General features: G+C 37.1%; 3 protein-coding genes and 2 long non-coding RNA genes across 7 annotated transcripts in view; 1 reads left to right on the top strand and 4 right to left on the bottom strand.

Annotated features, from left to right (window-relative positions):
- The window catches only part of COCH (cochlin), a 19,530-nt gene extending 12,451 nt beyond the window's left edge, over positions 1 to 7,079 (bottom strand). The window contains exons 1-3 of the mRNA XM_082762463.1: positions 7,023 to 7,079; positions 6,874 to 6,918; positions 1,232 to 1,388 (exon numbers count right to left, since the gene is read on the bottom strand). Of these exons, the coding sequence (XP_082618589.1) occupies positions 1,232 to 1,388; positions 6,874 to 6,918; positions 7,023 to 7,047 (227 nt within the window). The 5' untranslated portion in view covers positions 7,048 to 7,079. The remainder of the gene's footprint in view (positions 1 to 1,231; positions 1,389 to 6,873; positions 6,919 to 7,022) is intronic.
- Positions 7,080 to 39,799: 32,720 nt separating this feature from the next.
- On the bottom strand, positions 39,800 to 83,830 carry SCFD1 (sec1 family domain containing 1). 2 transcript variants are annotated; one of them, XM_082762595.1, is made up of 25 exons: positions 83,748 to 83,830; positions 81,154 to 81,224; positions 80,319 to 80,407; positions 79,294 to 79,384; positions 78,548 to 78,670; positions 77,266 to 77,353; positions 76,012 to 76,101; positions 74,794 to 74,849; positions 73,823 to 73,908; positions 71,894 to 71,993; positions 68,457 to 68,596; positions 67,481 to 67,571; positions 67,081 to 67,154; positions 66,409 to 66,490; positions 59,711 to 59,807; positions 56,001 to 56,071; positions 54,940 to 55,019; positions 54,310 to 54,372; positions 53,270 to 53,345; positions 52,322 to 52,375; positions 47,635 to 47,687; positions 46,452 to 46,485; positions 45,124 to 45,189; positions 41,850 to 41,918; positions 39,800 to 40,809 (listed from the first exon to the last, which is right to left on the bottom strand). In XM_082762595.1, exons 1-25 carry the CDS (start codon positions 83,776 to 83,778, stop codon positions 40,786 to 40,788), a joined length of 1,899 nt encoding a protein of 632 aa, XP_082618721.1. In that variant the 5' UTR covers positions 83,779 to 83,830; the 3' UTR covers positions 39,800 to 40,785. The 2 variants fall into 2 exon arrangements, 1 of the variants encoding a protein (XP_082618721.1); XR_014317685.1 differs by lacking the exons at positions 39,800 to 40,809; positions 41,850 to 41,918 and adding an exon at positions 47,150 to 47,229.
- On the top strand, positions 48,011 to 97,477 carry LOC309879175. Its single transcript, XR_014317686.1, has 3 exons — positions 48,011 to 48,405; positions 50,237 to 50,326; positions 97,406 to 97,477. It is a non-coding gene; the product is annotated as an uncharacterized lncRNA (long non-coding RNA).
- G2E3 (G2/M-phase specific E3 ubiquitin protein ligase) lies at positions 84,117 to 103,754 on the bottom strand. 2 transcript variants are annotated; one of them, XM_082762593.1, is made up of 17 exons: positions 103,718 to 103,754; positions 103,060 to 103,185; positions 101,592 to 101,647; positions 99,946 to 100,043; positions 98,168 to 98,269; positions 97,527 to 97,651; positions 96,311 to 96,476; positions 95,058 to 95,164; positions 94,689 to 94,805; positions 93,647 to 93,771; positions 93,408 to 93,537; positions 92,605 to 92,727; positions 91,082 to 91,392; positions 90,356 to 90,537; positions 90,005 to 90,177; positions 88,959 to 89,158; positions 84,117 to 88,190 (listed from the first exon to the last, which is right to left on the bottom strand). In XM_082762593.1, exons 3-17 carry the CDS (start codon positions 101,623 to 101,625, stop codon positions 87,958 to 87,960), a joined length of 2,226 nt encoding a protein of 741 aa, XP_082618719.1. In that variant the 5' UTR covers positions 101,626 to 101,647; positions 103,060 to 103,185; positions 103,718 to 103,754; the 3' UTR covers positions 84,117 to 87,957. The 2 variants fall into 2 exon arrangements, with proteins under 2 accessions (XP_082618719.1, XP_082618720.1); XM_082762594.1 differs by lacking the exon at positions 101,592 to 101,647 and having other exon boundaries at positions 103,718 to 103,734.
- A 4,265-nt stretch (positions 103,755 to 108,019) lies between these two features.
- LOC309879116 lies at positions 108,020 to 111,797 on the bottom strand. The gene is made up of 3 exons (XR_014317672.1): positions 111,760 to 111,797; positions 111,166 to 111,236; positions 108,020 to 108,222 (listed from the first exon to the last, which is right to left on the bottom strand). It is a non-coding gene; the product is annotated as an uncharacterized lncRNA (long non-coding RNA).
- Between the last annotated feature and the right edge of the window lie 32,382 nt (positions 111,798 to 144,179).

Genomic DNA, 144,179 nt, shown 5'->3' with positions numbered 1-144,179 from the left:
TTAATTACAGAAATCTAAGAAGTTTGGAAAAATGTACAGGATTATCTAGTTTGTACTTTCAGTTCAAATTAGGATGACAGTTTTCTAGCTCTTCTAGACAGATGGATATCTTCTTAGAAACCGTACTGTTCAGTCCAGTTCATTGAATACACCAGGCCATCTCCTCTGTCCTTATTGCTAGACTTTTTCCTCAAGTCTAACCTAAATTTCTGTTGCTAGTGTCAGTCCACTCCAGAGTTAGAACATGCAGTTCTGAATCATTCAATGAGGAGTTCTAAATGAGCAAGTACATCTTTTACAGCCAGTTAACAGATGAAGCTAAGAATCCTCCTTTAATAGCCAAAAAGTTTTTTCAAAGTATTAATGTCAGTCTGACAGGAATCATTCTACCTTCCACAGGCATCTGAGAAAGATCACATCATCTCCAGCTGCTTTTAGCTAGTGTTCCATTATTTAAAATTGATTCAAAAAAGGATTTACCTTTCAAATAAGTAATTCTTCATTTTAAAAAAAGTCAGATAACCTCAGTAAGATTTCTGCCAGCCTGTTTTCTTTCACCTCAGGAATTACTACTATTCTACTGACATCTATTTAGCATGGGTTATCTGGATATATTTCCTAGCCTTCAGTTTTCCGTTTGATATGGGAATGAGTTCAGCTAGCTGTTGGTCTAATTAAGATGATCTAATTACGAGTCATCAAGTTTGATGCCCATCAAGGAAGTGTCAGAAAAGAAATTCTGTGACAAAAAATAGTACTCTGATTACAATTAATAAACTTTACAGATTACATTGACCCAAATCATGGATAGGGGTGTTTGCATGGGAGCTTAAACTGACTTCAACACTTTCAGGAAAGATCTCATAAATTAAAGTAAAAAAAAATGCAAGTGTGCTTTTATTCTCCCATTAATTACTGTTTACACTGCATCCTTCTATGGCTACCAGCGACACTTGAGTTGTCTCACAGTGAAAGCCTATTTGCTACTTTGCCATGTCATTAGTCTCATTGTTTTCAGGAACATTTCAGCACAACTCAGGTAACTTGCAAGCCACCCAGCCATTCTGTTCTGCTGTGCTCTGTCCTAATGGCATTCCCATTATGTTAGCATGGTTTCAGAAGTCCAGAGAAGTCTTTATTATGATGTCATCAAAAGGTTCAAATTCAGAAGTGCAGCAAGACTGTATAAACTTGCTTAACACATGGATTAACAGTCGACCGTCTGCCTTACCTGTGTATGGCAGCTCCGCAGACACTGGAAAGGGAGGCATAAACTCCATCCCCAAAGACGTAGAATTGCCACAGAGGACAGTTTGCTGGGCAAAGGACTTCTTCTGTCTCCTTTCTAAGGTCAAGTCCTCTTGTAAAGCATGTGATAGCAGTGGAAACTACAGGGGGAAAAAAAAAAAAAAAAAAAAAAAGAGAAAAAAGAAGAAAAACTTGTGACCTGAAAATCTTTTATTTAAATAAAACAACCACCTTCTCTACTGTACCCAATCCCCAATCTAGATGTTTGGATTTGGAATTAGGTACAGCATCTCATCTTGTGCTCCAGTATGTCTGTAAGGATCTCTGGCACTTAGAAATGTGCAGCTATGGCAAGGAGGAACACGCTTTGTGAGAGAGGCAGGGTGGAAAAGCTTTTAAAAAGAGCAAACAGCATTGAACATTAAAATAATATCCAGGAAAATATTACAGTGGAAAAGAATGGCAGTGGTTCACAACACGTGCAGGTTTACCACAGACAAAGGCAAGGGGAAGACCATAGAGGTGGAACACAAGAGTGGGTGGCACTCGCTGAGACAGAAACTGAATGCCTCAGATGTCCCCACAGTGCTCTCCAGCTGTGGGGCATCCAGGAGTCATTTGGGAAGCTCAGTCCAGGGATGTTCATGAAGCAGGCTGACACAGCATCTATCTCCTTAGCTTCTGCAACAAATCCTGCTGAAGTCAGTGTTTAAAAATAAAAACAAACAAAAAAACAGAGTGCCCATTTCCTAACTTCAGTAATATGAGTAGCATTAAAGCATTCACATCAGTTCATTGCAACAGATATCATCATGATCCTTGTGCCAAGAACAGTCAGATTCACCCACAGAGATGGAATTTATTTGTGCTATGCACATGCATTTCTCATGAAGAACTCTGCCTTTTTTCTTTAGAGTTGCTCTCCAGAGAGTCATCTCTGAGCTGTTACTGTACTTGCATGTGCATGCACCTACATACACAGATTTACATCAGTGTACAATTCTGCCTGGCAAATTGAAACTTTTCCTTTTGCAAACTTAGAGGTCATTGTCTTGGATGCTTAACCACCATCCTACACAGCACAGCACAGCACAGCCAGTCTGGTAGCACAGCAGGTTAGAGCTTTAGCTTTGATCAACATTAATTCAACATCGTAAGTTCAACCCATAACTGACTGGGTATTTATTCTGAAATTCCTAAGAGTAAATGTTGTCATCGCTGAGCACTAGCAGGTGCAAGAAGTTTTTCTATATGCACTCAGAAAATTAATTTTTCCACAATATTAGGAGGAGAGCTGACAGTCTGGCTAATGAATCCATGCATACACCACAACAAGTGTATGATTATGGGGATTAGTGATTGGTTTCTTGCCTGCTTCCCTGCCCACTCTTTTGACTCTTACCCTAGGGTGTTTACTGACCCTAACATAAGCTGCTGTTATTTGAAAGAATGATTTTGGAGCATATGCTGTTCCTAATCAGCAGATGGAAGAGAGCATGCTGCCTTGGTGCCTCCTGCTAATCCCACTGACTTTAGAGCTGAAAAGCAGAACATTTACAGCTGGAGGTGCACAGTGAAGTGTCTGTTCACACTTGCTGCACAGATCCAAGGATATTTGGAGAACATGCATGTAGTTTTGCATTTAAATATAGCTAATCCTCATTAGTGCTATACTGCATTTATAGTAAGCTACCTAATCATATCTTCCTGAAAAATCTTTGCTGCTATCTGTCAGCACATACAAGTTAGTTAAGTGCACTAGATGTACGTACACAGTCCAGATGGAGAAAAGAGAAAGCTGGGAGTACTACTTTTTCCCTGCCTTCAAAATAAGGAAAGCTGTCTAGGTTTTAGGTTAGATGTTAGGAAGAACTTCTTTACTGAAAGGGTTGCTAGGCATTGGAACAGGCTGCCCAGGGAAGTGGTGGAGTCACCATCCCTGGAAGTCTTTAAAAGACGTTTAGATGTAGAGCTTAGGGATATGGTTTAGTGGGGACTGTTAGTGTTAGGTCAGAGGTTGGACTCGATGATCTTGAGGTCTCTTCCAACCTAGAAATTCTGTGATTCTGTAACAAGAATCACTGTAAAGTGATCTAGTTCTGATTCTCAGGTACCCTAAAAATAAGTTTTACTCACATCCTCTCCATACCTAGTCTTATCCATTTGCCGTAAAACAAAAGTCTGAAAAACAAGCAGAATCACCATGCTTATACCTAAAAGCTCATTATTTTCATTGTTAAAAGCGCTGTTATAGGTGTTATGCTGAAAGTCAATTTACTTTGCATTTGAGTGCCCTAATCACTTCAGGGAACTCCTACAAGTTTGTTAGCTGATTACTGGGCAGCAATCAAAACATCCACCAAGTGGCAGCTGGTGAGACCAAACAGCAGCTAGAAGGCTGGACATCCATGGAGAAATTCTTGCAAGGAGCAGTAACAGTAATCTGTTCTCATAGTACCACCTGTGCCATGTACCCTGGAACATTTTCCTAGCTTCCAGAAGTGCAAGACACCACAGGAAATCCGTAATACCTGCCATTTCTAGTTGGTTAGCCTGAGTGAATTCCTTGTCAGGCTGTACATACAAATACAATCAGATGTGTAATTAACATGCTCCTTATCGCTTGGGGATCCGCATTTCTCTCACTAGCAGGCACTTGCTAAATACAGTCATGTGTCAGACTAACATCGTACATTTTTGATAGCACTGAGGATGGGGAGGGGATGTGGGGGGTGGAATCTGGCTGTGTTTTCCCTAGCCATGAAAGCACAGATGCTCACTATAGCCCAGCCATGGGATTTTTTAATGTACTAAAAACTTACAAACCTCATCTACACCATGAAAGGGGGGGCTTCAGAGCAAAAAGCAAGTTGCTGCTGTGTGAACAGCTGACATACGGTAGCTAGGGGCCTAGGGGCTTTAACAGGTCATACCTCAGCTAGATCAGCAAACGGCGGGGGGGGCGCGTCAGCTTGTAACATGCACTGAAGGACTCATGCCGTTAGTTAAAAAGCTGCAGTTTCATTTTGTTTTACTATGCAGATACAGTTTCCTATAAGCTATTATTCCAAGATGAACATTAGGAATGTCAGAAGCAGAGTAAAAATTAGATGTACTGGGTAACAAAGTTAAAACGAATGGTACCAACTTTGTAGTGAATTTCGCTCTCTATAAATCCCATAAAACCACAAGCAATCCAGTGTGAACTTGAGAGTATATTAATCATACTGCATACTGAATCATATAGAATAATTCTTTGCCAGATTACATATTAATTCTCCCAAATTTCATGTGATAGTACTATTAAAATGTTAGAGAGTGGTTGTTTTTGTTAACATATCCAAATATCAAGGGTATTTCATCCTTGCAGGACCAGCCAAGTAGCTATCTATAAAATTTAAGTTGCAGTTACTTCATAGTCACTGTAATTTAAGAACACAAGAACTGTAGCACTTGAAATACTTCTCTAGATACTTACCTAACTCAATAATCAACACCATTAAAAAGTTAAAATCTAAATCCATGCATTTTTAGAAGAAGGAATGATAAGCTTGCAATTTAAAGGAAAGGAGTCGGTCCTAGACTCCTACCCAGTCTGGACTGTGATGGAAAGTAGAGACCTCTGAACACAAGCCTAAGATTAGTCCTTCAGAACTGTAATAAAGTGACCATAATCCCACTCTGTCCAGACACACACTTTTTAAGCCTCACAGAAACACACCACATTAGGGTACACTGTAAAAACAAAGTACAAAGAAAAGAGACTGCATTTCTTCCTGATTTAAGCCATATTTAAAGGTAAGGATGAATGTCTTCCTTCACTGTTGACCTAAAAAAGAAAAAAAAAAAAGTGAAGACTCACTTCTGTCCTGAAACTTCTATCCAACAACCATGCTTTCAGTCATCCCATCAGTTCCCATCTTTTTGTTGCTACATCCCATGTACTGATTTGCTCTGAATAACTGTTTCTCATGCCCACCTATGATGAGTTTTCACTTTGTTTTTGACAGTCACTAACTTAAGACACTATAAAAATAAAAACTAAAAACAAAATCTGAGCTTTTCTAACCGTGATATTCTCATGGATTGCTTTGGAAAAGCAGAATTTATGTAAGAAAGCACATATATCTGTGTACATTATTAAATAAAGGGCAGGGATTCCTAGAGCAAAATAGCTTTATGGGTCATAAAATGCAGTTTACTTTTTTCTTAAGTATGATTCTTGTAGTACTTAGTTTCATTTATTTCAAAGCAAGAAAATTTTGAGTCATTTGTTTTTACCTTGAGGCTTCAAAAAAACATATATAGTTTTATGCAAGGAATATTCTTACAAGTATCATCTATACCAGAATAAAACCATATTGGTAGATACAGATCTACTTATATTTTGGAAAGCACATTCATAGATTGCACACTAATTCATGTAACGTTAAGTACATATCCTGACATGAACAAGAGCAGAGGAATTTCTAAGGAAGTATCAGGGCTATGTTACTTATTTCAGCCTGAGATTTGCACTTTCTGATCAACTTCTGTTCGCTTACGATCTGTCATATGCCAGTGTTAACCCACCCATATGGACAGCCTTGGGTATGGTAACCGGAGTTGTTGAATTTAGGTATTTCAGGGGGAGCACAAGGAAAGATAAGACCTCCCTGATCAGTTAGGAGCCTGAATACAGTAGATATCCAAGGAAACTGATGCTCTTTTCATTACTTCAGAATTTAAGCTTTTTTTTTTTTTTTTTTTTTTTTTTTTAAAGTTTCTGCAAGCTTCTAGCTCAGTAACTGAGTTGTGCTGAACTTGGGCTCAGGGTAACGGTGAGAGGCAGTATCTTACATTACCTGCTCACCCTGTATGTGCAGACATGTGCTGCTACTTCTAGTAATAACGCAAAAGCAAAGCCACATTTGCCAACATTCCCTTAACATAATTTAGCCCCAGATACCTTCCGCTTACGGAGGCTCCTCCAGCCCTGGCAGCAGGTATTACTAAAAGCCCTTTCCAGGTGTTTCCTGACAGGCCGTTGACACTAGACGTGCAATGCGCCTGTAAAGTAAGACAAGGAGTTGAGGGAGCAGTAGGTTTTCCATTATTGTGCATTTCTGTCTATTTCTGGTGGGCTAAGTCCCGGCCGTGCTGCGGCACACGGGAGGGCGCGGGGCGCTGTTGCAGCCGTTTGGCTGAAGCCACCCCGAGCAGCCGGCGCTGCCCCCCGCCCCCGCGCGGTGCCGGCCGGCACAGGCACTCACCTCGCCTCACCTCACCTCACCGCCCGCCGCGGGCTCCGCCGGGCTCCGCTCCCTCGGTGGCGCTCCTCGAGCCGCCTCCTACGGCCCCCGGGGTGGCTCCGGCTCCGGCTCCGGCTCCGGGCCGCCCGCCCGCCTCACAGCCGCTCCCGCAGCGCGCCCGGCCGCCTGAAAGCCCCGCGCCGGCACCGCGGCCAGAGGCAGGTGCCGCCGGGCGGGCCCGGCTCCAGCACACACACCGACACAGCCGCACTCGCTCGCGCACCCCTCGCCATCGCCCCCCCGGCCCCTTCGCCTGGCTCCGTGCCCCGCCGGAGCAGCCCGGGAGGGGAGGAAGAGGAGGAAGAGGAGGAGGAGAGGCACGCGGCACACTCACCCGAGCCGTCGCTCCCGCGCACGGGGCCGCAGAGCAGGAAGGCGCCTGCGAACAGACAGACAGACGGACAGCGGGTCGGGTCGGGTCGGGTCGGGGCGAGGAGAGTCGGAGCACGGCTCTGCGCCTGCCCCGCCACCCGCGGTACGCACCGAGGAGAAGGGCGGCGAGCGGCATGGTGACGGGATGGGACGGGATGGGAGGTGAGGGGAGAAGAGAGGAGCCCGCACCGACACCGCCAGAGCTGCCCCGCGCCGGCTTTAAACCCCGACCCGGGCGCACGGGCACCGGGGCGGGACGGGGCGGCCGGGCTGGGCTGGGCTGGGCTGGGAGGGCTCGGCTGGGCAGGGCAGGGCAGGGCAGGGCAGGGCCGGGTGGGTGCCGCCGTGCCGCCCCCGCCGCCTCCTGCCTCAGGCCGGGCACCCCCAGGCATGTGGGAGACTGAGGCAGTGCCCCAGCTGCCAGTGTCGTGGCGGGTCTGTGGGTTTAGCTTGGATTTAAACATGTTTGTTTCCCTTAAAAACGGCCACACAATAAATAAAAAAGATGCTTCAGAGCCTGCTTCAGCTTAGTTCAGTACATGTGTGGGTGTAAGCAGGCTCAGGCACAGCCCACCTGGGGCTGCACATCATGCAGCGTCTGTGCGTGTACTGCAAAGCAGGTACATGAGAGTTGTCCTGCATGTGCGTGGGAAATGTGACCGGGGAAGTTACTTGTAAAACAAAAATAAAAATCGCAGTTTACTTCAAATGAAGTGCAGAAGCTGTAAGAACCCAATTTCCCTCCCCACCTCCCCCAGCTTTGATGTCCCAGGAACACATTTTTATGCTGCCCACGCAGAATAAAGGTGGCGATGCTTCACTTAGGACATGCTCTTCCCCTACGGGAGTATCAAGTTCAAAACCATTCAAGGCACTTGGTGCAGGTGTCAGGAACTTCTGCTGGCGTTTCTCTGCTTCTCTGGCTCCCAGGAGCTTGTCAAGGAACTGCTGGCTTGTAGTCGGCTCTCTCCTCAAGACGCTCACCCAAGGGGGTTGATCACCTCTAGACTTCGGTGGTGAATTAAAGAGTTGCCAGTGGCTGCTAAAACACTGTCCTCAGGCACGAGAGCCCACCTCTCCCTGAGGTGCTTGCTACAGGCCGAGCGGCACTTGGTGCAGCTCCGCAATGGTTCACCCTTTCTGCTGCTGGCCTTGGTTCACATTTTGCGGGTTTCTCAGAGGTGTGGTAGCTAAGAGAGGAAGGGAGTTTTGTTACTTTTTTTTTTTTTTTTTTTTTTAAGAAAATGTTCTGGGAAGCCACTGTCTTATAGACGATGCCTGCTGTATGGTTAGCACTGACAGCAAGTCTTCCCCGTTTCCTTGAAACCAGTGGTGACAAATCGATGACCGCCCTGCTCTCTTTCCAATGCCTTCTGTCCCTCGGCCCCCTTCCTCCTCTCAGCTCGGGGAGGGAAGGGGGCTTGAATCCTCCCTGCCTGGACTTCATGAAGCTGGCAGAAAACCGGAGCTCGAGCCGGGCCCTGGGGGGTCAGCGGGCATTAGCTTCTCTTGGACTGCCATGTCTTGTCTGGGGCAAGAGAGCGGGGGAACTGCACTCACATAGGTTAATCTTTCACCGCAGTTTCATGATCCGGTGAGATTTCCCTGGAGTCCTCTGGAGGCTGAGGGGAAAGCAGGAGAAATGGAGAGGCATCCCATTTATTCCGGGAAATACGGGAAATGCCTGCACTGAGAGACACTGGCTGTCCTTCCCGTACAGCACCACAGAAACCCCTCTGTCCTTTGTGTAAAGAAAGGCTTTGTGCAAAGATCAAACAGGACAGAAGAAGGTACTAATTAAACTTTCAGCCCTACACAATACTTGGCCTTGCAGTTCACTCACTGGGAAAATACATTCACCCACCCTCACTGCAATCCTCCTTCCCCTCCTCTTGACATTTTTCTTTTTGCTGGTTCCCTTCATCTCCTGAGGTTTTGCATTTCTCTTTTGTTCCTGTGTTCTTTTCAGACCTACGATGCTTTTCTATAAACTTTCTTCCCAAAATGTTCACCCTGCAAAATGTTTTACATACTGGCTGTTGGGTGTCACTTTCAATTTTGTGCTTAAGAGGTACTGAGTGGTGCTTGTGTTACGGGGTTTCAGTCTGCAGCCTCAGGAAGGTCCCTGGGCACAGATGTTGGTGTGACACAGGCAAACTGGTGCCATACTGGCAGAGCACTGCTGTGTGCCCAGCTCTGGGCTGTCTGGTGCCAGCAGAGACAGATGATTTGAAGGCCCTAGAGGGACACAGCAAAAGTCACAGCACATGGCCCTTTTTTCTGACATCCTTGGGCTTGATTTGTTAATTCATGCCATTACTCTAGTTACATTCCTTCATGTTACTTTCATTTTTTATTTTTTTTTTTTCCTGAATTAATAGTCTGTTATGAAATCTAAAGAGAAACATAGTGTAATAATAATAATAATAGCCTGTTAGAAACTCTAAAGAGAAACGTAGTGACTCTAAACAGAAGCAGTGACTCTGATCTAGGAACTGCACATCCTTCTCCTTTTGGAGGCAGAAGGTCTCAAGCCACACGGACATGTGGCAGAGCCTGGTGGCTGGCTGAGGCCCACAGGTGCACTGCAGCAGGGACAGCTCCTCCTCTCCAGGGAGGCTTTCCTGCGGGTACCTCTAACCACAGCCCGAAGCAGCGCAGAAGCACCCTCCAGTGCAACAGCCTAGCATTTTGAGCACTGAGGGAGACAGCCGATACACACACGGGTCTCTCCTTGAAAGAGTTCAAGTGTGACGGTTAGCCAGCAGTTCCTGGTAGGGAGCAGACCCTCCTCTACCAGCAGTTTACGTGTTGTAGATTAGCAATGAAGGTTATATTGTAATTGAAGCGTCCTGCGAGGAGGGACCGGGTGAATCTGTTTCCTCTCCTGTCAGTGCTCTCTTCACAAAGGGGCAGAGGAGCAGTCACCTTTTACCTTAATCGGTACTGAGCTGCTCTCTGCCCAGCTTCTGCAGCATGCTCTCTTCTGCAGGGACGATCTTTTTAAGACAAAATTCAAACTCAGTCTGTTGTGGTGGATTTTAGTACTGTATTCATTTCATTCATTCATAGCTCGGGACATCATGAAGACCTTTGTTAGCTGGGAGATGTATTTTTACTAGCATTTTGAAAACTTTTCTTGTGTGTAAACATTGAGGACTCTTTAATAAAGACATGCATAGGGCCCCACTTCCATCTGCTGTATGTTCACTCTTCTGTTTCACTTTAGACAGCAGTGATACTGTGAACAGGAGCAAACCGACAGTCAGATCTTTCTTTTGCAGTCGGAGCTGAGGATGCTGATCTTTGGGATGAGACCCAAGACATACTTCCAAGCATTTCAAATCCTGTTTCGGCACCTGGCACTTCCAGTCTGTGGACTCATCTGTCTGTTCAATCAAGAAGCCAGAGGTATTGATTCCCATCTTGGAGACACACATTTCTTAGAGAAATACATAGCTTTCAGTAAGTGAGGTGGATTTTTCTGCTTCATATAAACGTTATGTTAATCCTGAATGGGAAGTGCCCAGTCAGAGCCTGCCTGTAGTCATATGGCTGTTGTTGAACCTGTGGCTTCTGTTATTTCTGGCTCTGCAATTGGTGAACATGCTGTTCCTTCCACTTCCTTTGGTAATGGTCATCTGCACATTTTGAGAGTAATCCAGGGCATCATCCCCCCCCTCCCCATAGCCATTCTTAAAAAATGAATTCTTTGTCTTTCCTTCATGCACACTTATGTATGCACACATTTGTAATGATTCATAAATGGAAAAGAGATTTATTGATTGTGAAAAATGAAGATACAGTGAATTCAGTTTATCCACTTTAACCCTTTATTTTTGGAGCAGAATGGAACAAACAATAAGTCCCAGGTTAGAATTTCAGTTGCCACCTTTACTCTTGATTGCTGAGATGTACAAATTAAAAATAAAGAAATTAGAAATATTTGTAAAGATGCATAGCATGCAAAAAGCCTCTGTAACATACGTTGAGTGCCATTCCGGAAAAGTACATGTTGCCAAAGGTGAACATTGCCTGGCCATTCTGACAGGCAGGGATTGCTTGGTCAGAGTCATAAAAAATCGTTTGTAACTCTTCTACATTTCATTGGGATTTTGAATACAATAAAGTAATGAAAGTCTAATCTAGCTGTAGTTTATTCATTGAGAGAAAAAAAAATCAAACTTTACTATTTCATTATCTTTAAAACTGGTTGAAGACAGCCACTTAGCAATTTCTGAAAAGCAGTTGTTAAAACACATTAGAACCTATTGTTTAGAACATTTTAGCAAACTTTCAGTAAGAATTAAGTAATCAGCATTATGATGGTCTCTGCATTTTTTAGAGTTGAGTTACTCCTCATCTCCAGCAAAAGATGGAGCTGTATTTCTCCCTCATTACTTTCCTGGCCCTTGAGTTTTTTCTTTTTCCCCTTCAGTAGTTATTTTAATACATTTTTGTACCATGGGAAATACCAACCACAACACTTATTTACCATAACTCCAAGCTACGCACTGAGAAAAACGCAAGCACTTCAGTAACTATGTCTGTGATACGGAAAGGGTGGGAAGGTGCAGAGCTGCCAGTAAATCTCTTACATCTTTCCTCCTCCAAAGGCAATGGCAAGTGCCAGCCTCCACTCTTCCTGCAGAGGAGAGGACCTGTGGACAGTTTGTGGTGTCTGGGAACGATGCTTGAGGATTGTCTGGATTTATCTGGTGTCTGGTTCTGTGTACGTGTGAAAGTCAGACCGTTTCACTCTGCTTCAATCAGCCAAAAGCAAGACTTACGGCGTGCGTATCCTTTGCAACAGAGGGTAGTTAAAACTAGAATGGTTCAGACCCCTCCTTAGGGAGATTTATCACATGCTCTGTCTGGGCAGGTAACTGCAGGGCAGCCATATTTAAGAGGACAAATGCAAAGATGCCCCTAACAAGGTATGTGTGAAGTGATGGTTTTCTTGAAGTGTAACAGTCCCAGTCCGTGTACAGACACGGACTGATTCAGTTGGTGAAATACTGTGTCTGCCTTTGGCAGCAAAAGGCTGTTTTCCCGGGGAATGCTTGATACAAAGGCTATGTATTTTTAAGATCCTCTTCAAGCTTTCCACATCTTATGCTCTGTGATCAGTCCTTCTTGCACTGTGCTAGCAGGATGTTGCTTTTGCCTTTTTTGAGGCTGCTCTTTGTTGGGAAGTGCAGGTGAGGAACAAGCCAGTTTGATGTACGTGTTGGTGTACCGATGCGCTCCCCTGCTTCCCTTTCAAAGAACTAGACTTTGAAAGGAGGGGGCAAACAATATGCTGGCTTCTACCTCTGCTGGTTTCAGTCAACTAAGAGAGGTGATTTATTGTCTAAAGAGTATTCAGTATAGTGTCAGCGTGAAGAATTAATTTCTTTAAAACATGTTTAAGTGAGAGGTAGTTGTGAGCCACTAGAGATTTCTGTTAGTCCCCTCTGTTTTCATGGATATTTATTTCCTTCTTTTAACACTGTATTCTCTCTTGGTAAGTGGATCTTAAAAACTCATTCAGACCATGAAATCAAAAGAGAGGAAATACTTTCTCCTGCAAAAAAAATGAGAGACTAAAAGATAGAAAAAACAATGCTTCCTTTATTTTAAAAAAGGCATACTGAATCGTGAATACGTATTTTCACTCTCACAAAAAATAAAAACTTCTTTTTTCCTGTCAGCTATTAGTAGTTTGAATGAGATATAACATATTTGGAAATAAAAATCAGTGCAGAAATTAGGAGAATTCTTAAAAACAGGTGTTGCTGTAACCCTTTGCAATAGAAATTGAAGGTACCTCCTTCACATATAGATGGCATATTTTTTCAGGACTAGAATCGGACCACTGAGTTCAGAACATTTGGGAAACATCTTAAGAGTACTATGGGTTATGACAATGTTTACCTTGATGTCTCTGAGACTCATACCCTGTAAAAAGTATTTAAAGGCCTTAAACTTGTACACTTTGTTCTCGGATTTTTGTTTTAATTCCTTCTGGTTTTATTGAGATTTATTTCCCTTTTGACACTGTTGTCTATGTTGGCTCCCAGAATCTTATTCAGATCATGATATCAAAAGAGAGGAAATATTTTCTTGTGTCTTTCAGCTTAGCAGGAGGACCAGTTAATTCTTAAAATGTGAATGTGGCATGGGATTTGAAGTTCTTCTTTTATTACCTTGAGTTTTACCAGTATTTTCTACCTCTGAATTACATATTTATTTCTATATATTGTTACTTTTACTACTGTGATGTTTGTCATTTCTTTTTATAGTAACAATTTTGACACTGATTATAGTTAGAAGAGTAAATAATAGATTAATGGTTCATATCTGAAATAAAAATTGAAGTATTTTATTTGCATTTGACCCCAAATTATTTTTTCCACATCAACTTTCAATTAAGAAATAAATACAATTGGGTGTAGAGAATATGTAATTTTATTTTGAAAGCATTAATAAGAAATCTTATTTTCTGAAATGAAACATCTGATTTTGACATTTTTGTTTTTTAGTTAAAGATACTACTTTTAGGTAAGGGTAGAAAATCTGAACCTTTTTATCAGATTTAATCTTACTTTGCAGAACATCTCCCTACAGTTCTGTTTTCTGAATAATTCACTATTTATAAAACTTAAAGTTCCTCAGCTATTTCTGCAGTTTCATGCATTGCTCATAGCTGTGAAATAAGTCCAGTAAGAAATCTTTACGTGTATCTGTCGATACCGCAGGTGATTCTAATGCCCATGTGGAACAGGCAGGCTGAATTTTTAAACTCAGTGTACGTGAAGCAGTCAGTATTTCCCACCTTGGAAAAAATAAATTGCTGAGGGAAGATTTGTTTTTCAAAACAGAGGACAATTAGCACAAACACACAAATTATCAGAAGCTTTATATAGGTCAGAAGGGGCTTGTTGGACTCGATGGACTTGGACTCATTGATGCTTGTGGGTCCCTTCCAACTTTGGTATTCTATGACTCTGATTCTTGTAACCATGAATGTAAAGATAGAAGAAATACATGATAGACAGGAAAATATGGATGAAATTTGATAGACCATAGGGTCTCGAGGTTCCCTGGTATGTGTCCCTGCCTTCACTTTTCCTTTCAAACAAGGTCAGGCCCCACTGCAGGAAGCTGGCCTTCTGAACGTGTTGCCGTGGGGTTGCTGCACTCAGACGTGGGCTGATGGCATTTGGGATTTTGGGGACCAGGCTTCATCTGTGAGGGAGGCCATCACTGTGCCTGCAGTGAAGAAACTGCTTTGCTTCTCTGCTGGAAAATGGGCCTGGAAAGAAAACTGGTCAGCCCTATTTGACAGGGAAATGCAGAATGTGGCCATTAGGCTGGTGTCGGCGTGATGGCTCTTGACCAAGCCCAACTGTAAGCCACTGAAAACATTGGTTAAGGTTGGATCCCAAAGCTCTGTTAGCAAGAAGATCAATGATCAGTGCAAACAGATTAATCCATAGTTAACAACTGTGGGACTGAACTGTCCACAAAGCCAAATACTTTTTGTTTTTCAGCTGTCAGTGGCAGGAGTGATGGTCCCACATTTTTTTCCATGCATTTGGCTCGCCAAGTTATCTGCTTTTATTAGCAGCAGTTGATCTCTCTGTAATGAGGTGAGCACATTATAGCTTTGTCAATTTTTTTCCCAAGAACAGTACTTCACGTTCAGATTATGTGTTTATATCACACCGTATCACACAAAGAACTGCTGCATGCCTCAGAAGTTGATTTATTGCAAGTGTTTCTTGCTGAGATATTTTTTTTAATTTTTTTGTGAATATCTGTGTCTTTTAACTTTTACAAAGGAGGATGACTTTACATTCTCTTCACATTTTTATTTGTAAAGCAACGGTTTGATCAACATTAAGTTGTTAAATTTAAATTACGTGTCTGCCAGAAGAAGGAATTTTAAAATGTACTTTTTTAATGTTTCTGATTTAAAAGGAGTCAATTGTCTACAATTTCTTAAAAGAACATTAGTAGGAGGTCCATTCTTAGTTTTATAAACATTTTTTTTTTGCCTCAGTAAGGCCTACAAGACCTGGGATAAGGCCAGCGTTGACAAAAAACAAGTCGGCTGATACATCTGCAGAACTTAAGGCCAATATAAATGCATTTATGAAATGGACTTCTATGAAAAATCTAGGGAAAACAGTTTTAAGAAGACCACCAACAAACTGATCACACATGAATATTTCTTCCATGTGTTTGAAAGAGAATCATTGCAGAGAAATTTGGACAATTTTAGTTGTAGATTGTCATTTACTTTATGGCAGGCCAGAAAATGGTGGTTTAGTGCCACTATCTGATCTGACAGAAATGGTAAATGGAAACGTGCATATTATTAAAAAAAAAAAAAAAAAAGTTTTCATAAGAAAAGCTGTTGTCAGAACACAAGTAATATATATATATACATTTGTGATGTTACTTTGTGGTACATGAATGAAGAAGTATTTAGTCATTTAGCAAATGCTTATAGCTTAATGCTTAATTTGCTATAAGCTTAACTGATTAAATGTGTGTAAGCTACCACTATGAATACTGTAATTCATCAGATTTTAATAATGCATTAGGTGCATGAAAGATATCCCAAATGTAAGAAAGAAAAAAAAACAAAACACACTTCCATCTGATAGGTAGAAAATTAAAGTGTCAATAAAAGACCCAGGAGCTGTAAGCTGTGGTCATGTTTATATGAGTCATTCTGAAGTTCGTGACAGTAAGCACTGCTCTGTGTTAGCAAGGGTTGCAGATTTTGACTGTTTATTAGGATTAATACTGTACTCCAACTTTCAAAGAGAAATGTCACGCTAATGCCAGCATTTATCGGTATCCGGCAAAGTTTAGAGACAGTGAGTCCTTGCTCTTTCAAAATCAAATACTATGTGAAGCAGTTCTTTCCCCAAAAGGGGATTTGATCTCATCGTCACATCTGGCATATGCAAAGCCACATGTAACTGTTTTTTTCCATGCTTCCAGGAGAAAAAAGCTCAAGTGAAAAAAACCCAAACAACCTCTCCTCACAACCCCAGCTACAAAAAATATATTGTGCTGCAGCTGTCCTCACTTGCTGAGTTCCCTCTTCTATTTCTTGATAGAGATAGTGCTTTCTTTTAATTTTGAATAATTAGTAGATACATTTTAAAGTGTTGTTTTGTGTTTGTTTTGTTTTTTTTCATGATGATCAATCACTAGTTTAGTTAAAATTCTCAGTTCAATTTTAATGAAAGTTAATGTTTTTATTTGTAATCTTGTAATTCAGCTGTCATGAGAAATTCAAGATCTGAACTGGGGTAATTTCATAGGTATATATGCAAGACAGAGCTAATTTTCTCACTAGGAAACAGTGATAAGAGGTGATTTTGCAGATTGTTGAAGAAAATAGAATATTTATATAGTGAATCTCCTAGACTATGTTTTGCCACATACCTCAAATACAATATGTACCCCCAATGCTGTAAAGCCTCTCAGAGAAAACACACTAGCTGTGATGCACCTGCATGCCACTGGCAGGTAGAATCTGTAATGATTGAAATGGGATTGCTGGCTAATATTCTGTGAGGAATGTTCATCATCACCTTATTTTGGACTGGAAGTTCATCGGATAATTTAGAAGTTAATCACCTTTGGCTTCCTCTGCAGGAAAAACACAGAAGACAAAATGCTAGTAACAGTCTCCTTCAGATGCACATCAGTGAAAACTGGAAACCAGGCTTTATCTCAGCTTAGGAACTCCTCACCAGTGTGGCTGGTACCTGACAGGGAAGAAGGTGATTGAGGAGATGCCAGTCCTCTCTTCCTTAAGTAAGTGCCTTTGCTGGTCTTGTGCCTGTTAACCCATTTGTTGTTTCCTGCCATCCCCATGGGTGACCCTGGGTTTCTGGTGTGTTGTGAATACCCTGTTTTCCATAACTGGTGGGATGCAAAGCATGGACTTCCTCTGTGTGTAAATACTACTTGTGCACACCACCATGGATATGAATTGTGGAAACGGCAGTTCAGAGTGTGAGATGACCTGTTGCACTAGTGATAGGTCAGATGATAAAAGGTTAAGGAGCAGACAGGAAAATTAGAGATGAATCTACAGATTTTTGGGTGTCACACATTTAACAGCAGATTGGAGAAAGTAGTCTGTTCATGTAAGGGTATACACGTGCATAGGCTTTTTGTGAGGGTGTCTAAGAAACCAAAGGAAGTACTTATGTAAATATGAGTATCTCCACATCATATATAGACATGTATTTACAAAGTCTGGAAACTACAAGGCTAAATATGATGGGTTAGCAGAAGGGTTCCAGCATGTTTATTTTAAGGATAAGAGACCAAATAGCATGCGGAGAAAATGTTAGCACTGAAAACTTTAGGAGCAGAATTTTCCGAAAATATTAGCATTGTAGATCAGGCCTGTTACTATAAACTTTTGCTGGAACAGCAGTTGGTTGCAGATGTAATTTTTTTTAATGTCTGATATTGCTGTGGCAACAAGATGACACCAGGAATTTGGAAAGAGAAACAGTGAACTGCTGGCAATGAGGGTGAGACCAAGTGAGGAAAGAACAGAAAATGGAAAAGGCTGAGAATGAGGTGTTGAAAAAAGATGACAAGTGAGATGCAGTAGGAGAGAAGAGGCAGGAGAAAGATAATTGGCTGAATAGTCTGTACTTGTTCTTTCTTTTGCATACTAACAATTTGAAGCCTTGATCTTACTCTGCTCTCCTGAAATGCCTTGAGGCTTTTGTCCAACCAGGAGTTACAAAGAGTAAGCGGAGGAGGTCAATATTTATTGACATAACTGAAGTAGAACAGTATATACAAGGCAGAAGTTTTTTAGCAACATGGCAATGAATCAGGATTCAAGAAAATGCGGCTGAAATGTCAATCCCACATCAGTCTCAGGGAGTTGCGAAAGCATTAAAAAATGTTTAGAAATAGATATTATAATAGCTACTATGAACATTCTGTTTAGGTACAGAAGCACCATTTGAACTGCTTGTTCTTGCAGCTGTTTTTTTGCAGGCCGTAGTTCTTCAAACAGGTAGTCAGTGGCCTTATGATTACTGACAAATGCATGGAAGAGCTGAAAGAAAATCCACTCCTAGGATGAGGCTTTTTCCCTCACTGTTCCCTGACCTATGAAACTCTCTTTATTCAAAAAATTCCTTATAGCAGCTGGAGAAGAGTGACTTCTGAGAAGGAGGTATAGCACTCATCTATCAATAAATAAAGGAAAGAACTTCTTAAGAAAAAAAAAAAAAATATCTCCCTTTTTCCAGCATTTATTCAGTGTTTATTATGCAAGTGCATACACACCTCTTCAGTCTCTGTGGATGGATATGCAATGACAAGTCTCAAGCAAAGCTTCACTCCCCCATTTTTTAGAGCTATGCCTCTCTCTGTTCCTAATGGAAAGTGGCTTTTATATTAACTGTATGGCTATTTCCTTTCTTTAATTCAGGCACGATTGTTCATCATTAAAAAAGTGATCTCAAAGTTACTGTATCACTAACACTGGAAGTAAGTGCTTGTGCTGTAGATAGCCACCATGCCGTGTCTTAAAAGAGATTTCTCTTGTGAATGTCACGGAGACACACTGACTTGGCCTTGACTGAGTTATTTAGAAGAAGTTTGGTTCAGTGAATTACAATGAGAGGATAGAGAAAGTGAGGAAAATAGTTATTTAAAATTGCAAAATATCTTCTCTGTGCGTTCATTTAAGTGCGGGCAAAAAGAAAGGAAAGGAAAAGTATTTTAATGTTTTTTTTCATCATTTTGGAACTTCATTGTTCTTCTTGAGAGTGACACAAAGACCTGTATTCCCTCTGCGTCATACATCTTACAATTGTTAGACAAGGATGTAGTTCCACAATACTCTGCCTTTAGGGGCAAAGCCAGTTCAAAGGATCCTCTGTTCTCCCCTACTGTTCTGCTGGCAACTTGTTATCCTGTACTACTGTTCACCACCCCACGCACACAAAGGTTTGTGAGGCAATGCTGACATGATCTGAAGTGATCCAGGCTAAAAATAACTCTCAAACAAGGTTATTTTCAGTGATCCCATTTATCCTGTGCTCCCACAAACAGTTGTTGTGGAATAACTGAAGGCGGGAAGCCGCAGCGGAAAAGCTGGACCACGCAGCCGGAGGTGGGAGGGAGCAGCTGAAGCCAATGTGTTGTGGTCCTGTGCCGGTAGTCCCAACAACACGATGGGCTCTGCTGTCATTAACGCCTTTGCACGTATGGTTCTGATCCAATTCCTTCTGAAAGCAGGAGGCTTCTTTATGCTGATGTTAATCAGGGGCTCTAGGAAGGTGGCCTTTTCCTCACCTTGACTCACTAAAAACTGCAGAGGCTGGGTGGTTGGTGTTGGATTTTTTTCTCTGAGAATGTTTTGCTCTATATTTCCTAATTAATAATTCTACAATTGTGTGAACCGCTCTTTTCCATACTCACTTATTGGATTGTTTGTGCTGATTGAATATTCTCTTATTAAATGAGAAATGTGAAACAAAAAAATGAGCAACTGAGGATACTCTGCCATAAATCCACACAAAATGCACTTCTGATTTGAATGCATGACTAAAGCAGATGTCTTTTAAAAATAATACAAGTTTTTGGATGTGTTTAAGATATTTGAAATCTCAGCTGAGTGAGTTTTTATGTCAGTGATGTTTTTCCTGTTTCTGAATCAAAAAATGGACTAGATAAAAATAAGCTCTTTTTTTTTTTTTTTGAATATTTATTTGGTCACTTATACTAATTTGGTCTGTTTTTTGGAATAGTTATTCTCTTGAGCTGGGACTGTTATGTCTTGCATGTCACAAGTGTCACATGACAGAGTATTTGCCTAGTATTAAAATTGGAAACAATTATGAATATTCCATTTGGTTGGGAATGGAAAGCTTGCAAATATATGGGAACAGGGAACTTGAATTCACTCAGTTTGAGTGGGCCCTTAGCAAGCAATGGGTGTCCTCCAGCCTGACTGGCTAGAGGGATTTAGGAACCGCTGTACGAGTCAAAAGCATGAGTCTCAAAGAAAAAGAAGTAGAGAGAGATGCATCTCATTTCATTCTGTGAATGAAAACATATGTAGTCTTTTATTTTTTTCCCTGCTAACTCAGTAATTTAACATGAAAATACTGCTTGCATTAATCTGTTATAAATCAAGACCTGCCATAATTTCCAGCTCTTTTCCCCATCCCATACTCCTATGGTCTGGTTATGCCTTCTATTCTAGACCACAACTGTATTCATTCTCAAACTTCAATTTATAAAACTCCCCTGAATCATTCTGATAACATCACACCACTTCTACTGCCTGCCCTTTACCTACTGTTGAGAAGTTGTAGTCTTTCACAGACACATCCAGGAGATGGATTCAGAGAGGCAAAATGCCATGCTTGTATCAGCTGTCTCCTTCACGTTGAGCTTCTTATTTCTTATGCAGGTTTGTCAGGTGACAGCATTTGCTTATTGCCCTTAGAGTCAGATTTGCCAGCTGGAGAACTGAAAGCAGGCTCATCAATGCAACCTGTTCTGCGTAAAGAGAAATTCCGGTGTCTCTTCCTGCTGGCTTCAGGTTGTTCATGTCTGCACCATCAAATCTGCAGCAGCTGCATCCTCTTTACATCTATAGAGCAGTCAGAAACTGATCCTGGGGACTAAAAGAGTAGGCGTTGCATTTAATAGGTGCTCATCTACACAGGGATATATTTTCAGCCTTCTGACCACCTGTCATCCCATCAAGTGTTGTGGGAGTTACAAAACCTTACAGGATTTGACCTGGGGACAATTTGGGAGTAATACAGTACAATGGGAGTAATTTGTAAAGTGAGAAGCTGAGATGCTTATACAAAATTTGATCATTATGATGTAAAACTGATTGCGTACCAGTGTGGTCATCAAAATATTTTCTGTGATGCTTTTTTATTTACACTGGTTTTCACTGTTTCATGTTTTAGTGTGGGACTTTGGTTTTACCTGAAAGGCCTTCATGTCTAAAAGGTGTCAGTCTCACATTTTTTTAAATAAAAATACTGTCTGGGAAAAAGCATTGTACATGTCAGATTTGAGGTGTCGTGATACATTTTTTCAGATATGCTGTTGAGATATAATAGGATTGAAATAAATGGCAACATAAGCAATTAGTTTTCACTGATGCACTTTGGTCTTTACTGAGAACTTAATATTTTTGTTATAAACTCTCAGAAGCAGAAGCTTAGCATGCTCCTCAGGTGTGCAGTTAAAACATTTCTGAAATTTTGGTCTACATTCATGGGAGGCTGAGTATAATTAAGTGGGTTAATGACTGACTAGCTTTCAAGAACCAAACGTGAAATGTTATTGCTATTAATGTTCTGAGATACACACTAATACGTACTTCCCTCAACTGTCTGTTAGTCATGTTTTCCTTCTTTTCTATTTTCTTCATATACTATATTTGAAATGCACTTGTAAATAGCTAACAGCTAAATCCTGATCTCATTATTCTGCTTGTGTGAGAAATTTGTTCTACAGCTGAACTTGGTGACACCTAGTGAAGTAAGGATTATTATCTTGAACAAGGATATCAAAATCTGCCTCATTTTTTAATCTCCTTTTTACTTTCAACTCAGAAAGGTTATGTTAAAAAGTAAATGGGAGAGCTCACTTTCAAGATTTCAGAGTAGCAGCTGAGTTGCTAAGCAATGAAAGTCATCCAGGGGAAAACAGAAGAAGAGAATAGAATGGGTCTAGTTCAAATTCAGACTTCACAAATCCAGGCAATAAACACAGGTGAGGCTGCATTCCTGCCCACAGAAACTATCTGAACACATGTGGAAGCACAGGTTAGTATAAATATGGACACGTTCTGTGTGTCTAGAAACCCAAATCAAAGCTAACTTCTAACTTAAGAGAAAAGGTTTAAATTTTTCAGCTTATATAAAAATGTTCATATTTCGTTTTCAAAAATAAAATCCACTGACACTTCTTCTCTACTTATGATTTATAAATAGAGACTTGTATGCAAATGCCCTCTTGTAACTAGTCCCAGAGCCCTGTGTCTGCCAAACTGCCAGAACTTCGCCCAATGTCTACAAGGCTTGGCACAAGAAGACATACATACATGTACATACATATATAGGTTTACAGAACATTCTGCCATCCTGTTACTTCGTGGTCTGGAAAAAATGGTGCTTGAGAGTTTGTGAAATGTTACTGAGGAACTCTTGAGTTATCATACTGTACTGCGGTAATTAGAAATAATTTACTAAATATTAAGAGTATGATGTGTCATTACATTTCTTATGCTTTGGTGAGAGGTACAAAGTAAGAGATGAAATGATTTATTTGCAAGAACACCAAAAATTACCAGTTCTGGTGGTTCTTAGATCATCAGGACAAACTGACTTCTGACAGGGCCAGATGGAGCTGCAGGCAGGGCAGGCTGCATGGATCCTCATCCGCAGCATAGGGGCCTCTCACCCTTGCATCAGTCCTCTCTGCTGAACAGCCTGCTTTGGGAGATCAAGGCTTTGCTAGTTTTGGAAAAAAGTCAGTTAACCTCGCTATGCCTTGGTTTCCTCAAGTCTAAAACAGGGATAATAATCTGGTGAGGTTGTTGTAAGACATTGTTATTGTACATGTTGCTGCTGTTATTATTTGTGAGTTCGGTACCAGCATGGTGGGAGTATCAAGAGACTGAGAGACCAGGCAAAACCTCAAAACATCAAACAACCGTTTATTTATAGTCAGCTGAGAAGTAATTTTTCTGTTACCTACTGAAAAGCAAAGACTACTCAATGTGTTATTCAGGCCTTAGTACACAAGTACACAAGTCAGATGCCACATTGCTGGCCCTGATAGCAGGTCTTTGTTCTTTCCTCTGAGGCTGAGCTCAAAGGCTGCTTCTTGGGGGAAGCTATAAGATTTTCTAAGCTTCACCGTGTAGCATTGATGTTTATGTATACTTTTCCATAGGACAAAATCTGCCTGGTCCAAAGGGTTATTGTCTCGTTCATGGGCCAGCCTGTGTTCTGGCCTGTTGAGGGATGTGTTAGCACCTGGATGCCACTGCCTGGGTGCCAGCCTTCTCCAGCTTGTTCAGAGCAGCGTTGCCTCTTGGCACATTGCATGCCAGCTGATTCCTTCTCATAGTTGTGTTATAATACTGTTCAAATTTTTCAGTTGTAAACCATTTTTATGCAACTGCACCAAACAAGCAGCTATTACAGGATGTTTTGCTTTCCACTCAGTCTTACATTAAGTCTGGGTACAAAAGAAACAGAAATAAAGCACAAATTGTTATTATCCCTAATAACATATAATTGTTATATATATAACAATTTTTTATATATTTTATATATACAATTTTTTTATATATTTTTTTCTATAATTGTTAATATCCCTAATAGTCTTCATGCTGTATTGAGACCATCTGATGGAGACACTACAGCCACATAAGATGTTAGCATCTTAGCATAAGAGTAGCATTCTGAATAGGGACATAGAAAACCTAGTTTAAAAATACAATAGAAAATGAAAGGTCACTAGCGCTTGAAGTGGGATGGCTTGCAGAGCTATGACATTCACCTTTTTGAGTGCTAACAGAGATATTTACTATTATGTGAAAAAATATAGCAGCATCTGTACTGCAGAGGAGTTAATCTCTGCAGTTTTGATATCTGATGTGTGCTGTAGCCACATCTTGCTTGTGTCTCAGGCAAACTGTGAGTGCGTGCACTATCCCCTCACTTGTTCTGTTTTCTGGCTGAAGGAAATGGAAGTGTGTCAGGATAGAGAAAGATAAAATGCCCCGTAATTGATTTCCCTGGGCAATCAGCGAGCCAAGACTGTGGAAACACTTTCCCCGATGTTGGGCTCTGTTCCCCCCACACTCTGTACACCTAAGCACATGACTAAGAAACACACTATAGAGCATAGCAGGTTTATTTTACAGATACAGCAAGGGAGAACTGTATCCTGGAGATGACTTACTCACCCCTTTGCTTCTACTAAGTTGAATTTATTCCCCCCCCCCAGCTTTTTTTTTTTTTTTTTGCTTCAATTCATGCACCCCTGGCATGTTGAGACAGAAGCTGATCCTTGCCTAGCAGAAGGGGCTGTAGACTACCCGTCTTAAGACACACAACCTCAGCTGCTTTGGATTGACATAAATGAAGTTCTAGTAATTTACTTCAGCTGAGGATCCAGCGTTTGTGTTTGTTCCATTCTTTTCAGCTAAGTGAAATTCTTTACTCTCAGACTAAAGTTTTGTGGCTCAAATGCCTTTTTTCTTTTTCTTTTTTTTTTTTTTTTCCGAAAGAATTCTTTCTGTATCTGAGTGAATTACTGTATTTGAGGACGTTGCAAAGATTTGGATGTAAACACCTCACAGTAAGTTGATGTCTGTTTTACTTCTATTATATTGCATTGTACTAAATCTGTTGATATTTAGTCATTTCAAATGCACTTTTTGTTCAAGTAGAAGATGTAAAACACATACTCAAGCATGAGAGCTTCTTTATTCAGGTGTATTTTAATGCAACTTTGTACCTAGAAATAATATAATGCTTGTTTTTTTTCTTTCTGTGGCCACACAGTAAAAATTTATGGTATTATTTGATGCTGTTTCTGTTTTAATCACCTAAGATTCTTAGAAAAATTAGAAGCTGATTCTGGTGGATACTGTAGGAGAAGTATTTTCGTTCAAATGAGAATTTTGCTATATCCATAAGCTTGGGTATGAAATGATTCTCATGAGGGAAACTAAAATTCGTGACTATGATAGGTTGTCTGAGTTTTTGGATGCTGATTCCTCCAAACTGCTTCATGAGACTGGCAATCATACACTTAGAAAAAGAAAGTACACTGAAGTTCTTTAGAAAAGAGATGAGAGAGAGCAACGTGGCAGGAGGCTGGATAATAAGGAGGACTGGAATAAAAGAGCAAAGTGAAAAGTTAGGAGGTTAAAGTTTACCACTACTTCACTTGTTTTGCTGATTTTAATTGTCAAAGTAATAATTAAGTTTTCTGTGAAATACTCTCTCATGTAAGCTTTGTTTCTAGTGATGATTTGTATTGTTCAGTAAGTGGTAGCTAGAATTATTCATGAGTCTTCTGTGTGAGGAAGAAGTTCTTAAGCTGTGGTACTTGGGAAGACCAAGCCCAAGAAGTGATGAAAAATGTTGTGGAGAACTGGTAGCTTGTAAATAAGGAGACAGTGTAAATGGAGCTGTTAGATCTGTATAGAGAAGCTGGGAAGGGACCCAAAACACACACTTTAGTTGTTTTGAAAATGAACGTATTAAAAGAATTGTTATTAGAACTACCACTTTTGGAAAATTTACCTAGCATGCAATCTGTAACTCTTTTGTTATGTTTCATAGATTGGTAAAGTAAGTGGAGCATTTCAACATCAGGGTTTACAAGTATATGGGAGGTGCTAGTGAAAAATGAGCAGTAGAGAGTACGTTGGAGCTATCTTTAATCAGCTGTGTACTGTGGAATTGGATGGGAAAGACTAAGCCTTGGTAAAGTAAAGGGAAAAGGAACATCCTGCATTTTCTGTGTGGCCTAGGTGTGTAGTCAGCATGCTTGAGGAAGAGCTGGAGCTACTTTCTTCACCCTTTATTCTTGCTGAAGGAACCTTGCCATATTTTGTAGCAGGCTGTGGGGAAGAAAAAGGGTCATTTTAAAGGTAGCTGTTGTTCCTGTAGACAAAGAATCCCCTACTGCTCCCTCCGAAGCAATTCAGCTCTACATCGTCTTAAAGAGACAAATCCTGTTTCTCCATAATTACGTGAACAAGGCAAAATGAACAATGTCAGTTATGCCTTCTGGTATTAGAATATGTCTTTCACTCTTCAACTCTATGTAAAAATCTTACTATAAACCCTTGAAAACCACTTTTCAGATTTCTCTGGGTATGATTACCAGAGGTACTGTACCCTGAGGTATGTCTGGTAGACATAACTAACCATCCCTCCTAATAAAAAGCCTGAGTGAACATTCTGCTGGGAGCTAGATAGGTATCAGCAGAGCTGGCATATCAGAGTTCGCTTGAACGGATTGGAGATAAGAGTGAGGAGAGGCAGGCAGATGTTGGTCTTCACTGATAAGAAAGAGGAGAACTGCATCGTGTGGCAAGTAAGTGATCCTGCAGAAACAAGGCAGCTTTATCTGTGACATACCATCTGCTTGTCAATTAGTATCATCTTCAGATTGGTTCCTGGTCATCAGATTTAATGCTGTCAGACAATTCTATGGAAAGATGAATTTCCAAAGGGCTTCCTATTTGAAAGTGATTATGTTGAAACAGAAATAAAACCATTACAAAGACCATATTTTAAAGGGCATCATTATTTTGCAGTTCAAGTGAAGAGGTGTTTTTGGGGAGGAGGGTTGTTCATTAATGAGTGTGTTATGCTGTGACACTGTTAGCTATGTTTCATTTTACTGCAATTGCAACCTTCAGTGAAATTACTTACTTAACATCTGTAATTGAGGGAACTTTACACTTTGAATAAGAAGAAAATAACATAATGGAAATCTAAGACTAGTGGGACTGAGGGAGAGAAAAAAAATGAAAATTACAAAGTTTTCAGAGTTCCAGGAATTAAATCCAAACCAAAGTCTTTTTTCAGACCTTTGGCTCTGTGAGTTGCCTTTTGGAGGGTTCTCTAGAGTACCGTGTCACCAATTATCTATTCTAGTTAATGTAGAGGTTGCCCCGACGTCAGTTGGTTTTTGGTATGTGCTCTGAAGAATGCTCCAGATCCTGAGTTTCTGAAATAAGTGCTTTGGATTAGTTTATACCCTTCTTGGAAAGTCTTCTAGTGCTGATGGAAGCACTCTGCAGTGCACAAGCAAGCCCATAACTCCACGTTTTAACAACAAACCCTTGTCCAGCATTCACTTTTCTCCCTCTTTTGTACTTGTAACCACAGCAGTGTGATAGAAGCAAATAAGCCTAACAGTTTTCCAGACTCTTGTTCTCATTTACTGCATCCTCCTGTTGTTGCAGCTGGTTACTGTTGTGAGGATTGCTTCGTGGAGCACCCCTCAGAGCTGCTGACACCCTGCAGAGCAAAGGGCTCTGTGTGATTGATGGCCTGGAGAGGGAGATCACTGATCTCACCCTAATTGTAGACACTGAAGGCAGATATCCTTGTCCTGAGTCACCTCAGCTCAGTCAGCTCCCTCCATTTTCCCCCCTCACCCCCTGCCAAAAAAAAAAAAGTTTTCTTTGCAGGATTGATGTCCTTTTCTTTGCAGGATTGACAGCAGCTATCTCTTGAGTAGCTAGTAGATACAGCAGTGGAAGAATAGAGAATAAATGTAGAGGGCAGCAAAGGGAAAGTCCTTTGTAATATCTGGAACAACGGTGTGTTGCACTTTGTTCAGACACATCCTTTGAGAAACTCAGGCCCCAAGGCAGAAATTTTCAGCTCTGTGTGTGATTACATGGGCCACACCTGTGCTTTTTGCAGCCCTCATCTCAGGAGGTTTGCTCAGATGAAAGGTACAGACTGTGTAGTGTAAGAGCCACTGCCGGAGCCATGTGAGGAAGCAAGTATTCCTCATCGTGTAGGCCAAGGTGCTCCGTTCCCCACCGTTCTGTTGTTGGCTGTTGTCAGGAATGAATTGCCTGGGAACTGGAGAAAATCCCTAAGATAAGAGCTGCCAGATCATGTCGAGAATGCTGCTTTGCCTCAGCTGTGTCAGGTAGGTAGAGCGGGTAGTGCTGCTGGGGAACTGGTCAGAGCAGGGCCTGCGTGCAGTAGCCAGTCCTGAGGGTGCCCATAGGCAGTCATCTTGGGCAGGCTGGTGGAATGGGAAGCGATACCTGTTCCTGTCAGCAGGCTTGTGGTTTTGAGGAATGAAACTGAGCTTAGGAGAACTGGAGTAATTTTACAAGCATTTAATGTCTTGGAAGTGGCTATTTGAAACTTGACAAGTGTGTATGTTCTGTTCCAAACGTAAGATTGCATACTTGCTGTAGTGCGTACAGTTCACGTAGGTGCAAGTCTTTTCTCCAGGTTGATGTCTCTGCATTCTCTGCTTCTAGGTTGTGTCCGGAGACAGAATAGTACACAAGCATTGCTGTGCATACTGCTGCTGTGCCTTTTAATGGTGCTCTGTGCTCAAATAGCACATTGTCCAAGGGGCATTATGTTGCTGTGTTCCCCTCCCATCACTTAGTTGCCCATACATGTGTACTGGAAATGATCAAGACACTGAATGTCAACTCTGGGTCAGACTTGGTAATCCCAAGGTCTCTTGAACATCTGGTAGAGACCAGTTTTTCTAAAACTCACCTGATTCTTGATAACATCTCTGGAAGCTATTTTTTTTAAATATTTATTTTCTCCCTCAAGAAGTTTGAAACAAGGAGAAATACTAAGAACTTAGTTGACATCAGTATATGTAATTTTTCAGACAATTTCTAGCTGGTGCTTCAGAGGTCTGCTGTGTAGATGAAGCTCTTTTTTTGTTGGGCAGACAGTGTGCATAACAGCTGAATTATGCTCCTGAACTAGCGAGCGATATCCAGGAGGCTGGCTGTTAAAATATACCAAGACAAGCACTACAAAACTGTGCTTTATGATGCATTGCAAGGGAGAAGCTAGCTCATCAGGCCTCCTCAAATGTTGCAGCAAGGTCCTAGGTGCCAGTTTACTTTTGTCTTTGTCTGTCTATATATTCTAAATTAGTCTTAAAACTGTTTCTTAATCTTTCGGTTTTGCCTTATATAAAGCTGTTTCAGGTTTCATGGTTGTGATGTTAAATCAGGGTGGAGAAAAACAATGAATGAACCAGAGGGGAAAGGACAGTACTTTGCATGGTGTGTACAATAATGACAACAGGGTTTATCTGGAAACAGAAGCGATGTGAAAAGGCTAAACTTTACTCCCCTTTTTTAATGTCCTCTGTTTATTGATAATCCTATAAAACAAAGATATTATGACCTACTTGTAAGGTTGTTGAACTTACTGGGAGAGATAAGTGTAGGCATTTACATGAGTATAACTTCACTGTTGTCAATTTGCAATAGAGTTATTTTTTTATATTCTGATTTCTTTTAATGGCACGTAGCTTCACTGGCTGTTTGTGGCTGCAGTGTTCCACATGCATGTTATTTAAAAACTTACTGTTGTGCTCACTAAGCTTTAATAGAAAACAGAGTGTTTTTAGGATGTGGAGAACTCCAAGTTAATAAGCAGCCACAAAAAAATAATGAACAGTGAAAAATATCAGGTTTCAGGAAAAATGTAGGTGGTCCTCCAAACTTATTTCATTGGTGTCTGTTTATTTGATTTTTTTGACTTATTTCTCAGTGAGTTTGTTTGAATTTTTAAATCATGTTGGTACAGGCTTCTTATTAAATTACTAATCCTATTCAAACAAGTCGTGAAGAATACTCACCTGACAGTCTCAACAATCACTTCTCCTCTAGCAGGAACAGAGCAGAATCCTTTCCTTTATTGTGGTAAATATCTACTCAGTAATTTCAAAGGAAATTGAAGAATGATATTTCGTTTGCTCAAAATCTAATAATATTTTTCCCCAGTCTTATTCCCAAAATGCTTCTGCTTTATTTTAAGGATGATTAACTCCCATTTGTCAGATATTATGGAGGGGATCTTTCCTTATGCTTTTAACTGAACAATTCGTGTTGCTCCTTAGTGCCCAGATTGGTCCTCTTTGTTCTCCACAGCAATTTCTTCTCAGCTTTGTTCTTCCCACTGAATTTACCTTTCCTTTTCTGTCAGCTCCAGGATTATTTGTTCTGTACTTACTCTGGGCTTAATCTGCAGGACTGACCAAAAAGGTCAGAGGCCCTGTCTATGCACCTGTGGAAGAGGAAGAAATAGATTTCCTTACTGACAAACACGGCACCCTTCTGATTCTCCTCTTTCCTTAGCATGAATTTCCTGTAAACTCAAGCTCTTGGCAGAAGAGAGTACCCAATTCTTGTAATATTTCTTATTGCTTATCTACTAGGAAATTAATCTCTTCTACCTCCTATGAGAGAGAAATTTCTGTAGAACGGTATTTTAGGTTTCTAAGTAAATTTGCTTTTGATTTTCATCCTCATTCACTTTGTAGGAACTGATCTTACCATGTTTAAATTTGGCTTTTCACTTCTTGCATTCACTGATCTCACCATGGCCAAAATAGCTTCCCTGATGCATCCATAATCTCTCGCTAGGGTTCCTTCTTACTTTATTTTATTTTTGGAAAATTGAGACAAATTAGAAAAGGCATGTGGGAAGTTTTCCTGCCTCAGAAAAATAAGATTAACTCACCTCTTGAACACTTTCCTAACTCTCTTGGCTCATCATGTCTCCAAAATAGCTTGGTATAGAACTTCCAGATGAGTACATTGACTTAATCTGTTACCTTTGGCAGCTATTAGTAGTGTTGAGTAGACTTTCTTCTTGCTGATAAGCAATTGTTGTTGAAATTACTTTGTTGTTAGAACAATTTTCACATACATAAAAGGTTCATAAACAAAGCCAAGGCTAGTAACAGTAATCTGACTTGAAGTTTTGTGGTACTATGTAGAAATTCTGGAAATTCTGCAGGAATGTCAAATAAATTAGTTTCACTGTGTTTTTTTCATTATTATTTTTCGGTCTAGACTGTCAACCCTTTATTGTCTAATTTGGATTAGACACTATTTTTAATATCACCCTTTAAATTTTTCGGATGTGCTGTAAGTTTTTGCACACAAAACTAACAGCCAGGAGAACTGGGGTCTTGGACAACGCTGGGTTTTATGGCAGCATCAGCGCTGAGGAATGCCAGGGCTGCAGCCTGTAAAACCCAGCGGGCTTTATGGACAGAGAGCGAGAAGCAGAATTACTTGAGGGTCAGCAAGAAATAAACAGTTCTTAGCACTGAAATTTTACCTTCGACTGCTTCCTTCCATTGGAGGTTTTAAAATATAACTTCTGAACTTCAGTCAATCACTTGACCTCTCCAATATTTAAGAGGGGATGGGAATTCAAAGAGTCTTTTCTCCTGCCACCGTTTATGGCTTCAGTACATTACTGATTTTCAGGCTTCAGAAAGTGCAAAAATCCTTGCTTCCCTGGCACTTGCTGCTCTCCAGATTTAAGTGCTATTAAGCCAATTGTGCATTAACCTTCATCAAAATTTAATTGAAAGAAGTTATTTTAGTGTGGAGCAGACTAGTCCCTCTGACAGCACGCAGGGCATCTCTTTCAATGGCAGTACAAAGAATTGTTGCAGAAAAATGTGGCGTTACATCTGCTTGCTTGCAAGACTAACTTGAAGGCAGAGGATTTATTTTAAGATTGCCATGTCAAATGGCTCCTATCTATATGGAACAGAGTTAAGATTCTACTCACGATTTAAGTTAAAAATATTCCCATTCATGGAGGCTGATTTTTAGAGGGTAAGGGGAGAATTTTCTACATGAAATCTGTAGGGTTTATCAGAGGAGGCACCTGCCATTAAATAGTGATTTATTTTTTTTAATTTCTCAGCAGAACCATTCAGTTTCTTCTCCCTGGTTCTTCCTTTCTTATCAAGATGGTTTAAATAGTTTTTAATTCTCTGGCTATTAGTGATGTCCAGTGGTATTTTAGTGAATGCCTAGTGGATGTTTGTAAGTGAGAAAGAAAATCCATGTGTGAGAAATACCTGATGGAGAGTAAGCAGAGAAGAGAAGTAAGTGCTGAAAAAAGGACTTGGTAAAGAAGTAATTTGTCTAGAAAATATTAACAAGTTAGCAATGGGTGATACCATTAGCATTAATAGTGAGATCGTTTTACTAGCCTCCTTGGTTTCACAGTAAATGTTGAAATGATAAATGCCACAGCTATGATTAAAAAGCATATGCAGTTTATACTTTGTAGAAAATAAGACAATAAATATTTGCTTACATTAAAATTACATATCTTCTCTGTGGTGGTGGTGAGCAGTACCTCTGGGACCTATTAGCGGTGGCAGCCATCATTTTGGCTTGGTTTCCAACAATTGTTGAAGAGTTTGAATTTTATTTATTTATTTATTTATTTTTAGAAGGCTAATTTCTGCTCTATTCAGCTGTAAGGAAGTGAGAGAGGTGTTTGGGATCTTGTATCCACCTCCCACTACCTTGTTTTGTGTGCAGAGATACATATAGTACAGCTCTTGGTGTCTGTGAATATGCAGCTCTGAACTACCTGTAGTTGGCATTGTGGTTTTACATGGAGAAAACATTTGTGTGCTTACACATGTATGTTACTTAGGGATTTCCAAGAAGTGCTCAAAGGGACTGTTGGGTTGTTAACATTAAACCTGTGATTAAAAAATAAAAGTCAGGCCAGCTAGGACACAGATGTTGTATCTGCAAACCATCAATGAGATCAAACACACCAATATGGTAATTGTAATGATCAGGTTTTTGATTATGGCTTGTGAAATATTGATAGTTTGGGCTAACCTGTTGTGATTTGTCAATAGAGAGATGGAAATCTGTAGTGGAAACAAGTGATCTGCTGCAATTTTTTTCCCCCTCTGAAGCAGCTGGTATTGACCCTGCAGGAGGTATTGGTCTAGATGGATTGCTTGGTCTTGCTAATCTGGCTGTTGCTGCTTCCTGTGTTTTTGCTACCTTCAGTTGCAGCAGAATTCAGGTGATGATTAGCACTTTCGAAAAGTTCTTAGATATCTGTTTTTATATAAACTCTACTTTGATTTTAATAAGACATAAACAATTTGCAAAGGTGCGACTTTGGCCCTAAGTTACAAACCTTCAGAACGTGATACCTGGTGACGATGAGTACAGACATGCAACAGACATGATTGAAAACAGTTTTAAATGCCTTACATTGCATTATTAATATTGCTTCAAGTTTTCTTAGTGAACTGTTCAACAAAATACCAATAGCGTGGGGTGGGTGGTTTTGGTGATGTTGTGGCATGTGTCGTCATCCTCCCCTCCCCATGATGTCTGATTTCTTCACTAGCGATAGAAATAACTACATTGAAAATGGAAGGTTTTAACAATTGCAGCCAACTCATGCACTTGTGTAGTGTCAGACAAGTCAAACAGCAGAATGCAGAGACTGCTTGAGGGTTGGCTTGTTGCACGCTGAGTGCGGATGCTTACCAGAGAGGCTCACGGGAGCAGAAACCTCTCGGGGGCACAGGCAGTGCCAGGGGAGGCAGGGCTGTGCAGAGTCCCGTTTGTATCAGGGCTGCTTCTCCCCCGCGTAGGAACTTTAGAAAACTTTCTTTCTCCTGTGTCTTGCATTGCATTTGTAACTTGTGAGATTTTCAGTAGATTCAGCTCAGTTTATTATTCTCAAATATTTAGACTGTTTATCAGAAATGCAATGTGCTGTAGGAACTCATGGTATTAATTCAGGGCTTGAGATAAACTAAGCATCTGCAGAGGCACTATCTCTCTGCAGGTTCTGGATGGGCCTCTTTTGTAGTAGGGGAACTGCCTGAACAAGACACAGCTTTGTATGTTCAGCCTCAGCATGTAAGTGTATTTTCCACGTGCTAACTCTGGGCAGAACTACAGTATCAAACACTGCTGGCCACAAACAATTTTCCTAAGAAACACATACCTGGATTGTAAGTTACAGAGCACACATCTGAGTACTCAAGTACTGCTTGTGCCGAAGGTGGGTTTCAGGTTGCTTTCTTTTAAGCTCATCCTCTAAAGGATGATGGTAGAGTAGCACTAGGGCTCTCTTTTTTGGCCTGGTGCTTCAGGTAGTGACAGGCAAAATAAGCACTGTCAGCCTCCTGGCTCAGCCTCCAGAACTCAGCCTTCATGAAACTAAGTTCATATTGAACAACTTTGTTTAATTTTTCATTTTAAATAGTGCTATTGCTTCAATGAAGGCTCCGTTTCAGAATGAAAGGCATCTTTAAGGATCAAGTGTAGTTCATAGCATCATTATTCACTTCGTGCTAGTTCTTTGGGAAGTGCCTTCAGACACCTGATTGTTGCAAAAATATTTTTGCAAAGGAAAAGCGTTTCTTCTGTGTACTAAAAATGTTAGTTTTGAATTGAAGTGAAATATATTACTTTACTAAGGCTGCAGAGCGATGTATGAAAAACAGATAAGATAGTACTGTGTGTGCCCTCTGATTTAATAGAGCCGATTTTCCGTTCGTCAGAGGTACCTTTCTTGGCCTTCTGCCCTTCCTCCTCAAACAAATGTCTTTAGCTGCACACAGTTTACCATCTTAAATGTACTTTAAAGATGGTAATTTAAAAGCCCTGTATAGCCAAAATAGTTCTGTTCCGGAACGACTCACAGCATGGTCTTTAAAACAGAACACCCAGCTACTAAGCTGTTCTGTGTCACCTCAAAACATCTGCTGGAAAACAAGGCTATAATAGATGCATTGTTCTAAAATGCTCTTTTTTCTTTTTGTTAAGTCTTGTTAAATAGCCTGTAGTTCATTTCAGCAGAACAGGACCCTTTTCTCTTGCAGCAGGAAAAACTTTCCTCCTTCAAGGATATTACTGAATGTGTGAGTGCCCGTACTTTCTTTCACTTCTTGTAGGAGACTCAAACTGAGAGCTAATCTAATTCAAATGGTGGCTATTCCATCCTCTTGGCAGTTTTTCTACCATGTGTATGGCTCCCTCGTTCTTACCCACTCCTCCAGTTGCACCTGCATCCTGACTCCTTGCTCTCTGAGGAGGGACAGTGCTCATGCGCTTGGCCATGCTTCGTTCTCCCTTGCTCTTTTTTCTGTGGCTAAATGTCTGTCGCTTCCTAGGTTCTGTTCTTTATCCACAATCTTTGCCCTTGGAGTGCGTGCCCTGTATTTCTCCTACCGACACCCCGCTGCTCTGCAGTCCACGGTGCAGCCGTCCTGCAGAGGGGACAGCCCGATGGGCTGGGTGCTGTGCGGCGGCATCAGCTTCCCTCCACAACTCCCCTTCCTCCTCTCCTTAGAAATAGCATGTGAAATAAAATTAAGTATTCCTCTTCCACAGGGTTCTTCTGCAGTTAATGTTAGGCCTACAGGCCTAGAATTCAGAAGTTAATAAAAACTAAAGGAAGATTTGTTGCTCTGAGAGCTCGTTACCCGAGAGGACCCTTCGGAGGTAGTCAGTGGAGAACGATCTCCTGTGGCCGCTTTGTTTTTCATCCTTTGATCGAGAGTGTTTGCCTCCGAAATGGCAAAGTTTAAAGACTATCTACAAAAAGGTCTGCTATGAACCAGCCCCTGAGAAATGACTGTATCTGTAGGCAAGCTGGAAACAACAGTTCCGCTGCCAGATGAACTTTTAGGCAGTTAAATTCTGATCGCAGTGGGGAAAGGAAAAAGGAACACTGAGTAATGAAAAACACTTTTATTTATTAAAAAAAAAAATCTATGTGAAGTTAATTGCATTCCATTTTAAGTATGGCTCATAATATCCACATACAAGGCAGGTTCACTTCTAGCAAACACAATAACTTGATGTCATTTGATTAGTAACAATTTTATCTCAATTCACATAATCATGTAAACTCTTCTCCCACTTCAAAACAACTGATTTCAAGATTTCTTAAATTTAGATACAGTCAGACCTTTTAAGTGTCAGATACAAGAAAAGTACTTTCATAAAGAAGACAACACGTTCATTTAATTACAGCTGGGATATGGAAAATATTAAGATCCCTAAAAGGATGTTTTGAGTTTAATTATGAAATATGCTTCTGTCTTTATGCCCGTGGGAACGTTTATTGCATGTCTGCCATTGTACTACGTAAAGTACAGACATTTCTGGTGTGTTCTAATGAATTTGGGGATGAACAAAAGAACACACAAAACAGTAGTAAGATACTGCATGTGGATATTTCTTGACAGCTAGTCTTTTACTGTTTGTCAAGATTTGATCCAAACGGAGCTGCATATGGCTGTAGGAGTACCAGTCTCTCTTGAAGATACGAGAATCTGATCGTGAACGTGCTGAAGCAGCTGACTTGCATAAACTCCTGTTTTCTTGTGCTTTCTGTCAAAATATCTGGACTGTTAGTTGTGACAAAAGGTGATTTTAGTGTTCTATAAACATCTGTCTGATACCTGGGCATGGTTAAGATTGTGTTACCTTTGCATCCAGGATTTCCAGTAAATAGCAAGAACAGCAGGGTCAACCTAACAGTATGCGGTATATCGGAGCCCGGTGCAGTCATTTGAGCTGTCTTATCCTTGTGCTTACAGCTTCTGCTGACAAAAGATCTGCAAACACTCTTTGGGTAGGCAGCATTCATTTTCCCTGCGATTTAGGGCTGTGCCTGAATATGTGAATTTATGGTAGTTGATCTGTCCTGTGGAGAATGCCACCGTGTCCCTGGTCCCACCCCTGGCTCAGCAGGGTGTGATTTTTCAATGTCACAAGTGGCCGCCAGAGGCTTATGGCTCTGCGTGAAGGAGAGAGGAGGGGGGGGAAGCCCCTGTCCTTGGAGCATCCCATGGGATGGAGCCCCTGCTCATGGCCACCGTGGAAGGATCAGGGCAGCCTGCAGCATTGTCTCTGTAGGTTTGCTGACCGATGGCATTTAGGACAGAATCTCCCTCTTGGACTCATGATGCCCCAAGCAGTCCTCCTATGATCCCTTTCCTCTTCAGTGCTGCTGCTTGAGTGCTCAGTCCCCCCTGCTGTCTTGGGAAGGGCCTGATTCTTCCCATCCCTTTGTGAGACAGGCCCAAACCCCTTTGGTTACATATCCTTGCCTATGGTCATGCTGAATTTAGTATCTGACTGTTCCAGGGTTTTCAGTGAACCACATAAGTTCGTAGAGCCTTGAGCTCTGCCAGCCCTATAAGCCCTTCCTGCTGCTGGTATCATCCCAGTTACCTTCTGGTCTTGGCCTTCAGCTGGGACAAGGGGGTGGCCCCTCTGGAACTGAGGCTGGCTCGTTCCTAGGCCCTCCAGGCCCTCACTGCTACCAGCCAAGCCCCCCAGCTACCCAGCAGGCAGCAACATAGGCCCATGGCACATGTCCTCCTTGTTCCTTATCGTAGAAAACGTGATATAGGATGAAAATACCTCGGCAAAGCTGAGATCCAGGCTGTGCAGGGCTGGGGCTTGGCGTTCTGGGAGTCACGGGGCTGCAGACACAGCCAACGCTGGTCCTCAGCGAAATAAGGTGGTAACTGAGCTGCAGCTGCAAAGAGCAGTCAGCGCTTCCACCCCTTCCCAGACAGCTTCACCTCCATTGTGAGGAGAAAAAAAAAAATGTTTGGGAAGTTGGGCTTGGAAATGTTGACTGGTCATTCGCAGACTTCTTCAGGAGGCTGCTGCAGAAGTGGGCCCGTTCGTGCATTCGGGAGCACTGCGCGTGGCTGCTGAGCCAGGAAAATGGGAATGCAGAGTATAGAGGGGCTGCGTTTGGGGGGAGTTGGTGAGAGCGCTTGAACAACAGGGAATTATTTTAATGTGGTAATTTTGAGTAAAAGGAGATGAATATGGTTGTTTTTCAGTGAATATCCTTTGAGGTCATTTAACTTAACTTTTCTGTTGCCATTGGGAAAATATAGTTGAGCAGCATCAAAATGATGGAGACGTTTGTCCTTGATTTCTTACTGTGAAAACCTCTGTATGTAAGTCAGCCAGAGCTGCATTTATTTTCTTAGCACTGTTTTCATTCCCGAAACGAGTATTTATGAGAAATAGGTAACAGAAAGCAAGGTCATCCTGTGCCAGAAGAGTCCTCTGAATCTGACACTGGTTTGCTTCCGGAACTTTGGATGTACAAACATTGCTGCGGGTTTAGGAAGGCAACTGGCTGTTTCCTTTGATCAGGTATCAATGTTAGCATTTTAGGGCTAAATCCTTGTCTCTGCTGGGACACTGGAACAGGTTTCTAAGGCCTTTATGGAATTCAGGGCTCATGCCAGTGTTGATGAATGAACTTCTAAAAACTGTCAGGCTTTGTAGAAAGCCTGGCTAGGGTACTGGTGAGCTTGGCACTGGGAGCCCAGATCCTGACGAGATAGAAATCGTGTATAGGGAGGCCAGGCCAGGAGAATAGCAGAACAAATTACAAATGACACCTAAAGGAGGAAAAAGAATTTGGAAAACATCACGGATTTGGTGTTTGAGGGTTGACTGCCCCAATTATTAAAACTATAGTTTTCATCAGGCTTCCACTGACTGTTTGGCTGATCTGGATCCTGTCCTGCAGTATAGGGACTGTGCTTTTTGATCACTTGTACGCCCGTGCATTGAGGGGGAGAGGAAAGGGGGAAAAAAGACAAACTTAATTCTAACTAGTAAGAGAGTGATTTATATATTTTTATTTTTTTTTCCTCACAAAAAATAACGGACCTGCTCTACAAATCACAGGGGTGATAGCTTTTTGGGTCACCTGTTTTCGTGTTGGGCCTTGAGCGTGCAGAAATTCAGCTTTTCCGAGAGAAGTGTGTGTAAGGGCATTAGCAGTTGCTCTACTCCGTGAGAGCACTGAGCTGGGAACACCACTATTTTTTCTTGCCCTGTGCAAGGCTAGGTTTACAGACCTGATTCTTTTTGTGGTCTGCAGAAGCATCAGAAAGGCAGTGACATGGCTAGCGAAGGGTTGTACAATTTCCAGGAAAAGTTGCCACGTAATCACATAGCAAATATTGAGTCTACAAACCGGTATTCTTATTCTGACGCTCCCAGAGGGTTTCTGGTTGTCGCTTATATGATTTTTTTGTTGTGTTTCCTCCCTTTTCTCCTTCAAACTACTGTGTTATCCCTCCTATGGGAAAGGTGACTTGTTCTGATGGAGACACTTAAAAAACAACAACAAAAACCATACACAGGAAGTAATGCTTTTTCTGTTGTACTCCGAATCTACGTGTTATTGCTTTCAAAGACCTTATCTGAGCATGATTATGGCCACAGGAGGCTAGCTATCTAAAACTTCTTTTCACTGGAAAGAAAAAAGAAAAAAACAAAACACTACTTACTGTGTCTGGCTGTCTTCTAGAAGTAGGTATCTTTCCCTGTAAATTACTGATTCAAAACATACTTGAATGAGCAGGTCAACTCTATAGTCAGCGAGCTTTGTATGCATAGCAGTGTTCCCTTCATAACTCTGAATGATAGGGTCATTTCTATTCTCAGAAGTACTGATGTGTTTTAAGAAAAAAGCTGATACCTTGCATTCTGTTCAGCTTGATGTAAACGTCATTGATCTTGGCAAATTTTACTGGGGAAGATAGGGAAGTTGTACTGGTTTTGTAACAAGAGTATTTCACTGATAAGGACATTTAAATCAAGTAGTGGTCTTGAGAGGCTTCTCTTCTTCATTCTGCTTGTTTTTGTTGTTTTTTTTTTTGGTTACTTTTATGTTTTTGGTTACTTTAATATTTTTTTCTAGAAAGTCTGTACAACAGAGGCACTAAACACAACGTTAATTCACAAAATATCCAGCTAAATATTCTAAATGGTAGCGTTGAGAAAGAAAATGAAGGATTGTTGTTTCAAGCTGTGAATCACTTTTTTTAAATAGCCATTGGTAATATTTGACTACAAATGTGCTCGTTTTCAACAGCTGCAGACTAGACTGCCTAACATCTTCCTGAGAACAAGTATGGTGTACTTGAGACTCAGTATTGTGCTGCTTTTCTTTAAATGAGAATATAGGCTCCAGGGCAGACCTGCCAGTCCTGAGACTTGAAAACTGAGGGTTAGTGACAAAGAACTACTGTAACTTCCCTAGTTCCACAGAGGTATTTAGGGAAAAGGACCGTGTAACAAAAAAACAGCATGTAATACCTCAGGTTGTATTAAATTAGAGATTTTAATGTTCACTGAGATCTTTAAGACTGATGATACACCAAAACTCAAACATCTACTTTGCAGAGGAAAGAGAGGAATGTTTAAAGTATTGAAATCGTCTTTATCTCTTTTTGAAGACATATTATTGCTTTTGAAAGCAGCAATGCTGCTTTCAGAAAGGACACTTCTGTAAGGCAGAGACCTACAGCTATAAAGAGGTGTTGTTGCCTTCTCTCAGTTCTTGCACATGCTCTCCAGAGTTTTCATTACTGGTGAAAGTTAATTATGTTATGAGATTCTCTTAACTACTGCCCACTCCTAAACTGGCTCTACCTAATGCAATTGTTAGTAAGCATATTTTAAATATGCACTTAGAAAAACAGAGCTGTATTTAAGAGCTGCCCTGTGATTAGGGCTTGGTTTCTTCCCAAACATAACAGTCAAAGCAACAGTGCAGAAGAAAATTACTGAAGGCTTTATAGTTTGCGAATGTGTAGGCAAGTAGATGAATGGAAATATGTAACCTGATAAGAAAAGCTAAATTACTGTATCAAAAACTTGTACTGAAGGTAACTTCCAAGTACATCTTTGGATCATTAAGCAAAGCCTGCACAAATGTAAGCAGACCTAAAAGAACTTCAGTGAAGTAAAAGCATAACAAGTGGAAGCCAGAGTTCTCTTGCACTAAGGCCGTTTGTCTGTGATCCTAAAAGGCAGTTTTGTCCTTTTCAGTTTTGTTAAATGAAGATAGCTGGCTTTCAAGAACACGTCTCCTAAAGACAGACTTGACCTTTTCTTCAAACTATTGCTTTGTTTACTGTAACTGAAATTATGAGATCTTGAAAATGCTATGCTTTTCAGACAGCTCTGTCATATACACCATAGTTAATATTGCAGTTAGAAAGTAATGATATGAAACTTACCCTCAACAAAAATGTATCAGGTTTTAAGGTTTATTTCAGAAATGCTGATATACACGGTATTAATTACAGTTCTTTTTTAAAAGTTATGTTAATGGAGTTGTTTTGAGTTTTAATATAATGACAAAATTATAGATATGAAGATAACTGAATGCTGTAAGAATTCTTCTTGTCACATTGCCATCCAGGTCACAGTATTTCAGTCTTATTTCTGGCCAAGCTGGGACAGCTGCATGTGAAGACACAAAAAACAGGTTGGTAACTTTATTCTTTCAGTGCAACGAATATCCAGTTCATACAGTAAACATTTGTCTGATAACCTCTGGTAATTTCTTATATCCAAAAGCATGCTAGTAACAGAATTTTTAATGTGTACCTTCACAGGAGAGGATCTGGGTTTCATATCATATGATATGGTTAAATTTCAGTGTTAAAGGAATAGTACATACAGTCGGTCTTGAAAGAACAAAGAAACTAATAAGCTGACTGAAGAGCTATAAGCTGATAGTACTGTTTGTTTCGTTTCCTTTGAGTGCAACAAGAATGAATATATTTCTTCAAAATGTAGGTCTGAATAACAATTTATTCTCTTTTTGGGAAAAAGTAAAACGATACGTAGCAGTTGGGTACTATAGGTAGCAGTTGGGTACTATAGGTAGCATACTGATGGGCTATTATTGCTGATTGCTGTGAATATGTGTTTTTCATTTATATTGGAAAGAGTGAGAGAAGTAATGGCAATTATAAGTTTATTAACAGTTTTAAAAAGACTGATTTTAATATAGGTGTGAGCAACCTGAAGTTCCCCTTATGCCAGTACTCATAAATTTATAACAAAATTTAGGACAAAAGTTTCAAGATCATAGTTGAGTAGCAATCTTAAGCTGTAAGGGTTGCTAGAGTAGCCTGGGAAGACATGCTATTTGAGGAAAGTATCAAGAACAGGTTTTTTCGTTTTTTGTATTTTTTCCTGTTAGGATTCCTAAGGCAATTATTATGAGTTCAACTGCATTACTTGTGAACTCACATGGACAATACAGGCCAAGAAGTTAAACAAAATTAGCAATGACTCCAACCCCCACACTACAAACAGGTGAAAACAGAGTAATAAGTACATTAATTTGTCACAGCAATTTGTTTTTGTATTTAAAAAAACAAACAAACAAACCATTGAGAGCTATAAATCTAAAAAATAAAAATAAAAGTTATGGAAATAATATTTATTACTGTAAGCAGTGTTATGATGGTGTTGCTGTCAAAGGTACCTACCTGTTTTATAAATTGTGTAGCATTAAAAAGTTCACTGCAGCCATAGAGGACATGTTTGCCTTGTTTACCCTAATAAAAAGAAAAGTCAGGAAGAAATTGAGTGTTCAACAGAGCAGCAGAAGTGGCTTTAACTAAGTGCATACCAAAAACTTATTTCTTGACAATTTTTAAGTCCTACACTTTTTGTCAAAAAAAAAAAAAAAAAAAGGTTTAGTTGGTCCACCACAGGAAAAAATAATAATTAAATTGAAGCGGAAAAGAAGAGTTGAGGCCTAAAGACGTGGAAAAATGTGGCATTATACACTTTTCAGCTCATCAGAATGTTAAGTTCTTTGATGCATCTATGAATGGCTTGGGGAAAGTAATAACCTTATCTGAAAGGTTCCCCTCGCTGCTGCCTCCAACAAAAAAAGAACAACCCCTATCCCCTAGAACAACTGGGCATTGCTGTAAGAATAGTAACAGCGTATTTCTGTTGTATTACAGCCAGAAAGCTTCTGTCATTTGTTTCCCTATGATGATGTTTGAGGCAGATTTTTTTTATTTGTGAAATTTATTTTGAGCTCTGTTGGATACATAATAATCCTAGTTTGCAGTGAACAGTTTCATAGTATTTGTTTGATAATGCATCATTTTAGAAGTGAAAACCTGTATAAGTAATACAGTTTCAGACTGGATTTACTACCGGTGGTGGGCTAATAATGCCATGGTTCCTTGAAGTTCAAGTATAGGCTTCAGAAATCTGTTTCACTGCTAAATTAACTTGAATTTTTCCCTATTAGTCAAATTCCTGCAATTTAAAAAACAGAAAACACCTTCATGTTGGTATTTTCTGCTATATGTGGGTTATAAATATATAGTTATATATATAAGCAGTATATAAACAGTTATATATAACAGTAAAAGTTATATATATGTATATAGTTAGGAGAATGGGCAAGACAAGAACAGCACAAGGAGGCCTATCTGCGTAAACTTATTTTTTTACTGACAGGAAGTTAAAGCTTACTTATTAAAGAGCAAAATAGGAATACAAGCCCTCACAAAACAATTTTGTTCCGTATATGTTGCCACTCGTGCTGTTTCAGCAGAAAGTCACAGAAGCAGATTCTAACAGTCAGTAGCTGGTGGTCACATGCTAATAGGGGAGATGGTAATCCTGGTTCAAGTCCTCATCTTTATTAATTTTGAGTGGTTTGTGGTAATAAGCTATTCTTGTCTCTGAGCAGGAACTCGAGCTTACTTCTTCCCATGTTTCAGGCCAGTCTTTAATCGAGGCCTGAAGAGGTAAGGTTTTAATCTAAAACTGTTTTGACAGATATATTTTGACAGATTCGGTTTTCAGTAATATGAATGAATAGCCTTTAAGGAAAAATAAAAATAAAACAAACTCAAACACTAGAAAGAATTGTGAAACAGGACTGTTGCCTTTCAGGCAGCTCTAAAATACACATTCCTGTACAATTCCGGTCTTACATAAAATCACAGGTTGGAAAAGACCTCTTAGATCATGTAGTCTAACGAGACAATAACGGTGAGGCAGGCTTCCCCCTTGGGAGGTCATATCCCACTGATCAAGTACACAGTCTGACCAGGGAAATGTCCAGCACACTTCAGCTCTAACAACTAATCGTGAAGATCATGATCATCTCTGTCTACAGATTCCAGAACAACAACAACAGAAAACCTATGCCCGACCTCTCATTCTCCACAAGATCTAACATTACTATTATTCCTGAAGCTTTCAGTTCCATCTGTTCTCTCCCTCTGCTTACCCTATCACTTCCTGCTTGCCCTCTTACTCCTCAGAAACTTCAGATTCTTGCCTCTTCTATACGAAAAAGTGGGTGTTTAGCTTGCCATCCTGTAAAAGTTCTGTATATAGATATGTATATGCATACACAGCTAACCTCAGCTATGTCAGTATGCAGCTAGGTATCTAAGCAGTATATTAGTCTCTGGCAAAATCAGGTTTATTTTAGTAGGAGTAACAAATACACATGTTGATGGCCGTCTTTTGAATTGGTACGGCACCTGAAACAGCTTTGGGTAAACTAAGGAGCAAGCAAAAAGTTTGACAGTGCACTCTGCTACAGTTAGAATGTTCTAAATAGTTTGAAGGATATTTTAAGTGCTAAGGTGAACCTAAACAATTTCTGTAACTTTCCTTCTCTTCTCCTTTCCCCTATTCAGACCAGCTATGTTCCAAAATGGCTACTCCAGGAGGAAAACAGCCTAGCTCACAAGTTCTAACTCCCTGTTTTGTGTTATTTACTAGAACAGAAAATTATGAAGCGCTTGTTACATGAAAGAGGTATTTTTCAGTTACTAATATTTCATATTTATTCTTTTCTAGGAAAGCCTTCAATGTAATGCGCCACAGGACAGGAAGATAGTAAAATCAGTTACCTCACCAGCATGGTACTATAAGGTAAAATCAGGCAGGAAGAATGGTATGCTGCTGCTCTTAAGTAATATATTTCGTAATTCTAAATTTTATCAAGGTAAGCACTTGCATCTAATTCCTGCCTCTGCAAGAATTCTAATGATTTGGTTACTTTTCTCCCTCCACTGTTTTTTGGTGTGTGTGTTCTGTTAGGCTGGCAAGCTTGAACCAGAGATGTTAAATCCCTTACACCACCATTACATAGTTGGTTACACATTTTCTTCTTTGTGCATATGATAACTCTTATCATATCTACACACCATCAAATCTTATCTACACACAATCAAATGATCCATCATTTCAAGAATGAGTTGCCTTTAACTCATCGGCAAAAACCTCTAAATGTAGGTAAGTAGTAAATGCTGAGATACTGATGTGTAGATTTTGTCCAGAGGAGTTGTGGATGCCCCATCCTTGGAAGTGTTTAAGGTCAGGTTGGATGGGGCTTTGAACAACTTGGTCTGGTGGGAGGTGCCCCTGCCCATGGCAGGAGGGCTGGAATTAAGTGACCTTTAAGGTCCTTTCCAACCCAAACCATTCCATGATGTCAACATGATCTTTGCTTTGACAGCATATCCTCTGCATTCAGAAGTGCAGCATTAACAAAAATACCAGAACCAACTGTTCTTCTGAATTAACAATCCTCATTTTCTACCAATTTCTCAGATACATTTTTTTCCTCTAGATGGTATATATAATATTAACGTAAAAGCTAATTTTGTAAGATTTAATCTTCCAAATATTAAATGTTAGAGAGCTTGCTCAAATTGGTTTCTATCTGTAAGTTAGATTAAGTAAGTTAATCACAACCAAAAGAAGTGTACGTACCCTTATGTAGTCAATAAGATTTTGATATTCAATGTAGTTGCCTCCTCCAACTACAAACACTATTGCCTAAAATGCAACACACACAATAAGAATATGCAGTCAAATTCTTAACATTTCAGTAGTAAACTATATACCAAATCATTAAACATATAGCAAGTCATCTCAATCACACTTAGACTAAGAACTGCATAAAACTTCACTAGCTCTCTACTTGAAATAATAGTTTCATTAGGATGCAGAATAGCAAGCAGAATGATTTTAACATGTCACTTTATTCTAAGATGTCATTTTATTTCTAAGAAATACTTGAAACTTACATAGTTTCAAGATACTACATTTTTCTGTGGAGATGTCTCTAGTGTCCATAAAAACAGTTAAAGTATTTTCATGGATTCTTAAGAACTAATTTGGGAAACGAATAAAATACTTTTGTTATGAAGAAACACATTTTCATTGTCCTTCCCTTTCCCACTTGCTACTAGTAATAATAACATTAAGAGCCATCGGTATTTCCTGGGCTGTGTTTAAAAGCAGAACAATTAATGAACAGAATATGGAGACTTAATAGTTGCATGTTTTTTGTTAACGTTCATTCTGCAAAACTGTTTGACCATATGAATTTTGTGTAGTTTCTGTGTTACTACTGTCATTTTTGCTATGACCATCTATACGACACCATGAGGTATCATTAGTTCTGCTCAAGAGGATAATTAAGACATTTCAAGAGAAATCAGAGATGTCTGTCTATTGCCAAGGCAAAAGTTTTGCCAATGAAACTTGGTAATAAGTTACCTTGGTAATGAATAGATAAGGCTGTTTCTATTTGCAAACATTTATGTTGAAAGAGACTAAAAGTTACAGGCATTTGTGTACAACGAAAATGGAGCAACCGCTAACACTGATTGTTTTTTTTTTCCTTAAATTACAGGGACTGTTCAAAATACTGACACGTAACTCAGTGGTCAATATTACTGTTCAAGACTGTAGAAGTTTAAATTCAGAGAACATGCTAAAGCTCTGATATAAAAATAGGGGTGTTAATTTACTGAGTACCCAATTATGGTGTTACTAAATTACTCTTAATTATCTCAAGAAGCATTTTCTTATTTTTTTTTTCCCCTCCACTGTTAGTTAGTCTTATTACGTCTAGTATTAATTGCAATTAGATGGTAGGCTGAAGTCTTTTCAAAGGACTGTGTAAGCACTAAGTGTTTCTTGCAAACAGGACCTCTCATTTTCTTAATCATAATCATCAAAAATGACTAGTAATTTAGAATTTATTTTTTTTTAATACCTGAACACCAAAAAGTAATTTCTACATGACTTACCTCCTGGAATGGATTTTTGTTTCTTGGAACTGAGCTATTTAAAAAAAAGTATATCTTATTAGATATTGATTGAAATATGCAAAATGTAAGTATTTTATATCATGTACAAGGTTATGAAATACTAAATATTAGACAAGAATTTAAAATAGAACACTAATTGCCTTTCTGCATTCATCTGAAGTATTTTATTTAAGCGATTTGTTTTGAAAAGTCATCATCCATTCTACAGAAACAAACGAATAAATGGGAGTTTTCCTTCATCAGTTTTAAGGCTGTTGTTTGAATCATGAGCTTTATGACAACACTTCTTTTTGAGCTTTTAAGCTCAAATTCTAGTGCTGCTAGCCAGAAACACAAATATAATGACATACGAATAAAAACAAAATCTTCATTAGCATGGTTTATGACACAAACCCTGCCTCCTGGAATAACCTCCTGGTTAACTTGATAAGTCAATCAGTTTGTGGTGCCTGCGGATACTCTTATTAATGCTTCAAAATCTCAGAAATGACTACAGGCAGCAGGTACGTGTCACAGCTACACCATTACGATTAAGAGGTTTTACGGAGGAAGTTACGGTTAGGGTGGTAGGGAAAATCCTCCAAAAAATGTTACAAAAGCAGAATGAAACAATTAAAGTTGCAATTAAAATGAAAGAAAATACACATTTTTCTTTGATGCCTTCAAAATCTACTTACCTTTGAAGTTACACAGGCTGTAATAATATTTTCAAGGAAAACATAGATGATTCTCTGAAATTTGCTTCCTCCTACTTATTCTACTGGAAATATAGTTTGCATGATTCAAGAACAGAGGAAGTCAGGACAAATAAAATTCTTATTTAATGCAAATGACTAAAACCAGGTCCGGATCTACTTTATCCATATTCATCCAGTAATAAACCCCCACAATTAAATCAGCTTGTTATCTCATAGCTGTGATGAAAATTATTTTTTGAAGCTATGTTAAAATTAAGAATCATCTCCATGTCTTTTTTGCAGTGTTACACAGATTTATCTGGTTGATCCAGTTTCCGGTTGTGAATTCCTTCAATATCAACTGTGTTGTCTTAGAATGAATAATTAGAGGTATTATGTAGTCAGCAAGGAAAATAAGAATGATTTTTTTAAGTTAGCCTTTTCATGGCATAGAAGGAAACAAGCAAAACTCACAGTAAACTTACCTGTCACTGCCTCGTAGCATCTTGGGATCAAAATATCGGTAGTCATCTGTCTCCTATTAAAAAGCATATTTTAGTTTCAAAAAAAAAAATAATTTTGGCTTATGTATTTCTGTACGTTACATTAAGTATCATTTAAACCAATGTAATTTCCCAATTTAGCAGATACCATCATTCAAAATTAATTGTGACATCCACATATACTTTACTTACATACTTGTACATAACTGAACCAGTACAGAAAAACAAGAGAGAATTATGAACTGCATCTGATTCATCTACAATTGACTATTACACACTTTCCAAAAAATACATCAGTTGCATAACAAACAGAAAGGCAACATGCAGAAAAAAAATATTAAGGTGTCACCAGCTTCAGAGGACCATCATGCGGTTATAAATGTTCAAATTTTCCAGAGAACAGCTAGTGATTTAATACTATAAACCAAAACACTTCTATGGCAATGAATGCTAAGTACAAGATAGATCAAAATCTGCTACTGTTATGAAACTTACCGTTTCATTTCATGATTTATGACTACTATTAAACCAAAATTAAGCTTGTGAAGAAATGAGTTCCACAAGAATTTGAAAAGTCTGTCTAAACTATTTTTTTTTTTCCTTCATGCAGAACACTGAGACGCTTCCAATATTTCTATTGGCAACAAGCAGGATTTTTGCCAACTCTTAACATAAGAAAAACAAAGCTTCTTAATAACTGCTTCTGACAACTGTGTGGCTTGCATCTGTTCCTATACTACGTTTTTCATCCAGGTACTGTGATGTTTAATTTATGGATAAATTGCATACAGGACTAAAGTGGTTTTCATTTGGGTGCTTACATGCAAGACCTGTGTTTTGATGATTCTATAGAACAGAAATCTCCAGTAGTAGACAAGTTATCTGGGGAATTCACTAGAGCTCACACAGCGTAACTATCTCTAATATTACAAAATATTTAGTATACATGTGGTAGTATGGTATTTGGTACACACAAAGAAAATCTATTTGAGATTAAGGACCTCTGCAAATACATAAAATAAGTCTCTTATCCTCAAGTTTGTCTTTTTAAAAAACTTTAGATCTAATTTCACACTGAATCTCTGTAAAATGCTTTTATACACTCCACTGGGAATTTCAGCAGAATTTGCAGTCTGCCAGCATTCATGATTTTGGCAGCCTGTTTTATAAAGGTGGTATAGCAACTCTGAAGTAATGAGCGAACTAGGAACACAGAGATATTACCAGACTGAAACAGAGATGTAAACAGAAACCTTTTACTTAAAAATAATTATCAGCCGAGGCTGCAGGAAAATAAAAATCTTCTGCTTTAAGCAATGTCTATTCTGCCAACACAGACAATTGTATAGAGATGTCCTTACACGGCTGAATTTTATTCAGGAATAAATTTCAGGCTATTTAAATCGATTTTCAAGCTTTCAAATTAAAATGGAGAAAGACCCATGGAAATATCCTTGCAACTCAGGCTGTATTTGGTTTTCTGCTGAAGCTAATATGATCAGTTTGAATTAAGGAAGTCCCCCAGTTTTAGAACTCTTTTGTTCTAATGCACGAAAAGTAAACATATGCTATATCTCTAAGCCTAGAAGTTACCATATTCACTGAAAGAGATGACATTAATGAAAATACAGTTCCTTTCGTATATATCATAAGCAAGTCACTACAAATGTACATATGGTATTGATTGACTAAATTCTTTCTGTGACTTTGTGATAATAGTATTAAAAGTTTGTACATCAAATATTGTCTGTACTCAAGAATCAAACCATTTTATGTAAATTGTTCAATTTACTATCTATAGATGAAAATTTGTATATATTTGACTATATGTTTTGCATGTGTGTTCAGAAAATTTAAGGTTAGGTATCACTAAATAGAGATTAAAAACCAGACAACTATGTTATTAGATTTATAAATAGAACATTCCTTTATGAATCATAATTTCAAAAGCAATTAATAAAAACCTGCTTTGATCAATGTCATTATTTTAAAAACAACAGTAACAAAAACCACACTGATTAAGGTCATCATGTTTCAGAACAAGTATTGCAAGAGAAAGTCTAGCTGTAGTTAAACAGTCTAGACAAAAATCACAGGATGGTATTACTGCCCCTATGAACTACTCTATCCATTCCTGCTCTGAGGAACTTGGAAAGCACAGGTGTAGACATTTGTCCTTCCTAGTAAATGGCCTTGTGAGATTAAACAAGCACTAGGGACAATCAACGTAAAGATCAATTTAAAGACAACTGCAGACAATTTTTACACAGCATGAGCATACCATTCAGAATAGATTCAAAATTTTAACTGACAGTATTTGTGAATGTTAGTGGTGTAAGTTGCACATTTAATGAATATAGTTTGTTGCATTTTATATTGGGAATATAATTTAAATTATTTGCATTTGTTGTAATGCCTGCTTGACTTCTGAATATTCTGTCTTGCATAAAACTTTTATCTGTGTGTACATTTAACTTGATTGCTGTGGTTGGCCAGTAAGGTTCAATGAACTATAAAGGAGATAATGTAAAAAAGAGATTTTTTTTTTCCTGTGTCATATCCCCTCCCTTTCTTTTTGCCATAGTTTTGTATTCTGGGGGTGGAAAAGGACCTCAAACATCTGAAGATGAGCAGAGGCCACAATGCTTTGTTTCTACATGCAGCCTTTTTACAGGTACAATTTCATTTTGGTTTATCCTACAGCAAGCCTAAACATTCCATGGTAACTCCCTGGCTTTCTTGTGTTAGTTGAAAGGGGGAACCTACTTACTGAGAAAGTTGCTGTCACTTTTCCTACACGTTAAGAGAATCTTTCTTTAGGGCTTGCCTGGTCCCCTGTGACTTGAAAAGTAGGACTCCCTGTTTTGGGTCACAAATTCTAGTCACTGACATGTTAGCGTAACATGAAGTCACAGACAGGCAGATAATCTCAATCCCTCCTTTTTCAAGTGAGAAGATCAATGTTTTCTCCAATTTACCAAGGGGAAATGTGGCTGTTTTCTGTAAATACAACGTGACAATATCAAGTCAGGAAAAATGACTTGTAAACTTTTCCAAATCAATTTCTAAATTAGGAACCCAAGAAAAGTAGTGTTTATTTTGAAGTTTCTCAAAATAAACTGGTTTCCTGGTAAAAGTTTACTGGTAACCTAAGTTACCAGTAGTTTTTAATTTCAGATTACCATATTAAGTGTTCTGAGTGACCTCTACTGGTTGACTAGATAAAATTAGCCCTGCACATCTTTTCCAAGTCTTGCAAAAAGGAACAACAATCAACTCTGCTGCTGAAAATGGCACAAATTTCTTGGTTAATTAACAGAAGACAATTTTTTTGCCTAACAATCTTGACATGTTATCTATAAAGTACAGTTTAAAAAAAAAATACAATTACTTGCATATTGATCATTTTCCTGTTTTACTATTGTTTATCTCTCTTTACATATTGTTAGTACCTGAAGCTGCAAGTGGACTAAGAGTATTTCAAATCTGGTGAGTTTTGTTACTCACCAGGCATACCCATATTTCTGTCATAAACACTGCAGCACAGAATTAAAACCTACCATTAAACCTCTTGGCACTGGCTAACTCACAAGAGGATGCACAGATGAGGGAATTGCTAACTAACATATTGGCATTCCATATTAAAGAGGTAAAGATGGGTCAGTGGATGTAAATGGCTGACCAGCTCTGAATAGCCAAAAAGTGTTAGTTAACTAGCAGAAATCATTAAGCATCATCATGAAAATCCATCTAGAATTAAAAATATCCATGCATTTTTTTATATTTTTTTAAAACATTTGTGAAGCATAACAGTGCAAAAATCAGATTTTTTGTTACTAACCCAGAACGTTCTAATGATGAAAACAAAGGGATTTACCTTAACCTCTTTCTAGGTATACAAATAAACCAGGGTGAGCTACTACAATTTTCTCTCCAATTCTGATGTCTAAATATGTAGTAAATATGTAAATATAAACTAAATACGTAGTAAAAAAAAGACAGCTTTGACTGCAAACTACGTAGAAAAGATTTTGGGCTATTTTTAGCCAAATCTTGTAAATTCTAGTAAATGTCTTGACTGTACACCAAGCACTTAAACATTTCAAAACTTCAGTAACTTAGGCAAGTCTCAGTACACTCTCACAGGAACAAGAAGACTTTACTGACAACAAACAAACATCATTTCAAACTGAAAGACTACTGACATTTTCTTCTACATAACAAAAAAATTTCTTCTAAATAACAAACCTTTAAACCTGTGGAAAACAAAATTTTCTGCAATAAGCCCATTTACAACTACTTGACTTTTGAATTTGTACTCTTAAATAATTACTTTGATTCAAAGAAAACTTCAGACCACAATAGAACTTTTAGAAATTCAGGAGCAACAGAAACTCAGTATAATACAACAGTAATAGAAGCTCAGAATAGAACTGCTCCCACAAAACAGAAGTTCCACTGAGACACAATAAATTGTCATGACTTAGAACCTACCTTTATGCTGAAAAATCTTATGAAATAGTTATGAAAATGGTTCTATTACTGAGATACACTGTGACTACATTTAACTCTATTATCACAAACAAAACATAGCTCTGGCATATTACGTATCACAGCATAAAGATGTCATTTGTTCCATCTCTTTCTGTGTGAAGGCAATTATACTCACAGGGTTTGACTTCATCTCCATAAGGTTGTCCAATATACGTGTGATTGGTAGATTCTGTTAAACAAAATGAGAAATTAATATAATGCTGGAGATAACTAGGAATTATTCACAAGTACACCATTATTTATGGACCAGGAAACTCAACTGACAGCTACACTTGCCTGGAATGCCCTAAGAAAGGATTTAACTTACTGTAATGCAAAATAATATCCTTGAATTGTGTTGGCAAACATTATTTCTATTGCTCATTTTAATTCTATTTCAATAGTAATATAGTACTTCCAAATCTAAGAAAATTTACTTTTCTTTTTACAGTTTTGGAAAATTGCACTTTCTATGGTAGTCACTCATCTACTGCTTCAGTCTTTTTATTATAGCAAATAGAAAGCCTTCACAGGAAATATTTTCTGTTCTCCCACAGTGAAGCCGATCCACCTTCAAGCCTAACCCCAGTGCCAAAGTCTTTATTAGTGGGAGCTAAGTTTCAGGTTGCTGTCTGTTACTTAGGTGGAAAATTGGAAATGCTTCAATTGTAACTGAAGGGAGAATGAATGCTTTGAGCCTTTCGATCATCCTGGAACAGCTGCATTTAATACATGATGTTCTAAGCAAAGGTGCAGAGGACTTTTCATGTTCATGAAGGTCTAGTCTATTTTAAATATTTCACAGCTGCTTTTTTTTTTTTTATTACTGAAATGAGTCTTAAAACCTAACTCCTTACAAATGGAGGCATTCAAAGACAATTTAAACATTATTCATTACTTACCAAAAAACTAAAAACCACAAAGTGCGAGACACATCCAACAGCAGAGGTTGATGGCGTTGTTTACTGTACAACTAACTTTATTAGTATGACAGAGGTAAAGAAAGGTGTTTTTCTAAATGTTCACAATGCTTACTTGAAAGGCTAATTTTATTGTTATTATTTATATTGGTCTTTAAACTTACTTGTTGCTTCAGTACCAAGTTCTTCACACCTTCCATCACAAACTGTGATCCTGTATTCATAACACGTGAAAACAGACTGAAAAACAAAATAAAGATGATATGTAAGATTTATTTTTTTTAATTTGCATTCTCAAGCTTGATATAGCTTATATATTAAATTTCCATTAAAGCTGATGCAATTTAGGTACTAATTCATTCAATTTTTTCACACCACATGGCAACCACCTGTATGGGAATATATACCTGTCATCTAATAACTAGATCCTCACCTATTAGTAGAAGTCGTGTTCTCTACTCTGCTTCACTAAACAGTTTTAAAAATAAACTTCAGTAGTGTAAGGATTTGAGTGTTGTTTTTTTTTTTTTTCCAAGTGAGTGTCTTAATCACAAGAGTTAGCAGAAATGCTCAGTGTATTTCCCACCTACCAAACAGTAATTTTTCCAAGTGAGACAGTATCAGCATTCTCTCTAAACACGCTGTGACAGTCTCCTTATGACAGTCACAGCGCATTTCTGAAAGTACTGCTAATAATGAGGATTCTGTATGGGATAATAAATAACTGCACTTTTGACTGATCTGACAGACAACCCGTCCAGGAGATCCTAAAGAAAAAGAAGCACATTCTTTCATCCCAGCCGGTCTTCAAGCCCTGGAGAGAACTCATTTTGAATGCACAGGGCTGTTCTTATCTTCTGCCATTGATTAAATAAGGCTCAACATTATGGCTGTCTTAGCTTCATTTCAATATGCTGAATTCTTCTCCTATAAGAACCTGTATATTTAACGTGCAGGCATACAAGTATCACTATGTTAAGTTACTTTCTGGATTTAGCCACATATCTTTCAATTTTCCTGTGCATAAATCCTGTGCACTGTTAAGAGGAGATAAGTAGTTCTGTAATTGTGTCTAAATATTTATTTATTTACAAATAGAGAAATATTTCATTCTGAGCCATGTACAGAACTAATTACACTTTTGGTACTACTGAAATAAGCTAAAAGAACCCAAAGACTTACAAAAAAATAATCAAAAGCATACCCCAAAGGTTTTGGCGTAGTGTTTCCATAGCTGGTTGGAGCCGAAGCCATCTTGGTGAAAGCCCTGTGAAAGCAGGGGTAGAGATCAAATGCTTCGTCTCATGGCATATCCTGCTGCAGAATGTTCCACTCTGGTCATTTGAAAGTGAAAATACTTTTGCTTCTCAAACTGTTTCAGAAAGTAACTGTTTATTACATGCATCTCTTTTGTCTAGAGCTACAGTGGTTAAAGAACTGAAAGGAATTTGATTTTATATTTAAAATACAGAGAATTTATTTTTATAACATCTGTAACTACAGCAACTGATAGACAGCATGGCCATCTGGTAACATATCACTAAATCTGGAGTCTGAACTAGCCCAACTTTTCACTGATTTCAGTGCATTGTTTCTGGGTTGGATAATTTAGGACACCAATATGTGTCACGTTCAGCAGAGTTCTGGCATTCAGAGTTCAATTGTAAAATAAGATTTTGCATGTATTACCATAACAACGACAGCAAAACATTATGCCAGAACAAATGTTTAAGGATAATTTGCAGTGTATAAGAAGTAATACATAATTCTTTGATACCAACGCTGTATTCTGTAAAATTACCCAATTACATAGGAGAAAAATGAAGTTACTTACTTCCACTGTTTTATGTAATTCAAAGGAGCAAGATTGCAACCTGCATCTGTCAATGCTTTTTTATACTGCTCCAGATCAATCTGAAATTACAAAGTGGAGAAGTGCAACAGATTTACACAATTCTTAACTCCCTCCATGTGGAATACAAGATATCCTTACCTAAATATTACATGTAAAGCATTGGCAACCAAAGTTAAAAAACAATTACAAAGTCCATCCTCTACCAAATATGAAAATACACCTTAAAATGCAATTTGCTATGATTGCTATTTTATTTGATGCTATTTTGCTATTTTCATTTTTACTAAATTTAACTGTATTTGTGGAATTAAACCAGTCCACTTTGAGCTAAGAGAACAGTCTGTTATATCAGCATCTTTCAAAAACCTGACAGAAATCTCGTTTCCATAAAATGGAACAACAGTGACTAATAACAATGAAGAGAAGTTTACATAGAAGTTCTTGTACATTTATAAGAATAGTTTCTTTGCCTAATCTAACATTTTTTTTCCAGATAGAGCCAGTACAGCAGTTCACCATAAAATGATTCGTTATCTATATTAATTCCTTATTACATATTTCTACAATACAATAAAAAACTTCATCATAAGCTCAAAAGAACTATTAAGAAATTGCCTCCTGAATTAGTCAGATACTGACATAAAAACAGTTCCACGTTATGTATCTGCTAGTCAACAAACCAAATTATTTTTGAATATACAAGGATAAGGTGAAAAGAGTCATTAACTTTTTTTTTTTTTAAATCTACTTATATTGGGCAGTAGAGCAGAATGATGAAAATTGTGCCCAGATGGGTCTTGTAGGGACTCTTGACTAAATGTTTCCAAAGATTATCTTCCTTCTCACTAGCCATTCATATCCTTTGCAATAGTAGCTAATGCTTTGTGAACAGATTACCTGGTAACACTACCCAATGTACTTAAAGTTGTAATATTGATCTGGGCATTTCATACTTCTCTTCAAAGAGAAGGAGAAATACCTATTTAATGCTGAGACAAAACAGAAAAATCCTGATTGGTAAGATTTAATAAAGGACATACCTCTGAAGGTGCCTGAGCTGAGCTTATGTAATAGATAAGAAATAGACGCATTTTGTCTTCTGGAGTTCCTGCTGCAGTGAAATAAATAAAAAAAAATTGTTACTATGCTATGTTAATTGCCCTTCAGTAATAATACATCTGTACATTCAAGCCTTTAGTTAAGATGGTACTTGTTACTTCTAAGCATGGCCCTGTTTGGCATATACAGCAGTAAAAGATATTTGGCAATTTTATTAAAAATTGGGTTAGACTGGCTCACTGTTTCTGAGTTACACTTGCCAAGCTTGCTTGTAACAAATACTATTCTTCAAGTAACATACAACTAAGTTACCTAGTGACATTATGTCTTGTTTTATAAGGGGACTGTAAGCATTAAATGGCAGTAATCTTTGAAAAAGACTGAAGAAAAGCTGTGGCTTTTTTTTTTTTTTTTTTTTTTTTAACCTCTACGATTTGTTTATGTAGCTTTAGGGTTGTCTGTATTGAAATACTTGAGGACTGCAAAAGCACTTATGTGAACCTTTGGTCAGGAACAAACGCTGAGCTTTTAACTTGTCTTCAAGAAGGATTTTACTTCTTGAATCACTTATCATCACACCATTCCTTGGGGAACACTGCTCCAGTTTCTTGGGAACCATTATCAATGGCAATCAAAATTCATCTCTGCCACATCAAAATGACGATGTGACCATCCGTGTCATTCTTAGATTATATAGATATAACCTTCTATACCAGGTTTTGAACAGCATCTACTTTTTTTCCTTGAACAGGATCACTATTAGTAAAAAGCATAGTTTAAATGCAAGATTTCAGAAGTACAACTTCTCAAAACAAACATTTCAAAGTTGTAATTCAACACTTTGTTAGAAAAGCATGTTACCTTTAGGTATAGTTCAATATTTTAAAAAGTGCACTTTTCTGTACTTGTAGGGAAGAAAAAGTTTATTTATTTATTTTTTTCTTCCTAACTATGGACTGTAGATAATGACAGCAGGGATCACCTAGTCTAATATGCAACTTCTGTTTGTAAGGGAGCATATACTTAGTTTGACAGAAGTTAAGAATTACACTTCTTAGTAAGCACTGTCATAATGAACATTTATGACTTGGTACAATTCTTTTTCTAGGAAATAAGTTTTAAACAGTAAGCTAGAAAATCAAGAACTGGAAAAAAAAAAAACTTTGCATCATTGGAACTAAAAGCCAACTTGCCAGTTTATAGCTTTTGTCAATACATTCTAGAACTTAACAGCATTCCCATGCCCACAAAACTCCTAGAAGGCTTGTGCTCATGGAAGCTAAGAGGTCTCACTTAGACATGAGTAGGTGATATTTTCTCTTACAAAAATAACTAAGTCTTAGGAAAACCACTCTTTCTGGCAAAAATACTTTAAGCATACTGCTGATATAAACCATAGCTATGACAAACAATGATAAGACTCAGGACAGCTGCCTGTAAAGCATTTGCTTTTTTCTAAGCTATGGTCTTGTACTCGGTCTGGCTGGAATGTAAACTTTCCCTGCAGCAGGGTCTGTGACAGCATGGAAGGTGGGAGCAGTAAATATGCTGAAGAAAACTTGACAAACCTAACATAGAACAACTTCATCTTAAATTCAAAAATTAGCTGGAAGCCTTTAGGGCTACTGCTCGACTATTAGAGCAAAGCAAAACCAGTAACTTCAGTTTTACCACCACTGCAAGACAGCTAATTGTCACAAGCAGTAAATTACTATACGACAGTAAAAATGGGAGACCGAAGCTGTTAAGTGGTCAACTCTAGGTGCTATTGTGAAGGGCTTTGCAGATACTGTCCACAAGGCAGGTATCCCACAGATAATACAAACAAGTAAATCACCACTGCAAGTGTTGGCAGACTTGAGGCATTAGTTCTTCAAAACAAATGTTCGCTGCTGGTATCTCACAGCAAATCACACAATTGGAAGCTGGTCAGTTTTACAAGATAGCATACTCTGAAATAATCACACTACCTACATTTATATCCTTTTGTTATATAAATGTCTTAAATCTAGGCAAAGCATATGAAATTCTAAGGAGTTACTGTGAACATCTCAATATTTAACTTATGAAGGGAAACTGTAGCTTGGATGTCCAATCTTTCTCTTCTGTAAACCCAAGATCTTTGTTAAAAGAAATGTTGATATGATACATCAAGCTTGGAAAACAATTAGATATAGACTGCAATCTAAATATGCATAGGAAATGTCAGTTCATGTAAAAAGTAATTGATCCAGTAGGATATGCTGGCAAGCATAATGATTTCTGTTTTAATATATAATCATCAACTGTTCATGCAAACATTAGAGTTGAAATCAAAATATTATACCAACAGCTAATTCTGAACATGGAAAAGGACTACTTTGTATTGTTGATTAATAGAAGTGAAGATTGTCTATATTCTAATTAACTTCCTGGTAACAACAGATTTCTACTGAATTACAGATTGATATCTGACATTATAGATTTTCTGAAAGTTAGTTTCTAGTCTTGATCCAATGAGATCTGTAAAACTTTAGCTCAGACTTCCACCAACCATCTATGACTTCTACTGCCTTCTGACTCTATAACACAGACACTAATAAAAGATTTTTAAAAATCAACAGGTTTTATATGTATTCTTCCTTCCCAGCGGAATCATTACAGAAACTCCAAGCATATATTATGTTCAGTATGCAGCTACAAGACTATACATACAAGCATGCAATAACAAAACATTTTCTTAAAGAGCACACTGGGAAAAGAGCAGAGACTTGGGGTCTCTAAAAACTTAAGGTTTGCCAATACACTTGCCAATATTCCCTATTGCGCACAGGTCTGTGTTCATAACCTAGGTTTTACAATCTTCTTCAGGTTATTTTGTTCCTGCTGACTGCTATCAGATCCCACTGGAATCCATCAGTGTGTTGTAACATACTTCAGGTTGTAAAAGGCTGCAATGACAGTTACGTGAGGCCACTGCCTCTATGCCATGATACCACAAAAAGCCAAGAACCCGTTCTATCTCAGCTCTTTACAGAAAGGCCCCTAGTGACTCTTGATGGTAGAGAACCAGAGCATCACCCAGTCTGTAAAGCTTTGTTATGTATGAGCCATATATGAAGCAGCTGTAACGCTCTGCTCCTAGACAATGAAAACGGACATGCTGCCACAGGTGGGTCAAGGTATATAAAACCTCAGCTGAGTCTTCCAGCTAAGTGGCCAATTTATGTCTTGGTTCCCTTCTCTACACCTTCTCACACCCACCTTTTCCCCCCCCTCGCCCCCTCACACAAGCAAAAGCTACCGACACCACTACTCCCTGACCTAACCAAATCCTATGAAATGCCCCGTTCCATTCTGGTTTTACAATAGATGCATTCCAAAACATGCAGTGGGATTCTAAAGAACCAGGACTGTTCAGAGCACACAATTCCATGCTATATTAGTAAATACTGGAGAAGCACAGAAGTTAAAATTTTTTGATCTTCAGAAACAAGGGTTTAGGAATGGATTTTAATGGAGCTGCAAAAGTTGCCAGTATTTTGGAAATTACTCAACCTAATAATTAATTCTCTAGACTGCTACTAAAACCAGTAAAAAGCTCTTTCCTTCACAGATCTTGCACAGCTTGCATATACGTTCTTTATAGTGTGTATAGGCTTATTGCATCTCTTAACAATGTTGACACAAAGTTCAGATTTAAAGTACTCACCATCTGGGTCAGAAATCATGTCCAGGAGAGATTTATCCAAAGTGGATTTGCTCATTATTTTCTCCTCATATTCAAAATACACGTCCAGCTTTCTCGCCTGTTTAAGAATAAGCGTTAGGATTATCATCTTCACACTGGGAAGAATATTTCTTTCCTCTTAAAAAAGGTACATAGTTTTAGTTATCAAGACCGTTTTTAGAAAATTCTTTTTAAGTAAATTGCCAGAAAAAATAACTAATGCTAGCCTTCATCAATTCCAGAAACTTGATGCTTATGTAGTTCTCATATCAGAAGCAAAAATGCAAGTTAAGCAACTTGTTAAGAGGTCTGACATGCAAATATTCAACTGGAATAGGAGCTTTGTTTTCAACTATGCTTTTGCTGTAGCTGAAAGCTACATGCCATCATAAATAGTATTATGCTGTAGTAAGATAAGTGAATGCTATATCAAACTTATGCTGAACATCAAGTCTCTCCATCAACAAGACAATTAACTCAATGCAGCTAAACACAAGAAACTCCTGAATATGGTAAGGCATCATTCCAGAGAAAAGTTGGTAGCTTTCCATTCAAATCTAAAGGGTTTGTACAAAATATCTCATTCACACTAATTATGAAGTTTCCATCTTTAGGCTATCTGGCTAACACTGGAAAAGAAGCCGCTCATTACACTATGACATACTTTTCACTTGCAATCACATCAATCACATGCAGACCAGGACGTGAACCTACCACCCCCTTTTATTTAAGAAGGATGTCACAGGTACTGCATTAAATTAATGGGGAAAAGGCTTATGGAAGACCTCACGTGACTACTCAACTAATGACTGCATTACAGCACATCTGCACAAACAGCCAAGCTTTGCACGTCTGATCTTGAACTTTCAATCTGAATATACAAAAATGCATTTTAAAGTGTATTAAAAAATTTATGTTCCATCACAGATTATTGAGGTTTGAAAATTACCATGTAGTATCACAACAGATGTTACAAGTGCTCAGCTTACAAAACCTTAACGTCTGGCAACTGACTAAATTCCGGTGTTTGGACACCGTCAGCTATGCATTGGCTCCGAAAGAGAGAGACTGCAAGAGTGGATCTCCATCTCATTGCCTTGGAAGTATTTCAGCTCCAGATCATACCCACTGGGAGACTGAAATGGTATTACCACATTGAAGCATGAGTCACTGGGGTTTTTCTCAGGTTAACAGATTCAGGAAATTTTGCCTGATAGCGCCGAGGCATGAAAAATTACTATGGCACCTTCTAACCTGGTGCAGTGGTTGGTGTAATGACAGCAACAGAAAAACTTTAGAAGTCTGGTTTTCATTTGTCTTTGAAACCAACTTATTTTTCTTTTCCTGAGATAACAAATAAGGAAATAACACAAAAAAAAAGAAGGAAACTCATTCTGAGTACTTTCAGTTTGGCAAAAAAGACTTACAGATGACAACACAAAATAAGTCACAAGAATATTTTAATATCATAAGCTGATTGCCAGAAGTTTTTGGAGGCAGCCCCTTGCTTCCCAGTATTATATACATAACAATTCCATTTCTCATTCACTACGTACTGAACACACCAAGAAAAGCAGTTACTTGTAGAAGAGCAACTTAATTTAAAACCTTTGTAGCAATTGTACTTGCAGCTTATAAAAGATAACTCTCTCTGAGGATAACAGTTACCATGAACCGTGCTGAAAAACTGACCACTCACTACTTTGAGTGGCAGAAGGATGTCTTTTGTGTGTCATAGTGGCTATGATTACATAGAAGGTGTATGAGGTGACAAAAAAGGAGATGGAGGTTCTTTCAATCTGTATTTGCCTTGAGCTCTATTAGAAGAGCAGTCACAGCCATATTTTGGTAGTTACACTGTGTAAAGACTTCCATTAATAATAACTTTGCTGAAAGGTAAAGTGATTACTAGTGGTCACAGTGCACTAGTTTAAAGCGAATAGAAGTGAACTACTAGCCTCCTTCCAGGTCCCTACTTCATGTGCAATTTGGTATCTGGCATGTCAGACGAGTTCTGTGACTCCTCTCCACGGCACTGTACAACTCTACAGTTCTTGTTTGTGTTATAGTTTCCTTAACTGTTTCTGGAGAGAAACAATTGCAAAGAAGCCACCACAATTTTTCTAGTCTTTCCATTCCTTGCTTTCTGTGATTTAAATACATTTGTAGCTCCTTATAAAGAGTTAAAGTCAATGCTTTTAAGCTTAAAATATTTTTCCCAGACAAAAGGCATCCAACAAACAAAGGATTGTCATGAAATCTGGAAACTTCATCTTAGGAAGATAAATATATTGTTGAATTTGGCAGTGCCTATATTATCGTAGCTGGTGTTCTGAACAAATATGTCTTAAACAGATGGCATCTAAAACTAGACAACATAAAATATATTAATTCAATATATTTGTTTACAGATCAACTTTTAAATAAAATTATATAATTTAAACATTAGATACTTTAAGAGCAGATTTACAGCTGTTAACTTATTTTGAGCACAAAATGCTTAAAATTCTTCTCAGCTATGTGCCACTTCGTGATTGTTTGGGTAAGACTACCAAACAAAACAGACTGCCTGCAGCCAAAAAAGCCTCACTGGTTGCATATATTCACTACGCTTAAAGCCTAAACAGAAACATTAATGGTACATGTACATCTTAAATGGTACATCTTAAAAATTTTGGACAAATACTTTTGGGGTGTGAACTTAACACTGTTTGGGAAAAAGAAACAGACTGGAAATCCTAAAAAACTCAGTTCATTTATGTCTGTCAAGCTCCACCTCCTTTTTTGTCACCTCATTCACCTTCTATGTAATTGTAGCCACTATGACAAACAAAAGACATCCTTCTGCCCTCAAAATAGCGAGTGGTCAGTTCTTGAGCACACTTCACAGCATTAACTGTTATCCTCAGAGATAGTTATCTTTTATAAGCTGAAAGTAGGGACACCAGAGATAAGCACCAACATAAAATTTTCAATGTTTTGGCTGATATGACAGAAGCATGAACTAGTGAGATGGATCAATACGGTGAGTCTACTCATCGGTAGGTAACTAACCAAGGGTGCTAGCAAAGGTGCTATTTAAGGCAGTATTTTTCTTACACATGTATGCTAGGAATTAGGTGGACTACAAATAAGATTTCACATGGAGTACTGAATAGCCTTGAACTCTGCTAGTTAGCTTTTGAGGTATTTCCCAGACATGCCACATCAAGGAGAAAGTTACTTTCCAAAGAGCCCACTGTTCTAAGACGTGCTGGTAAGAACCAGATGTTCCATTTAAGTAAGTGACATTTTGCTCACCTAGTGACAGACTTCCAGAGATGCCAAGAGAAAAAGCTAAGAGAAAGAGCTAAACAATCCTGGAGATCCAATCACAGAATCACTTAGGTTGGCAAAGAGCTCTAGGACCATCAATTCCAATAGGACAAGACAGCAAAGAAGAGGTTCTTACGGGTGCCATGCCAGATAGCAAGGTGAAGAAAAATAATAAAAACTACTAATAAAATCAAGATGTGTTTACGTTTCCAGTTATTCCTTTCCTGCCTCCTGCTTTTCATTTCCTAATGTGACATCTTGTTCCACGCTAACACCATTCAGTAGACCTTTCTGGTTTCAATTCAGGGACAAGATCTTTATTGTAGTTAAAGCTCCACAGCTTAGCTTTTTTTTGCTTCCCCCCGCCCCCCCCCCCCTTTTTTTGGTGAAAACTTTCAACTTAGCATCTCTAGAAATAAGCTGTTAATAAGCCAAAGTTTATTTTAGGGTAAGATATTGAGACACGCGGGAATCTCCACCTGAGTGCTGGACTCCAAAAGAGGCATAAAATTCCTTCACTTTTAAGCAGAAAAGTGGAAGCAGGATCCACTGAAATCTCTTATAGGGTCATTTTTGTAAGGCTTTGTAGGAGACTTCAATCCTCTTTACCGTACAAAGGTACTTCCTTTAAGAGAGTGAGAACATGCAGAAGACAACAAGATACAAGTATTTTTAATTACTGGAAAGAATTTCTCAAAGATACTGACAGAAAACAGCCAAAAGTAACAGCCCACAGAAATCAACAGTAATAGTGTGGCTAGTCAGGCAATTATAGCCTGCTTCTATCAGGACAAAGACAAGCTCTAGGAGAAGGCTGGAGGTGGCAGCCGGAGCCACTTTCCTTTGACTGAACTGTACCGAGCTACCCACAGAACAATGAAGGAAAGGTGACTGCAGCTGAATTCAGAAAAACCTCTAATTTCCTGGGAATTTACTTAATTACCAGCTCTGAATTACAGAGAACTGGCCTGGACCACTGTGACGTATACATTTTACTACATACACTTTTTCTGTTCACACGGCAAGACAAAACAGAACTGTTAAAATAGTGGAATTCTTTTACAAGGTATGTAATGGATAATTGGGAAGGCCATCCTGATAATTGAGTTATTCAAAGTATCAGGCCTTGAGATCAAGTAATAAAACTGGAGAAACATGGTAAGAAAGTTATGTAGGTATTCAACAAAATCCTAAGCTGAACAAGAGTTAGTAATCTAAGACATAATAATTTAAAATCCACAACTTAAATTCATAGGTATAGAATTCCAGCAATGATAACCTACACCTCTCTGCATTTAATTGTTTTAGAAAAGCATAAGTGTACATGCCATACCTTGACATACTTCAGTAATCTAAGCATTCGTAGGAGACATGCCAAGATATGTATTACTTGAAACTCTAAAGTAGGTAGAAAGATGCCCATAGTTCTAGTCTTAAAATTGTTAACAGTTGGGTACAATCCTTCAGCCACCAGCTTCTTCAGAGAAAAAACAATGCAAAACAAGGACGCCTTTGTTCTAAGTGTTGACAATAAGTAGTTGATGATTCATTTAGTGCAGAAAGTGATGCATTCTTTCCGTCATTTCACTAAACGCAGATTTTCCAAAAAACTGCCAGGACCTTTGATTATGTGATTAATTTCTGGTTTCCTCTTGCTGTGTCTTAGAAAATGATCCAAGACCGCGTGGAAAGCAGATGTTAACTGAGCACTGAAGAAAAATTAAACTCAGTCTAATTAGAGCGGGTCTCATAGCATTCTTTACACTGACTCTCATACATGTAAGAAGAAAAAATGCTCAAATATTTACTGTAATAAAAAAGGTAAAACATAATGGACAATGCAAAGAATCTATTTTGAAGTCTGAAGGTACTTCAAGATCATTTTAAAAGTGAAAATAAAATAACCTGTAGAAAATCATGGTGCCTCACTAGCTCCTCGAGACCTGGGCACATGTCAAAAAAATTACCTTATCCTAATCTGGTTTCTGTATTCAAACAGATATAAAACGTATTTTACCACAGCCTCAAGGTGCCATCAGAATTTCTTTACGAAGTACTGGCTGAGATACTGTTTTTTTGTGAAAATATATCTGAGGAGTACATGAGGTAACATCTCATCCTGCATTTTAAAATTCCACAGCTTGAATTAGAAAAATTCTTTTTGTAACACTGAAGAGTAAAAAGAGGGGAGAAAACAGACAGGACAAAGGAAATGGAAGAAATTCTACAATCATTAGTGAAAAGGCTTTTCTATTGGTAAATTCCAATGGAAAAAAAAAGATGTGTTTCTGCATTAACCTGAGTTTAGATAGTTCCTAAGTATTTGGAGAAGGAAGTGATTCTTTCTAAATCAAAAGAAACTGATAAAAGACAATGCATCATCAACATACTGAAGGAACTGCATTCCCATTTGTCTCACAAACTTCTTTGACAGCTTTTGACAGCTACAGAAGGTAAGGAGCCTGAACATTTTGCAGGATAAGAATTGAGAATCATCTATGGAGAAATAGATCATCACTCCCTGGGAGCTCTGTAGTACCAGGCTCCTATCAGAGGAGGGAGCCTAAAGGCTAGTACAGAAGGGCTACAGCAGAGGGACACATTAAGTAACTCCTTCTACCTCTAGGTAATGGAGAAGTGTGTTGCTACCACCTAATCTAGAAGGAACAAGTGCATCTGACTGTTGCCAAGAGAACACTGTTGTTCAAAAACAATGTTATTTCCATTCCACATCCCACTCTGAAACCTGTCTTCTGCCTGACAAATTGTATATAAAGTAATGCTGGTGTAGGCCCATCCCTCCTGTCATTACAACAGCAGCAGACTTAAGCAGGAAAGAGGACAAACATCCTTCTTAAGAGTTTAGATTATGCACAAAGCACATCTAACACAGACCCTGCTGGAAAGACCAGTTTAGTAACTTGCATCATTGCCACACCTCTGGATATCATTTTTATTAGGTGAACAGTAAACAGTACTCTTGTGATAAGTGCAGACACAGAAGAGAAAATGAATGCTTAGACTCAAATCATAATTTGCCATGACACGTCTAAAATAAACCAAACACTTCCATTGTAAACTTATTTTAGAAAGAATTTAACTCACAGTAAAGGTTGTGGCCATCGTAAAAAAGACAAGAGTGTAGTAGTAAATTCCAATACAAAGAAATTGTATTTACTTTTCATGCATAGACATTCAAAACTCATTCCCTCTCACCCTTCAACACTAAGTAATGTTATACAGCGGTTTCTGTAAAAGGTAGCACAGTTGAGAAGGCTCACTTTCCTATCTTGCTTCATTTGGTCAAATATATTGCTCCAGGCAAGAAGCATCTTACAGAAAATCAAGTCAGAGAGCAATCCTACCTTTATGTGCTCCAAAACAGCTGTTGCAACATTTGTATGAAGATCAATGAGCCTCTTCTTTTCCAGAAGTTCTGGAAGAGAGCTGAAAAGATTAAATACAAACTAACCTGCTGAGTTGCAGCAGACACATGCTGGATCTTACAGGACATTGGACATATCACCTCATCTACTATCAGGATAGGTATCTTTCCTTTCACCTTCTGATTTGGGCCTCAGTGAAAGGCAGAAAACTGAACACCTCCCTTCTCCAAGGCGGTAGTGGAATGAAAAACAATTTACAATTTAGGTTTACAATGGGGAACTAGTCTAAACCTCAGTCTTCTAGTGTCATTCAAAGCAGTTATGAATACAGAAGCAGGAGAATATGATTCCCATGCAGAGTCTGTAAGCAAATCTATGCTGTACTTAGATCATTCAGCATTGCTGAGGAAGCATTCCAAAGCCATGTTTAGAGGCCAAACATGCACATGCTGTGGAAGCTGCATGCACAACTACTTGTGAAGGGTGCTGTCTTTAACTTTACCACCATTTAATTTTTATTACTGAGCTGAATAGCCTATTTTTAAAACTATTTATTTCAAAGGGTATTGAAAGTGAAATGACAGAAGGAATTATAAATTGTTCCCAATTAATTAAAAAATAATGTATTATTTTATTTATTCTTTAACTTACCTAACAGCTGATGTTAGCTTAGCTGTATTGTCAGAAAGCATGCTTATTGCTCCTTCATCCTCCCCTTCAATACCCTGGTTTTGACAAATTGGAAAAAGGAATGAAAATAATTGTAAGCAAGAAAATACTACATCGAAATACAGTCAGGGCACTCAGAACCTGTTTTCTCATAGTGATAGTAAAGTCTGGATTGTATTTTACTGTTATTATGGAAGTTATATGAATGTAATGTCAATACATGCAAGAAATTGAACTCTCATGAATTATGGTACTTACAGTCCTCTACGTGTTTACATTATGCCTAAGACTCAGCATGCACTGATGTTTTTTATTTTTTGCAACTGGTGTAGTATGCTGAGCATCTATTAGGCTTTAGATAAAACTCAAATATAAACCTTACCATGATACTTTTAAGTCTTTTGACTTCATCTTCTTGGGCTCTGTAGGATTCCAGTTCCTGTTGAACAGACTCAGCTACCTCTGGAAAAGGACTAATGCAACACTTTGCATTAGGCTCAGTTAAATCAACAAACTGAAACACTAGAACCAGACAAGTTATATGATCAAGATGATCTTGAAAATGACAGAAATATCAATACATGCATCATGCTGCATTATCAAGTCCATGAGCAGTGACATCTTACTATATGTTTACTTAAACTTTCTAAGATACATACTCACTGCTTTCAACATTTTTATGTAATTTTGATAAAAACATTTTCATGCTCTGTAGCCGAAAGCAGATACAATGAATATGGATGATGCTCATTCCATAAAAAAAATAAATCATCAAAAATCTTTACAAAAAAGCTTAAAATAGAATTACCATAATATGAAGGATACTTTGAATTTATACCCTCCTCACTATTTTTATTTTTCTTAAAATTTTCTACAGGAATTTACGTGTAGCAAATTCTCCCCCTAAAATTTAATACTTAGTGAAACACATAGTACAGGCCATGTAAATCACAATGTTTCTTTCCTTAAGTACAATAGCCTTATAGGCAGACGGAACTTTGTATAGATATTTGTTCATCTGAGTAGTTTTGTTCATTTGTTCATCACAGCACACTTTTCTGTTTCTTTTTGCACTTCCTAACCCAGAGCCCTTTGTGCTCCAAAAATGTTCTAACAAACCTGTTAAGTTGTACACTTCAAATTAGATTTAAATAGTTGAGCCTATTAAAAACAAACAAAACCCACCATACTAACATCATAAGACCACAGAAAACTTCTCCAGGCACATACTCGGATTCCTGAGCCTAATCTGCAGTGCTATGATATAATCAATATGCCCTTGCAGCCAAACCAACCCAAGGAAGTTCTACCACACAAACTGTCTAAATCAATATAACCTTTGTACCTATAAAGCTTACCTGCCCTTATGCTTCTGCCAAAATTTATCAGATGCAGTTAAATCATAGGATTTCTTATTTTTTTTCTTAGGTCTAGCACCTGCTGGAATACTTTCTGTTCCTGTTGATTCTTCCAAGTTAACTCTATTCAAATGGAAATCCTAAAATAAAAGAAAGAATCTTATCTAACTATTTGGTAGTTTTTAATCATTTAATCCATCTTTTATACTCAATTATCTTCCAGAATATTTTCTAGAAAAAATAGCAACAACTATTTATGAACATTTTATAAGAGGATGGTAAACAAGTTATTAACTAGATAATAGCAATGTATGAACTAAAATATTACTTGCACTTACTGAAAAGCCATCAAAGAAAGCAACAAATGTCAAGCAAAGACATCTGATTTGTCTTGTAAGCAACCTTCTTAAACTGAACCAAGAGGCATACTGTTTTCCGTATGGAAAATAAATTATTTAGCAATAGCTGAACACTCTAAATGCACACAGCAAAACATTACAGAAGTGAAAGTTTCTGTGTTGCATACAAAAAGAAGTTTCTAAGGCTGAATTTCACTTACAAAACTACAGCAAATGTATCAAACTTGCAAAGAAGGTCAAGACATCAGCATTGGGAATGTTTGCCATGAGGATTACTTAGATAAACCCTCACAGATCTTTCCTTATTTTTTTAAACACTAGTGAAATAGTGTGTGACAAAACAACAGATTGCAACAAAGCTGCTATTTCTCCATATAGCTTTTCTTCTTCCACAGATATACAAACCTATAAATTATGTCTTTTAGCTAAATGACACAGTTATGCTCACGTACCATGTCACCACATGGCTTCCTGTATGCCTTTTGTTCCTTTCCCCCATTACTTTAGCCAGGGACAGTATAACCCCTCAGGTTTTCAACACAGAGGTTAGCAAGTATCCTACTGCTGAATTTACTCTAACCCTTTTGAGGAACGTTTAAAATTTCAGAGGTGATCTTTGCTTGGCAAATAATGATAAAAGGAGTTATATTGTTGACTTTACAGACACTGTCAAGAATCTTATATTATGTATTTTTTTCCAGAAATAAAATTCCATTTTATTATGTTCATTACAGTAGATCATATTAAGTGAAATTTTCAAATAAAAACAATTTTTAAATGTTTCTAGTTATCACTTGGCAAAGTTCACACTTTTAGTATTTCGTTCTAAATCATTCATGCCTATATATAAGCAAAACCAAGTAGCTACTGAAAAGAAGCACATGCAGTCAATGGGTAGAAACCTCATCTTACACACAGCATGCTTAAAGTTTCAGTAAAAAAATAGGGTATTTTTAATGTATATTTGTTTCACTACAGTGAGATTTATGTTTTGGCTCAATTTAGCTCAACAGTGACCTGAGTTTCCCAGTTAGTTCTGGCAGTGACAGGTTTTACCAAAATGATTGATTCCAGTTCCCCTCCTTTGACCTCCACATTTTGTCCGTTAAAGGCCTTCTATCTGTGCCTCCCACTTTCTGCAACCACTCCCAAGGGGTATTTTAGTTGGAAATGGGGATCTCTGCATACAAGTCTGTGTATGTGTAGATGCCATCATCACCATTTCAAATGACACAGCACACCATTTTGTGGCTTGGTTAGTATTTAGTTTAACACTCCCCAGAATTCCACGGTTATCTTAACTGAGAGCTTAAATGTAAAACAATTTATCTGGCTGTACATTTTATGTAATTATTGCCATTTTCAATTACAATTTATGGCCTTTTCAAAGGTTGCTGTGGTGACTTCATGAATATTATGCTCAGTCTGCAAAGAACTTGGCACACTTGCCTTTAAGGTGAGTAACTTGACTTTTTTAAATTAAACTTTTGCCCTTTTAATGGAATCACAGGCCATTTGGTTACAATTTTATGATACAAATTCATAATCCTATCAACTCAGTCAAAAACGAGAAGCAACAAGCAACATTTAACAAGTTGTTCCAGGGAGACTACTAAAGCTTGATGCAGTACAGGTCAGTTTCCAACAACCCTCAAATCATTCTCCTAGTGTTCTTCCAATACCTCTCCATATTTGCAGCAGTAGTTATCCTTAGTTTCCACTACATCTTTGATCCCTTTGTATCTTGATGTACCAAAGTCCTATACCCAACACATGCCTGAGGCTACCCAATGGTACTTTATCTATGTAGCAGCTGAGGAAGAGGCACATAGGCAGAGCATGGCATGTATTTACTAGCTAGTCAGCAACCATTTGCTTATTAAATGGCTCACAGGCAACAAACAAGTGTTGACAGTAAAAGTTGACTTTATGCAATAGCATCTGCAGGTGTAAAATTCTAATTTGGGTCTCCATTCTCTACTTTTTCACTGATTTTCAGAAAAAAATGTAGTATATCCATTTGCCAGTCTCCAGACAGCTCAACAGTTATTGGAAAAAACAGTGCAAACCATACTTTTCTCATATAGGCCTTTCCTGAAGAAAACAGGCCAAAAGATGTTTATTTGTAAAAAATGTCTTTTAGGTGAGGAGGAAAGGACTGTTCACAACAAATGAATTACATAAAATAGGATTTTAAAGTGTCATAAACAGTCCAATTTCTGCTAAAAAAAATCTTCCTTGCAACAATACAAGTTTTATTTACATATGTACAACACTGTACATATGACTAGTTCACAACCAACTACAAACACATAATCATATCAACACAGGTGCATTTGGTATCTGACATCTTCCTCTAACAACCTCGACAATAAAACCAAAATATTTCTCAAAGCTATGCTTTGAAATGATTTGCATGACTAACTCCAGGGTATAAAAAAAAACATCCAGAAAGTAATTATTCTTACTCGTATCTTGTATTAATTACACTGTAACCAGGTATGAAATGCACAAATAGCAAATAGGTAAATAGTATTGGCTTTCATTCAAGTAAATTTCTGCTAGTGGTTTTGTAACATAAACACAAGGAAATGGAAGGGTTTTAAGGCTATCTTCATTTGAAAAAATAAATCTATTTTAGATTCCTCACAGTATGGTCATATCACTTGGCACTTCTATGCTGAACATCTACACCATCTTGTGGAGAAAATCAAACAGATATTTTTGAAATACAAAATAATACTAAAATCATTTTTAAAATTCTTTATAAGCATTTTTCATAAAAGAAATTGAATTTATGGAATTTTGTGTTAACATAAAAGATCATGAACTATTTGAGAATAATCTAGGATTGCTGAATTACCCATCTTTTGATTATATCAAACTTTCAACTTTATAGCAATTTTAGAAGTTATTCCTACACAGACCTTCTCAAAAAAACCTTCAAAGTTGTTTTTAACTAAACAACTTTCAAATAAAACACAAAAAACAGTTCTTGAAATTAGAGAAAATTTGGTACTACGTTTAATAACACGCTGCGTGAAAAAATTTTGGTAACAAAATCAGATTTATTCTTACCAGAACATCATGCACTAAAGCTTGGTATGTCCAAGTATGATGTAGAGGAGTTGCTAAATCTATGTTTCTGTCAACAAGGACTAATAGGGGCCTTTGGAAGCTGAAAAGATGACACTGCATTAGTACTTCTTTAAACATGTTCAGAACATTCCAATAACATCCTGAGTGTGATCAGCCACCTTCTACATTGTATTTTAAGTTAAAAGCCAAATTCCCTACTGCAGAGTTCCTCCATCCTTCTCCCAAAGCATCTGGAGTTGTTCAGTGCCAGAAATTCCATTAACCACTGTCTTATTAATGATAAAAAGCTTATTTAATTTTGTACTAAGTGAGATTACTATGCATAATTTTAAGCAGAAGTCAAAACATCAACCAGTAACTAGCCTTAGGTATTAACTAATACCTTTTTGAGTGGATACACATATGAGTTCTAAACAAGTGTTAAACCTGCTTGAGCGGGTCATATTTGACCTTAATCCTCATTACATACCTCAAATACAAAATCCCTCTCTCAATGGTTTTCCATATCATTTTTCCTCTTTGCTTGTATTAAAGCCCATAAAGAAAAGATTACGAACTCATGAGATGCATTATGGTAACTGCATCAATACTCAACTTTATGTAGAAAAAATCCAGACATGCCTAAATATCTGGGCTTATAGCTACATGAAAAAATTATAGTGAAGATAGAAGGCTGTGAATTTACAGGCCATTGGTGTATCCATTTCCCTAAAGCACATTAATCCTACAATAAATGTGACAGCTAAATTGCAGTGTATTTGAACAGAGTAAAAGCATGTTAATTCCGTGCTCTGGATTTCCTTGCAATAAAGTATTTTTATGTAGATATTTAATCTCAAGAGCCTTAGTCACCTGCCTGTATCATTCTGAAAAGCAAACTCGAGATCCGAAGACATTTAAATGTAAAGGTTCTTCCTTTGCTTTGTATCTTGATTTTCTGAGGGTAATAATGCTATCCTATCAAAAAAACAAGCCATCCTTCTGAAGGAAGAACAGTGCTTACAATTCAGTTCCCATGGAAATGAGGGAACTAGTATTTCACAGCTATTCTCTCTCCTAATGGTTTTCAATCTCATTTCATTTTGCCACACAAACTTTGTGTGTCTTTTACCAAAATTCTGCTTTGAATAAGATAAAAATACATAATGACTGTTTTAGTTCCAGTTAGGAGATCATAACCATTGCCTTAAGCTAGTCTTCCCAGTAGGTCTCCTTACTTTTCATGTACAGTGTGAACTACCATAACACACTTTCCTTAGGCAGCCTGTCAAGTATTCAACTATCTGTCAGCAAACAGATGTAGGGCAGGTGACAGAGAACACATTCCAGATGCATACAAACACCTGCAAAGTCTTTTCCCAACCCTGTTTTCTCCCTCATACAATTCAAATACTGACAACCATTCTTAATTGTCTAATTATCCAACTGTCAGTCCTTATGCAGTCCTCCTAAGGTAGATAAAGAGATAAGCTGAAAAGCATTTGCTTTTGACATAACTACAACTTATAACTGCTCATAAGTGAGAAAATGGGTATTTCCTCCTTTTTAATGGACTAAAGATTGATAACAGGTATGTTCAAACATGCAGCTGCACATCCTGGTACTGCAAACTGAGTATAATAGCAGGGGCTAGGTTTAGAGTGTGAACAAAATTGTCTGTTTCATTAAATGATTTTTGATTCACTGTCTTAGGACTGTACATTTTTTCGTCACAAGTTTCCAACCCAGTTATACTAAGGAGATAGGTAATCTTACTTAGAAGTACAGCTAATTCTGTTAATATAGAATTTGAATCTAATCCCTGTAAACAGTTTTCACTCACCACACAGCGGTGACTTATCCTAATGAGATCCTTCTGACAACTCAAATATGAAAAATAAAAATACATAGTTATTACTAACACCATACCTGAACTGGCCAGCTCCAAGTGTATCACCTGTAAAAAGACTGTTTCTGGCATCTCTTAGATTCTCTCTGAGCTTCTTATCTAATTTCTGTGGGGGAAAAAAAAAAAAAAACAAAAAAACACAAAACAGCTTTTAACAAACCAATGGCTTCTAAACTTCTTTACCTGATCAACATGTTACGATTGTGCTGATTTTGTAGTTTATAAGTGTTGTAAGTGTAGTTTATAAGCTGCATGAAGTCTAGATCAACTGCACAGTAGACCTGACTCCCAAGAAATCTCTTCCTTCTTTTTTCTCCCTCCTGCATTTTTATCTAGATTCAGGACTGCACAGAAGGTAATACTTTATGTCCACTAATATCCCTCTCAGGCAATTACCACTCTTTCCCTAAACACATGAACAAAAAAAATACCTTCAGGAGGCACCAAAGAGGTACCAAGGTAGAAGCAGAAAATTGGACTGTCAGTCACTACCACAGTAAGCATCTCAAAAACTGTGACTACCCCCAGTATGAATGCATGCAGACAAAATGCTTACATGTTATCAACATTAAGGCTTCACTAATGAAGAAAGATGTGAGGAAGATGGAAGAAATGAAGCACAGTGATGATCCCTAGCGAAGACAGCGCTGTAGTGATTTTTAATTGTGATTTAGTTTGACAATTTCCTTCCTATTTGATGATCAAATTTACTTTGATACAGTAAAAATGTGTTTCTCAGTAACATAGAGAAAAATTTCTTAGACATACAGAAAAAAATCATTCTGATTTAAGTTTCTTAACAGCTGATTGCATAATTTTACAATTTCTACAGATGAGTTCCATGGTACTAAAATCAGAAAGAAAAAACGGTATATCTATTTCCAGTTTTATTTCCTTCAGAACGAAAAAGATACAATGCTACTAGATCTCTATGTGGTATTGAGAAAAGCAAAGTTTTATAACAATATTTTCTCAGAAAATCATTTCTTACCACTGCCACCATTTCAGCTGCAGTTCCTCTTGAGCATCTGATTATAGGAATAGCTCCTAATAAAAGATATATTGACTTCCACTTGCATTATAATTTTAAGATTTTAAGTTAGCGTACTTTTCATAAAACAAATTTTTAGTAACATTTTGAAATAAAAATTTTCAAGTGGACAATACCAATTCTATATTAGTTTTTTTCTTTTTCAGTCTTTACCTGTGAAACCAAGAACACTACATAGAAATATTGTACATGAAGTTGTACAAAAGTAAGTGAATACCTCATGCATGAATTTATGAAATGCATAGTGTACTCTAGAACAACAGCTAACATACTGAGAATTGGTCAAATGAACTCTCATATGGGAGCATTAAAACTTTGTTTCAGAAGATTAGAAGTCACTTGAAAACAATAATAAGTAATACCACAAAAAACATAAAATTATGTATCAGTTACATCTCACTGCAGGGGAATGTTAATTTCAAAAGCACACTTTACACTGGATCAGATTTCACAATCTTTAGCTGCTGTATCCCACTAACCTATACAAATATGAAAATTCAAATACCATGAGTTTAAGTGTCTGTGTAAAAGGGCCTTAATTTGTATCATGTTAATATTTGGAAGAACTCAGTTGGTTCAAGGGAACCTGTCTTGAACAGACTGCCCCACTGAGACCCCAAACTCTCTTGAAGGATTATTATCTCAGATTCACTGATCTCAGTGAGAACTTAGATTAGATGTTGCCACTATGAAAAACATATGAACTAAGCAACAATAAAATTCACAACATGTAACTTTAATATATCTGCCTACTCTATGAGTTATTTTAGTTAGATCCTTGCAGGGTTTGTGTGATGTTTTTTTCCCCTCCCTTTTTTTGTTTGAGCTGCAAATCCAAATTCCTAGCACTACTGACCCACAGTGCAAACTACAATAAAACCAAAACTTTGCATTTCAGTATTCCTCACCCACTGACATTGAAGACTAAACGTATCACCTCCCATGTTGGACAACCTTTATTTTCTTTTGCACTGATGCAGAGCAGTAATTTTAGCAAGACCATTAAAGCTCTCAGCAAATTATTAAGATTTCTGTCACATGTCTACTTCTGCCTTAACTCAGCTATATGAAATCAGTAAACTTCTAGCTACCATACTGAATATGGGTCTCTTCTAAAAGGAACACAGATTGAAAATATGCTAGAATTTGAAAACTTACCAAGCGTAACAAAAAAACAGAAGAGACTGTCAACAATAGTGTCCATTATAGTTTCCATTTCAGTGTCTGTTATATCTGGTCTGTTAATGGCTAAAATGGTGTGGAAAACAGTTAAAATCAGGGTTAAAGAAGTTCATGCGACATTAATACTGAGAAAGCGATTCTCTTCTTACCTAACGGCTGCTAACTGCCAACAGCTTTTGTTGCTGAAGATAGCAAATTATTAAATGCCCCTCCCTAGCACTTCCATTACTTTTACCTCCCCTTTTTTCCTTTTACTTTAAAAAAAAAAAAAAAAATTGGGAAATATTAACTATTGCTCACTATAAGGTCAAACTTTACACAGATTTTCCCCTTTATCTCTAACAATGCATACTCTAACTTCTGGATTTCATAATTATTGTATTACTAAAAATCTCTTCTAGAAAAACACACATTATGGAACAGGAATGGCCATCCACTTGGAAACCACTTCTTAAATGTAAAATCATCAAGAATTACCTGTTTAATTTTAACTGCATACCATAATTCTCTTATCTATATTTAAAGATTCTAAACCTTACAGAACCTCCTGTAATGGACTCCCCCCCCCTTTTTTTCTTAATAGATAAATTTACCTTACATCTCCAGATTAAGGATAATGCCCAATTTCCAAAACATTTCACGCTATAAACAAAAAGATTTCCCTCCCATATTTAAGTAAAACCAAGAAATGCTTAGCAACGTTTCTATCAAATAATTAATACTGACAAGAACACAGTAGCGAAAAAGAAACATCAAACCTAATGTTATCACAGGTCTCAAGTCAAGCACTACCTCAGGACTCATCCCATAAATGCCCTCTCCTTTGTTTTAGTTGAATTTAGGAAATATTTTAAATAATTACTTGCCTAATACTCTTTCTTCAAACAGGAACTCCAATGCTCTGAACATTACTAAGCCTCCCATCATGGTCATTTATGTAGCCAGTTATAATCATTCTCTAACATTAAAGGTGCTTTTTCCCCCCTAGTTTTTGTCCTCTGAAAACTTGAGAAAGATGGGCTCTATTAGCAGTTTTTAATCAGCAGCTATAACCAAGAAGTCTAAGAAATGATTCCTTCATGACTTTAAATGATATGTCTAACAGATCATCCTGAACTCTGAGCAGATCAAAGGAAAATAAAATCATTAACAGATGTTAATGAACTTCAAAATTAAGCTTCAACTTTACGCATCTCATTAGAATTTTTTACACGAACAACTTTTACTTACCACGATATGAAACGAGCTCTTTGTTTTGGTTACACAATACAAACATATCATCTTCTAAAGTAATGAAATTGAGATACTGATCAAACACCTAGAAATCAAGGAACAATGGTCAGGACAGTTCAGAGTAAGGTATAAAAATACCTATTTGTGATTTATTGCCACATGTTTTCAAATGTGAATGTTACAGAACTACATATGAAAAGAAACAAATGTCAGATACAATGTATGAGTTATAAAAGCCTGTGTAAGGACCCAGTGATAACACAGGATATGAGAGCGCCTGAGGAGTGCTAAAAGAAAGCAGTCCAACTTCAAGTATTTCTTTGGACAAATTGTTAGTAGCAAACCATCACTAGAAAAAAAATAAAATGTTGGATGATGTTATAATATTACAGGTTATTTTCTTTATGAAGAACTACAATATAAACAGCACTGAGCTCTCACACAGGAGAGATGAAAGAAGGCAAAAGCTACACATTAGGAGATAATAGCTCACAAATGCTATTTTTTCTTTAAAATACTTGTACATTTAGAAAAAAAAAATAGACCTTTCTATAGCATAAACTGAGAACAGTGGGAAAACAGCTTTACAAAAGTCAGTGCACAGTGCTACAACAATTCACCCCTGCTGAAGACCTAAAGCTTAAACAATACTAGCAGCTTTCATTTCATTTCACAACAGTTTCTTTCATGCCAGCAGTACTCCGTAAGAGGAGTGAGAACAAGTGAATGTAGTTAAGTATATATGAAAATCATTAGCTTATAACATACAGATTTTGGTACAGGCACTTAAGACGAGAACACATGCCAGACACCAGCCTTTAAATTATAAAGGTATAGCAATGTACTGAATAACAGCGTGCATGTATGGAACGTCTACCTCTGTAATGCTCTGTATATTTAAAATAAAAACTGTACTCATCCTGCATTTCTTGTTTAGCTAGTAGCTAAAATTCCCACTGCATGCGCTCAATGAGTTAATGCGATCAGGAATACTCTGAAACCACTGTACTTCCACTCTTATCATTCAGTACAAAGGACTTGCAGCACTTGGACTTTTGACTAAGATGAAGTATAATACCAAGCTGGATTAATGAGATGACTGCAGATACCCTTTTTCCCCCCCAGTAAATCCATGCCAATCACTGAATCTAGCTGAACATTTATTTTGTTCACAGTTCAGTCAGAAAAACTGTGTGTGGCACAGATGTGGTCATATAAGACTGCAGTAATGCCTGTAATGGTCGCACCTATAACGTTAGAGACTGGAGGATTCTCTTACCTTAGCCACTTGAGTTACAGCATTAGCACCTATGGCAGCATTGGCAATATCTTCCAGTTTACTTCTTGAAATTGCAGAAATAAAGTTTAAATAATAAGATTCATAAAGCTGGTTTCGAAGATCCTAAAAGAAAGCAAAGCCACAACCTCTTTTCCTGATTAAGTACTACTACAAGCCTTAATTATTAAAGAATACGCAAGCATTTACTATGTGATGATCCAATTATCTATAGTCAAATGAAATTTTTTGAAGTACTTGGCTATCTGTTCATACAGATTGTATAGTACAGTCCTCCTACTCAAAGTAGTCAAAGAGATGAGGTGGTTCAGGATTGGGTCCAGTCATTTTGAATATTTCTAATGATGGAGACTTCACAAACCCTCTGGGCAATCTGTTCCGGTGTTTGACCATCCTCGTTACAGAAGTTTTTGGTTTTTTAAACAATTAAATGGAACTGTCTGTATCTCAATCTCTGCCCGCTGCCTCAGGACTTTTCACTTCCCAATACTCTGAAGACGTATTTATACTTCTACTTTCTGGGAAACAGAAGTTTTGCATGTAAAAAATTTGGGCAGTATCTTTATGACAATGATGTGCTAATATCCATGAAATATAAACAGAAGCGTTGAGACACATACAAAAACTAGATACAGAACAGTCACACTAGCATTGGTACACTTTTTTTTTTTTTTCCCACAGGGAGCCTGTTGTATCCACCTGTTTTAAACATTTAGCATGCAAGTTACCTGGCACATTCTATCGATATTTTCCTCTGTCGGCATAACAAAATAAATAGCTGGAACATCTGGAATAGGATCCCGATCTGAATGCAAAAGCCTGAAAAGAAGAAAAATACATTTCTAGTGCATTCCTCTTCTGATTTATATAAAGCTATACATTTTAAAGAAGTTATTTTTATATAAAGACTTATTCTAATTTCTCAGAATTTAGTCAGAATTTAAGTCTTAGAACTTAGATTTTAGAAAGAACACGAAAAAATACAAAAATCACACTTTTATAATTTTTGGTAGCTCAAAATGTTAATAGAAGTCTCTGAAATTTATTCAATGTTTGAGAAAAGGCTTCACAATATATTATTCCATTCAGGGGAAGGTAAAAAAAAAAAAAACTGCATCACAACATTCGTATGCCAATTATTACTTAACATAACACCTGTGTAACTCATACTATTACACTTGCCTTTCCTGCTAACTAAAACAGAGAAAGGCAAAGTGCTTACATGTTTCTCTAACATTTCTGCTGCTAAGTCAACACCTTCAACTGTGTTTTGATTTCTAGCCTTCACTTAGCAAAGTTAATAAACTTTTAAAAAAATAAACTCATCTTCCAGATTTCCTCCATGACTTTTACCACAGCTAAAGAGCACTGATGAACTAACTACATGTAATATGGAGAAAAATGGGAAATCTCTTAAAATAATACTTTAAATTTCTTAGCCTAGATGAGACAAAGTCTACGTGTAAAAAGACAAACAGAGATCATGTACAGTCACTTGTAGCAGTCTGTACCAAAAAAAAAAAAAAAAAAATTAAAAATATACAAGAGAGGGATCTGTATAAACATCCTCAAAAATCCTTACTGGATTTTTTTTGAACAGGGTCCTCATCTATGTAGTAGGAAATCCTGCTAACAGTGAATAATATTTATTCTAATAGTTATTCATTGAATGATTTTCAGTGTGTTGTTCATGATTTCAGGGGAATATTTCATAAAATTACTAAAAATAAAATAAAATAAAATAAATACTTACAGATGCAAAGTGATCCCCATATCTCTCAGCTCTTTCACTGACAGCAAAGGTGAGATTATATCTTGGCCAAATCTGTCGTAGATGAGAACCTGAAACAGATATGTAACTTTTTATGAAGATGTAAACAATGGATACAGGAATTCAGGCTTAAGGAACTACTGTCCTAACTTTAAAAGTTATAATCATTAATTTATCATGGACTTCCATTTGTGCTTACAAAGATAAAACAAACAAACAAAAAACTCAGTGATAACCTGGCAAAAATTCATCAATTCCTTCTGAAAAATGTCAGTCAAACAACGATCTGCTGTCAGAAATTTGTTACTGTGAACCAGAATTTCTCTGACTATATATGAGTGGAAAAAATGGGAGAAACACAGGGAAAAAAATAATTTAAAAGACAATAGAATAGATGAAGAAACAGAATACATGCTTTCCAGTAGCAAAAATTTTTCACGAGACAACTTTACTTTTTAAAGGTAATGAGAATAACTTGAGCTCAGCTTGTCCTAAATGTAATGCTACCAGTAGTTCTTCCTTTTTCATGGACTTCTGACTTTGTGAGTAAAGTATCACGTATGTTTCTGCCAACATGTGAGACTTAAGTATATTTCAAAAACATCCTCCTATATATATATTGCCTAAAGAATGAATGAGTCATCAGGCATTTAATTAGCCAATATATGAAATATGTATTTTTCTCAACAACTCTGATATTTAATTCTGTACTCACAACACACAGGAAAAATATTCCTTATAAATTAAAGACAGAGAGAATATACTTCAGAATATTCTGTATATAAAATTCTCCCATTCCAGTTCAAATAGTCCTTACCTTCCATACTGGCTCTCCTGTGCTGTTTTTAACAGGAGGAACATTGAAGTTCAGCATACGTTTCAAAGCCACTGGAAAATAAAGTAGAATACTGCTTAGCTCTCTTTACATTTCAAGATACATTTCATTTCCATTAAACACATCAGCAGACTTTTATAACATTTGAGAGGGAAAACATAAAATATTAGTGCAGCAAGTCATATTTACATTGTTTTTATGCACCTTTTTACAGACACATAACATGTTAACTAGAATTTATGGGCTCCAGTAGACACTGCAAAAAGAAAAGAAGTCCCAAAGCATGAAGAAAGAATCTCTATCTTTAATTATATGGGCTATATTCTATCACATTTTGCTTTAAAAATAGTTTCAGTATCTTTCTGATTAAATTCTAACTCCTAAGCAAAATGAAGCTTGTGAGAGTACGCAGGGCAGTTTCACGAGGTTTACAGTATCACAGGACAGCTCAAGCTGGAAGGGACCCCAGATGTTCAACCTCTCCCTCTAGTAGGTTCTGTGTGAGGCCACCCCAGGCTGCTTAGGGTATCATCCAATCAGATCTTGAAACCTCCAAGAATGGAGGTGCCATAGCCACTCTGTGCAATCTTTTGCAGTGTTTGACTCATGGTAGGAAAGTTTTCCTTATACCCAGTTTGAACACCTCTCATTTCAATTCATGCCTGCTGTCCCTCACCCTCCTGCCATGCCCTGCTGCAAGGAACCTGGCTCCATCTTCTCAGCACCCTCATCAGGCGCTAGGAGGCTGCCCTTGGCTCCCTGCAGAAGCTGCCTTCAGGCAGAACAAGCTCCCATCCCACAGCCTCTCCTCATGAGGTAAACGCGCCAGTGCCTGCCCACATTGGTAAGTCTTTGCTGAACACCTCTCCTGTACCAGTGAGCAACAAACAGATTAGGCACAGTATTCAGATGAGGTCCCCCTGGAATCAACCCTTCCACGTTGCTTAATACTTGCTTTTTTAAACCATTGAGCAATCCCAGGAACTGCTTACAGACTGTTCCTGAAACCTTCACTCCCTCACTGCCAGTGACATCTCCCACATCTAAGCTGTATGAGAAATTCTGTATAAAGTTAGTTAGGCGTTTGGGCACAACTGGATTTGAAGCAACTTCCCTGTAGAGTTTGCCATTTAAATTAAAACTTGGCATCAGCTCTCTACAAAAGACAACGATCAGACTACTGATGTGCTGTGACAATCATAACAAACATCCAGCAAGTCTCTAGGTTTCTTTTCCATATTTGGCATTTCCTTTATGTTTAGGCCGACTGCTCTATGGGGCAAGGATCAGGTTTTTACCATGATGTACTATGACACACTCCAACAGGTTACAGATCAGGACCAAAGCACAACAGATGGTGCACTCACAAGGTAGCACAAGTACCAAATGATGGAAATCTTTTCATCTGGGTAAACACCTTTTAGTTGTTTGATCCACCTCCCCACGTATAACCTCCCCAAATGCAATACAACACAGGTATAAACACTGACTAAAATAATCACGTAACAAGATGAGACATGAAATAAAAGAGTACAACTGCATACGATAAAGGGTAAAAGACATTGGGCTTTATGAGAAAGATATATAAAAGAAGGAAAGGATTGTAAAGGAACACCAGACAGCACCATCAATAGTAAGTGGTCACAGGAATGAAGATTAGAGAAAGTATAGTTACAGTACAGAACAGATGGAAAGATAATAGTATAAACTTAAGGTCGGAGACACAGGTTGGAATTTTTAGGCATTTGATTTCAGATATGCCATGTTAAATAAATGCACCCAGCATCCTCTATGCCACCAGGACAGGTCAGTTATCAAGATAACAAGACCACAGCTCAAACTACTGACAGAAACTTCTGCAAGCACGGGAAATAAACATGAACACAGAGGCGCCGTGTTTCATGTTTTAGAAATACGTTCAAACAGATGGCTCAGAGCTCCACAACGCAGCATCGAGAGAGATGAAAGAGCCAATTATAAACTCACTGTAACGTGCGAGGACAGACGGAGAAACCAACCCTTTTACCCACACACAGCAAACCTGTACAGCTAGCTGGAGCTGTTAGCCTCGTATTCCCAACTTGCTGGGGGTCAACACGCGCTCCAAGGCCCCCGTACGCGCAGGACCACGGCAGCTGAAGATTTATTTTTGCGGCTTTAGGAGCCGTTTCCCTTGGATCTCTGTCCCATCCAGCCGGGCAGCCGCCACACGGGTGGCACGACCCGGCTCCCGGCCACAGCTCCCCCCGCGCCCAGCGAGACCCCCCGGGCACCACCACACGGCGCCGACACCTGAGGCTTGCGGCCACGTCCCGGGGCCCCGTGCTCCCCGCCGGCCTGCCGCTGCCTCCGGCCGGGCGCCCGGCGCCCCGCTCCTCCGGGGCGCGAGGAGGGAAGGAGGCCCACGGGAGAGCCGGGGCGGCGGAGCCGAGAAGCCTCCATCCCGCCCCGGGGACCCGCCAGGGAAAGGAAGACGCCGCCGGAGGAGCCCCAGCTGCGGCGTGAGGCCGCCCCCGCTCCCCTCCCCGCCACGGGCAGGCCGGCGCCGAGCTCCGGAGCCGCAGGGAGCCGCTCACCTGTCTGCTTCTCCCGGATACCAGCCGCCATTTTCCTCCCCGCCAGCCGGGCGCCGCGCCCCGCCCAGCGCCGCGCACGCAGCAGCCGGGCGACGTGGCGGGGCCGTCAGGCGGGGCCGGGCCTCAGCGGGCCCGTGCCGAGGGCGGGCGGGCGGCGGTGCCTCGCAGCCCCGGGGCCTGCCCCCCTCAGCTCGCCTGCAGCCCTCGCTGTAAGGGCAAGGGGTGCAGGTGCTGTGACTTTACTCACACCGGGCGTGTATGAGGAGCAGCTGAAAGACTGCCGGAGAAACAAAGTGGCACAGAGGCAATCAATTAACTACGTGGAAAGGGCAGGTGTTTCAAATAGAGGCATCAGCTTTCAGTAATTTATTGAGGTGAAAAAGAAGGTAGAGGATTTAAGTACAAACATCTGTGCCTTACAGGGCATAGGACACACTATACAGGCTGGACACACAGTAGGAACAGCCCCCCTCAGCCTTTGACAAAGATAGCAAGGTAAACATGCAATAGATGCATACAAAACATGTATAACAGAAGCTAACAAAAGTAGAGAAAACAGTAATAACACTTCCAAAGCTAAAACCCATTAAACAAAAGTGAAATAGTAAAGAACATCACATTTAACACAATAGTAATTTAACCCCTTATTGCACTTTGAACATATACATGACAGTTATCTCCCACAATTTAGTATTTCAACACTGATGCTACACTTCTCACATAATATTGCTTGAAGCTGCAATATTACAGGCACTAATGGCACAGTCGACTGAGTTAGAGCTGAAAGTATTTACAAAGTTATACATAATTGTTTAATACTCGAATTACCATAAATTTTAAAAATTATTGCAATACAAAATTAGAGGGTTGTGTTGTTTTTACAAACGTTAATATTTTGACAATTATTAATTTGCTGTATACACTAAGATTGACATACCAGAAGTTATTACATCTCAATTTTATTTTATCCAACTAACAGGTCCCTTAGGTAAAAAAAAAAAAAACAACAACAAAAAAACAAAAAAACAGTAAAAACAGTAAAATCTGATCTTTAAAATGCATTCCCACAAATCAACATGAACTTTAAAGCATATTTTGTAGCCTCCAGTTTCATTTCCTTCTACTTGAATTATTTTTTAATACAATTTTTAAATGCATATGCAGAATGCAATTGTGAATTAATGACTTTAACGCTCTGCTCGGTTATACCTCCAAAATTTTTCAAGTCTTCTAATTCCAAGACTGAACATGTCAATGAAAAATGTCAGGGCTGAGCACATGATGCTTTAGACTTCCAGTACAAACATACTCACAAGGAAAAAATGAGTATATTTCATCAAAAATGCTAACAGCTGGTTCTAGTTAGCATGGATGAAATTAAGTTAGAAAGTTCCCATCTCTTGGCTTTCATATATATAAAATAGAGTATGTTTTTGAAAATTATATGTATATTAAGAGACCATGCCAAAAACACTAATAGTAACCTAATATTGCTTACTAGAAAATGATCACCTGAGGAAATAGCTTATGTTATGTATAGGTTGTTGAGGGAAGCTTGGGGAGTTGATGCAGAAACTACTACATGAAAGTTCTTTGGCCAGTCAAACACAAAGAGGACTATAATAGTTCTTATATGGTCTTGTCAAATCTTTTGAAGGATGCAACTTCTATAAAAATAGAGGAAAATACAACAGCTAATGCATACACACAGTTACTGTTCTTGCGTTGCAGAAATACTTAAAGTAAGCAACTTGCCTAATTTTCAATGTGCCTCTAGTTATCATTTATATAAAATAAGGAAATTACCCAACAGTATTCCACTTCAGTGACCTATCATATCAATTAAAAATCTGATGGTCAGTCAGTACAGCTGAAGAAATTGCTTCAAGTTTTCAAATGGATTTTATCACAGATGACATTAACCTCTAATCAGAGATGGAAAAAAAATAGTGCACTGGGTACACCACTCATTTTCAAAGCATAATATTCTATCTGTAGGAGATTAATTGTATTTTAAAAAAATGAACATGAGTCCTTGTTATGCAAATCAATTAACAAGACTGCCTTCTTTGTAAAGGGTAACATTATTCTGAATGCAATTGAGAATCTAAAAAACTTTATTGGCTATATGGCATTCAAAAACTATGACATGCTATTGGAGAAAGAGATCATAAGAGAATGAGAAAATATTTAGTATATAAAAAAGCTAAATGATGTTGTGCAAGAGGTCATTAGCAGCTTAAAGTTCATTTTGAAAGGGACTTTACCACAATTCTGGCTCAAAATCAGAGGAGCACCACTACTCCTACCTTAATTTAAAATACTCTTAAAACTCAAATCAAAGGATTTATGATGAGATTATTTCAAAGTAGCTAATAAAAAGATGTAATTGAACAAAACTTTTGAATAATTAACTTAATACTTTGAAATGCAAAAACAAGTGGGCGTGCACATTTATTATCCAATGATAGAGTTCTGTAAACAAGAAGAAATGAAGAGATGCTGTAGCAATTTAAGGAAGATTTCAAAATACCTACATGTTGTTAAATGACCTGTGTAACTTAAATACACATCAGCTTCTTTGTCTTTAACCTGATAGCACAGTCCCAAATAGTGACTGCCACTTCCACAGGTCTTCATTGCAGTATGCTGCTACATAATTAGCATCTAGTAATACAATTTGTTAATGAAAGGAAAACGTGATGAACCATAAACCAGAACCTGGATTCATTTTGATTTATTTTTAAACCACCACATTTATACAGGACACTAACTATACTTTCTTGCCAAGACATTTGAAAGAAAAGCAATCCTGCCTGTATTTTCAATTAAAAACATGCTTTATTGATTAAAAAAAAGAAGTGTATGTTTACTTTTCAGTATTTTGAAAAATGTAAAAAAAAAAAAATATAGATATATACATGTATGTATCTATATACATATCCAGAATAACCTGTGTTTGTGACACAGTATAAGTGACCAAGCTGATATTAAGGGGAAAAAAGTTATTCAGAAAAGAGACCTGTATACATTAAAATTAAATTGTACTTAATTGTACTTAAATTTTCTTTCAATATCATAGCTTTAGTGCTAGTACATAGTGTTACTATGTAGGAATTTCACTACTGATCTTTTATGGCTTAACGTTATTTATACAAATACTGCAGAATTAAAATATTTTACACAGTTGGGATTTACTCAAAATGCACCTAAAATTGAACAGTTGTAGTTAGAATAAAATCTAGACAACTGTCAGACACTGACAAGAGGCTTGATGGTAGACTGAAATTTAACATAGTTTTAGTGACTATTCATATGAAAATACTGACTTCTATGCAGGAAAGAAACTTCCTTTTTTTTTTTATATATATATATAATTTCCAATACAATAACATTGTCTTACTCTTTTATATTTAACTTTGAAAGATCACTTATAGTTGCATATTTAAGACTTACGCCAAGCTTTTAATTTTACATATAGCCAAAATAGTAAAAAACTACTATATAGCAGTAGAATGCAGAAGTGTGTGCAAATGCCAAAGATTTTTTTTTTTTTTTAAACAAAAGAAACTCAAGTTGAACCAGATTTTGTTTGCACCTGATTATTTTGCCTAGGTTTTCTCCAAGTTTCAATTGCATTTTAACGCTCTAAACATAATAATCTAAAGACTTCAAGCTTCCTAAATTTCGTAGGTTCCTAAGAACCAAAATGTAAATGAATCATCAATATAAACACAATTACTGAAAATAACAACATCAAACTGAAGAACTGCATCACAGTGATTTAAGACAAAGCTCTACAGCAGCTATCTTAAAAAAAGCACCTGATTTGACTTTGAGAAATAAGTTGCTGAAGTATGTAAGTAACACAGTCAACATACTTCTAGGAGACTGCTAGAATGTTACAATTTGGTAACATTTCATTTAAGTCTACAGGAAAAAAAAACAAACACTATTTTAATTACTTCTGCAAGAGATTGCTGGCTCATAAAACCAACTTCAAACCACAAAAGTGTTTCAACAAGAAAAAAAAAAGATTATAATTTGAAAACAGTTTTTCATTTTAGAAGATTACTACTTTCAGCATGCCTTTGGAGGACAAGTGGGAAAAGGCAGAGAACACGCAATCCAAAAATCCAATAGCACCTTGCCAGCAGATACTCCCCGAGAAAACTGAAGTTTCCAACAATCAGTTTAGTAGCAAAACTATTCATTCTCTTTCGACTCTGAGCGTGTTTCTGATAGTGAGCTCCATTTTATTTTTAAAACTCTCATATGTCTTTGTTATTGGAAGCTCTAAGCAATTCAGGAGTCTGTTTCCAATGGGATAACCTATACGCAGAAATTTAATAGTAGGTTCAGGATCAAAACCAATAGGCGGTATAGAAAAAGAACCTGTTACAAAGTACAGAATATCCTCCAACGTCACTACAGACTCACCACCTAAAAAAAAGAATTAGATTATATTATTCATTGTTTATCACCCATAAAACATATACTGCATGTTATAGGGGAAATAGTAAAATCAGGGAACCCCTGATAGATGAACGTGCAGTTACATGACCAAAGAATAAAGACTGCAGCAAGAAAAATCGACCATACTTCTGCAGAAAGAGACACCACACATACCACATCTTCCTTTTTTTTTTTAAAAAAAAAAAAAAACAATCTAATTAAAAAAAATAAAAAAAATAAAAAAAAAAAACAAACAATCTAATATGTTCACAGCATAGCCAAAGAGAAGGGGTTAAAATATTTTTTCTACATCACTTCAGTTTTTATTATTGCTCTCAAGTTTTTATTAAACAGTTTTATTGAGCAGTTTCAGAAGTTAAGAAAGAGGTGGGGAATGGGGACAATTAGGAATTGACAGTTAACTCAAAATTTTTTATTTATCACAGTGAATTCTGAAAAACAAACCCTATAGGTATACCAGCAATTAAATCATAGATTCATTGAATGGCCTGGGTTGAAAAGGACCTTAAAGATCATCTATCTATTTTCAACCTCCCTGCTCTGGGAAGGTTTACCAACCACTAGAGCAGGCTGCATCCAGCCTGGTCTTGAATGCCTCCAGGGATGGGGCATTCTGTGCAACCTGTTCCAGTGCCTCTAAGTGAAAACCTCAGAATGAAAAACTCCTAATATCTAACCTAAATCTCCCCTTAGTTCAAATGCCTTAAACAGGGAATGGGGGAGGGAATTACTTACTTTCCACATCTTGCAAATAACCCATCCAAAAATCAGCACCTCCAACTTCCTTTACACCCGATGAGCAATGGATTGTAAATAGGTCACAGAGAGTTTCTGCTGAAAGTCTTTCAGGTTTGTGGCAAAATATGCTAGAGAATGCAACTGGATGCATTTCCATTTTCTCCAGCACACCGAGAGTTTTCAATCCTTGCCTAAAACTAGGAGGAGAAAAGAAAAAGAAAAAAGGACCAAGTATGCATCAGAAACACAGTAGGTAACTAAATGAACTCCAGTTACTTTAATTTAAAAAAAAAAATCCTCATACTCTAAATTAGTGTTTCATATGTCTCAGAGATTTGGTCTATTAAAATTTGTCACAGGTAACACAATAGATGTTCAGTATAAATCCAAACGTATCTATTAAAAAAACCTACCATCCAATACCTTTTTAGTGAGCAAATGAATTTAGATTACAAGTTCAGAGACAAATCAAAATATAGTCAACAGTTGCAAATCTTTTCCCTAGATGAAGTCACTACTACATAGGAACACTGATGCAGTGTTTACATTTTAAGAAGGTCAATTTATACTTGTGTACATCATCACCATCATAATGCTACACACTCCCTAATTAGAGCTTTAAAAAACATTTTAAATTTTAGAAGTGTTGATAACTTAAGGCTCAAATTTGATTTTTTTTTTTTCTGAATTAAAACTAAAACAATAGAAATTTTCTACTGCTAAGGTCTTTGACTGTTATAAACTATAGAATGACAAACTCCCCTCTTTACAGTAAGAAAAAAAAGAACACAACCAAGTAGTAGAACAGACTAGACAACAAATACTGAAGTTAAATAGATACATAATCATTTCATTCTTCCAGTTAAACTAACAAACTAGTCAACAACCACTACTTGATCCACCAAAAGTTACAGATTGTTTCATTCAATTAAATGGAGAATAATCATGAACATGTGAAATTAAGTTTCAGCAACATATTGTATTGTTTGTATTTTAGTACAGAAAAAAAGAGGAATGTTGAAAATTCACAAACCCAAACAAACCTTTCCAAGGGTGAAATAATTCTCTTGATTACATGGTAGGTCAATAATTCATTCACCAGCATATTCTTATCACACAAATCTGTTATAGGTCTTAAACATCCAGCAGCAGCAAGGAAATCATAGCACTCGTGTATAGTTGACTGTAGGCTAGACAGACTGCTTGAATATTTTATCTGTAACAAAGATTGAAGTTAGGAATTTGTTTACTACATATATATGTATGTTTCATGGGGGGGTGGGGGGTTGAGAAAGAGAGAGTATTTTAATTTGAACTAAGGTTACATTTAATAAGCCCTTATATCTAAATACAGACTTGAAGAAGAATTTCCCAATAAGTTTAGCTTTATTTACCTTTTTTATTGTTTGTGCTACATCAATATCAGCAACATCATCCAAGTTTGGTTTCACATTCTCTGGACCGTAGACAAGACAATTGAACAATATTTTGGAAAAGAAACCAGGAGATGGACCACCGTGAACTAGAGAAACTGCAATCATTTTCCCAGCTTCAAAATACAGATTCTCTTTTAGAGCTGAAAATGAAGCAAAATGTATTTACTATATACCCCTAAAAATCATCTTGTGATCCTCTTAGTTTTTATAAAAAATCTCAATGTAATTCACTCTTACTTTAGAGGATGCAACAAGTGAGGTTTGTCATTTCCTGTTGCTTGAAATAGTAAGACCAGTAAGACATTTAATTTTGAAGCACAAGAACTCAAAGAAGTTAGCTTTGGGTCTTTAGAGAGCATGTTTTCACAGATAAATGTTCTATAAATGTAAGGAAATTTTGTTCACTTGCAGGGAACAAAAATAAGAGTCCCGAGTCTAATTACATGCTGTATTTTTCTCGTTAGTTAAAAAGATTTCCAACTACACCAAGTATTGCTTTATTCTAAAAAGTAAACAGCAGTGAATTTAAATGTTTAGTGTTACACGTTTAGAAAAGGAATGCAAGAAAATCCACAAAAACAATTTGTGACCTTCATGGCTTTGATCTTAAAATGACAATCTGGCTGAAGACAAAAACCTTTAAAGTTACATAGTTCTTTATTTCTGAACAAAGTATTTAAGTACCTTGCAAATCTAGGGACAGGTTCTTTGCAGAAGAGCCCTCAAACAATGATGAATTCTGAAGATGTCCCATTAGTAGTTGGAAGAAAAGGTGTTTTGATTCAGTAGAAGTATCTGTCTTTAATCTATTTTTGCAGTTTGTGAACTTTACTTCAATGGTGTTTGTAGGTTTGAAGTTACGCTGCCTAAATCCTTTTAAAGCAGTATTCCAGATATTTTCTGTATTGATGTTAAGCCTTGTAGTTTTTGTATTAATTTGTTGCTTTAACTCCTTAAGTATACTGGAAACTTCCCTTCTTTGTGTTCTTAATTGCCTAAAAGAAAATTGCATGAATTTCCAGATGAAACCTATGATTTAATGAGCAATAGTTATACAGACAGTAACTGAAAATCTTTTAAGAGAAACAAAAACTCTTAAACACTTTAGCATATTGAAGTACTGCCTAAATTATACCAGGAAAATATTTGGAGTAGATTCTTCAAATTTTAAAATAAATTGCTACTACAGAGTTAAAATACATCTAATAGCTAGGAAAAAAGAGAGTAGAAATAATTACCTTAGCATAAAGCAAATAGTTTTTGTTGTTGTTTTTTTTTTTTTTTTTTGTTTTTTGTTTTTTTTTTTTTTGCCAATCTGGTTACACCAACGAGGTGCCAAACAATTCTCACAACATCATTCTATGTCTGAACAATGTGAGACAAGTGAGAAATTGAAGAGCACAGAATTTTTTTTTGCATTTGAAGAGACGTTTTGTAACCAAGTTACTCTTACAACTACTCACTAATATGTGTGTATATATATATATAAATAAAATCTTTGTCATTATAATAACAATATATATTTGAAAAGGAAAAATATTTCAATTCCCATTAAAAAATTACAGCACTGGCCTAAATAAGGCCCCTTCTTCATTTTTTTTCTTTAAACTTTGCCACCAACACAATTTTAAAATACCCTGTACACTGTAGGTAATTAATTCCCTCATTAGGGTTTTTAAGCACATATTACACAGGTAGAATTCACAAATTAAGTACTTAAAAGACAAAGAATTTTGTATCCTTAGAGTGAATATTATACATTAAAACGTACTATATCTGATTTTAGCAAAATCACAAACTATTTCTATAGTGCAAATGCAATGAAAATTCAGGACATGTTTAATTTGAAAAAAGGAATTACGGGAATAAAAAAAATCTTGTTTGTAAAGAATGTCTAGCTACGCTTCTTCCAGGACAAATATATGTTTCTGGGTTTTGATCCCCTTGCCATCCACCCTAAAAATTCTCAGTAGGTATCATTGTATTCTCCTAACATGCCCCCTTAGCATTTAGAAACATCAGAAGACATGTTATGACTTCAGTGTACTCATTCCAGTATCTTAGTGACTATATATAAACACACACACACACACAGCCACTACACCTACATACAGACACACACCACGTTCTGCAGGAAATAGGTACAAAGTCATGTGCTAAGATCACTCTTCAATGTAAAAAAAAAAAAAAAAAAAAAAAGAAAATACTTTTTTCTTATGGACCAGTTCCTGTTTGACATCAGTGGAGATAAGTGGGTCATTCTGTTGGATGGTGGAAGTTCTAGGCGTGAGCAGGGTGATAAGTTGTTCTGGCATATTATCTTTGGTGATCTATAAGCAAAAAGATATTTTAAGAGCAGCTTAATTTTTTTTTTTTTTTTTTTGAAGGTAGCAATATACTTTTCCCCACTGTTTCAGTACCAAAACTCATTTGTATATTTATTCAAATTAAGCCCAACAGTGTGTGAATTACAATTTCAGGAAAAAAGTCAGTGTTTTATTATGAAGTGGTTTTAGATAGGATGCAACAAAAAAAAAAAAGATCCTATGAGATGGAAGTCCTGAATAGTACAATATTTAAATTAAAAATACTAATTTCTACAGACTTGGTAAGTTTTTATTACTGCACAAAAAAAAACAATTTATATGAAAGTGTTGGTAAACTAGATTTTGAGCATACTTAACATGCACAAATACAGATAAGGAACCTTAGCTTTAAGGTTTGCCATTTGTACACTTAACATTACATCTAAATGGTAAATATTCCCTTTACAAGAATCTTATTTTGTCAGTCTAAAAACTGGCTTGCATGCCACTCAATATGAACAACTATAGCAAATTTACAGTGTTCATATCTTACTTGGATAACTGCAGTCACTAAACTTTTTGGTCAAACTTTACTCAGTTTGCAATTTACTACAAAAAGTCTCTCCTACACAATAATCCATCACCTCCTCATAATTAAATACTATTCTATATTATAATCTGTTTTCTTCTACAAAATTACACACTGGAGAAAGCTGTGTTGAGATCCAGGTGACTGCCGAGGGTACTTTGGAGATGGCTCTTCCAGCAAACAAGTTGTCCCATCTGTCTTTTCAGAGGTAGCCAAAGACCGCTTTTTCTGTTTGCTGTATTTCCCTGCATTGTGAAATGATATCAACTTAATGAATTTGCTATCTGTAAAATATATATATATTTTTTTAAGGTTTACTATCTGAAGAAGTCACCATCACATTTTTAACATTACCTGATTTTGCAAAGATACTTCTGCATTCCACGCACTCCCAGTTTTGCTCCCATGACTTCATAGACGAACAGGCCAAGTGAGTTCCACGGGAACCACAAGATTGACAACGCTTTATTTCCCACTTACTAAAATTAAAAACTTATTTAGAATTACACAGAAGAATGAAACTAATTAAAACACAACAGTAAATTTAATCCAGACACTAAAATAACAGAGCATAATTTGTTGATCTTGTTAAGACTATGTAAGGGGAACTTTCTTCAGACAAGGTGTACTCACAATACAACAAAGAAAAACAACTACCCATGTTCTAGCACCTTGTATTAAATGAGTATGAGTGAGTATGGCTCCCTTGCCTTGCTGTCAATAGCTTAAAGCAAGTATTTTGTCCTCATGTTGCTAGCCAGCAAAATTTTTTTTTTTTTTTAGCGGAAACCACTGTTGAGCTTTCCAAAATGTTGAGTTCTTGAAAGTAGCATATCTGATTGTTTTTACACATTCTAAATAATTCTCTTCATTGATGATTGTGTTTAAATATCTGCTAGAATTTTGTATATATTCATTCAGATTTGCTTAAATATACTATAACAGAACATGACTGATAGGAGTTAAAACACTGCGAGCCAAAAGATATAACCGTTAAAGGATAAGTCAATTAGTACATACACCAAGAATGAACCAAGCAACGCTAGGCCTGCACAATGCCTAGTTAACACCTACAGGGAAAAACCTACCACATGAACAGATCTTCAAAGTAGAAGTTCTGCCTGACAACTTTGAGTACTCATTTCAATAAAATATACAGTTCAGAAACTCACAAATAAAGCAATAAAAAGCAATACAGAAAATGAGCTTGATCAGAAATTAAGCAAATGGTAGAGCAGAATAAAGCATTTTATAAGATCGCTCAAGCCTCTCCAAGCTATCAGCAATATTCTAGCTGCCATTCACATGCAAAGGGATGGCTCACAGCCTTGCCTCAGTAAGTGGTTAGAACTACCCCTTCCATCCCCAAGTGATCTTCCTGGAAAAAATGTCATACCTGTCAGGTTCATTATAGTCTCTTCCTTCTTTGCAGAGACATCTTCTAATGTCACAGTGTTGATAGCATTGCAGCAGGTCTTGATATGCATTCTCTTCAAGTTCCCAAGATGCATCCCTATAAAAAGGCAGCTGGTCTGTTACTATAACTGTATTTCTGATCATGTAACATTCTAGCAACAACTAAACATCCCCAGGAGGTAAAGAAAAAAACAACCTAGGGTGAAGTAATGATCTTGCAACACAGAAATTAAACATAACTATCTACAAAAGTGGTATTAAGCAAATCCATAAGGGTTTCTCTTGATTCGTATTACACTGGGTATCAAAGTAGGTTTGTATAAAACTGATTATTTACAAAGTTACTTACTTTTCTGGAATGTGTATGCCCATTCTCAACATTTCTTCCTGAAATTTGTCCTTGTTATTACATACTGTGCACCTAAAGAAAAATATCCCAGCACTCAAAGCTTGATACTGCGTCAGGGGAAAAAAAGGGGAGAAAAGAAAAAACAGAAAACCAAAACAATTATTGAATTATTAGCATCCTTAGAATACAATATAGGTCTTAACATCTATAGCCATAAAATTCATGGACACTATCCTGGCATGGATGTTAAGTCTGATGACAATAATGATGCCACTTGACCTTAATGCAAATGATATTTTTTCTTCCTTTAGGGGACAAGTGTCTCTAACACTCTGAACAGTTCATATGCAAGAATCAGGATCATAAGTGACAGAATAATGTTTCTTTTCAGTCAGATTCTCCAGCTTTAGGATGATTTTACAAAAAGAACCTCATAACTTTTCCAACTATGGACTTAGGCAAAGGGAATTGATTATTGACAAATGACATTTTTAGCATTCAGATTCTGCACACAATGGTAGCACACAAGAAGGCAGCTACCTAGGTGGAGCTTCGTTTCTTAAAAAGAACCAAAGCCTGGAAGCACGTCAGACATGCAGAAACAGCAGGGAAAAAGATTAATAACATTTAAAAAATCCTTCTTGTAACACACTAGTGTCCTAAACACAATTTTAATATTGTCCTTCAAATCATAGAATCATTAATGTTGGAAAAGTCCAACCATCCCCAAAGCCACCTCTATTACCCACTGAACCATGTCTCTAAGCATCAGGCCCAACCTTTCCATAAACACTCCCAGGGACAGTGACTCCACCACCTCTTTGGGCAACCCATTCCAATGCCTGACTGCTCCTTCTGAGAAGAAAGAACCTGAACCTCCCCGGCACAACTTGAAGCCATTCCCTCTAGTCCTATTGCTAGTTATGTGCAAGAAGAGGCTGACCTCCAGCTCCCCACCGCTCATGTAGAGAGCAATAAGGTCTCCCCTGATCCTCACTTGAGATTCCACTTCTCCAGACTAAACAACCCCAGTTCCCTCAGCCACTCCTCACTGGACTCATGTTCCAGGCCCTTCACCAGCTTCGCAGCCCTTCTCTGTGCTCCAGAGCCTCGATATCTTTCTTGAAATCTAATGTATTTCCGTGTCATATTATTCTTAAGTAATTCTACATAATTTTAAGCAATTGTCCCATGTTTTTTAAGATGGAAATGTGATCTCCATGGAAAAAAAAGAAATGGAGAACCTGTCTTACCTGCAAGCATTCTCGATGAAACCAAGCATTTTTACAACAAGGACTTTTCAATACACTGTACAGTGGAAGATGTTCAACCAAATCCAGGCATATCGTACACTGTGAAGGCCCTCTAGATTCTTTATCTGGAAAGATCTGAACTGGTTTATGTTCCCAACAGTAAGATCTACAAATAACAACACAAGGTTCCCTTATGAAAACAATGTTTTAGGAACCTTCCTCACAAAAAAAAAAAAATGAAGATAGCAAAATGAATTTCCTATGATACCTTTGACTAAACACTTTGAAACAAGCTAAAAGAGGCAGAAGTAAACAAATCATGTATCTAACAGGGTAGTTCAATAAAACAACAGTAAGGAAAAAGCACATTGCCAACTGATACTTGGTAAATTATGGGGATAATATCCCCATTTCTGTCAATATTTATTTTGGTCCAAATTACATTTCCTGTCATCAGAACCTCAGTTTCTTCCTGTATTTCAATGTTACCATGACATTAATGGATCAATTTTGAGTTTGCACAACGGTTCTACAAAGTCCAGGTAGCGTGGTGAATTCTAAGATTTACCCCATTTTCAAAGTAAGACAGGATGTGCAGCTGTAGAACAAATCTTTCTGAAAATGCATTATTTTTACATGTGCTTGACTTCATGTTAAACCATGAGTTTTTAATTTAAAAGTTAAACGCACCCACCCTGCAAACTCAACTCACAGTAGGCAGAATGAAAACACTGTCAAAACATGCTCTTGTAAAAGAGCATAAAACCATTATTAGGTATTTGATACCAAATCCATTTCTCCTGCAGTCCACCTCTAATAAGCAGATCTAGAAGTCTTATGTTTTGAAACACAATGGAATAACATAGTGTATTTTGACTACTGGCAGACAAGCAAGACAAACTAAGGGAAGGAAGGCAAGGATTTTTACTTGCCATTTCCACAAACACATGGGAGGTAGACAAACAAAGAAAATAAAGCCAAATGCCAACCATTCTCCTTCTTTAAAAGTACATAACTAGTACATATAAAGTGAATTTTCAGCAGTGTAAATTTTGTCTTCATGTTTTCCACAAATCACTTTTTTTTCCCCTTCAGATAATCCAGATGTCATTGATCTAACAGCCTCTCCAGTGGCCACAATAAAAACAACAAACAACTATCTGCTGTACAAATAGAACTGAAATGAGAAAACACACAATAAAATCACCAAACTTACCTGAAGTCTTCCATGAACTGGAAAATACATTCCTTTCGTAGCCCACAAGGAAAATGGTAACTTCGCTTGCATTTGGGAGCTACGCATCCAATTGAAGCACCCTTTTTCTTACAGATGTTACATTTCTGGGAAGAATATGTTTTTAAAATAAAAGAATAGTAACATCTAAAGTACAAATGACTATTTAATTATGTTTTATGCACATTTCAAAGATATATATATTTATTTTATAGAATTTGACTATGTATTGTTTTTATACGCATGTTGACAGTTACCTGTAAGCTGAAATACAAATTACTTTATCAGTATTTATAGTTCAGTTGCATCTTTAAAATTACAGCACATCAGCTAGAGGCTCTGCATAATACCACGAGGCAATATGCATGTATGATTTGCTCTCATTAATTAATCTGCAACACACAGAGGAAATAATAACAGAAAAATTCTACAAGTTTTATTATGGCTTTGGGCTTCCAGGAACCCACTGTACTCGATACTGATATGGAATGATTCAGATGCTTGAATAGGCTTAACACACTGCCAATTGGACAAGAAAATAAAACAAACCCCACAGATGACACTGTGCGCTTAATGAAGAGTTACTCTTTTTTCCTTGCAAAGGCCAAGTACTTCATTCTTACCAGTTTTGCAGCTCTGTTAACTTCTTTTCTAATATCTGTGATCAAAAATCCGTCCACACCTTCGTCTTCTTCTCCCCTCTGCCAAATACCACTTGACATCAACTATGAAAACAAGAAGTATTAAAAGATTCGTCTACCTAAAGATTTAAAATTACCTACACTGTATTTTTTAAATAGAAGACGGACATTTAGTCTAAAAAAGCTCGTATAAACATTTTAAGTAGAGCAGAGTTGCCTCTTTCTGGCCCCAAATACATTGACATTAAAATCACTGAAATCTGCCATGAGTAATTTACATTTCCAAGCACTTGATGGTATTCTAGACTGATGATATGGCAAATGGCCAGGTAATCTAACCCTGTTTATAGATGCACATAATGATTAGAAAATGATCCAAGGCATCTACTCACTTAGATGATATTCATCAGATATGGGACAACAGGGAACAGTAATCAGTAATATGAAAATAGTTTCCTAACATCAAAGTTTTACATAATACTGTAAAGCTCAAGATGGAGTATTTTATCTTCCTTTTCAAAATATAGGGACTACTTGGGTAATTGTCAAACAATTACTTTCATCAAATAAAGCTTCAGAGGAAATACAATTAAATTAGTTTAGTTAATGTGAATGACAATTGTGCTGGGGAGATAATGAAGCACAGTAGGAAGTATCCGTACTGAAGTGCAACCTAAGAGCAAAAGTAATTCACTTCGGAGGAGAATTGGACAAAAACAGATTCCAGTAACTTGGCAAGTCACAAGAGCTTGATAATAACTCAGAGTAAACAATTGCCTAGTAAAGCAGTTATATCACAGAGTTTAAATAACTAAAGAACTTGATACCTTTTATATTCCCTCCAATCTCATTTTATAGTTCTCTCAGAAGCAAAATTGCAATATAGTACCATTTTCTAACCACATAATTTTGTCAATACTTTTAGTCTAATACACATGATATTCTGGTTTATACCAGAACCGATTAAGGATATATCTTTTTTTTTTTTTTTTTTTTTTTAAAGTGTGGGATATTTGGCAATGAAATAAGATGCACAGCTAGTTTTTCTCCAGAATTCTTTTGTTATATAGTACTTGCAATGTTTCAATAAAATCATGTTCATTTGTTTTTAAGGAGGTAGGAACCAAAGCCTAAAAGACAACCATAGGAAGTTTCTTAGAACAAAACCTCAAAATATTTTATAAATCAGTAATTTAATATCTTCATAATACTCAAGTGTTACAAGCATTCACTTTCCTAGTTGTTCTGCTCCATCAAGAAAAGCTGTTTTCTACCTTTTCATTTGGCCTTACATGTGACTAACAATATTATCACAAACAGACCTAAAATTCCTTTCAGCTGCTAAAAACTAATATAAGAAAGAAATATCTTTACATAGCCCCAGAAAACCTCCACCACTCTGCTTTATCTTTTAAGGATTTAATATCCAACCTATTAAGTCATCTGCAAAAATCTGAGCTTTAGAGTTTGGAAGGTAGTATAAGTAGAACATGCATTTTGGAAAGTTACAAGTGTGATAAATATCACACTGGTGCAACTTGTGGCCATTTCCCCTCATCTTAAACCTTAAAGGTTTGTTGGGATTTATTTAATCTGCTGCACCCAACATGTATACAAGCCTTCAAGGCTACAAGTTTACGCTGACAGTTCAAACTTTACAATGAAATATTTCGGATGACTTACAGCTATTTAATACTGGTTGCATTTATTGTTTTGCAGGTAAAAACAAACGAACTTCAAGATCAGTATCACGTACTTACCAAACAGTAATAATGAACAGTGAGATTCTGTTCCACATAGGTCTTTTTTTCTCCATACTTTTCAGGACAGTTGTCTGTCCATCCACAGAGAACACAGGCTAAAAAACATCATGGTTAGGAGCGGTGAGCATACTGGAATTACTGTGGATCAGCTGTAAAGCAGTAACTCTTATCTCTTTTAATTGCATGCATCCTGAAGTAGATTACATGATAAAGGACTGTAGATACTGAAGGGGAAATTCAAATCGTCGCTTTTCAGGGAAGGTAATTCATGACCCAAAGAATGATCTGGCATGGAAGGGAAGAAGACCTGACTGCAAAAAGTGTTAAACTGTCTGAGAGCAGTAAAGTCGGACAGAATGACTCCCTGTAAGGGAGTGAAGTTTTCCTTGGTGATGAGATAAGGAATATCCACAGCATTGTCTTGTGGCAATCCAGGAATGCAAATGCTAAGGGGCCACCTTAGGGCAGCAGGATTGATGCTGGAAGATGAACTTAACACCCAGCTAAATTACCTGGTACTGAAGCTCACATGATTGATGCTGGGACAAGTGTATATAGTGACACCTTTGCAGACTCCTTGTAGAACTGATTACAGCGTTAGGACTTGTCCAATGCATTGTTCTTTTTTTTTTTTTTTTTTTAATATCTTTAAGCACAAATACTTTTAATTCAAGGGATACAATAAAAATAACCCAACTCTCTTTGAGAAATGTTGAATTCCACAGTAAGTAAAGAAGTAAGAGTGGGTACTGTTTATTTTCTAGTTCCCTAGCACGAAAACACTTCACAGGTTCCACCTGCCTTCTGATTCAGAAGAGGGCTATCACCCAAGCAAACTCACAAGCTGATTTTGCTCCCAACTAAAAAGTTCTTCCCAACATATCTGCAGATAATTATTAAACAATCAAGAATGTCTAAATATGTGAAATATATGACATTAATTTTTTTTTTAGTATAATATACAAAGATGTCACCACCTGAAATCCATGAAGCAGCTTAACTGTTTATTTGTATACCTATGTGATAATATTTATGAAGAACATTACTGGTATCATGACTATCAAGTCACATGCTAACAGTACCTTTAAAAATATATACTAGTTTCAAAACATTCAAGGACTTGAGACTAATATTATTGTCAGCTAAAACCTTGGGGGATTTCCCCATTTCTGGGGTTCCTAACCCACCAACACACTTGGACATACACAGACATGGAGTTTCTTCCCTTCAATTCTTAATAGATATACAAAACCGTATTTTTGATACTGTAACACCAAGAACAGTCATAGTAGAGAGAAGAAAGAGGTACTGATTCAGCCTAAAAAAATGTTTCTTGAACATCTCGAACAGCTGGATGAGGTGTGACAGCTGAACTTTCAAGGTTACATTCCTAAAACATCTGCAGAAAAGATCGTAAGTATTCTGCTTACACCAAACACAAACCCAAGGAAGTTTACAAGTTATTTCTTTTTCATTCTGAGACAAGCGGTTCCAACACAACTTGATTACTGAAAATCCACCTGCTCTTTCAGACCAATTAAAGCATTTTATAATTGGTATTAGATTTGCAGATTTAGGACTTATATAGCTATTTGATAAAATAACCTTACTTACTTTGATTAAAAAAAAAAAACCTTACTTACGTGGACTTTGAATGTCAAAATTGCTTTCACTCATTCTAGTGAGTTCTTCTAGCAGCCTATCATGAAAAGGAGGTGAAGAGTTAAATACATCTAGTGCATTAAGAATGTCCACTACGTACTGTTTTTACTGTTCATTTTAAATTCAGAAAAATCCTCTAACTCAGTAAAGTTTTTTAAATAGGAACAAGAACAAAAGAACTAATATTAGAATTCAACTGTTATCAGAAGAGATAGGAGTTCAAAAAGCAGCATGTAAATATTCAAATACACCCGCACTAATGGAATGTACTAAGTGCTGGTTATTTATTTCCTCAAAATAGTAACAATATGCTTTATTTTCTCTTTGGAAAATTAGCTGCTACATCGGACTTCTATGTGTGGGCCTATCCATAAAGCATTTGTAGTTATTTTCAACATCAAAAAAACTCATAAGATATGGAGGGAGCTAGCCTTCACTGTGCACCGTACTTCCTTGACAACTTTGAGGAAAAAAAAAAAAGTAAAAAAAGGTAACACACACTTCATCAAGGCAGTCCTAAGATGATTATTTTTTCTCTAGTGCAAAGAACAACAACCCTTTTAGGTACAAACCTGTAGATCTTTCATTTGCCTCCTCTCAGGAGCTGAAGGACACCTTACATAAGATCAGGAAGACAAGCATCCAGGGATCATTGCCTTCAAGTCCATGCTTGACCTCACAGGTAGGTGAACAATTCCCTTGATACCTGCCCAAGTGTGCTGGGAGGCAGCCAATTGCACCTCCAAAAAGGGGAAGCCTGATAGACTGAGCTATTGGAGCTTTGCTATCTACAGTTCAGTTTAGAGGACCGTCAGATACAGCTCCAAGAACAATCCTCAGGCTGCAGCGAGCACTTGTGAATAGAGTCTTGCAGCCTCTATTCGGTTGGAGTTTTAGGAGTAGGGTTGTAACAGAGTGAGAAAGATGAAAAAGGAACCGAAGGAACTCTTGAGTATGAAACAACTGTTCTATAGTACTGTACTTTGTTACAGGCAAATGGAATACTGTGACATGAGACATTTGCCAGAAAGCAATCTAAAATGAAAATAAGCAAAGCTGCAACCAGTCTAAGCTGTGGCAGTGTACACAACAGTCAGGTGAAATTACGGGTGCAGTTTTCCCAAAACCAAACTTCCTCCTTTCTAAGCTATAAAAAATAAAGATGCTGAATTAGGGACAGGGGGAGAAAAGACAAAAACCACAGCATATACTTTTTCCTTTCTCTTAGGGTTTCCCAGGAACGGCCACTGCCAGTTTCACAATCCTGGATCTACCACAACCTAGTGCAACAAAGAAATTCCACATAAAGCCACCCAAGACCAGTTTTTCACGTTATTATGTTGCAAAGAGCCATAAGAGGAGAAAACACTGGTTTGGCTGAAAACAAGAAAAGAATCCCCTCCCTTCCCTTCCCCCGGCTCCAGCAAAAGAAACAAACTGGCTACTCACGCCCGCGGGTTGCTCCTGCTTCCTCGCAGTCCCTCGGGGAAGCGCTCACGAGAGCCCAGATTTGCAAGTCAAAGGATACGGCAAGGCAGGCGCTGGGGCTCCATGCACAGGACCTACCCACCTGTTCTGCAGGGACAAAGCGATCCCGTGTTAGCCTATTTGCAAGACAGGCACACGTAATCACCCGATGCTTGTAAAACCAGGGCGTAAACAATGTATTTCTTTGCCTAAACGGGCTAAAGCGCCCTCGCAGCGATAGCAGCTCTGTTGCGCTCTAGAGCAATTCACTGCCCCGGGCCCTCAGGTGTTTTTAACTTTTGTTTTAATCAGGAGGACGGGGTAACAGGCAGAATTTCGGGTACCCCTTCTCCCCAGGGCACAACCCGGGGCTGCCCGGCCCCGCCGGCTGTGGCCCCACGGCCCGTGCCGCTTGCAGGCCGGGGGTCGCCTCCCCTCACCCCCTCACCCCCCGGGCCGGGCTGGGCCGGCTTCCCCGCGGTTCGCCCAGCCCTCTCCCTCTCCCTCTCCCTCTCCCTCAGTCCCGCGGCCAAGCGCCCGCAGCGGGGCGGCCTCACGGCCCCGCCGCCCCCCTCAGGCCGCCCCTCGCCCCTCCGCAGGCGGCGGGGCCGAGCCCGGGCCCGCCGCCGCCGCCACTCACCCGCCGCCGCGAGCCGGAGCCGCCCGCGCTAACTGACAGGCAATTCAAACCCCAACATCCGCCGGCGTCGCGGAAGCCGCCGCCTTCCCCTGCTCCGCCCAGCGCCGCGCCCACCGCCCCTGGGGCCAGGAGGGGCGCGGCTGAGGAGAGCTCCCGGCCTGGGGGCGTCAGGAACTGGGGTGCTTGTGGGGACCCTACAGCAGCTTTTTTATTATTATTTTATTATTATTATTATTTTTTAAAGCTATCTCGCTTGCATGGCAACAGTTTTGCCTCTGGTCAAGGTTACAGTCGTGGTAACAATGTTTGCTGTAGTAAAATGGAGTTCCTCAGCTCGAGCTCTGTGTGTGGTGTTTACACGAACGCTTGTGGCGATTGAACGCTGCTGTAATGGGACGCGTGCGCGCTGTTGACCACAGCAAATCAACAAGTAGAACAAACAGCAAAAGAAACAGGGACTTTACAGGCACGACATACACACATGCTGCAGCCACACAAATGTGAATAGAAATGTCCTGTCTCTGTTCTTAACTGTTGGCTAATTAGACTTAAAGCATGCTAGCAGATCGCCCACCTTAGCCTGCCACCCAAAGTGGTCTCTCCCATACCTAGTGCAGACCTATACTGCCCCTGGTAACTCATCTGCCAAACCTGGAGTCTGCAGTATCTGGCCCCCAGATATCAGCTCGCCCAGTAGCTGGGCACCAGATCTTTTACCGTGTTTGCAAGCTGCCTGGTTTGAAGTTTGCTAGCTGCACATGCAGAGGAGAGAGCTTACTCAGGACAGTCCAGCAGAATTTAATAAGAAAAGGCTGACATGATCAGGTAGAGGTCTTGGCAAGATGACTGTTTACACACAGCTGGCCCCTACCTGTTGTCCCACGTCCTTGAAGCTGTCTTTCTCAATGTACCTCCATTGCACCCTTCCCCCAGTTTTGGCCTTTTCCCTAAATACTATAATGTATTTTGCAGAATCACACAAGCACCCTAATATCCTATAAAAGTCTGTTCTTTCCCAAGGCTTGTGATAATCCTTTCTCCCTCACCAGTTAGAAAGTTCCAGTGGGAACTCTTCAAGGCTTTGAATGGTTTCTTCAGTGGCCCAAGATTTCTGGTCTTTGGTATTATCCCTATTATCTTCTCTTCTGTATGTAGTGTTTGCATACGTGGGGGTTAGCACACTTCTGTCAGTTGTCCAAAGCTTGTACATTAAATAGCTTTTAACCAGATATCCTCAGAATAACAGTATTGCACATGTCCTTACAGTGGGTAATTCTGAAAAAGAAGAGGGCATCTCTTGATGTGAAACAGGGCAAAAACTAGAGACTTTGTTAAAAAAAATAAAATAAAATAACAAATTACATTGGTTTTCCTAAATGCACCTCAGTATGGTGGGTGTCCCATAGTCCCATATTGTCCAATAACCTAGCACCCACCTTATACCTGAAAAGTCCAGGGTAAATTCATCCTCCTATGTGGATTTGAATCTACATTTTCAATAATTTTTATTGTTGTTCCTGTCTTTTCCTTGGCTTACTGACTATTCTAACATATAAAAGCAAGTGGCATACTGCCAATGGAAGTGAGCTTTTATGTTGTCTTTTGAGAGTCAGGGGTTAAACCCCAGTCTCCCACACTCAGGATAAATGTTCCAGCTAATGATTTATTGAATACAGAGGGGGTGGTATTGTTGTACAACCCCTGTCTTTTGTAATATATGCCTTCATTTCCTTTTCTGTATGCTGATAATTTCCAAATACACTATATTCCATTTTGAGTCAGCTGACTTGTTCTGTTTATTTTTATTTTTTCAATTGTGGTCAGAAAAAAAATCTTTCACTCTTTATCAGTCATTGAGGTAGCCCTACCCAAAAGGGAGAAAAAACTCTAAAGAAAGAATCAACATTTTAATGTTGCTTTGTTTGTCTTGTTTTGTTTTTAGATGGAGCTTCAAACATTTTTCTTTATTTATGTAAACCTCTGACAAATAACAGCATCCTTCTCTAACCATCTGAAGTATGGTAGGCTCCATACTCCAGAGCTCCAGCTCACATGTGGAGATGCTCAGTCATGGCATAGCTTTTCAAGCTTTTAGGGCCTAACCATGATGGCAGCATTTTATATTCCATTTGTATGATCATATATTAATAAAAGTAAACTATTTTTTTTTCTTTTAAATTGGTGTTAACAGAAACGTGGCTAGCTTACCTTTTTTGTTTTATTTTTATTTTTATTTTTTATCATGGACTCTCTTAGTTCCTTTGTTTTCACATTACCATTAGTATTAGCTCACTATTTACTACCAAACACAAGTATGTGTTTTTTTTTTTTTCTCTCCCCCCCTTTTTATTTTTCCTATTTCTATTATCTTTTCTGGTTCTTGTTTGAATGTTTTGATCTAAAATCACTTCTGACTGTTCTCAGTGTCTTTTAAACTCAAACATACCAATTCTTGGCAGCAGGAATTTCCTCACAAAACAGCAATTTCAGGTCTCCTGGTACTGGGTTGCTCAGATAATAAGCAGGTATGTAAGCTGCCGTAGTTAGGAGTGATATTTCTCCTGCTGTGAGACCATGTGGTTTCACCCAGAAGAGCTCAGATACTGCCTGCATTGCTGTGTTCATTCTGGGTCAGGAGTTTAATGTGTCTATATAAATGCAATACCACTCCGTTCCATTCCTTGACCTTTCAAACAGGACATAAGCTGAATTGCTTATAATTTTTCCTCCCTGAGCTAAAAGTTTAAATGGCACTTCTCTTTTGACATATCTGAACACTGTGAACCATGACTAGCACTCTGCAAGATAAATGCATTTGGGAGACAAACCCTGGGGGGCTGGGGGAATAACTGCAATATTGAAGTGAAAGTGATTGTATGCATTGTATGTATTACCCTTTCTGAAGTTGCAAAAGCACTTGTGATGTGCTACATATACATGCGATGACCAAAAAGTTGTAGATTATGTATCTAAGTATTTTTAACTCGCTTGTTCATTGAAATGTTGTGGCAAATTAAAGAAACTTAGGAAGATTCTCCTTTTTCATCTTGTAAATAAAAGGCAGAGAAACTTCTACTTATAGAATCATAAAATATTCTGAGCTGGAAGGGACACACAGGGATCATCAAGTCCAACTCTTAGGTTGCCCAAAGGACCACCCAAAAATCAGACCATGTGTCTGAAAGCATTGTCCAAATGCTTCTTGAACTCCACCAGGCTTGGTGCCATGACCATTGCCCTGGGGAGCTTGTTCCTGTGCCCAACCACTCTCTCGATGAAGAACATTTTCCTGTTATACGGCCTGAACTGCCCCTGTCCCAGCTCTAAGCCATTCCCTCGGGTCCTGTCACTGCCCCCAGAGAGCAGAGCTCAGTGCCTGCCCCTCTGCTCCCCTTGTGAGGGAGCTGCAGGCCACCATGAGGCCTCCCCTCAACCTGCTCTGCTCTGGGCTGAACAAACCAAGGGACCTCAGCTGCTCCTCATATACCTGCCCCTCTAGACCCTTCACTATCTTTGTAGCCCTCCTTTGGACACTCTCTTAACAGTTTTATGTCCTTATACTGTATCACCCAAAACTACATACAGTACTTGAGGTGAGGCTGCACCAACACATAGCAGAGCAGGATGATCGCCTCCTTTGACCAGCTGGAAATGCTGTGCCCAATGCACTCCAGGCACGCTTGGCCCTCCTGGCTGCTAGGGCACTCTGATGTTCTGCTTGCTGTCGACCAGAGCCCCCAGATCCCTTTCTGTGGGGCTGATTGTCAGCATTTTATCCCCCAGACTGCATGTATAACCAGGGTTGCGCCTTCCCAAATGCACTTATCATCTCCCAATCCACCTGAACAAACACTAGCCAGTAGTTATAAATGTTCTGTTTTGCTTGAATAGATTATGTTTTGTTTTATGTTTGAAAGTTATATTTAAATGTCAGTAATACCTGCCTTGCAGAAAATATTTTGTAGAGCCCTTAATTGCAGGTTGTGGGTGATGCTGGATGACACTTTGTGAAGTATTTGATTAAGATGCAAACAACCAGTCACAATATCTTTTCAGCAGTAAGATGAATCTTGTTTTTTAAAGGGCAAAACAGTGTCAGGCCTTACAGAGAAGTGATCTTACATGCCTTATTCAGGATCCAAGCACATATAATAGTTTTTCTAAAGAGAAATACTTCTGAAATAGAATACTTATTTTAAAGGTGGGCAGGGGGTGTTCCTTTAAGAAATGATATTTTCTGTTTGGTTTATTATGAAAATCTTAAAGATTTTATAATTAAACAGAAGTAAGCAAGCAACTGAATCTATTAAAAAAAATGGAAGTGCTTTACTCAGGTAGACTGTAGTCAGATGATTATAAAATAATAACTAAGCAAGTCAGAAAACTGATTGTAGGAGTGCCCTTGTCCATTTCAGTACAGCATGAATCAGGTTTGCATCAGCCATCCAGGAAGACTCAGATGAGGGAGCAGTCAGTGGATGCAATGGAAAAAAATTCTCAAGCACCTGAAAGTCAACAAAAAGAGTACATTACATGATGGTTTGCTTTATTTGAAGAAACATTCTGTCCCCTCATATTACTTGAGTAGCATGTTAATTCTGCTAAAAGTTCATGGAGAAGTTAATTAAAAAGTAATAATAATAATAAGAAGAAAAAAAGCAGAGGATTTGTTATTCTTTTGCTAATCTTTAATGAGGCAAAGAGCTTCAGATTTTGGAAAAAAAATGGGAACACAGCCATGAATTGTCATTGACAATCGACTATCATTTACAGTTCACTCTAAATCCCTTTCACCTAATAACCAGTCTATCATATTTTCTTTTCTTTGATACTGATGCTCTGAACATCATTCAGAACTAAGACAGCTAAGACTCTCAAAATTTTTACAGATACAGAGTCAAAGCTTCACACAACAAAAAGGAAGCTGGTGTCATTTTTTAAAAAATACATTTTTTTTTAAGTCTTTAGGGTTTAATTGTGACAATAAAGATGCTAATTTTGGCTTCTCAGACAATGGTAGATCATCCTTCAGTGCTCTCTGGAAGTCCTTTGTTTTCATAAGACCCAGACAAGAAAAAATGGAAACAGGGTGAATGTTCCATTCCCATATGTAAGTGGTGTTGTACCCTTAGGGAGGAGTACATAATTGTTCTGGTGCTGCACAAAGGCCTTTGAATTACATATGAATGAAGATCCCAGTTCCAGGATCCAGATGCTGTTACAATTTTGTTGTTTTGAAACACTTTTTCTTTTTTCAAATGATTTAGATGCTAATATAGGAATTTCAGCATGCAAGTTTAGTTCTGGAGTCTGACAAAAGTGAAAGAAAGATGGTGATGGCCCCAGTGAACTCTCTTAAGTATTTCACTTAAGTAAAAGGCAGGAAGATATCAGGGAATTATGATTCCCCCCCCCTCTCTCTCTCTTTTGGTTTGTCAAAATTAGGGAGGGAAAGGCCTATGCAATGCTATCATGAAGGTTGTGGATGAATGTAAGGAAAATACCAGATGAACTAATACTAGTCAAGGAATGATTATTCACTAGTGGCATGTGAATATGATTCTTGATTTTCATATTTGTTACTGATGATTCCTTTGGTATTTACAGAGAAAGTAAATTTGACCTGTAACCTCTTTACTATTTCAGCTCAAGCACTAAGATGAGGTTGCATTCTCAGCCCTCAAATGCCTAGATTACCTGAATTCTTGATTGTTTTAATTATTATAATATCTGAGTTCAGCTGTGCTACCCTGAGATAAGCATTCTGTGTTTAATTTGCTGTCGTCCTACTCTGTAGAGGAAGACCTTCTTCGAAGAACACAAATAAGTTAGGTTGAGATGTTATAAGTGTTATCTTGTTGTAGAAATTTAGAGCTGACACTCACTAACACAATCCTTGGTTGTCCAGACTTTTCACATTTTGCAAATTGCCTAAGGCCTTAACATTGGCTTGACAAAAAATTAAAAATAACAGGACAGTATTTATTTTCTTGAATCCATTCTTTTCTTGTATCTCTATCAAGAGAGTACTGCCGTTATTCTTTTCAAATAAGCAAATATTTACAAATAAAAAAATATTATAAAATTGATAGTTTTAAAATTTAAACTTGGACAATTATTCCTATTAAAATGTCTGTTCTTCTGTTGGGCTTTTTTCCTTTTTCTAAGGTAGGATTGTAATAGGAGAAGAAAGTTCTGATGTATAGCTGTAAGCACAATGTATTAGAACTGTGCACAGGGGACTATGTCTGGGTTGTAATTTAGAAAGCAAAATATAAAAGTTCAGTACTGGTCTTTTTCATACATTAAATAAAGCTGTGTTTCTTACAGATTCCTTTGCTGCATCACTTGCTACAAAAAGTATAGTATTTTTTTGAAATTCTGCATTTACTGTGTTGATCTACATCTTATTTATGACGAGTCAGAAAAGAAGTGCAGCTGGAACTCATAACAAAACACAAACTACTATCAAACTACTTTTACCAAATGATTATTCAAGAGAGGATTTCCCAATTGACTGATCTCTTGCTATTTTGCAGTTGGCTCATGTATGAAGATCTGAAGTAATTCTGTATCTCCATTACTTTAAAATTTGGAAGAGGACTTCCATGATTTCTTTGGGTGATCATGCCTGATAAGTACCCTATGAAATTCCAGCATTTTTTAACTGTTTAGCTACCAAGTCCCTCCCAGTTCTCTACCAAGTTATTTTTAAATGCTGTCATTCCACAGGTATTGATAAAGACAGCATGCAGAATACCACTTCGGGAAGAAATAATTGAACATATGGAATGGCTTGGGAAAGAGAGTACCAGTAACATTTCATTTCATATGGCTTTATGGTGTGCCAGTCACTATCAGTTTGTTCTTGGGTTGAGCAAAGATATCCAAGGAGAAAGATGGCCTCTCTCATCATGGTTCTCTGTGGTTTGAAGGCTGACCAGAGCAGCTGCGGAGACTAATGCTCTTTTCCACATTCTTGCTGTGGCCAAATACTAGCCAAATTTTCCCTTGCCTCAGTTTCCCAAGCTATACTGTATGGAAAATGCTGTTGATTTTCTTTTCAAGATATTTTGAGCACCATTCTTGGAAGAGATGTTGGCATTGCTACTAACTGAGTTCCTTTAGAATATAATTTAAACTCTTCAGCATATGTTTTGAACCTGATTTGCTTCAATACTATAAAAAGTCTAAAAGATTTTCATAAACCAATCAAGTGGATTGCTGTTGTTACCTGTTGTTGTTTCTTGAAGTGTAACAAATTAGAATCAAAGCTTGGAATATAGTTCCCTATGGAAGCATAGCTGTAAGTGAAAATTATGGAAAATCACCACTAGATGGAGTTAATGATTTTCTAAATTATTCTTCCAGCTTTAGATATAATAGAGTTGTAAAATGATTATGATCACTGAGTTGTTAAGTGGAATATGATAATTTAAGTAGCTCACCTGTATCTTCTTATAATTGCATTATCTGTTCTTCTTTAGGCTTTACAATTCTCTGATTTTTTTCACTTCATCTAAAAATATTTTTATAATTTGATTCAGAATTACAATATTTTAATAGATTTCTTTATCAGACTTGAAACATCCTGTATCAATGCTCAAATTCCCTATTCAGGTCTCTAAGTTGTTTTTATGATTCTCTTCAATTTTGTCATTTCAAAGAGTGAGTTCAATTCTAGTGGTTTCATCCTTTTTAGTAATTATAAATTGATAAACAAGTTGAATTATCATATTTTTTACATTTATTTCACGTTTAAGTAAAAATAGTGTTATGCATTGTTCTGAAAAACAACTTGAAAATCAACAACAATGATGAAATTCCAGTTGTTATAAGTAAACTACGAGAAATATACAAGCACAAAGATTCTTGCCTCAGGATCTGCAAATTTCATCTTTGGACTATTTTCATTTCTAGTGTCATCATAAGTTAAATTCTATTTTTTTTTTCACGATACATTACTTAGAATAGTCTGTCTCATTCTCTTCCTAGCCATCCACTTTTATACCATTATACCATTAAATAAAATTTGTTCTTACCAAAGAATTGTCTAGATGTGGCAGCTTTTTTTTTTTTTGCCATGGACCATTACTAACATGTCACTTCCGAAGTTGTGCAGGATGTACAACCATTCTCAACTTCTCCGTTTTCTGAGATTTTTGCCTTGCAGTCAGACACATTACGATAGTCCTTTGTAACAAACAAAAAAGGGAGACAATATTTCCCTTCAATGACATTGCTGTTCGTGAACTACAAATACCAGACAGATTTTTAGTGATTTGTTGAAGAAACCCACTTTATTTTTGGCAAAACAAACATGTGACAGTACTTAAAAGAGGAACTCTTTCACTATTTAGTGAATATAATCACTAGTTCACAGCTCTTCCAATACTAGATCTTTTCTAAGGCAGCTGTTTTGTTTTTTGTTTCTTCAAGAAACAAAGATACAAGAAAGAAAAATCTAATCTTAAGCTTAATGTTTCTGTTACTAGGCACATTAGTTAATGCTTTCAGGTTATTACTTTTGCCCAGCTTCTTAGAATATTAATTGATACCAATAAAGGAATTATTAATGATGCTGAAAATACAAGATAATTTCAGATATGCATACTACATAGTGAAAAAATAAAAAAAAACACAGAAAGATGCACATAATTTGATTATAGGAAAAAGGATGAGAAAAGCATAGCTCTAAAATCTGTTGTTGTCTGGAACTATATAAAATGATAACTATTTAGACACCAGATGACATGCATTTTATTTTTAATTATCCCCAGGAAGAAGAGATAATGAAAATAACTGAAGAGTTTTTATGAATCCATTAGTCTCTTACTTTTCTTCATCTTGTGTTTAGTGAAAAATATAACCAAACCTGATGAAGAAGAAAAGAGAAACAGATTATTCTTTTTTGAGCCCAAAGTCTGTGCTTTGTTGTGAATCCAATATCTGAACTCTATTATTCCTGTATAATATGACTGTAGAACTCAAGCAGTCATATTCAAGCTTACCTATAGATAACTTCTCTATTCAGGTTGCTGAAAGCCATACTGAGAATTTTTCTAAATTCTGCTAATTACTTTTGGTCAAGTATTGTCCAAAGCACAATTATTTTGCAGGCTAAATTCATGCTCTTTTAATCAACTACTGCTGCAGGTCCATAGGTTGAAAAAATACACAGTACAATTACTTTCATACATAATGATGTAGCTAAGACTTTAATAGTTTGTGGTGTCTTTTCACATCTAAACAAGTAAATGGGTTTACGCAACAACTGTGTTGAGTAAAGGTCATACACTAACAAATGAAATGGAATAAGCAATTTGTATATAAGCTTAATTTTTTAAAGTTTACAAAGATTATTTTTAAACCATAAGTAGGCTCAGAGTTAGCTATATTGTGTATCTGATGATATAGTCATCTCTCAGAATAGTTTGTTTCACTATCCAATTAATTTCAGAACTTTACCATATGGATTTGATGTGTTTGCTTTATGCATTCATAGCTGTTACCAAGAACTTTAATGGCTTACTAACCCCCACCTATGAATAAAGCTTTTTCCTTTGTAAAATGGAAGGATGTGGCAGAATAGAAGCAAGAAGAGTTTTTACACCTCCTCTTGTCAGTCTGAATGATTCACTAGTCATGGTAGGCTGTATGCTCTATATCAATACAATTAAATAATCAGTACCTGTAAGTTAAATCACTTCTCACACCCACTAGTAAAAATATGACAATAAAGCTATTCCCATTATAGTTTTCTTTTTTCATTGAAAGTAATTACATATAGTTTAGGGACTACAGCTACAAGACATAAAAAGATACCTAAAACTTTTTCTCCGTAGGTAATAAACTAAACAGAAAAAAAAAAAAAAAGATATATTTCTGCAGAAGTACAGCATGTTATTTTTACAGGGACAAGACACTGAGACATGGTAAAGTATCTTTTGTTTATTTAATTATAGACCCTATAAATGTCATTAGGATCCTAGAGAAATGGTATTTTTGACTTGAGAATTAACTGCATGATGTAGTAGTTATAAAATGGATGTATTATTTTTATTTTTTTATTTTTTAAGTGAAACATTTGTTTGACACTTGAACTATTTCAGTATGAAGAAGATACTTATTCTTACTATGAATTGCATGGAATGGACTGCAGACTTTATATACTGAAGTTTGTACACAACTTAATTTGGTATTAATCTGTGAAGTTTATGCATGTTATTTTTATTTTAGAATATAATGCAATGCCATTTTAGAATGCACGATAGATCTTCAATATCGATAGAGCCATAGAAAGAGGGTGAGGCTTTTGGGGCAGACAGTATGTGAGCCAACCACCTTGAATCCATAATGTCTTTTGAGATTCCTTTAAAGGCCAAGTCATTCATGTATGCAGAGAAGGTCTTCTAACTCTATCTTTTTCAACATGCCCTTAAGTCCTTCTAAATGCTTAAGCTCCTCTGACATAGCATGCAAAAAGTGATACACTGAAGAGGCCTTCATTCCTCTAACATGTACAGTGGAGTGACCTCTGGAGAAGGTCAGTGCAGGGATGGTAGAAATGAATGGACAACAAAGACAATGATGAGAATTTTTGTTCATACCTAGCACAATAGATACTTGGAGGTGTTCCACTGTTTTCTCTGCTGTGTTTTTCACCTCTACGTCCAGACTGACAATAAGGCAGCTACATACATGTCTTACATGATCTGGACAGGGTGCCAGATAACCCCATCTAGGCTCACTTTTCCCAGGAAAGTTGGACCTGATGGTCTTTAGAGATCCCTTTCTACCTGAGCTGTTCTATGATTCTGTGATCTGCACTGACAAAACAAATTAGGATAAAATATGTTGTGATGAGCAGACTTGCAAGAAATTGGAAGGTGACCTGGGATGCCACAGGGAAGGCTGTTACCATGACTGAAAGCTTCTTCAGAATTTTTCTTCTTTTATATGTAGGGAGAAAGGTGCTTCTCCCAAATTTGATGCTGATGGTTAAGCTACCCTTTGACATATCATGGGAGAAGGAAGGGAAAAAGAGATCTGTTCAGTTCATCAGCCATTACCTTGCAGAGTAGCTTAACAGGTTTAAATTGTACTTGAAACACGTGCATGTAACCCTAATAAAATCTCTTGGATTGGGTAGAGTCTTGTAGATTTAGATGTGAGAGATTATTAAAACAGGTTATTTGGAAATGTTGGCTAGATTTATTGAAGCAAATGCTTCAAAGAGTTATGGGTAAGAGGGGCATGCTGCCTTTTGAAGCCATGGGCTGGAGGAGGATATGAGTTGCAGCTGTGCTAACCAGTTCAGGTCATCCAATGGCAAGGCTTGACAGACCCACTTTTAGTTCTGAAATGTTTCTTCCATTTGTGAAAATACAACATTCTGCACTGGCACATTCTCTCTAGCAGGTGTTTTACAGCTCTGGAAGCATGGATAGTCCAGGGCATTAGTCCTGAAAACACAGATCAGGCAAGATAACTGACCGTTATTAGTGAATTTTGTGAATGCAGTATTACAAACTGGGCAACTGGCAGCAAATATCTGTTTCTTTTGTGTAGGCAGATCTCTATTTCCTGGAGTGGCTTAAATTGAACTTTAGTCTTGGGACAGTTTTTTAAACATTTGTTGTGATTTTTCTAGTATTAGGTGTGAGCCACATTTACATCAATATGTGACTCATATCAATAATTAGATCCTTCCTCACACAACTTATAGAGTGCTCTGCTTATAATACATAAGTCAACCATTTCCTTTCCGAGATAGAAAAAGTACTGTGAGTAATTCTGCCATGCAACTTGTGATTGATATACAGGTTTTTGAAATAATTCATATTTATTTATTTGTCAGGTATTTCTCCTAATGCTTGCCAAAACTCAAGGTATGGCCTTATCTGTTTGAAACACATTGTATATTATCTCTTTGCCTTTTATTTATTCAACAGTTAATATAAAGAGAATGATACAAATTAAGTTTTTAGCTGGAGTGCTGACTGACTAGTTCTCAAAGAGAAAGAAATCAGTGGTATTATATATGATTTTAAGATCCACAGCACTGGTGATATTTATGAACACATGGTAGGTGTGCATAAATGAGTATGTTTGTGTGCATGTAAAGTGGCATTTTATTGAAGAATCTGAGGTGGGTTGTCATGGAGATTAAAAGCTTTGAAATGCAATTCATGGGTACTAGTTGTGTTTGCTGGGCATAAAGATATATGTTCTACAACTTTGAAACTTTCATTGTAAAAACAGTTATACTTTTATCTTTATTACAAAGGCTATTCTAGCAGGCTAAGTAAGCAGGGACATAATAAAGACATCTAACTTAAGGGAAACAAACTTTGTGATATGTTTTAGACTAACATTACAATTTGACTTTCCAAACCATTAAGATGTTTATTTTTTACTGTGTAGTGTTTCAGACTATTTGTAAGATGACAGAAAATTGTCAACTTTCTGACCTCCTACCAAGACAAAAAGAAAGTTCTGATCACTGGTAAATGAAAAGGTTTGATTTAGTTGAAAATAATACAGAAATGAAAAACATCAAAGATGTTTTGCTAGGAGTTGCTTTTAAATTATTATATAAATTTTCAGCTTTCTGTATACAAAAAGCTAGGTAATTTCTGATGCTTTTTTTCCTTAAATAACGAGAATAAAAACTTATTGACAAGTTTACCTTTGAAGAGCATTGTTTTCTGTATGAGGTCATTGATGTTTTGCAGTTAGTATGGTTGTTTTTCTAACCAATAAATCAATGAAAATGCTGCAACAAATGCTGCATACGTACACAACATCACACATACTCTGAATGAGTAATACAGTTTTCATAACAGACTTGAAGTGATGATTATTAACTAGAATTATATATATTTATATTTAAACTGACACTACAGAATTCTTCTGAGTCTTGACAGATATGTGGAATATTTAAATGGAGTAATTGTAGTTACCAGACCTCCTGGGATTAACCTGCTGGAAAGAAAGTGACATTTTGCAAAGAGAAAAATGAATTTATAATGTGGAAAAAAGCTAAAAACGAGGTTATGGCTTGCCTGTTTATAACCATTCAGGAGGAAAATATGTTTACATGGAGTCACTAATATGCTGTAGTGATATACTTCACTTACACTTAATTATAGAGGTGCTTTGAAAATAACTTATTGGGTTCTATGTTTTCTGAAATAGAATAAACCATACTGAAAAGAAACTTAACAGCTATTTTATTTTTGGTATGTTCATGTTTAGGAGTTGATTCTGTGTTATTTATGTTTTCATGAGGAATAACTCTAGTAAATTCAATGTGCTCTATGCCAACATAGAAAAAATATATCCCAAAGGGAACAATACCAACTTCTCTGTGGCACAAACTAATTTTTGATAAATCCCACCCTTTCACCTTTTTTCTCAGGCTCACTCAGATTTTCAATTAGTTTCTTCAATGGTAAACACTGCCTGCTGACACTTTCCTCTATTGGAGTTGAATAAAATCACAGAATCACCAAATAATTCAGGTCGGAAGAGACCTCCTGAGATCATCTAGCCCCACTCAAAGTAACACTGACTTAAATAGGTTACTTAGAACCTTATCTGATTGAGTTTTGGGTGGTGGTGGTGCTACAACTTCTCTGGGAAACCTGTCCCACTGTTTGACTATGATACAGATATTTTTCCTAACACCTAATTGGAATTTACCATATTGCAATTTGTGTCCACCACCTCTTACCCTATTTTTGTAGGTAGCTGAAGACAGCAACAAGATCTCCCCTTTGCTTATTCTTCTTAAGACTGAATGAACCTATTTCTTTAAGCCTCTTGTTGTACATCATGTGGCCTGGTGCTGGCTGGTACAGCCAGCCAGTGTCCATGGAGATTGTGGTTGATTGCTAAGAACAGAACTGGAAAAACTCAGGATTAATGGAAAGAGGTTGTTTCAGAAGAAGGAATTGACTAAGCAGGAGAGAGATCAGTTCCTTTGGGATTTGCAGAGACCCTAGTATCAAGTACATATTGCCATCCATGAGCTGGCAGGTTTTGCTGGATGTTAGCCCTTGCAGATCATTTCTCAATAGAATCTTGTGCAGAATACTACTCTATGGGATGGGAATCTTTTCAGTAACTTCTGTACTGTTGAGGAGTGGATAGAGAGCCAGCTCTCCACTATAACCATACCCACAGTGGCCTTGTTGACCCCAAACTAGTTGCTTGCTGGACTGTAAAAGCAGGTGGGGTAGTAAAGCCAGAAGGTAATGACAACTCTCTCCTCCACCCAGATGGACTTCCTGAAGATGGAATCTGATGCTAATGCATCATAGCTTTGGGTAGATCTTTGATGATCACTCTGTATCTGAAAGTAATATATTTGCCATTATTCCTCCTTTTAGTATACACCATACATCTAAACCAAAAGCTGCTGTCAACCCTGGGAAAATGAGTGAAAGAGGCAGCTGAGGAGACGTCCTAGGTCAATGTTGACAACCTGAAATGGTAACAATTTTGTCTCCACCATGGAGTTTCCGGAACAGCATTTGTTCTGCCGTCTTGCCCCTGACAAGAAACAGGCTCCCTTGTCCTATTATGGAAAATAAGACAGAACCTTAGAAAGCCAGTGCAATGCTAGGTGATGTGATGCCTTCTCCCTCTTTTCCTGCTCTCCCAGTTGAGAGAAATGGTAACTGGAGCTGCCAGTTAGTGTGCATATACCCAATTATGCAGACAGATCTCAGCGCCAGACATTGTGTTGTCGGTGCCGTAGAGAATCCTGTTGTCTTTTAAATAACAAACTGATCTGGAAAGGTGCAACCATGACATCTCTTGGAGAACTTTTGCAGAACTCTAGAATGAAAGTAAGGCAATAAAATCAGGCATCTGTAGAAAAAATAGAGCTGGAAAAGGCCTTTATAAATTGTTGTCATTTTTGGCAGATGTTTTCCAACATCCAACTAAAACTGACCGCAAACAATGAAGATTGATAAGATGACCTTATGAACATCATATACAAACACTGCAGTATCTTTATTCAGTCTTTCTTCCTGCAACTGAAGCATGTTACTTCCTGTCCTTTCAGTCATGAGGTCAGGATAGTCACAGATCTTCTGGGGCACACTTTCTGATATTGCAAGACTTTGATCATTTTTCTTTTTTATTTTTTTTAAACTAGACAACTTCAGTTCTTTTAGTCTTGACTGATGTTCTAAGACTCTCTGACTTCCTATAGATAAAACCCAAATTCTCTATGGCTTTTTATAGGCTCCTTAAAATTGCAGACATCATTCCAGGTGAGATATTTCTAAAGTTTAGGAGAATGGAAGAAATATTCAATGTGTCTTACAGCTTATACATCTGTTTATGCATCCTAACATGATGATTGCCTTTTATGCAGCCAGACAATTTGTTCACAGCTGTTCCATTTGTGATTTACTGTGTTACAAACAATCCAGTGTAAGATTGTCTACTGCTTGCATGATACTTAATCTCCAAACCATACTTTGTGTCCTGTTTGCCATAGTATGTTAATACACATGCTGAGATAGGCAGTGTTTGCAAACGGTCTATATGGTCTTATGATTCTGATGCTTTCGGGAGTTAGGAGCATTTTATACTGTGCTTCCTAGAAGATCTATTTATTTTATAGAAAAACAATCATTATCTTTATATGGGCTAAAAGGAAAACTAAGCCATAAGAACCTACGAAACAACAATTTAAGAAAAAACTTTACATTTATGAGTACCAAATTGATCTAAATTTATGATCTGTGTAAGAGGATAATTTACAGCATAAACAAGGAATGGTGTATGAAAACTATATCTTCCTATGTTACAGAATTTTCAGTTTATTATGACTTTTACATTAAATACAATAATACATTTTTTATTAATTTAATATTTATGTAATTTGTTGTTACCATCCTCCAATCAATCAGGACACTGAGTTATTTTCATCTCCTAAATGCCCTAGACTAATAAATTGATAATGTATGACTAAAATGAGCTGAAACTCACACATGACCCTCCTTTTTCTGTTAAATGCGATTTAGGACCTAAAAGCTGAAGTTACTATAATTGCTTTTCCTGTAACTGTGGTTATTAGTTAACTTTAAATGTTATTATTGGGAATAAAAATGATGTTTCTCCTCTTAACTGCAAAGAACTTTTCTATTTTTTCCCACAGCACAGTCATTTCAGCCCTTACTGCAAGCTATGCTTGCTGAGAAATAGCACCTTCAGCTATGCTCTTTGGTATCTTTCTCCCCTGGCACCAGCAGCAAATGGGGATTTTAGAAAATGTATCTCTACTGTAAATCACTGCAATGAACCATGCAACCTTTTAATTAAATATAAGCATTTTTTTTTTTTTTTGCAAAACATTTGGCCAAATATTTATTGAGGGTACTGTGATTCCAATTACAGAATGATTTCTCCTTATCTTAGAAATAACCACAGTAAATAAAAAGTAAACCAAGAAACAACGGCAACAAATACATGCCAAGTGCCCTTTAAAATGTTTGATTCTGTACTTGCACTATCTTCTGTCTTCATCAGGGTAGTGTCAGCACCTTGTAGTTGTGCATTAAGCTAAGTGTATGATGAGTGGTTCACTCTCTTTCTTAGTTTCTCCTCAGGGGAAGAATTAAATGTAGAGTCATATATCCTGTTTTGGTGGAGTTTTATTTTTTAATTTTTTTAGAAGATTTATTCAGAATGTGCCTTAACTGCAGAAAGTTGTCAGAATGAGGGACTCAAGAGACAGAGAATTACAGAGCAGAACATTATTACGTATCCTAGTAACTATTCTTTTAATCCTGTTTCAGCCTATACAACCACAAAAGGGCATAAGAAGGAATTTTCTTTATTTCATGAAGCTGCTTTTAATTCTGCAAAGCAAAGTAAGCATTGCAATGCTTAAATGTTGAGAGCTCTGCTGAGTGGGGTCTTCTCACCTGAGTGGAGCAAGGCAAGTATTGCAATCCCACTTGCAAACTGTCCTTTTCTTTTCAGGAGCAACACATGTTAGGACCAAGTCATTTTGGAAGATATAGATCTTTGCTATTCAAGGAGAATGCACTAACTAGCAAACAACAGGTTTCAGGTTGTATTTTTCAGTTCCTCTTGTTTGAGGCCACTTTGAACAGATAATAATTTTTCATTGGAGATGATTAGTTGGGCAAATACAGGAGTCAACAGATTGAAGACTGTGGATAGCTCTGCAAAATGTCTGACTGCCCAATACCTATTGATTAAAGGAGTTTTACTAAGATTTCTATTGTCTTCTGTATTTTGTCTTCTTCCATATTTTTTTCTTTTGGATTGTCACTGTAAAAAAGAAAGGTAACATTCTAGCAAAATGAGATAAAATCTTCAGATAAAACTTAATAGACATCTCCTCTTCCCATGTTTTGCTGAATATTGGAGAATAAAAAGACAAGGAAGAGAGGAAAATATTTGCCTAATATGAAAGAGAGAGTTGCAAAATGAGCATTCAACTTGAAGAGAATGTCAGGGAACAACAGTACCTTATACTGCACTCTAAAAAATTGTAAAAAGTACAAAGGTTCGTAACATATTGTAAAGAAAATTCTTTAGAAATTGCTCTGTTATCTTGGAGGTAACAGACACACCATATGCTCTGTCTGGCAGTTGCTATGGCAACTACTTTTAAAATTTAACATGGGGAAACTATTGCCTAAAATCTCTATGACTTGGGGCCAAATTTTGTGTGATGCTGAGCACCAAGGAAAAGTAAAAAAGACATAAAGCAAACCTTAAAATATCTTTCTCGTTCACTTTTGGAATTTTACCTCAAAATACTTATTCTTGTTTTTTTCTTTCAGAATATTCCCAGCCTGGACTCCTGAGAATGTTGAAAAAAGAATAAATGGGTACGGTGTCTTGGCTTTTTCTGACCAGAGGCTGATTGCAATTAAATTTAATACAGTGCAAACTATTTACAGTGAAAAATAGGAAAAACTGTTCATTAAGGCATTTTGTATATAAACTGTGATATTTATCTGGATGTTGTCATTTTGCCACTGGTTTATGTGCTTGGAAGTTCTTGTCTAAAAGTCAAAGGACAATAAGATTATTGAAGGAAATAGATAGGAAGATAATGCATCTAAATAATCTGCCAGATTACTAGAAACTGTCATATACAGTTTTGTTTCTTTGGAAAAAGTAGTTTCAAGTTTTGAATTATGCTTGTACTATCCCACCAGCAGTCTGCATAATGCACTTCTGAGGGAAAAGAGGCTCAAAATATGCAATAAGGATGTTTCTACTGAAAAAACTAATACAAATAAAACTGAAAAGATTTTATCTTCCTTTAAGGTCTATTAGGCCATGGTACAGCGAATGCTGTTACAAATAAATGCAGCACCATGGTAACTGGGTTTCTGTGACCAAACTGCATCATCAGGTTTACCTTATCCCACATATCTTTTACCATATTTCCTAGAGGAGTCTGCAAAGGTAGAACGCAATTTAGTCAGAATGCAACTGTCATGTATTCTAACTCTTAAAAAAACTATCCCTATAATGTGGCCTGGAGTCATTCAGTAATGGGTTTAACCAAAATTCTCTGAAATTGGATGGATTCTGTCTGTAGACTTCATCAGGCTTTGCTTCAGGCACCGCTCATGTTGTTGACCTTTTATTGACAAACATCAGATTAATCATTACCAAAAATGGCTCACGTTTTGAGCACACATCATGTAACACCATCTTTTTAAAAATAAATGTGTTTTTTAAAGACTTATATAGAAGCAAACAAACAAACAAACAAAACACAACTTAGATTATATTAGATCCTTGAAATAAAGTTTCAATTGGTCTCAAGGGGATTTATTTCATGACATTAGGTCACAGAGTGTTGAGTACTTTCTGTAAGTTCCTCCTCCAAAATACTGTATCTTGAGAGCTACTATATTGTGATTCTCTCACAAGATGCCACAAAATTGTCAGTCTGTTTATTCACCAGAGAAAGAATTTAAACTTCAAACCTAGTGTAGATACTAGTTCATTCAGTGCTCTTGGAGTGGGTTAGATTTTTTTACATTGTAAATCTAACACGTATTTTTAAATACACCCTGTTCAACTACATCTTTCTGTCTTTCTCCCTTCTTTGCCCACTACTCATTGATGAAAGCATCTTAATTTAACTTCTTGCAAAATTCTTTGATGGACAGAAGCAATGTAAAAGGTTAAACTGACCTGCAAATAATGCGCTATGGGTTTTGAAAATGACAAATACATTCCTTATCTGAGAAATTCTTAATATGTAGGGATCAGAAATGAGTAGCAGATGTTGGAAGAAAGTGAGGAAAAGTCTTTCTTCTTCTGTTACAAATCCTGTTTAAGTTTTGGGCCAAAAATTGTAAAAGGGCCAGAACTGCACAGAAGGAGGCTGGATTTAGTCTGGCAGAACCAGCTGTTAAAATCACAGCTGGTTTCTGGACCTACTAACAAAAAGCTTTTTAGCACATTTTGTTCTTTGCCTCTGCTTCCTCTCCAGGGATATGGTGAACAGCTCCGTCTCCTCTTTTTTTTTGGGTCCACTCAGATCTGGACCCGAAAGTCCCTGCTATTTCTGTGAGAAAGACACTCCTTGCTGACTTTTTGTTCCCAACCCTGTCTTCTATCTCTGTCCCTGCATTGTCTGGGTTTCTCTATAGAAATGTGTGGAATTTCTGTAGAAATTTGCTCAGCAGCTCATTTCTGAAGGGGTTATACACAATTTTTCCACGGATCTGGCAAGTCTGCATGCTACGTTAAAGTATTTGCTTGCAAATGCCGACCTGCTGCTGAGTATACATTAAGGCACTGATGTTCACAGTATAGCTGATAGCTGGTGGAAACGAAATAATCTGTATTGACACATTTGGAAGTTTCACATCTTTTTCCACTTAACATGCTAACGTGATAATTGCTAGACTGATGATTTTTCCAGTGACACGTCTCCTTTTGTCAATATTTAGACCTGTGTATAGAAAGCTTATCTATCACACCTGGCTAATTTTCACTTAATTTAAAAATAAATGGAACATGTTTAGTTTGCAGGGTTAGCAGAACAAAAAGAGGTTTTTATAAACATTTTTCTTGAAACATTCTTTGAAGGATAGGAAAAGATAATGACAAAAGGATACAGAATGTAGCTCAAATGAAGCCAGATTCCATAAAACAGTCAATTATTTTAATGCCTAAATAAACCTAATTGAATATTGAAGTTGAGACTTCATTTTGCTTACCATTTAATGCAAATGAAAGCAAAATATAATGGGAAATAAAAATAACAATAACTACCCAATAAAATCACTTAGCAGCACAGCCTGTGAGGCAGACAAAATTTCAGCTAAGTGATTGTGTGTATCACTGGGCATTTGTTCATAGGGTTTAAATACTGAATCCCAGGGCTTTATTATCTAAACAATTCATTCCGTTCTGTCATAGTGTTTGTTTGCTGATTAGGTAAGAATTTGTCAGTGAAAGAACATAGGCAGTAGTATTTTGAGTACCCCAAAGGAACTGAAAAACTGTATTAACCTTAGTTTTGTTAAACTTCAGTGCTACTTGCAGGACTTGCAATGAGTGTGACCACACAGATCTGCAAGAATAGGTATCATGGCCTTTGAATGAATCATCTAACCACTACTTTCAAAGGTTGAAATATATATATATATTTTGTATTAAATACAACATTTCATCTACATGCAACTGTAATTCCTGCCACAGTTCAGTGTTTCCATTCATGTCTTGCAAATGTGCTATATCTATTGGGGTCGAGGGTTTATTCTCTTATCTTTAATGGTAGCACTTATTTTGAGATGAATTATATTCACCTACTTAAAGCTTTTATTCTATAACTGTACTTAGATATTTTTGCTTTATTGTGGTAAACATGGATATTCCACTCACATGGTAGAGAATTCAGTCATGGTCAGCTTTGACTTAGTCTCAATGGTTATGAAATCTTACATGTAATCCCACTGTTTCACAAGGTTTTCAGTGTTATACATACGACGTGTTGTAATGTTTTGAGATCACTGAGTTAGCTACATTTTTTTTTTTTCCCAACCTTTTTCTTCAGATAATGAAAAGCCACTTTTAGGTTCTGCTTTTGGGCACTTTTGTCTCACAATCTAAGGGATAGCTAGTATTCTATAAATATGCCACTGTGAATTTGCAACATGCACCTATACATGAAAGAGGCATAGTTCATACTTTCTTCAACCAGGCCATCATTATTATTAGTCTTTTTTTAATGCTAATTTGTTTTCAATATCACAAACATATAATCTGCAAACAACTTTTGTCTATTCCATTTTTATGAGATCCAAGGGAAAGCTTTTTCTCTGCGTGATCACGGTCATCATGACAGCTTTGTTGTCAAGCTACATGCTTATTAATATATCTTCGGTTTATTTTGCAATACATGGTGCAACTTGTCCTGAAACTTGGAAATGACTGCTTTCACTGCATATCTGACACAGTGCTTCTATGCTGAAAACCTCCTCACTGTATTGTAGTTGTTTCCCTGTGTCTTGGAAACCAATCTGATCTTTGCCATTTGACTATAATCCCATTCTGTTTTAATGCTCCTTTATTATTTTTATTTAACACATATTATTTCATATACTATTTCTCAGTAAATGGTTTTAATTTACCCTTCAAAGAGTTGCAGTTACTTATGAGATGTCTCAGATAACTTGTTTTTGATCAGGCATTCTGTATGTAACTTTTACTGGCTATTCAGCTCCATATACTTCACCATTTTTGTGCAAGCCTTAAAAATCAGAAATATGGTTAAGTGGAAAGAAAATGTGCTTTGCAATCAATAGTCTTGATAGAAATATTCTAAATTATTCTGTCTTGAAAGTATTGCAAAGGACTGTGCAAGTCTCTTTGATGCTGCTGAAGGATTATGTTGTAGCTTCCTACACCCTGCAGACACAGCTGAGTATCTGATTTCCTGAGTGGTAGTGCTTTTTTTCAACAAAAATCTGGAAATATTGCCTTCATTTCTTTCAATTCTCTGCCAGGCTCCCATCCAGACTAAGAGATTCAGATGGCTTGTATTTGGCAGAAAAAAGAAAATTCCCCCAGTCCCATAAATTAGAAGTGTTGGAACATCTGCAGAATGCCAGTTAACTTAAAAAGCCGTGGTTACAACTGGTTTGTACCCTTTTACCTGACACTTCCAATAAACTTCTGGAACAATGAAACTAAACTGCAGCCTATGAATCCAACAGGATCAACTTTCAGATTTTATCACAGCCCTGTGAAACAAGGTGCATTTCTATGTCTTTCAGCTATTAGTATTATGTGCATAGATGAGAGGCTGAGGATTTGTTTTAATAGAAATATAAATTCCTAAGTTTCACGTTTCTAGAAAAAAAATAACATATTTAGATTTTCACAAGAGTTTTTTAAAATGAAAATTAAATACAACTATAAAATGTGTTATTAAATAAATATTTAGAATTATTAGAATTTTAATCCAAAGGCCAAGGACAGGGAATGTTGTATGATGCTTGAATGCTTGTGGTTGATAATGCTGTAAAGCAGGGATCAGTTTTGCCAAATCCATGCCACTTTTGGAACCACCAGGATTCTGCATGGTTCTTCTGTAGGTATATTTGCACAGAAGGAGAACATTAGGACTCTGGTAGGGAAATGCATAAAAGCAACAGGGGCTTGCTTTGCCTTAAGACTGGACAGTGTTATAATCACCCTCCACAGCTTTGGGAAACAAGACTCTCGGTTTTGCATTTAAATCTGTTTGGCAATATGCACTATGTCTCCCAGCCACTTGGCTATTTGTAGAATTTGCTGTATTCAGGGGGTTTGAAATACTTTAAAACAAATTGAGCTGAATGGGGATCTTAAACCATTTCCTGATTGGTGTGTCTTCTAGCCCCTAATGTGCCTTTCTAGGTCTTAGTTATTTCCTTTTCATAAAAAAATAATTGCTCTTAAAAATGTCTGGTTGGATTTCTTTTGTAAAGAGAGCTGAACTGAGGAGCTGTGGGCAGATTAACTGGACTGCTTCGTTTAGTAGGCTCTCTGAGCTTTGAAGAATGCTTCAAAAGTATGGAATAAAGCTCTTTTTCTTCCTATTTTTACATGGGCTAACAACTTCCCAGTCTTTTAATTTGCTGTCCTGTTGCATTAGAGTTCATTATCTTTGTGTTACAGTTTAGTAATTCTGTCTGAGTTTCTATCCTTTCTCTCTTCTGAGTCCCTGCTGAAAATTGCAATACAAGTAACACAGCAGAAGCTTGTATACAGACAGAAGATATAATGAGAATAGCACTTCTCGTGGGAATTAAATGCTGCATCACAGTTTCATTTGCAAATATCTGCAATGGAAAAGCATGTTTAAAAGTGCATTCAGATTTACTGTTTGGAGTCTCTTCTCTTCTGTACTATGCTTACGCTGTTCACATTATAAAACAAGGGATGCAGTTTGAAGTTGGTTGAGGGATAGATATGTAAATTTGGAGGAAAACAAAGTCAGAAAACAGTTTCAAGGTACAGTAAAGATAAGAGTGACTTTAAACCTAAAACTGAATTCAAAAAGCAATTTGCAAATATAGTTTAATAATATCTTTAATTAAGAAGTGAGAAATTCAAAGAACAAAGACTTCAAGTGACTTGAACTTGTCCAGTGCTTTTTGGTCAGATGGTGGTAAACTACAGGTCTTTAGAAAACAATTCCTATACTATTTTATGATATCAGAAGATATTAGAAGATTCTAAGTGAGATCATCATGTTGGCTTTGAACACACAGATCATGTTGAGTGGAAAATCTGAGCAGTGATGTCCCAATCCAGATGAAGTTTTTTGCAACACAATAAAAGGTGGAGAGAATACGTATGGATAGTTCATATGTTGAACTGCTAATTCAGTTAAATGACTACCTAATGTCATAACTAAATGCATTTAGAGAGTTACTGACTGAAAAGAAAAAAAAAAAAGGATATACAGCGTGGAACAAAATACAGTGGCTCTTGTATGACATGTGTTCCCTGTGACCTTCAAAGGATCTTCCATCAAATCTTTTGCTTTTTTAATATGAAACCTGAGAAAAACTTAAAATGTCAACGTAGGTATTTTTTCTTTTAATGACAAAAGATGCAAAACTTCCAGAAAGGTAATCTTGACTTTCAAAGAGATCTTGTCAGCTCTGTTGATGTCAGTATCAAAAGAAGTTAATAATTATCTGAAGAAAACACATTTCTCTTAGTAACTTTTTTTTCTCATACAAAATTTCTCAGGTTAATCACAGAAGCAGATCTGTGCACCTTTACTTTTGCAGCACACTGTCTAAATGCTAGCAAGATTCTTACAGGCAATTACAGCATTATACCTTCTCTGGCATGACTAAATCTATGTTTGATAGGTTGCAAGGAGAAAAACTTAGTAGTTATCTTAAACATATATTTCTTGTACAGTATAATTACTAAAGGAGTGGGTTGCCTTTTTGCTATGTATAGGTCACATGTTTGGCCACGTTGTATATCATTTAAAGGAGACCATAGCAGCTGTTGAAGGTGAACAAGTAACCTGTGGAAAATTGTGAGTGAATTTCACTGCTATACAATTAGTTTTTACTTGAGAGAAATAAAGCTCAGCATTACTATTAAGTGTCATAAACATTTCAGCCAGGATAGGCTATATTTTGTGGAGTACTGGTACTGACTTTGATCTGTGCCCACTTCTAAGAGACTGCTAGCTTCACTAAATTTGTGAAGCTTCCAGAGGACTTCCCAACAAGAGTTTAATTTTTAAATGAATTGCCATCAAGGTCAGTTCTGAAAATCATCTAGGTGATGAAAGAAATAAAAATGCCTTACTGCAAATGAAGCAATGATTATTCTTTTTTTTTTTTTTTTTTTTCTATAAGGAGGAGACGAAATTCTAATACAGTAATTCCCTCTGGATGCTCTTTAAAATTTCCTTCAGAATGCAACAGGATAATCCTGCCTACCACCTCCTTTGGTTGGGATTGTGCACAGTGATTCAGACAATGACATCTTTGGTTCTGCTCAACAGGAATTATCAGCAGAATAGTACACAGCAACATTTATTCATTTATTTATTATGTTTCATTTTACAGAAATTTTTGGGTTTTAGAGCTTAAAAAGGCCTTTTGCCTATTATGTTTCTTTCAAAGCTACACCCGTGAAAAGTAAAAGTAGCTTGGGAATGCTATAAATTCAAATTTTTTCACATAATAATTTGTTCTCCTTTGGATTTTTCATAAAGACAAATTAGGCAACACATTTCTGTCCCTTAGTTTCCTCAGCTGGAAAAGGAGGGGAAAAAAAGACGCTGTGCTAACTCCCACATATATTGGGAGGATAAATGCATTGGATAGACTTGAACGGAAAGCTTTACTGAGGATATTTACAATAACCTTTATTTTGCCTGGCCTCTCATCAAAAGAAACACAGGGTTAATTCTGGAAGCTAATTCTTGGAACTATGCTGTTGTATAAATCTAACCTTGGTATTATTCAGTGCTATGTTCTAAAAAACACCACACTTTTTTCTTTTTTTTTTTTTTTTTTTTTTTTTTTTCAAATAGTACTGCACCATAATTACAATTGCCGTAGAGGCAGGAGCTAAGCAATTAAATTCTCCATAGGTGTCGCATGTAATTGTTCCTAGTGAATCAGAAGATTAAACATGGCAACAATGCACAGCACAAGATAGCCTAAACTCAGTTTTTCCTGCAGAACTGCAAATGGTAGCAAATCAAAAGGCTGTTCTCCTTAATTACCACTGTATGAGGCATCAAGCTAAAAGCAGGCTCACTCTGTAATGTTTTCTATACAACTACAGTATGTACATACAATGCAAGCCTTTATGCACCACCTAATAGACAATCTTATACACACAATTATTGCTAACTTTCATTTTACAGGGAGAAATCACTGGTGAGCCTAGGACATTGGCCTCTCAGCTTCCCCAGCAAGCAATGTGTTGACTAAACTAAGGGAACAGTTTTACTTCCTGAAGCCAGTAGAGACTATTTATACTTAAACACATTTCTTCACAACTTACAGCATGTTGTATTAGGTGAGAGTCTGTGAGCTGGATGGGCTGCACTCTCTGCGAGGTTTGCAAGCTGGAGCTTGTGGAGCACTTCACCAAGTTTACACATTTTTTCTCTCTCTTTATTCAGAAATCAGCTACCCTGCTGATCAGAAGTCCGTTTGGGACTTGAACTCAAGTCATCAGGATTCAAAGAGCTGAAACAAACAAAAATGATGTCGGTTTTCAGGAATAATGGACTTTCCTGTAATCTTGTACATTAATGTAACGTAAGGAACCAATCAATAAATATATATTTTTTGCTCTGAGCCAACATAAGCATTGGTGCAAGCTGAAATATGTCATCCGCTTTTGCCAGGATTATATATAGTTTCACGTCATTATTTCTTTAATCAGCTTTTCAAGTGCTGTAAGGCAGCAAGCTATCCCAGTAATGAGTTTCTTCCTATTGTAGGTTAACTGCTTGTTGAGATTTCCATTCAGCTGGAGAAACCATCTTGCTCTCTGACATGTTTTTACTGATTATCAGGGTTACTGGGTACACTGTGCACTGAATTTTAATTGGCATCAAGCTATATATTTTTAGTGAGAAAAATGGGAAGTGCTTCTTATGAAATCCTTGGGAATTCAAGTGCTTTCTATGAGAAACTGATTCATAAGATTTACTGATTCACACATCAGAAGAAAATTAAAAATCAACCTTCCTATGTATAAAATGTTCACCTGAGGCATAAACAAAGGAAAGAAAATTTTGAAAATCCTTATTTGAACATACAATTATTCATGTTGTTATAGCAAGTATTATTTTAATTGCTGTACAAAGTCGCCAGCTGGCAAATGGATTTTAACTTTCAGCATATTAACCTGTTTTATCTATGAATTGAAATAACTCAATTGTACTAAAAAAGAACTCCAAACAACTACATTTTATAAGCATTTCTTTTAGGCATATTAATACAGCAAATAATGCTTATCTTGATCATACATTAATAAACTGGAATGTTGGAGAAAAAAAAGAGGGAAAAATGAATTTCTCAGTAAGTTGTCTTAAGGATGGAAAGTGAAATAAGCCTAGGTACTTAAATACCGGTAACCACAGAGATGCACAGTTTCAAATTTTATAATGAGAGACAGAAAGAAATACATTTAAGTTGGAGTGCATCAAACGTTTGTTAATTATGGTACAACAGGTACATCCTTCTAAGGAGCATAGGTGCTATCTTTCCAGCTCGTAGTTATGAAATCTATTATTTCAACTTCTTGAAAAGACAGAAATTATAGTGTGTACCCTCAAATCATCACAGTCCAGCCAGCTGGGGGGAAAAAATAAATTTTCTAAAGCAGTTTGTAATTCCGCATATTTGCCACCAGTTAATTAAAAGGTAATGTCCATAATCCACGTTTTCATTAGTAAAAGGCAGGTAAAAGGATAAAGAGAATCATTAAGGAAAAGAGAATCATTAAGAAATACTGTAGCCAAGGTAACACCATGTATTTGTGGTACTTTTTGTGACCATTTTATTAGTGATGACCACTCTACACAAAATATAGATCTTCATGATATATATCAGCAAAGAAGTTGCAGCTATATTTATTTCTTTAGAAATGTTTTAAGCACTGCAGACTAAGCTAGCCTAAAGATGAAATGCAATGTAGATTTTTTTTCTCATTTGCATGAGGTGATAAGCCACTGTTAAGCTACAAATAGTGGAAAGAGAAGAAATGAAAAATATACTAATGAACACATTGCAATGAAACTCTCTCAATGACTCTCTCAATGCCTTCAAACATAGGCTGATTTGTAGTTATTTGCACAGTTATTAATAGTTTAATTTTATTAGTTCACTGCAGAAAATCCTGATTTACATCTTGTGCAATTAAGTGATGAGTCAGACTCAATCACATACTAGTCTCGATTACTCTAATGCAAAATTGAAGGTGACCTGAATATGTTTTTTGACATTGAACCTTCCAAAAGCATTCTGAAAAATCAAAATTTTGTATTGAGAAAAGTAGACCCCAAAAGGCAGAACTTCACCAGCTCTTTGAAAGTCAGTGGGGTGACTAAATCCTGATTGCAGTGACAGAATAAATAAATAATTAACTTAATCTAGATTTACACTATTGTCAATTTTAGAAATGTAGCCTGTAGCCATCAGATGAAAAAGGTAATCCTACAAATACAGAAATATTTTAGGATGGGAAATAGTCTAACTTGTGTGCTGAATAGCTACGTGGGAATTTGCTGCAGTAATTACCCTCCTATCATTAGTGACAAGTAATTGCTATAGCAACCCCACTGCCACCTGTCTCACACACTCTTTCTCTCTCTCTTTCAAAAACACACTCACACACTCTCTCTCTCTCCATATTCATATTATTGAAACAAAAGCAGAAAAGCCAGTAGCTTAATGTCATTTATTGAATCACTGTTTTTTCTAATCAACAAAATATAACCTCTTCCTCCCTTGCCAACTCCTCATAAATATTTATCAAAAATATAATGTTTCTGTTGTAGAAAATAGTGCTGTTCAACCAAAGTATCTCCATTCAGCACTAATTCTTTGGGGGACAGAAAAGAGAACTCTCACAGCATGAGTTCTTTTTTTACTTTATTGTACACACTGGGCCGGAGACTGATTTCACAGGTATGGATGTGAATTCTAACAAAGGCAACCACATCACATAGGTAAAACTGGCTTGGTATTCACAACCAGGGCAGCTGAGAATAGTTCTCTTTCATTTAGACTCATCTAAAAGACCATCTACAGCTATTTTCTGTGGCTTTCTGTCAGCACCAGGTATTACTTTATGGTATGCAAGCATTTACAATTGGTACACAATGTTTTAGTCTTGTCAGCAGCAGGCAGAGACTGAAGAACAGATAGCAAGGTTTCAATATGGCATCACCTAATCCTGCTTCCAGTCTTCTGTTTTGCTCTTGACAATATCAGTGGAACCTGTCTTTGAAACCTTAAAATAATTGGCATGATATCAGATTGTCTGTATTTGAAAGAACCAGAACTTTGCTGTTCCCTGTGATTAGGCAGCAAAAGAAGAAGCGAGAACTGTTGCTGATCCTTTTCTTCTGCAGTTTACAAAATCCCAGTTTTGCATCCCTAGTTACAAGCGTTCTCCATAAAGCGATGTTCCTGCTACATCAGCATACAACATAAAACTGGCTAAAAGCTTTGTCACCACTAGATGTCACCAAAATACCAATAAAAAGGGTTTAGATGTACAAACAACTCTAGCTCTCTTAACCCTATCACTCAGCATGTACAAATGCAAAGATGAATTAAAACAGCATTTTAAATATGAAAGAACAGCACAGAAATGCAGGAACAGCATGTCTTGACATAAGCCATTTGCATCCCACATGTTTATTCCACCTCTTGTGATCAAAAGAGACCATTCATATTTAGTTCTTAATATATGTGATTTTTTCTAATTTAAGACATAGATTTTCTCATTCTGCTCGTTCCATCCAAGAATAACTCTGTCCAACAGTTCTTAATGATGCTAAGGAAGAGAATGGAGATCCCTACTGAAGTACAATGGTACTATTACTTTATTTTATTTTTCTATATAAATCATAAGGGATATTATTTCATATAGAAGCTTGGGTGCAAAAGGATAATCCATAGCTTTTTATATATATGCAAATGAACCTTACAGTCTTCAGGTTTTTGCTGAATAGAAAATAGATTTTTAAAATTTCATATCAATGAGGTAATCTTAATTTTAAAATTACCATACAGGCTTTTCATAAGGGCAGTATAAAGTATGTGCCCCTTAAATCCACAGAAAACCCATTCCATCCACTAGCAATCTGAATGTTTTATCTGCTTGCTTTAGAAATGAATGTGTGGAAACCTGTATGCAACCAGCTTAGCTTTTAGAGTGGAATGGTTGGCTGGTCATGTGAAGCACAGGCAGACTTCAGCTTTCAAGCAGGAAATCCATGTACTGTCCCTTAAACTATTTGTCTCATCTATTTCTGATTAAATTATTCATTCTTTCTCTGATGTTCTATCTCAAGACAATATGGTCTGTCAAAATACAGGGTGTACAAGCAGAAAGTAGTATTTATTTTGCAGCCACATGTAGTCCTTCTGCACTAAATCTTGAAGCAGTATATATTCATCCTAGGGATTAGGTGGTAAATTATGTCCTATATTTTGTCACCCATATATCATGAACTATTCCACATATTTGAGAATTAAATGGCCACCTATATCATTAATGGAAAATTTGTGCCTTTTAACAATTGGGAATAATTTAAGGACAAATGAACAACAACAAAAAATAAAACTTTGCAAAGATGTGAAATGTGACATGCTGTCTCAAAAACTTTACAGAAAGAGTTATAACATTAACATAACATGAAAATTTTAGTAATGTAAATTATTACATGGCTATGTAATGGCACACTGATGTTCCGTAAGTTTTTTTTTCTTCTCCTCAGAGTACTGATAATGTCATCAAGATTAAAAAAATAGGTTACAGAAATGCACCCTTTGTGATGTTATTTATCAGTATTACACATCCTGCTCACAGTTCAGTGTCACAATGTCAATATACTGAGGCAAAATCTTAAATCTGATGAAAATCATGCATAGTAAAATTGAATATTAAATTTAAAATACATTAAAAGAAAGCTCACATCATCTTGTGTTATATCAGGCTGGTATCAGAGTAACATTGTATTTATATTAGCATATGATTTCAGATTCATGGAACTACAGCCATGAAATAAATAGGTGTTCTACATATTTTGTCCTCTTTTCCTTCCTATCCCCACCCAGGTTTCCACCAATGATAAATCCAAACCTAATCTCCACATATACACATTGGGTTAAAATCAGTTGATGTTCATCACTCCCTTGCAGCAACCTAATTACTTAAGATGAAGAGGAGGTAAATAGTTTGCTTCAGTAGGTATCAGAAATAACACTGTGCTATGAACTAGATGCAGGAGATGTATAGTGCTTTCTTTACACATGCCAGTCCACTCATCCCAAAAGCTGTGACATACTCAAGAGTTTCTTGTAACTATGCTCTACTATAACTTGAGACCGTTTAGCTTTTTACAGAAAATACCTGTCTTCTTATGGATTCAGGTCTCTATATGGAGTCCTTCAGAAAAACAAATTCCAGAGATTTCCTGAAACTTACTCTTAGAAATTAACATTTCATTCCATTATTTCTGTGCTCAGTTTAGCCAAACAAATAAATTATTTTCTTTCAGTGATGAAGAGACATTTATACAATTTACCTTCTGAACATCAATGCACAACTAAAGACAAAGACCTGTGACAGTAAGCGATATAACCCATCAATGGGTCAAGAGTCAAGCGTATAATAGAACATGAACTTGCTATTTTTGCACCTTCAACTTAAGAAGCTGACCTCTCCTTGATTGTACCAATGCAACAACTCCTCCCCAAAGGTGGAGGCAAGAGTTTCCTGGGGGTTAGTCTAAGAAATTGTATTCTCATAGTTTAGCTGATGCATGCAAGAAAGCTCACAACAGTGCCTTCTTATTTGCTGACAGAAATAGTATCCACAGGTCTTAAGTTTACGGGTAAAAAGGATGGCTATTCCTCTAATGTAATAGAAATAACAGAAGAAAATATATCCAGTTCACACCTGACTGTGCGTTCTGCAGACCTAAGATCATTCTATTAAAGTCAAAGCCCATTAGCAGTGTGTAAACAACATCTTAGACACTGACTGTTCATGTTGAATATATTTTTAAATGTTTTCAGTTCTCATTCAAGGCAGAAATGTCAACACTTTTGCCAGACAGTAAAGGGCAGACATTAAAGGGTGCTACAATCTTGAGGCTGCCATCTGGTATCTTTGAGTGCCAGTCCTGATGGAAAGGAGAGGTGATACTTAGGAAGGATGCAAAGGATAGGCAGTGGGAGGGATTGGAGGGGGAGAGGCTTTGTCAGGAATTTCTGTTGCTCTTTCACATTGACTTTTCACTAAAATCTTGCACATAAATGATTTTTTTTTTGTTGTTCTAGAGATGAAAACTGCTGACCTCTCAAAATCTGCTTGGTATCTCAGTGCCTTATACATGTAATTCAAATACAAATAAAGGATTGATGGCATTTATAACGTCTTCTACAGAAGGCATATTGATGGGGATTCATGAGTCACAAACAAATTGCACATGTGAAAGCAAACTGTATTGGAACACATTGCACATTGCATCCAGAGGCTGTTTTCTGAAGCTAAATACTATGGCTTACTCATTATGGGGGAAAACTGTATTTTAAATGGTAGTGGAACATATTCTCTGACACGAATGAGGAAAAGTTCTTTTCCTTTTCCTCTGTTGGCAAAAAAGGAGAGAATCACTGCCATCCCAATAGAATGGCAAAGATCTGGGAATCCAAGAGAATGCAGATTGTGTTGTTTCCTCCCCACTAGACTTATGCTGATATAATGGATTCCCAAGTCACTCCCAGATAAGTAGGGATTGGGAAGTCAGAATCTAATTTATCTTTTCTATCAAAGATCAGTGGTTGTATTTCCCTTTCTGATGAACTTCTTCTACCCTTAAAACATAAAATCTACATTTATAACCAGAAACATTTGGTGAGATTCTAGATTTCTAGCTGTGATGACAGATATTTGGAATCATTTTGCCCAAAACTCGGGAATTATTTCTCAGATAGGTACACTAAACATTCATTCAGCTTATTGAAAGGCTAACCACTTTCTAGAAAGGAGGTGTATGTTTCGAACCTCTATTGTTCCTTACAATATGGTCAACCAAATTTCAGAATAAATTGTACTTCAGGCACTTAACTGAATACTAGTATATTTACACTGATATAGTTGAAAGCAAAGATAACAAATATGGAAAGCATTAGAGCAAATGTTAGTTCTACAAATCAGATCAAAATCAATAGAGTGCTTGGTGCTGCAAAACTAACCATTAAAAACAGAGGTTTCCATTTGGAAGCATCACTCATAATGTGAGTTAAAATATCTCCCAAGATAGGTCATGTGGAAAATGATGCCAAAATAACTGGTAAGTCAGTAGCAATCTGCAGACTCTTTCCATCTCTTGGCAGACTGATCATATTTTTAAAGTGAAAAACTGGGGTGTTGTGTTCGGGGTTCTCAGGGAAACATTCTGGCACAGGGAAAAGGAAGCTGGCCAGGAATTTGAAGAAAAAAATGAAAAAAAAAAAAGGGCAGTCTTCATCTCACTTTCATTGCTAAAATAGAAAACTGGGACACTGTGTAGTAAGGACAGGTTGGGATAAATTTTTATCACTGTGTCACCTCTTCCCTGTCTCCACTCTCAATCTCATTCATTCAAATCTAGCTCAAGTCTTGTCCTCAACATGTGCATGTCAACATGCATGCCACCAATTCTGTGCATGATTTTGCTTTTTCTGTGCTCAGTTTTGACAACACAACTCAAACATCCTTAACTCAGAATCTCCCATAATTTTCTGCTCATTAGCTTAAGACCTCTAGCTGAGAGAACAGAACTTAAGCTTTCCCTTCAGAAATACTCTCTCTTTTCATGCTATGATTTCCTTTTCCTCCTTTTTGATCATTTAGCACTCAGGACCAACATTTCAACACTGAAACATCACTTGACACTCAGGGTACTATTCTTCTCTCTCTCCTTTCCTACAATCCCTTCCAAGATCAAAGATTTTCCTTTGGTTTGTAAACTTACCTTCCTTTATTATTAAGTCCATACCTCAGCATACTCCTACACTTTACACATGCACACTCCCTGTCCTCTTGCTGACTGAAAAGTTTGAACATATGGTTATAAAGGCAATGATGAATTTTGTATGCATGGAGGTTACCTGTGTGAGTTACAGACTTTATTATCTTTTCTTTCTCTCCATCTCTCTACTAAACTGTTGCAATATGTTTCACAATATTTCAGTAGAATCCATAATTCTGAGATTTACAGGGAGTAAATCTCATACTTTATTACACATACTTTATTACTAAAATTTAATGTGTTCTGGAGGAAAAGATAGTAAACAGTAACAAAAGAGTTAACCTCCAGGAAAGCTGACTAGAACAATAACAGAAGAGGTCAAATAGGTTCCCCAGTTACAACTCGGAAAATATATTAGACTTGAAAATATATAGTAACTGGAAGCCCATCATGCTAACAAGAATATTATCAATTTATAAGTGGTCACACATTGTAAGTGGTCAAAAGTTAGATTTTCAGGAAGAACAGATGATATTCAACAAAATTGCAGAAAACATTGATTCTCAGAGCATAAACACCATCTCTTCTGCAATGGTGGAACAACCTATTCCCTGATTAACAATGGAAAACTTGAATGCTTCTGAATTCAGCAGAGATAAAATCTATTAACATTACGCATGATCAACACCTCAGAGTATAAAATGCAGACTTTATAGTTTAAATCTGCATAGTGGACAAAGAGCTGTAAAAACAAGGACTGAATTCACAGTCAAATTCATTGTGACTTTCACCCTACATATTTTTAATCTGCTCCTTCTATTATTTGATATTAGTTTAGGTTTATCATATATAGAAGGTACTGTATTTAATTTGCATTCAATTTAAGAAAGCAGTTGTCCTAGAAGTAGGTTAGAGGTTGATGAATGCTGATGAATATTTATCCCAGCTATGTTCTAATGGTATAATTATTTAGCAGGGAGAATTTTTAGGAAATTCAAGAAGGAAACAAAATGTAGAAATAAATATAAACTAATTTGAATATAGGCATGTAAGTATGGTAGAGTTGTGGAGTCTCAGTTTGTGGACATAATCAACACATGGCTGGATACAGTCCTGGGAAACCTGCTCTAGCTCACCCAGCTTGAGGAAGGAGTGGGACTAGATGATCTCAGGAAGTCCCTTCCCACCTCAGCCATTCTGTGATTTTGTGATCCTCCCAGGCTAATTTCTTCTACTAGCTAGAAATAGCCAAGTTTTCCTACTAAAACACTGTTGTTGCAAAGTAGAAACCAAAAGCATAAAAGAAATAGATCTCAATATATCCTGTCTATAAATATGATCTTGTTACCACAGGAAATAAACTGTCAGTTAATTTAATTAATAAAAAAAAAAAACAAAAAACCAGCTCAGATGAAAGCTAGCTTGGAAGTAGCCCAGAGGTCAGAAATTGAAATCTTTGATGTATGCTCAATCTTCAACATATGTCCTTGCATGGTGCTGTTTATAAGTTTCTGAAAATGGTGAAGACACTCTGCATTTCCAGTGGGTGTAGGAACAGCAGAAACAGTCAAGGAAGTGAACTTCCCAGATGATGCAATGGAAGTAGTGTCTCCTATGCCCATCTGAAACTTCATTTAACAACATAAGGTTTACAGTCAGTCTAACATTACAATGCTAAATTCATTCAGAGGCTAAATTGGTTTATTGCAACTGAAAATGGCACTGCAAGCATTAATGTCATTTCTGAATTTGACACTAGGCATGCTTTGGTAGGACAGAAGTCATGAGTCTGGGCCTTGAACTATACCTATGAAAGCTGTAACAAAACAATGAAAAAATCCATTCTAAAGCTACGAAGGTGATTAAAAAGACAAGAAGTTGCAAAATAATTTTGTCAGTACTAAGGAAGTCTATATAAGAAATTAAAGTTTTGAAAGAAATTAAAATGATCGTGTGTTCATGAATAGTTAGTGAACACTAATGTGTTCACTAATTTGAAAGAGTTTGGGCCTCATTTTTCAGAACGCTTTAAATAACAAGCACAGATCCAACTCATTTCAGTCACAGCTGTGATCATTTGGCACTTCTATGTATCTGCCAAGGATGACTCAAATAGGTACCCAGAAAATGTGGCCATTTTTAGCAGCCATTAGGAGCCATATGTGAAATTTGGTTTAAGTGTCTCGATTACCATCACATTACAACTTTGTGGTAGATTCAGTTCTCACTGTCACAATTCAAATTCCTCATTCTTCACCTACAATTTGCAGACATATTCTGTTCCTACAGACTTTCCTAGTTACATGATAGATAAATCAATTTTCTTTTGGTCCTAGTTATATGATGGATGAATCGGTTTTCTTTTGGTAATTTATTCTTTTTCACAGTTTATCCTCGATATGCTCCTAGAACATAGTGTAATGTATTCAATTAGGCAAATGTGAAAAAATTCTACAAAGAACAGGTAAATAAGGACTATGCCTTAAAAGTTATGCATGAGTACTGAACTGACTTTACTGAATTAACCTCAGTTCTTGTGTTTCCTGAACTCTGAGTTTCTAACTTACAAAATTAACATTCTTGCTTTGCAGTTGGTACATTTTTTTTTTTTTTGGTTTTGTTTTGTTTGTTTGTTTTTCAGAAGACATATAGCAAAAATTATCTGCATTGTAACCATGTTGTGTCTTGTGTGTAACTACCAGCACAGAACTTAGGTGATATATATGGAAAAATAGTTGGCTGGTAAGTAGTTGACTATTTCCTTCAGCTGATGTTACAGCCATTTTCACAGCATGTTTCATAGGTATTTTTTCACAACAGAAAAATTCTGGAGTAATTAAGAAGGAAATAGTATAGTTATGTCAGTAGATTGCTACCCTGTAGCTAATGAGCCTGTGGTCTTAGCAGGCTTATTAGAATAGATGCAGTTCGACACTAACATGCCTAACAATTTTTACATTTGACTTAGTCTTTGTAAACAGGAGTTCATCAGACCGTATGGGCCTACCAGCTGCTAGGTAGAATTGAAGCATGCCTAATGTTCAGTGTTGTGCAGTATTAAGTTGAAACATGCCTCATGTTCAGGAAATTATATTGCCCAGTTCTAAAGGGTTCTTACTAAGAACTAGAACGTGATATCCACTAACATGAGATGAACCGTAGTATCTACAAGTTCATAACCTGGTTGTATTTGGCTGGACAAAACTCAGTGGACAAAATTCAGGTTTCTGCTCCAAAGCATTCATGGTCTAAGAATTTCATGTGAAATGCTGTGAGAGTTTTAAAATACTAGAAAATCTTTAAACAATATTTATCATCCAACATCTGACATGAGAATGTCAGTCCAGAGTTTAAGAATTCAGCAAATTTAAGTGCAAATCAAAATTGAATATTAAAATATTAATGCATTAATCAACATTTTCTAAAATCAGTGTATTTTATGTGTAGGAGCACAAAGAAGCTTCTATGATCCTAGATTATTTTCTCCCCTTTAAAGAAGTGTGAGGTTTTTGTTTGTTTGTTTGTGCTTTTTTGTGTGTGTGTGGAATGTACGTGACTTCACATTGTCAAGGGTTTACAATCTTTTATAAGTAATTTCAACAAAATATTAAAGGAAAAATTGAGAAACCTATCAATTTTTTATATGGAATTGATATTCCATATTCTAAAGCAGAAACACAGTATCCTCATTACTGTGGCTTTCTGAAATGAGTTAACAAAAGACTGGGGAAGAAGTTTAGTATGGTTGTCTTTCATTATATTAATAATATTTTATAATATATGGCAGTGATGCATAACCTTTCATGTATGTTTACAAAGTAATGACATAATTGTTCATGCTTACATGATAATTAAATGTGTTGATGTTTACAATTAGATGTAATAGCATAAAGATGGTCTGAATGTTTGCCAATGTATCTTCTATCTGGATCTTTTAAAAATAATATACAGTAGCAACTAATTAGGTAACTAATCTTTATGGCAATTACAAATGGTTTGTACAATACACACACAAGCAGACACACATACACATATTAACATTCTTACCTATCTAAACATAATTAGTTGGATAAAGTCAGTACATTTTTCCATATAAGTGCCTTTCTTCTGTCTAAGGCATATTATCCTTACAGAATACCTGGCTGGATTTAAATTGAAATACAATGTAAGTAATTGTGAAGTATTTTATAATAAAGTTTACATTATTTGACATCATGAAAAGAAAATTTTCTTAGCACTGTGATTTGTATGTACATTTTAGAGTAGCATGAATCAATCAACTCCTGTAGAGGAATGACAAAAAGGGTCATTTATATGTCTGACATAGAATTTACATAAGAATACATGTTTTTTTGTATTTTGATAAAGACGAAGGTGTTTCTTGTTCACTAAGACTGAAAATCTTGAATGATTTTTTCTTGCAGTGACATTATAAAGGACAAAAGGCTATAAGTACTGTCGCTTCAGAAAAATGTGCAACACAATCTTTAACCATTGCAATTAATCACAATTTCCTTACAGAAAAGGGATAAATTGTGGGCTATTTAAATATCTACAAATGAATACTAATATATATCTGTTTTCAAATGTTTTTTTTGGGGGAAAGCTTGGTTTAACTTTTAAGTTTTCAAGGGTTGAGGATTAATGTGGCTACTGTGCATTTCTGAACAAACAAACAGTTTATTAAAACTGACCTGTAGGAAACTTAAACACAGCAGGAACTCAATAATCTTTGTTCATTGCAGCTTTACAGAACCCAGAAAAGGGGACAGTGCGTAAGTACTGCTTAACACATTTGATATGTTACAGTTGTAAAACTGTAACCATGAGCAGCTAATCTAATTTAAAAAAAAAAAATCAGAAGTGATTATTAAGCTTCAAGGGAGCTGTGAACAAGTGTTAGTGATTGAAGAATATGTGGGACTTCCATTCAAACAGTCAAATTAAGTGATCAGCCCCTATTTAGGAGCCTTTTCAATATATTCTATGCCCCAGGGAATCTAGATCCAACCAAGAGCCATGGCCTGTGGTTGTTCTGCCTACATTTGCAACAGCTTGAGGTATGCCATCTCACATGGCTTAGGGAAATTGCTGCCAGCATAAACCAAATAATTCCCTCCCTCTGGTCTTCAAGAATAGCTGGAAAGTGTAATCTCTCATTATCAAACCTTCTGCTTTATTCTGTCCTGCTGTAGCTCAGTGTCATTGGCCTCGTTCACAGTCATCTCATCTTTGTCACATATACATTTTTTTAAACGTGACAGAATCACATTTAGTAATCATGAGCTTGACAGATATATGTCTGTAAAAGAAAAAAATATATTAAGGGTAAATATGGAAAGATTTCATACAAGTTTAATATAAAATTTATACATTTTTTCCCCTGAAGGTTCACACATTTCAGTTGAACAGATAAAACATTAATTATGATGTAATGCAATATATCCTTTCGAGTAATAAAGGTGGCATCTTTCTTGAAAATTCCTTGTGTGTTCATTCTCTTCATTCTAATATATATTTTTTCAAACATATTCTTTACACCAGCTTCAAATTTCATCATGAAAATTAAACCTTGAATTTCAGCTGTGTCAGGAACATTATTCTATTGCTTTCATATCTGTAGCTAGGTCTACTGTAAACTGATAAATGAGTGCTCATTTTCTACTGTCATATACCAGCATTATTTTACCATTCATACAGACAATCTATCACATATTTACCTAACCAAGGATTTACAGACATAATTACTTTACCTTACTCAAATTACTTCACCAAAATCTAATCAGCAACAGGGAGGTGCTGGTGCACCAGTCTCACAACATCTAAGCAACCTGAAAACAGTAGGTTACACGTGTTTTCTTCTCCTGTCATATAGTCCTGTGATTTATTGATTTGTAGATGAGAATCTGGCCTCTTCCTCTGGATTTACTGCAGACTGAATTAAAAGGTATCTTGTGGACTACACACAAAATACTGTGGAATGATGCAGGAGAACTGTTTTCATGAACCTTCGTGATGTTAGTATTGGATGGTAAAGGATGGAGTGGTAAAGCATGGATGGTAAAGCATGAAGTTTCTCTACAGAAAATCTGAGAAACATCTGAGGGGTGTCTATTTACAAATTCTAAGTAATTTGCCCAATTTATGGCTATGAGATCTGAATGATGATATTCAGTGCTGAACTTTCACTTACTCAAACTGACAAAGCAAGCCTGCAAATAGCTAAAAGCCTCATGATCTTTTGTTGACTGCAAAATCTTTTAAGCAGATTCTCTTTTCCTTTTGATCTGTAGGAATATTCTATGTTAGTGTAATCAGTAGGAACAGGATCTTGCTTTCTGAGTAGCAGGGGAAAAGGGAGAGAATACGCTCCAACATCTTAAAACAGATGCATTAGAAAGGACAGAACCAAACTGCTACTGCTGGAAAATCTGGAAAGAACATTGTGTTTGACACTTTATAGCAACTCACTTTTCTGGGAACATTTCCATATCCAAACCCTAGCAATTCTATGTAAGGCTATTTACACTTTTTTTATTTTTCTAGTAGCTTTCAGTTAAAGAGTGTTTATATAGATATCTAGAGCATCATGTAAGTATAACAAATAATGATGAGAAAAAAAGCTATACCTGAATTTATACACCCCAAAATATAGAAGTTGGACTAGATGATCTTGGAGATAGTTTA

Source organism: Aythya marila (genome assembly GCF_965140915.1).
Source record: "Aythya marila genome assembly, chromosome: 5".
NCBI classification, from domain to species: domain Eukaryota; kingdom Metazoa; phylum Chordata; class Aves; order Anseriformes; family Anatidae; genus Aythya; species Aythya marila.
This window is presented reverse-complemented; position numbering and strand designations above follow the sequence as displayed.

Bases quoted from the DNA above. Each gene is read 5' to 3' on its own strand.
- G2E3 (XM_082762593.1), bottom strand. From the start codon at position 101,625: ATGAGTGAAAGCAATTTTGACATTCAAAGTCCAC. The intron at 92,728-93,407 runs GTGTGTAATTTT...TTTTGCTTATAG, and splicing joins TCTCAACACAGCTTTCTCCA to ATCACCAAAGATAATATGCC. The intron at 91,393-92,604 runs GTATTTTCTTTT...ATTTTCTTTTAG, and splicing joins AACTGGTCCATAAGAAAAAA to GCAATTAAGAACACAAAGAA.
- SCFD1 (XM_082762595.1), bottom strand. From the start codon at position 83,778: ATGGCGGCTGGTATCCGGGAGAAGCAGACAG. The intron at 67,572-68,456 runs GTAAGCTTTATA...GTGTTGCATTAG, and splicing joins TGGCAGAAGCATAAGGGCAG to TCCTTTTCCAGAGGTAGCTG. The intron at 59,808-66,408 runs GTAGGATTGCTC...ATTCTTAAACAG, and splicing joins CTGTTTTGGAGCACATAAAG to GCGAGAAAGCTGGACGTGTA.